This window comes from Rousettus aegyptiacus, unplaced genomic scaffold, assembly GCF_014176215.1.
Source record: "Rousettus aegyptiacus isolate mRouAeg1 unplaced genomic scaffold, mRouAeg1.p scaffold_m13_p_2, whole genome shotgun sequence".
Taxonomy (NCBI): Eukaryota; Metazoa; Chordata; class Mammalia; order Chiroptera; family Pteropodidae; genus Rousettus; species Rousettus aegyptiacus.
In genome coordinates, this window is record NW_023416295.1 from 52,578,326 (window position 1) to 52,682,426 (window position 104,101).

At 34.5% G+C, this 104,101-nt stretch overlaps 1 protein-coding gene and 2 pseudogenes across 1 annotated transcript; all 3 read left to right on the top strand.

The window, feature by feature from the left end:
- Positions 1–18,279: 18,279 nt before the first annotated feature.
- On the top strand, positions 18,280–18,398 carry LOC118614109 (annotated as a pseudogene).
- A 110-nt stretch (positions 18,399–18,508) lies between these two features.
- Positions 18,509–18,627, top strand: LOC118613914 (annotated as a pseudogene).
- A 36,086-nt stretch (positions 18,628–54,713) lies between these two features.
- On the top strand, positions 54,714–101,982 carry SLC38A11 (solute carrier family 38 member 11). The gene is made up of 12 exons (XM_016152485.2): positions 54,714–54,758; positions 55,269–55,386; positions 57,138–57,212; positions 62,359–62,493; positions 64,880–64,945; positions 68,239–68,345; positions 70,315–70,394; positions 88,099–88,169; positions 88,766–88,927; positions 92,066–92,178; positions 95,065–95,196; positions 101,473–101,982. Exons 1-12 carry the CDS (start codon positions 54,714–54,716, stop codon positions 101,764–101,766), a joined length of 1,398 nt encoding a protein of 465 aa, XP_016007971.2. The 3' UTR covers positions 101,767–101,982.
- The last annotated feature ends 2,119 nt before the right edge of the window (positions 101,983–104,101 follow it).

The following is a 104,101-nucleotide window of genomic DNA, read 5'->3' on the forward strand; positions in this document are numbered from 1 at the left end:
TAATAATCTCTTGGGAAAGCATTATTTTCAGACAAAAAAAGAATGACCAAAAATTCAAGGTTGTTCTCTAGCCCAGTTATTTGTAAATGTAGGCTACGTTTACACCACTGAAAAATAAGTAAGCAATAGAATGGAGTAAGCCACAGGCTTTTCTAGCCTATGTATTTTGGCCTGGTTTCTCTCAGAAAATATTGTATAAAAACTTACACATATATAAAGTTGTTGATCAATGGATAATCCCAAATATAAGATAAATATCCTTTAACTTCACTATCTAACTATAATATCTGACATCATAGATTTGGAAACTTTGAGTGAATATATGAAACAGAAAAGATGAAAAAAAATATCATCTTGATAGAAAAAAATCAGTTTGGGGAAGGTACTTATCTCCGCTTCAACTTATTTCATCTTCATTCTAAAGCAGGGGTCCCCAATACTCAGTACCGGTCCATGGTCTGTTGGTAACTGGGCCACACGGCAGGAGGTGAGAGGCTTTACCCTTATTTGCAGCCACTCCCCATCACCACCTGAGCTTTACCTTAAATCATCAGGCATCAGATTCTCATAGGAGCACTGGTCCCCCGGTCCCCCGGTCCCAAAAAGGTTTGAGACTGCTATTCTAAAGATGTGCTGTCCAATATGGTGGCCACTAGCCATTTGTAGCTATTGAGTTCTTGAAATGTGGTATTCATTATTTACTACAAATGTAAGACATATACTAGATTTTGAGGACATTATAAAAAAGAATGTAAATAATGCAAGACATTTATTAAACACATGTTTTAAGATCACATGCTAAGGACGTGGTTCCATAGTGTATTGGTTAGCATGTCTGCTTACATGTAGAAGGTCCTGGGTTCATACCCGTGTGAAGCCACAGTCTATGGTCTATGGCCATGCCATCCTGAACAAGCCCGATGTCTGATCTTGGAAGCTAAGCAGAGTCAGGTCTGGTTAGTACTTAAATGGGAGACCACCTAGGAAGAGCAGGTGCTGTAGGCACACATAATAATAATAATAATAATAATAATAATAATAATAATAATAATAATAAAAGATCAAATGCTAAGCAATTGATCTTCCTTACAGCCTGTAATAGAGTGACCACTAGTCCCAGTTTTTCTGAACTGAGGAGTTTTTAGAATGTGAGACTTCATGTGCAAAACCTGGCCACATCCAGAGCAAACTATGATGAACTGGTCATCCTACATAAAAAATTAAATATTATTTACTGCATTCTACAGATGAAAAATATATATATAGTGCAGAAAGATTCAGTAACTTGGTGCAAATTCACACTACTAAAAAGTGGCAAAGAAGGATTTTGTCATGCTTAGTTTGTACTACACAGTGTAAACAATGTGTTATACTCTTCCCATCACAGCAGATTGTTTTCTTTTATATGTATTTCTCTAATTTATACATGTAAAATAATAATATGAGGTATTACTTAAAAATCTAAAATAACAATAGCTAACATCAATGTTATGTTGCTTTATTTAATTCTTATAATTCCATGATATAGTTACTATTAATATTCCCATTTTATAGATAAGGAAACTAAGGCACAAGTAGGTTAAATAACTTCCTTATGAAAACGAATTTGTTTGGTTAAGCAAATAGACTTAACCTAGACAGTATGATTTCATTATCATTGAGCTATATTGTTAAGATAGCTCTTTAGAACTATTTGTCAATAAATATTGCAAACACATCAGATTTCCTGGTACTATGAAGTGACTGGGAAGAGCTCAGGGAAGTATGGAAAAGTTGATATGGTAACCTGGACTCTAAATCCACATATAAACACTTAATTCCACAGAGTTACTACATTTAGGGTCCACGAAAAGTAAGGAGAGGATCATAAATACATTTTATTTGACACTGTTATTTTTGAATTCTTAATTTTGTTTTGTCTTTTGGTTCACCAATGTGTATTTTTATGTTACTTTTGAAAATATATGGGTTATGTATTTTTAGAAAACATGCTTATATAGAAATTAACTTTGCTGTCTTTATTCATGAAATAATTGGTTTTCTATAAAATTCGTGAATTACAACTTTTTTTCCCCTCTAAATTGTATAAAAAATTAGAATGGGTAGTTTTGTTTCATTATCTTTCTACATATGTAACAGAGGAATCATCTAATGTCATCATGATTTTTATTTTATTACAAAGAACCTGCTTTTTATAATCTCGGTATTTTTGAAATATTTTATAACTGTACTGGAAATTTTGTTTTAGTTACCAAGATGTGCCTACCTATAGATTTCTTTGTATTGATTTTTGCCTGGAACATAGAGAACCTTTTCAACCAGCATTATCAACTCAAGACATTTTTCGCCAATTATCTTTGGTGATTATGAGCCAATTATTCTAGTCTTTTCTTCGGATCATGTATAATTTTGAGATTGAATTTTCATTTTTGGCTTTTCATATCTATGATCGCCCTCATCTTTTTCATTATTTTGCCTTTTCCTGTACATTCTGAGAGACTCACTGTTTTTCACATTACTGATTCAACTTTCTGCAGTGTCAAATCCATCTTTTACTGTCTTCAATGTGAATTAATCCAGATATTGAATTATCATCTCATTTTCTTTTGAAAACTATATAAAACTATATATATATATACACATATATATATACATATACATATATGTGTGTGTGTATATATATATATACCCCCCCACACACACACATAGAACTATATGCAGAAATATACATTGTTATATATACATATACACATATACCTTTTAGCATCATATCGGAGATGCCAACTATTTTTAAAAATCGAATTATTAGGACTACTTTTTTGCCGAAAGTAAGTTTTCATAGTCCTCAAGGCAGATTTTTTTTCTTTTAGTTACTCAAAACTGAGTAAGTCATGCCTGTCTAGACTCTTAACATTGATTGATAGAAAGCATTCAGTGACAGCGAATGAGCAAATTAAAACCCTTTGCCCTTCTTGTCCTGATATAATCTCTCTCTATGATCTACAGTGTTAGACAAGAAAATAAATATATATTCAGCCCCACTCTCAATATATAAGAAGATTTTGCTCTAGTGAAGTTCCCCTGCACTGAAGTAGTACCTTCTAATACCTCTTTCTCATTGGCTCTTTGGTCCTTTTCACAGTGGAGTCAGGAACACTACAAGTCTGATACCATAGCTCTGAGCATCCTCTCTACGTTACTTGACTTGTGCGAAGCACATCTTTCAGAATGTAACATGCTACTGCCAGTAAGAACACCACCACCCTCCTCCTGCCTAATATCCTTTCAACTGCCTTTACCATGTACATGGAGGTACCAAAATAATAGTTTAGTTTTGCTCCAGGTTTGTATTGGTTCAGACCTTCCGAAGTGTGTGTGTGTAGAGGGAAAGAGTAAAAGTTGACCTGAAAGAGAGAAAAAAATTATTTTTCTACCCCTTTCATTTAGAGAAAATCATAACAAAACAGGATAAGATTAGGAGTCTAGTCCCCTTTCGTGGTTCTTGCAGGTACTGAAAAGTCCTTTCAGATTTTGTCAATAGATTATGTTTCAGTTTCCCACTGTGATTGCATCGTTAGAATTTCTCTTTATCTGTGTCTTCATAGGTACTGAGAAGTCATGAGAGGCTGCAGTGAGAATTAGCTGGAGAACTTTTAAACAAGAACCCGCTAGAATATCTTTAGTTCAGCCAATCTGGCCTTATAAATTTCAAGAGTTCCTGGAATTAAATATAAATATTTTTCATTTAACTTTCTTCACGATTTTCTATGAGTCTTTGAAGTTCATTATAATAACAACAACCAAAGCATGTTGCTTTTGATCTCTGGTGTTGCCGCAGAGTGACTCTTTAAACATGCTGGGCTAGATAATTTGCATATCCACCTAAATAGCATCAAAGATTCATGAAGCACTTTGAGTGTAGTGCAGGCAGGTTATCAGACATAAAAGGGCTGCTTTTGGTTTTGATGCCTCTGCTGAGTCACCTAATATGTAATTAGGTTATCTGAAAATCATAATGGTGACATTTGATTCTACTGTTCTTTCTAATAAAACAGTCACATCAGAATAACTACCTTCTACATTAAAACAATTTTTCCCAAGACTATTAAGTTTGATCTAACAATGTTAGAGCCATATGGGCAAGCCTTCACAAGCAGACTTCAGGTGTCTATTTTGCATTGGCAGGAGATGATTTAACAGGACATTTCCATCTCTACCATTACAAATAAAATATTTGCATTAGCAGCATTATACATGCAGATCCCAAAACAAATTCTATTTAAAGGTTCATAATTGCAGGTACTGTGCTATTAACTAGTGTAATTTTCTTTACATTCTCTATAATTCAACCTAAATGCTAATTGTAAAATATTGTACTTTTTCTAATTCAACTTTACCTATAGCACTGCCATCATCATGATCCTCTGAAATCACCTCTTCTTGGGAATCACGTTCCAACAGCTAACTTTGGGTATCAAGGGCATTATTTAAAGAACTTTACTTCCTAATACCATTATGTGGTACACCTCTGGTGAAACTGGACATCATTTTCTCCAAATTTTCATTTCACTAACATGAAGTTTCCATTAATTGAGTTTCCAATACCTCAACCATGAATATGTCAACCATGAATACCTCAATCAGGAAAATATGTCTATGATAAAGGCTTTAATTCTCTTTTTTCTTAATTAAATTGGTTGGTATATAAATATAGATATTTTTTTAAAAAAGAAAAAGAGCACAGAGAAATGTGCATAGGTTAATCGTGGTCAGTAGAGTTGAACAAAAATTCAAAGGGTTTTTGTAATGTGCTTACTGGTAAATATCTATTGCCAGTAAAAGTATTATGAATATCATAAATTCAGAATTTTTCTTGCTACACTTTAAAAAACTGACAAATTTCATATACCTACAACTATACCAAACAGCCTAATAGACTGAATAAATAAATTTTTAAGCAGCATATTTAATGCAAGCATCTGAGTTTAGTTCAAAGACCTGTCTGGAACATTTCTTTGACTATATTTTTGTTTGATGTGTAAGATGCATGTATTATTTAGAAAAGCTGAAAAAATAATGGCAAAATGAGAAATAAAATCACTGCAGGGAGATAATTATAGTACATACTTAAACTAGGAATTATAACAGGCAAGGTTATATTAAAAAATTGCCATTATAATAATGCATTTGTATTATTTACATATTTTACTTTTTTTTTTTTTTTTTTTGGCTAAAAGCTCCTATAGGTCCCTAGCTTCCACTAACACCCAAGCACAAAGCTGGATCCCCCAATCCAACGTCTACCACTAACGGATTGGTGAACAGTGTAGAGCCCAGTTCCAGCAGAGGGTTACTGACCACTGAGTACCCAGCTGGAGTTTCTTCAGCTGGAGCAGCCATGTCAGTGGGGCTGGGCAAGTGGGACAATAGTGGGACTCCACTGTGGCAAAGAGATGGCCTGCGCCCTCACATTACTTCAGAGTCAGAGCCTGGCCCCGCACCTTCCCTAAGGCCCTACCTCTCCTCCTTCTAGTTCTTGCTCTGGTGACTGAGGAGGGTGTTGACCTTTTGCCTGAGATGGAAATACGAGTGAAGACCCATTAGCCCTGAGTAGGAAGACAAAACAATCAGTTTTTCTTTAAAAAAGTTTTCTTCATAAAAATTCCCTATTTGTTAAGAAGCACCTAATGTGAATCTTAAAAGATTTTAAGGAGTCAACATTTCTCATCTTAATTCACTGCCAATAACTCAATCAATAAGCTCTAACATTATTTGTACTTCCTGTCAAAATAGTGATCGCTACTCTGTAGATATCCCACATCCGCATGCTAATACAAATCTCTACACCAGAGTTTCTCAACTAGTGTGCAGCAATTGAGTCATGGTCTGAGGAGATGGCTCATTAATGGGACCTAGAGCAGCCGAGACTCCTGTGCTATTAACTACCCCCTCCTCGGGCTATGTGAGCTTGTCGTATAAATATTATTTTCTATGTATGCAGCATCTTGAATATATTGGAAGTAGTACTTTAAATTAATAATTATTAAGATGTTTGGTCTGTGGGGTCCACTTTCAGATGATCCCTAGGCAGATTTAAAATGCACACTCCAATGTATTTTTCATTTAATTTTAAACATAGATCCATAATAACGTTTACTTACTAACACAAATGCCCAACTAGATTTTTTATATTCAACTTAAAATTTCTTAGGATTCCTTTTGACATACAAGATAAATCAGCACTCCTTGTCATGGTCCAAAAAGCCCTTTGTGATACTTTCCTGCTTCCCTTTGTAGATGTCTCCCAGAAAGTCCCAGCATTTACTCATTGCTTGACGCATATTGAACCTCTAACATTTTTTAAACACACTGTGTTCTTTTTCTTTGCTATTCCATTTGCCTAAATGTCCTGCTTCCTTTGCTGACCTTGCATATTTCTATATATTATTTAAGATTCAACGTAAATATAAGTATTTACAAAAGTTTTCTGTCGCAAAGGCTCTCTTGGCAACAACCATCCCCATAGCCCACCACGCACGGTTCCTCTTACTTATCTCCATATGCCTGGGAAAATTGGTTTATCTTCCCTAAGATCCCAGGGAACCATCTGAAAACATTTATTGTTGCATGAGTAACACTATATTAAAGGTAACAGTTTACAAACTTGCTGTGCAATTAGATGGTAAGTTCCTTATGGGCCCAGAGAATATCTAACTCACCTTTTTTCTGTAACTCATCTTTTTAACTCACAGCAAATGATGGGATAGTGGTTTTTAGTTTCATTTGTTTAGTACTCTTTTTCCCTGAAATCAACAGCACCACAATTCTTTTTCTCCCATTCCTCCTTTTCAAACATTTGGAGCTATTATTTCCTTTCATTTCTCTACTTTCATGGCCACTGGATTTGGTTTTTGAGTAAATATGTGACTCAAGATTACCTTCTTGAGTCCTTTCCTCAGATATAAATAAGTTAGAGGTGTTTCCTTTCTCTTTAAACTAGGAGGATATGGTCCAGGAAACTACTGGAAGTCATGGATACAGACAGACAGATAAAGCTAGTTTAAGAGGAGGTCACATAATGAGAGTAGCAGAATTGAGAGAGAAAAAAAGCATCCTGTTGGCCCTGCAGACCTAGGTTTGGGGTTGTTCAGCTCTACCATGGACAAGCCCTTTTTTGCTTAAGCTGATTCAAGCTGGAGTTCTATCATAACCGAAAAATGCTAACCATTTTCTCAATAATTTAAGTTAGATGACAGGTAAAGGAAGGAAGGAAGGAAAGAAGGAAGGAAGGAAGGAAAGAAGGAAGGAAGGAAGGAAGGAAGGAAGGAAGGAAGGAAGGAAGGAAGGAAGGAAAGAAGGAAGGAAGGAAAGAAGGAGGGAAGGAGGAAGGAAGGAAGGAAAATTTAAAAGTTAAATGGCTCAGGAAATCCTTTCAGGCTCACTAAACTCATTTAAGGATTCAAATGTTTTTGAACTTCTAATCAGAATTATTAGTGTTGGGTGGCAATCATGTGTTAAACCTCCAGGATGGAATCTCAAAACAGCAAAACAAAACTCTGTAATGAATGCAAGGATCTACTATGTAAATCATAAAATAACAATGGGAAGAAAGCTTAAAACATTCCTTGATTTTACTTTAAAATTTCTCTACGAACTCAGAATTCTTCTAAAATTAAAAAAAAAAAAAGACTGATATTATGCAATATTATGTGGCTATGTTAATTTGGCCACTGGCTTCCAAAATGTAACATTATTATGAGATGAGAATAAAAACAAAATGTAAATTTTGCTTTCTAAATTGACAATTTAAAATATTGAAAGGTTAACATAAAAGATTCTTAGAGTCTAATTGATAACTGCAGTTCTAAGAAAGATAATTATTCTACATTGATTTTTGAAATTTTAGAGTCTAGCAAACCTTGTGTAGGTTTTTCCGATAAATACTAATAGCACTGACCTGTTTACACTTCTTTTAAAAAAATTATATACTTTAAGTTTCGGACTTTCAAATTGACAGCCCATTATATTTTATCATTACGTAATATGCACCAAGAGCAATATGCTAGGTGCTGGCTAGAAGCTGCAGATCCAAAGTAATTTTTCAAATGGAAATTAATTCAGCCGTCTAGGGAAATACTACCACAAAACAATGCCTTGCTGAATCTCATTAAATCAATTTGGAAAGGCATATGGGTAGAAAGGTAAAAATAAATCAATAAGATGAAAAAAGAAGTATATTGCTTTGCAACAAAGAGGAGTTATAGTATCCGGTTGCTAAGTAACAGAATTTTAAGCAGGAATTATTTATCTTTATAGGATAAGGCAATTTTGAGAATTGGAACAAAATACTGTTTGCATATGGTCCAATTTATACAAACTGCATTTTTCTCAGCAAGGCCTACTCCATCTTTAAAGAGGGAGATGAGTTTTCACCAGAGGAGCAATTGCCTAGCAACAAGATGCTAAGGAGAGCTGAGTTTTTTCCAGAAAGAGCTCAGTCTCTCTCTCCCAACCACAATGACCTCTAGCACAGATTGATGCCCTTGAGAGAACCACCTTAACAACCAGAAAGCTATAGGAAGAGGGTTTGCCTAAGATCACTACAAGGTCTAAGCTTTTTCTTTTGATTTTAAACAGACAACACAGTGCTCATTATTCTGTGTTTAGCATTACACAAACCATTTTCACAAACATGCTGTTACTCCTTTTAAGCTCCTGGCTTTTATCAGTGTTGAGTCATATGACTTACTAGCTACTGGCCTCAGGTCTATCTGGTCTTACCTGAATGCCAAATGTTTGTTGAAAAGAATCGATCTCTATCATCTTAACTATGGCCTCAAATGTTAGACTACCCTACCTCCACCCTTCACAGTTTGAATAGTTCTCTGCTCTCCTTACCTTTCACTCTCCTTGATAACAATTCTAAGCATTTATTCTTTTTTTTTGTTTTAATTGGTCTCCTGGTAAGTACAAAGTACTAGGTCAAAAATTAGTAGGAGTGGCTGAAAAGTGAGGCAGAATGGAGTTGGGGAAAATGACAGCTATCTGCCAGAGAGAACACAGGCATTCTCGGGAGACAGGAAGCCTGGCGATAAAATTGAGTTTTCAATAGTGAGTCAAATTCACCAAAAAACATTATTACAACCGAGGATACAGAGCCGAAGACAGTTCACAAATGTAATACAAAAGCTGGTGCATTTCACCAACCTTTTATTCAAACTACATTTAATAAAATGTGCTTCCATATATATTCAAACAGGGAAACTGGACTTGGACTATGTTCAAAATAATTATTCTAAAGGATATAGGACAGTACTTACTGAATAAATCTTTTGTCAAATTGTAACTACCTGAGAAAAATTAGGAAATGTATTCTGCGCAAACCAGATACAATCCTTGAGGATGTCTGTATTCACATGTATAGTTCTTACCTATTCTTAATGCAGATCTCATTTTTCTTTTAAACGACCAGAGTAGGCACATCAATTGACTAGGATTGTTTAAAATGGTAAAAACATGTGATCTAATTTTCGAAGGGATGTTGCTGAAAACTCTATGCCCAAAATTAGAGCTTCAGGCTTCTCTGATTAAAATTAGAGCTTTAGGCTTCTCTGATTGCTCTTTAGGGCCTGGTGGCTTGCCTCTCTGCTGCCCTCATGCGAGTTGACAGAGGATAGCAGCACAGAAAATCCTGTCTCAAGAACAAACCTACCGTGTCCTTGGCATAGAACTATGAGAAGGGAGGGAAGATGTGAAAGCACACGCCTTTCTCACGGATTCCAGGAATGTGGATTTGTTGTGACTCGATCACTGTTCAGATGGGTTTCTAATGAATAATATTTTCAGGCCATATTTCAAGAAGAGGAGAGTTTTTACAACATCTAAAGAGAGCTCAAAATATACATTTAGATATTAGGAAGGAAGAGGAAACAGGATTTAATTGACTAAGTAAGGCTCCAACTTGTGCAATTACAGAACATTTAATGCCAAGAACTAAATCTTACTGGGTTCTTTTTTTCGCCTTACATTGTTTGCTGGCAGAATGATATACATCAACTCCAACTAACCTTATTTTATTAAAATTAAATACACTTATTTCTTTTTAAAAATAGGCTATTTTTACCAAGTTGTATCACATTCAAAATGTGAAAGAAAGTTTCTATTTTGAGCTAAATTTTTTAGTATACTCTTCAAATATGCCAATCCTTTTTCTTTCTGTTCTGTGCCTTGGGGATTTTAAGTATTCTCACAGCTTCATATATCATACTTCTGCAGATAATTCTCAAATGGTTCCCTTTCAAGCTTCTCTTGTATACTAGACATTAATTTTTGAATGTCTCACCACAGTTTCAGCATAAAAGGATAATTCCTTCTGTCCCCAAGCCTGCTTTTATTTTGATTTTCCTATATTCGTGGGGAGTCTTATCATTTTCCCAGGTTTAAAATTAAAATTTATTTTTGATTCTTTTTCTTTTATTCTGAATTCATTTTCCAACCAATCAATGCTAGGAAACCCACCACAGGGTTACTTATAATAAGTTGGAGATTCCTGATGAAAAGTAGATGCTTTATAAAATGAATGACTCAATGGTGGCTGAATAGATGGGTGGATGCATAGGAAAAGATAGATATTAGATAGATAGTCATAATTTTGAAAAAAAGGGTAATACGATAAGTATATTATAGCAAGGACATGGAATTTAATTGAAGGCAGGAATACAAAAGGGATAGGCTTCATAACAAAGTGATTTTTAAGCTAATATTTATAAAACAAGAAATTGTTAATAAGGTGAAAGAAGAAGAAAGCATTTTAGGCAGAGGTATTGGTCTGTTCTTAAACTCTGAAGGAAGGAGGAGCTTTATATCTTCACGAAGTTGCCACACGGGCAAGGGAGAAAGAAGGGCAAGATAATGAAGTAGACAGAGTGGAAAGCTAGTCAAAGATGCCCCTGGTTTAACATGCCTATAGTTTGTTCTGTTTTATTTTTAATTGAATCTAAATGCCTTTAGATAGGAATTACAGGTACATGCCCCAGGCCTCATCATACACTATATAGTCTTATAGGCAGGTGAATCATACATTCATGCCCACTGCCTATCTTCCATAGATATTTGAGATTGAAATTGGGCCTTAGAGCCCATGTGATTAGAGATATTATCCAAAGAGCAAAAACAAAAACAAACAAACAAAAACAAAACAAAACGAAAAAACCTCTGGAAGATTTTTAATGAGGGAACTGACACATTCTGATTTGAGTTTATAAAATACACTAAAACATTTTTAAAACACAGTAAGTGTGTCCAACACTTTTCATTGCTATTAAATGTGGTGTTTTTGTTATGGTTAGGTTAATGAAGTGACTTGGATGAGCCTACTAGGACAGTAGGCTGTCAGTCACGGAAGCCCAGAAGAGCTGTCTAAATTACTCCAAGTTGGGATCTGGGTCTCAGCTTCAGTTTGGCACCAGCTAGTGGCAGTTGTCCGCTCTAAGTCAAATATTGGTAGAGACGATTCTGAGAGCTATGGCTGAGATTTCCAAGACAATACCAGCAATATCAGAAATCTGTTGTTTTGCTACTGCCTTCTAGGGAAACTGGATCGAGAAAAAACGAGGGGAGTGAAAGTTCTTCATGCATGTCCCACGACAGGAGTTCTTGAACTTTTTTCATGGGTCTTGCTTTCTCCCCTTTGGTCCCCTCCAATAAAAGATGAGAACTTTGCCCCATCTGTCTTTGACAATGGGGGCAGGATGGAGAATAGCAACCAATCACGAATCACATGATATCCAAATTCTCTTAATTACTGATGGTTGTCATGAGCTTTTACGGTAACACTTCCAGCTGTTATGTGAAAAATGGATTCTAGGTGGAAGAGAGGTTGTTTAGTTAGCAGATTATTAGCAGTCACTTGAAAGAGCTCAAATGAGAGATGAAGGTTTTTTAACTAAAGTGGCACCAGCAAAAATGGAGGTAACGGGACAGATTTAAGAAACTCAGGAAGTAGAATCAATCTGACTCAGTGATTGCTTGGATGCCAGGGAGCAGAGGAGGAAAGAGTCAAGAAAGATCTCTGTGTACTCAGGTTTCTAACATGAAATAAATAAATAAATACATACATACCTACCTACCTACCTACCTACCTACATACATACATACATACATACATAAAAACAGCTCAGTTTACTGAAATACTTGGGAGGAAGAGATTTTCAAGAAAGATCATGGGCCAGGAGTTAATAAAATGAAAGACCATAGGTTGGGGTCAGGGAGGAGTGACTAGATATGGAATTCATGTTAAAGACTCATTTAGTCTCCAAATACAGTGGAAAATATTTATTTTACCTTTTTCACAGAAAGCTCAAGGTTAAGCATTGTTCTATGTTAGCTGCTGAGAGAGTCCATGTAACAAATCACCTGAAGATAGGTGGCCTCTCTCATCTACACGGAGCCAAGGGTCTTATTTTGGAATCCATGAAGCAGTAGATGAAGAGCATCAAGGAATTTGCTTACCAGTTCGAATGGAAGGGAACCTGCCATGGTGTGTGTGTGTGTGTGTGTGTGTGTGTGTGTGTGTGTGTGTGTGTGTTTTCAGTTGCAGAGCCAATAAATATCATCAGTGCTTAATGGGATCTGTAAAGAAAAATACTACTTTTTAGCTAACGTCAGTAAGCTAAAGGTTAGATATTTGAAGTGAGTTTCCATTCTTACCCCAGTTATATCATCCCAGTTATACCATGATCAAATCATTACATTTTTTAATGCTTCTCATTTTTACTTCCTAAAACAGGGCTAATAATGGTTCCATTATTCTTCATATTATTCAGGGCTCCACTTGGAGACAGATGGAGGGACAAATACCCCAAACTCACTCTCTTCCCTCTGATCTCATTCCAGAGCACCCAACCATAAGTCAAACTGCAAAGTTATCCGTTGATGTGCCCTGCACAGCCTATCCTGGGATGGCAAAAAGAAAAGTGAAGGATGGACAGTGGGTCCTGAGGGGGAAGGAGGAGTGGATTAAAAAAAGCTACATAGCCCATGCCTTTAAGATATGAGGCTCTTAAAGCTAAATAGACTAAATTGGCTCTCTCACCTCCTTCAGGTTCTTGATAAAATGTCACCTCTGGTAAATCCTGCTCTTATCACCCTATTTGAAGTAGCAACCTACCTTACACCTGTCCCTGACTCTCCATGCCTCTTTCCTGCTTGGAGTTGGAGTTTGGTGGTAGCGCTGTCACTATTAGGCTGTGTGCTTCACTTGCTTTTTTTTTTTTTTTTAAATTGTCAGCCTCTCTCCACTAGACCATAAGCTCCAAGAGAGTGGCAAATATTTTATCTCCTAGAACACTGCCATATCCTCAATGATTGCATCAGCAATATCTGATACCCAAGAAGGGCTCAATATATACTTATTAAATAAATGAAAGAAAGTGTAAATCAGCTTCAGAAAGAAAATTCCTATTCTGTGTTTTAAAAACGGAAACCAGACCATTAATAACAAAACTGTAGTGATTTTTTTCAATATCACTGCAAATTTCTATTGGTAATTTTCATTACCTGAATTTTATCTTCTAAATCTCTTTTTCCAAATTCCGCTTTCTTTTTTTTCGTCAGCTCAAATATTCTTTTCTATTTAGTCTTTACCATTTTGCCAAAAGTTAACGGCTCTCTGACAATCTTCATAGCACATTATCTGTATCCCTAGTAGCAATACACTCCCCTCCCATATATATTGGTTATTCATGTGCATCTCTAATCAGCAAAGCTGCATCTCAAAATCTGTGAAGCATTTGTGAGGTATGAAATGTCCATGCTCTAGAGCGCCGAGCGCAATTCGCTGCCTGCAATGCGGACTTGAAGAGCGTCAGTCCTGGGGTCACACTCGCTATGAAACACTGATATTTAAGGTGTCTAAGCTACATAATGGAGTTGCCGCAAGAGTTAAATAAAATGATGCATTTAACCCATTAGCCAATGAGTGTTTAAGAATGTGTATCTACTATTAGCTTAGTGAGTGTTCAGCATTTGTTAAACAAATGAATCACAGTAGTAAGATATGGAAGAATGGAATCTGCACAAGATGTAATCTTTCCATGTCCTTGTTTAGATGTTTGATGAGTCCTTAATGTGAACCAGGAAATAAATTAGTGTTAAGAATATTGGTTCTAGAGTCAGCCTGCTCAGGATCAAACCCATTCTTACTATTCGGTCTTTAATTGTTCTAACCCATAGTGAACAGAGCTGGAATTGTAAATGATCAATATCACTAATTATTATAGACACTAAAAGCCAGACTGAAAAAAAGTTTTCTTCAAATCTGACAGGCTATTAGACATTCATAAATTTTAAGAATTTAGTTTGCATGTTAATAAGGAAAGAGCTATAATTAATCTTTTTAGAGCTTCTCATTGCCAAGGTCTTTTCTTTTCAAGATAGAGCTAAGCCTAGACATTAGGAAGAAAATTATTTCAAAACAAGCAACGTTCCAAAGAGGTAAAATATAACTTCAAAAAATCCTTTTATGTGTTTGTAAAAAGTAATCCTCAAAGCAGCTGTTATTAAAACTTTCTACTTTCTGTCATCCAACAGTGTTATTTCACAATCATTAATAATTAATCATAAGACTCTGATTCATTCTTGTACACTCTAAAAATAGGATACCATGAACAGGCTTAGATCCTTAGCAACAGAATATTGAGTACTCTATCAGCCTAACCTGGGTACCTATTTGCATTTTGCAAACAGATCTGTCTCGGGATTGCTAAATTGGAAGGTATTTCATATCAAAGTCAGAAAACATGTTTTTCCTATTTGCAGTTATTTAAACTCATCTCACTAAAAGCCTCAGCATTTCTTCTGTTCTCTACTGGCCTGGGGGTAGAGAACAACAGAGCTTGTACTACCATTTTGAGCCCCTAAACATAGAGGTCATCAGATATGAAGCCTACCAAATGATCACAACAACACGACCAGCTACTTGATGGGCATTTCGGATGTCCACCACGTGACAGATATTGGAATGAGTATTAATGAAAATGTCATTAGTACTGGTGGCATCTAATCTTTTTTTAAATGTAAATTTCATTTGTTTAGTAAGCAGTACTATGTACTATTCTATATGTCTTACAAATATTAGTTAATCTTCATAAGAACCACATGGGGAAATGAATGTAAAAGTTAAGTATGCTTTCAAGAGTCAGAGACATAATATATAAAGGATCCAGAATTGAAACCCAGGCAACCCGGGTCCCAAATCTGAGAGCCTAAGTCTTAGGAAATCCAACAAATCAGTAAACCGTGGATCTGGTTAACAAAATATCTGTATAGCTCTTGGCTTAATGACAGGACAAATGTGGAGATGGGTTTGGTGTGTATGTTTAGTTTAAGTGTATGAAAGTTCCTCAGTTTAATATTCAAACTACTTAAGTCATCAAGTGAGATTCTATGTATGGAGTTCACTAATATGAAATAATAATCAAGACACCACAAAGCTGAGCATAAAGGTGTTTATCACATGCCGATACAAAATAGCAGAGCGACAACTGAACAGCTGCCACACTCTGCATCAGGCAGTCCTGGGCTCGCCCAAGAAGAGAAAACAGCATTTCCTTTTTCTCCCCCGTGAAAAGTAGTTTTTCTCTCCCTTTTTCAAATAGATTAATGAAGATGATAGATGATGATAGACAGACAGACCCCCCAACACACACTTCTTATGCCACCAAATTCCTCTTCTGTTCTTTTTCTCTCCTCAAATGAGATAACTTCAAGCCTGACCTCATGAATATCTTTCTGGAGTATTCAATCCATTAGCCATGAACCACAAAAATTAATTAAATAAGCAAGGTAAAAATTTGGTTGCTCAGTCCAATAGCCACATATGGCTAGTAGCTATCATTGGACAACACAGATGTGGAGCATGTTCACCACCACAGAAAGTTCTGCACTAGGGAAAGATAGGAGCCACCTCCAGTCCTGTCTCCTGGATGTGGTTTCAGAGTCACTTTATTTTTGTGTCATCACAGAGCTACACAGTTAAGTTTAAGAAAACCATCTACTAAAAACATTGAAATTATCTGGCAACATTTACTTTATCAGACACTTCCTTCAGTCTGCCAACATTCCTTGATCAAAATCATTGGCAGGATTCCACGGATTTTTCGAGTTTTTTTTTTTTTTTTACCTTATGTAACATCCTTCCAAGTAGCTGTAAATAGAGAACTTACTATACATGATTTTTTAAATCAAAAATAAATAGATAAAATTAGTTTATTCTTTTCTTTACCTAAAAGTTTCATTTCACTTAATGCATTCTTAGGAGAAAAAGCATCTTTACCACATGGTTTTCTATCCTGCTATAGGCTCACCTCACTTTGTCTCTCAGAATTGTAACCAAATGAAAGAAACAATTTCTGTATTGAATTTTCATAATATTATATCACGGTAGACTGGTAACAATTAAGCCGCTATGTCATCAACTAATAAAATTTAGACAAAAAAGCATGATTATTATACCCTAAATATTAGAATAGTTTATCCATAATCTCTTTGCTTAATGTAAATTATAATATCTGCTAATGTATATATCCGTAAGATGTTTAATTATCACTTACTACATGTCTGATGCTGCATTAGTTGTGCCCCCTGAATTCTTACAATACAATTGAGCTTAAATTAATGAAATATGAAGGTGATATCTGTTGCTCTTTGAGTTTCCATAGGGAGATGGTGTCTCCCTACATTCAAATCTTTGCTCACATTCTCTAAAAATCATTGTTCACCATAAGTCCTTTTGCTTTTATTTCAGTCTCATACAGCCAGGCCAGGCTGCATCCTGCCCCTGGCTGAAGCTACCATCCCACGTGAGTTCAGAACATCACCCTAGCCCTAGCCCTCAGCTCAGGGGTTTCTCACAGTTTCCTCCATTTTTCTCTTTGTTCAGAGGTAAATTTGGAAGGTGAGGATGCGGGTGGAGGTGGGGAGTCATCAGTCCTGCTAGATGTACCTGTTAGGTGGAACCGAAAGCTCTGCAGAGAAAGGAAATTTGATTTGACTAAAACTCAGCATTCCTGGGAAGGAATGGTGGATGATAAAGTTAGAAAGTTATTTCAGAATTATGAAGGGTGGCAAATGCCCTAATTTCACCTTTAAACCAGATTTGGTAGATCTTGAATGTTTTCCAGCAAAGGAAAATTTTTATTAAAATAGTGCTCTAGAAAGATCAATCTAGTGATAATCATTTAGGAGGCCATTGCAGTATCCTACAGCCCCTGCTACTCAAAGTATGGGCCACAAGCCCACAGCGTAGGCAGCACCTGGGAACTTGTTCAAAAGCAAACTCCCAGGCCCCATCCCAGGCCTATGAGGTCAGAATCTGAGTTTTAATAAAATCTTGAGGAGATTTATGTGTACATTAAAGTATGAGAAGCAATGCCCTAAAATAACACCCCAAAAAAGAATGGATGGATACAAGAGAAATTGTACTCCAAAAAAAAAATGGTAAAGATCAGAGACAATAAGATTTCAAGATTGGGTTACTGGGAGTATGTAAAAACTGGCCCCAACAGCAAATTCATAATGAGTTTGACTATAGTTAATGGCTTACAGCTGCATTGCTGCTTATTTTGAAAATAATTTAAATTGTTAAATCATAGTAATATTTCAATTTGGAAAAAAATCAATAGAAAACCTGCTATTATTACTTTAACTCTCGAAGATTTTACATGGCTTATGTTTTTAATGAAGCTATCCATCAGACTTTTCATTTTCTTTCTTACAATGTGGCAAATTTAGAGTCTTCCCCCAAAGTTCCCTTTGTCAGTAACCTGGGCATTTCTCCAAGCCCAAAGATAGTAGTGAAAATTATAGGCTCTTCCTACATACTTTCCTTTTTTAAGCAACTAGATCTGGGTTCCATATTAGCAAGCCTCAATCTTTCCCTATTTGTAGAGGTTTTATTTTAAACACAAGTACCTCCTTGGTCCTGATTAAAACAGAAAGCCTTCAAAAGAAGCTAAATTCATTAGCATGCAATTAGGAGTGTTGGTTTGTATAGTTGATTTCATCTCTTACAGAATATACTTGAAGTTTTAAAAATATTATGATAGAATTATAGACATGAGAAGGCATCTTAAACAGTTAAATGCTAAAAAGGCTAATCTTTGATATCAAGTGTTGTCAATTTGGTTCAGATGATATAAATAAAATATAAATAATGATATAGAAATAGAAAGTGTAACCATAATGAAAAGCGAGCCCCTCTGTGTAACATAAATGTTGACAATCTATGGCCATGCTACCTTGAACAAGCCCGATCTTTTCTGATCTTGGAAGCTAAGCAGGGTCGGGCCTGGTTAGTACTTGGACAAGAGACCACCTAGGAAGACCAGGTGCTGTAGGTGTAAAAAATAAAAAAAATAATGGAGTGTAAGCCGACAAGGTCCTTGCAATCTGTGAGGTCAACCAAGAGTTGCCTTGCCTAAAAAAAAAAAAAAATTAAAAAAAAAAAAAAGTCTACTGCCATACCAACCTGAACATGCCCAATCCCGTCTGATCTTGGAAACTAAGCAGGTTCGGTCCTGGTTAGAACCTGGATGGGAGATCACCTAGGAAGATGAGGTGCTATAGGCGTTAAAAATATATATATATATATTAACATAACTCTCAGAAGTTTTTCCCTTCATGGAAAAGTTAAAATTAAGAAAATTTAGTTGATCTCAATAACATCCTGGTCCACTCTCAAAAACAGAAAACTTATCTACAGACATGCTGAATAATTAAATATATTATTAGAAACTGTATAGTAATAGAAAAAAATCAGTTTTTAGAAGTATCTCAGCATTTTTTCAAAATGCCCCTCAGAAGACAGAAAAGGGTATTTTTTACACCTTAATAATGATTAAATTAATGTTTCAATAATTACATCTTTCTTCTTTTGGTCTCGTAATCTCACTTCTAAAATTTCTATTCTTTTTCTCTGAAATTTGCCTATCATTTCCACACTCATCTGAAAGCCTCTCATGTCTGCATTTGTTTTTTTTTCTCATTCTGTGTGTATGATCTACAACATATACACTTTCATATACCTCTCTGATTAAAAACTTTAATTTCAATACTTCCAGTTTCAAAAACTCAGAAATAGGTGCATGGAGAGCGTTCAGGGACTCTCCTGGTCTCTGTAATTCTTCTACATAATTTTGTTATATATCCAAACAATATAGGATATATGATCTTTTCTCCCTGAGGAGTTAACTTGCACAAACTCTTCATCATTGTTCATAAATTTTTCTCAAAAATATATATGTGCACATTCCTTTATGATATATTGCTTCACAGAATTATGAAGACTCTCTATGGAATATCTCACTTTACCTTACGCCAATTATTCAGACTTTAAATTGCTTTTTGGACTATGTTAATGTCTTTACTTCAGAAAATTCTTTGCTTTGTGATATTAAAGAAACAGACAATATCAATTCAAACATTTGTTATTAAAAATGGATTATTCTTACAGCATGACAGAGATTATTCAGGAAATAGTTGTGAAATCACAGTTAACCAAATGTTACCAGAACAGCCCCTTGCTCCAAGATTTTGAGAATATTTAACTTTATCATATAAAAATCTCAGTGGATTCCAGAAGTATTAATTGGTCAAAGCAGAGAAAAATAAATGAGGTAGTATTTCCTGTATAGAAGTCCTGGGGCTTGCCTGCATGATAATTAATTTTCAAATAAAAAGCTACTGAAATCAAACTGGGTAAATTAGGAAAAAGATCCAAAGTGTACATTTATATTGACATATATTATGGCCTTGGAAAATGAGCCAATTATAAGAGGGTCATTCTTTGTGGTCAATGACGCAGATATTTCATAAATAAATAACTTTTCATCATTCTCAGTGAAATGGTCTAGGTATAAGTCATTTTTATTCTCTACTGCTACCCTAAATGAAGTATTAATCTCTACATTCTGCTCATAATGAAATATGCGCAGATTTACTCTCACGTTTGAACAACCTAAAACTTACCTGGTAGTTTTAATTTCCTAGGTTCTTCATTTTAAAGATTTCATTTAAGTAAAGAAAATTATGGTGGTATGAATTATCTTTATCTGGATTGTTCTTATTTATTTTTCCTACAAAATTGCTTTCTAAGAATTGTCTGGTCCTTAGAGTTTCCTTAGGGGAAATAGATATGCACCTTTTCAATTCTGTTTTCCTACTTTTTAGGGTAGAAATAAAATTTGAAAAAAAAATTTGTTCCAGCAAATGAGATATCTCTAACCATTCTTTTTATCACATAAAGACAATTATTTTCAAATAAATCACATTTTAAAATCTTAAAAATCAGATAGTCTGCCTATTATTTAAACTATTCCATACAATAGAAAAAGTTCCACCAACTTATTTTATGAAGATATAATAATCCAAATTTTAAAATATTGATGAAACAGTTTTTAAATGTGTACACCAACCAAATGTCTTATAAATATGGATAAAAATTTATAAATAAAGCAATAACAAGTCAATTTAACAGTATGTTAAAAGACTAACATGATGATAAAGTAGAATTTGTCTTAGGAATAAAAGAATTGTTCATAACTGGAATATATAACAAATATAAACAAAAAAAATCTATAAAAAGTCAATTGGAAATTCCAACAATTATTTCTGTATGAGGACTCTAAGTAAAATATAATTAGGAAGAAACTAAATATTCTGGAGGCTATCTAACAAAACAAATGAGCAAAGAAAAGAAGATAAAGTACTAAAGCCATTTATATTAAAGTGCAGAACAATGTAGGAAAACCCACCAAGTTGGAATTTATTTAAAATTATTTTGAAATTTCTAGCAATTGCAATAGTATGAAAAGTAAAATATTTGCTATGAATGTTGGAAAAGAAGGAACAAGATCATCTATATTTGCAGATGAGATTATTTTGTAGCTAGAAACCCCAAGAAAATCTATTGAAATACAATTAGAATTAAAAAGAAAATTACATAAGAGGCATATGAGATAAATATGCTACAATCAATAGCTTTACCTTCTTAATAATCAATACAGGAAGAAATGGAAAGGAAATCAAAATAATAATATGTTATTAAATGGAGAAGCATAAAATTGATGCTGAATGGAAAGACATTATGCTATGTTCATTCCACATTAGTATATACATTTAACATAATGATAGATATTGAAACTAACTATGAAACTACTATAATTAGAAGAGTATAACATTGGCACTGGAATAAACAAATTTGGAGAATAGAACAGAGAATCTAGAATTACATCCAAATATACCTAAGAACTTTACATATGAAAAAAACTGGCTTTTAATTCAGTGTTACTCAATTAGAAACTCATGTTAAAAAAAAAACAACACAAATTTAGAATCTTATCTCATACAATATATTTTTTAAATTCCAGGTGAACTCAGTGCAGTATTTAATTACAATGCAATTAAAATACCAGATGAAACTCTTAATAAAGATTTTCATAAGCAAGACAGAAAACCAACCATGCATTTAAGGTTTTTTTTTAAAGTAAATAGTATATCTAGAGAGATATATCATCAAAAGAGTCTATAGATAAAGGCTGGGAAAAGTATTTGCAGTATATATAACAGCCAAAAGGTTTCGAAAGTTAATAAGAATTTAAAAATTGACAAAGAAAAAAAAGCTATAAATTTATTGCAGAGAATATATATGCTTATCATTTGAAAAGATGTCAATAGAAATATTTTTATTGGGGTAAAAAACATAAAACATGAAATCTACTTTCTTAACAAAATTTTACATGTATAGTACAACATTGTTAACATTATGCACATTGCTGTACAGCAGATCTCTAGAGCTTTTTTATTTTGCATAATTGAAACTCTACTTGTTGAACAGCAACTGCCCAAACTGCCCATTTCCCCCTCAATAGATTCTTTTTTTGTTGTTCGATGTCAATAGAATTTTACAAATTCAAATTAAACAAAAATTACATCATTTTTCAGCCATCGGATTAGTAATTTAAAAAAAAAAAAAAAAAGGTAACCCCAGTGCTGGCAAGGATGCAGGGAAAAAGATACTTTTCACATCCATGCTGGAAGTCTAAATTATTAGCACAAACATTTTAGAAAGAAATCAAGAATTATCTATTAAAATTAAAGCTTCACATACCCTTGACCCAATAATCCTATTTTTAAAAATGTTTTTGACAGGTAAAAACAAAAGAATCAGTATGTGGCAGTATTTCTATGATGATGTTTACTAAAGCATTATCTGTAGTAGTAAAAAGAAAAACTGAGAATATCTATATGTCTATAAGCAAGGAAACATCTGAATAATGTGTGTGTTTTTTACTTTTTTTTAGACAAAGAAAGATATATACATTTATATATGTTCATATATCTTTGTGCCAAGAAGGATGATGGAAGGATATATGGCATATATTTATTGCCATACGGGGTGAGATTAGAGGCACTGGAATAGGGGAGTATTAGTTATTTCCAGTACTTACCACTTGTTAAAAGGAACACACGCCGTAGCATCATGAAAATATCTGGCCATTCACCTTATTTTACAAATGCGTAAGTTAAACCCAGTGTCGAGATTCCCAAGGTTATGCAGCCATGGCTCAAAATTAGTTTTTAAGTCTTAGATCAACACTTTTCCAATTCAAAATATAAAATCAAATTCTGAAAATAAGTGGCAACTAACTCTATAGTAAACTCTTTTATGAACCCATTAGTTGATGCTACTGACTGCTTGTCTTTTGAGCTGTGTGATTTACACACACACACACACACACACACACACGCACACACACACACACACACAGACTCTTTCTCTAGAAGTTTTGGCTAGCGTATAATGTGTTTAAATTCTAATAATTTAACTTTAAAATCAATACCCCTTTAGATAAATGAAGCTATCTCTGTTGTCAAAGTATAAAAGACAAAGGTGATATTCAAAATATTGACAATAGGTATAACACGGCCCTGACCAATCAGCCTTCACATACCAGCCCAATCAAAACAGATACCAACCATCCAGGTGTAAACATCTATTGGAAACTGAGAAATATCAGCCCTTCCGAAAACTTAATATTATGATGCATTATATCTTTAAAAAGATTTAAATACTTTACATGAAAATCTTTTATTTTATTTTATTTTAGTATTTTCTTTTATTATTAGTTTCAAGTAAGCAGTACATTGGTTAGACATTTACGTAATTTATGGAACAATCCCCCCCCCATTACTTTTTAAAAATTTGTTTGTTATTTTTTTTATGGTGACATTGGTCAACGAAATCCAGTAAGTTTCATCTGTACACTTTAACAGTAAGACATATATATTTACACTGTGTTCACCTCCCATAGTTAGATTTCTTTCCATCACCACATATCTGAAAAAAAAAAAAAAAAGGAAAATCTTATACCAGACTAAATTTTACTTCCTATTAATATACCAGCTTTGACAACAATTGTGTTTGTCACTAAGAATCCAGCGGCTAATTGAAATGGCTTCATAATATTTATTTGACATAAAGAATACTAACAGTGGAATTTAACCGATTTATATTACAAACTGTCTTCACATATAGAACAAGAAATACGTATATTCACTCCACAAATATTTACTGAATGCCTCCTACTTCCCAGGTACTCTAGTTGCTGAGCATGCTACAAAATATATTTGATCCTTACTTTTATGGAGTTCATGATCTATGAACACAACGGACATCAATCAAATAAACAAACAGGTTAAGTATTCAGTTAGAAATTGTGAAGAGGTTTCTATCAAATAGAATAATGAGTTAGGGGTTTCATTCTGTAGATCAGGGATGGCTTCTGGGAAAATGACATTTCATCTAATAGGGTCAAGCAGTCAGCCTTACAAAAATAGGAAACAAGGTTTCCAGCCAAGGCACGTAGTCTGTTTTTAATTTATACTACTGGCTTGGTTTTTTTTTTTTTTTTCCTTTAAATGAATCACAATGCCTAACTGATATTTCGTTAGCACTCAACACATATTTATTTACTGAATCTAACCTATGGATCCTGCATGCTATCCCATCTTTCTTAGCAAAGGGCTGTGTGTTGAACTATATGATATAATGGGGCCATGAACTATGGTACTTTAAGAAACAAAATATTTTGAAAATAAGTTACACATGTTTATTTGCTATTAACGCACCGATTATAAAAGATTGAAGCATATATACAAAATTAAAATAATGAAACATATATATAATTAACCCTTTATATAGCTGTGCATTTGTGGTTCTCATTTTTTTTCTCCACATGTTCATAATATCTACAGTTCAAAATCTCCTCTTCAGTATCATCTTTGATTACATGAAATGAGTCTCATCTGGGAGAAGAAGCTGTGAGTGATCACAGAGCTCTGAATCAGAAGGCGTGAGGATCCTGTGCAGTTTGAAAAGACTTCCCCAGATATTCTGCTACGCTCTCCTCTAGGAAGCATATCCTTCTTCCCCTCCCCATTTAAAAATAACTGTAGTGTTTTATGACCAACTCAGTTCAACAAATACAGTATTTATTGTGTACCAATCACAGGCTTAGCACTGTGCATGGCTCTGTGGGGAATCCCAAAGCATGTTCATTCTCAGCTCACTAGAAGCCATGCTCTCCCACTATGGCTCTTGTGAACCTGGCCTTCTAGTTGAATAATTTGAGTTCTACCTATCTTCTCAGATCTACTATCTGACCATGCCCTCCCCTCATATCTATCTTCTCCCTTGGCAACCATGATGACAGTCTGGATACTTTGCTTTTCTGGCTCATCTTCCTCTCCTTGCCCCCATAAGTGATTTTCTCTGGCTTTGTAATTGGTCACTTAATGTGGGCCATAGCATACAACCTGGAGCTTCTACTATGCAAAACAGAAGAGTCTCAGCTCTGTATCTCTGGCTCAGATCTCTCTCCATATTCTCCTGACTCCTGACATCTTCTCTTGGATTTCTCACAGAAAGCTCATGATAAAATCAGACTTTCACTTTGCCCTGGATCTATCTTTTTCCTCCATTTCCTACAGTCATAATGGTTCCTCAAACCATTCAAAAATCGGGAAATGATTCTAATCACTTCCCTCCTTCTCACCTTCCAAATACAATTGATCACTAGATCCTGGCAGTTTTGCCTTCTTAATGTTCCTCCATGCTTCTCTTTCTCTCCTTGATTAGGCTCTTAAATCTTACATGAAAAAAAATTCTATAGTAATTTTTTACCTAGTCTCTGCCTCTCCTTTTACTCTCTCCAACCACAAGACATTCAATGTATCTTCCATAGTTCCACCAAAGGGGCTATATTAGAATATCGAAGTACGGTATCAAATTAAACGTAGTGTTTAATGACAATATTAAGAAGTTAGAAAAGTTAGGAAAGAAAAACATACTCACTTTTCCACTTTCCTCACCATGGACTCCACCCGAAAGGATTAGGTTTCTAAGAAACAATGTCATCCAAAGCATCTCTCCTGAAGCTACACAGGCTTTGTCCAAGACGTTCTCAATATTAGGACTGGCTACTTGTAAAGGCAAAGGAAGGAGAGAAGGAGACATTACCTCTAGTAACTTACAGGAAAGCATGCAGATATGTTTAGGGACGAGTCTCTACCTTACTGCCCTGAAATGGGGCAGAGAACAGAAACATTGGAATACCAATACAGTGTCAAGAACAAACCCTAAGAATGGATATTGGAGGTCTACATATGCAATTATAGGGTCCCAGAGATGTCCTTCATCTACCATTTAACTTTATGCTTGCCTTGTTCATATCACCTCCCACTTCTCTTAATTCAGAAAGTTCATGTTGAGCATCTCTTCTACGCCCTAATTTGAAGACTGTAGGATATGAAAAAGAAATATAAAATATGGTCTGGGTTCTCAAGGAGCTTACAATCTAATTGAGGAGATAAAACATACAAGGCAAACACATATAAAAATATAATAAATGGGGAGCTACCAAAATAAATGGTAACAAAAAGTAGACAAATGCAGTAAGAATGACAGAAGAAGAAGCTGAAATAAGTGGAGTCCACAGGCCAGTCATGGTGAAAGGGAAATGGAGCCTGCCTCAGTGACATTGCCAAGACATTTTTTGTTATATACACATTCGTGTTTACAGCATGTTTGAAAGTGAGTGGAATATAGACCAGAGAAGGAGGATGAAATTATAGACTAGAAAAAAAGTGCATCAAAAATGCAATTAAAAATGTAATTAAAAAGCAAACCTTCCCTAGGGACTCTGTAATTATGAATTTAAATTTTAAATGTCCTGATAATTTCTCAACTAACAGCTTGGGCAAATTATTTTGTTCTATAAGGATTATTAGTAAGACTGACATAAAATCATTTCTTTTCTTCAAAGATCAATGAGGAAATGGTGAGTTCCACTGCAAATATCTGAAGATTTCCACATCACAAAGCCCTTCAAACACAACTCAGCATTTTGTAAGAGACCGACATTAAATCTTAAAAGAAGTAAAATGCTGCCCTCTAGTGGCCAATATGCAAAATGATGAAAATTTAGCATTGTTTTCATGTTAATAATGGTCAAGGCCTTGGAAGAGAGCAGTTATTTGGGTTTTAAATGGGTTTGCAATTAAAAGGACCAGAGAACACTGACTAATGCAAGTGAACCTTTCAACAAATGAAATTCTGAATCAGCCAGATTAAAGTATTTCAAATTGGGGCCTAGTGCTCTAATTACCACCATGACTCAGCATAAATGCAGATTTTTTTTTTTTTTTCCTTAAGAGAGTTCAAAATTTGACTTAAAATCTTATAACCTTGATCCCTGGAACAATCCTTACCTACTACAGAGAACAAAATCATTCAGACTAACTTTTCAATAAAAAATGTATCAAACACTACCTCTTCTTACTCCTAGACATATGTGTTCTTTTCTTACTCTGAGTTCCAATAACACTTGAGTCTATGTTTGTTCAGTCCTGGTTTGCTAAAATATATTTAGACATTTATGGCCCCCAGGATGGGCATGGCACATTGGGAGTGCCTCAGAAATGTCTGAACAAATAAATAAATGAACAGGTATTGAATGATAAATGGGCAGATGGATATGTGATAGGCGCTAAAATGATCACCCTTATTTAAGCAGAGAAGAAATAATTATTCACTTTGAAAATACAAATACAAATAAATTGATACTTGAATAATGCCGGGTTAAGGCACTGACCTCCTCCCACATAGTCGAAAATGCTTGTATAACTTTGACTCTCTCAAAACTTAACTACCAAGAGCCTATTGTTGACTGGAAGCCTTACTGATAACATAAATAGTTGATAAAGACATATTTTGTATGTTATATGTATTATATACTGTATTCTTACAATAAAGTAAGCTAGAGAAAAGAAAATGTCATTAAGAAAATCGTAAGGAAGAAAAAACAATACTGTACACATTTATTGAAAAACACCCACATATAAGTGGACCTCGCAATTCAAACCTTTGTTCTTAAAGGATCCACTGTATCTGTATCTCCGCGGCTCAGCGCACTGGCTCAGAGGCCACAGGTATTTTAAAAACTCAGGAAGGCAAGAATGGCTCCAGTCAAGCCTGGGAACACTAGTGCACCCTGTTGACACCAGGAATGGGTACTCTGCCTCTGCCTGCTCCTTTCGTAAGCCCTGCAAGGATTATACAGGCGTCTGAGCACAAAAGCAGAGAAGAAACTTGAGAAGGTTGGAGCAGGTTCCTCACCCACTACCCTCAAGAAATGTTCTGCAGTGGGCCGCAGAACTAAATGACAAGGCAAATACTCCTTTGGAGCTTGGCAGGAATGTCATAAACAATGACTCCTGGAGGCACCACAGAACCAGGTTTATGCCTGAGTTTCTGATTCAAGTGCTCTGAGAATGCTGGCTGGAAAAGGTCAGTGACATGGTGGTTGAGAGGTCATAACATGTAACTATATTGGATAGCAACTTGGTTCAGACTCTTTAAATGGCCCCATCTTGCCCATGAAGGAGCAAGGGATCTGCTTGGACCCTGTGACTAGAAGACAAGCCTTCTTTTCAACAAGAATTCCATTTCCCTACAAATAAGAAGTATTGGAAGAGGTGGGACTTAAGAGGCAAAAATGAACAAACTAAGGGAAAGTGACCTGCACACACACAACAGTTACAAAATGAGCAGCACACATATACGTGGGGTCTAATTCCCTCTTTCACTTTTAAAGGATGTTTGAGACCAGTGCCATTTTTTCTTACCACATGCTAATTCCTTTTACATTGCTCAGACCTCTTGAACTGCAGTGGTCTCCTTGGTGAATATCATGACTTTTTTTCTCAGTTCTTATTCTCTTTTGACCCCTCTTTGACATCTGACATTTCTGATCACCTTGGTTGCCCGTTCCCAGTCTCCTCCTCATTTTCCTCCCAAGATAATTATCAGTTAGTAGGAATGCAAGTCACTTTCTTAAGAATCCAAATATTTGGTATGTTTTAAATATGAACCATTATTAAATTAAAAGTTAATACATATTCACAAAATCTAGTGGTATAATGTCACTTGGAGATCGTGTTAAAAATCCAAATTTGAAGCCATGTGTTCCATAAAAGCCCACTGTGGTAGGACTGCGATAGGCTTCTCCTGACTCTCTCTGCGTGGCTTCTACATCTTCTCATTCATTAACCTCTCTTTCTCTCCTTGCTAGAAGACTCAGTCCTTGGTTCAAATATTTCTCCACTTACTTTCGCTTGGCCTATTGATTCTGCCCTCTAGAGCAATTATCACTTTATACTAACGACTAGCCAATTGATTTCCCAAGACTTAGCTCTCACCCAAGCCTGCATTTTAATACCTTCAGTTGCCTACAGGACATCTAAACCTTTCCAGCAACAAACTGAACATATCATCCTCCTTTTGGGTGGCAAACTAGCTCTACCATTTCTCCTGTCTTAAACCTTGTTTCAGCAGAAGTCCAGGATTCTATATAGAGCTACCTGTAGAGAAGAAGGTGCCCATCCTATTTGAGCTTTCAGAACTGCTTATATGGTCTGAGACAGAGAAATCAATCTGAAGGAGCTTGATTTATCTGTCTCAGACCATATAAGCAGTTCTGAAAGCCTATTTGAGCTGGACGCTGAGCTTTTATCCAGAAATTGGGGCATGGGTTATAAGTGGAGAGGAAGTTTTTAACGTTGTTCAAACAGTTTAGACATCTCTTAGTAAACTAGGAAGCTATCTGCTTCATTCCATAGATCTAAAGTCCTATTCATTAGTAACAGGCATGTCATAGTAACAAGCTGAAAAATCTAATTTTCAAATTATATTTAATTTTGTTTATGCCTACATAAATTATTCACTTGGTGAATTTTTGTAGGCAATTTTTCCCCCTTCTTTAATTCCCCGCTCTGCCCCGCCCGCCATGAATATTGCCATGTTTTCTCCTTAAGAACTGGATTTCTGAAGGTGGGGCATCTCGTCCCACACATTTGGGGTGTGCACCTGGGCCCGACACCCCTGATGCACCTGGGACCTTGGTGCACCCGGGGCCTTTGTGCACCCGGAGTATGGTCCGTGGCTCCACCTGGGGGCACGAACCCAGAACTTTCTGTGTGTAAAGTAGACATGCTAACCACTACACTATGGAGCCACCTCCTGTAGGCAGTTTTTAATCCCAGTATTATAATCATCTCTCAGCAATCTCTTTATGGTCTAAGTTCATCCAACAGCACCATGTACAATCTGTCCTTCTCAAAGGTGCACATGGAATCAACCAGTGAGTAGTATTAATGCACACATTTTCTTAAGCAAGTTATTGCAGCCATCCAGATGTCTTCACAGAAGACACACCATGCATATCACCAAAAGGAAGAAAAGCGTGTTAATTTGACAACCTTCCTGTGAAAAGCCCTTCTTAGTTGAGACATTATGATTGCTTGCCTTCTGAGATTTATATTAAATAAAAAATAAGTGCTTCTTAGAGTCCTCATGAGCATCACCCTTGACATAACCAAAATGAGGAAAGATAATCGTAATTAAGTATCACCACTGGACCACAATGTATGCTCTAATAAAAGTAAGAAGAGAGATCAGATCTCCTTCCCCATTTTAGAAGAGTCACTGGTCTTACTGCTGGAAACTCAGCTGCAGAAAGTGGATGTCCTCTGTCATCTGCTTCCAAAATGGAAAGCACAGAGCCACTGATCCGATTCTAGGAATCCAGACTATTCAGATTATTGGTGACTCCTATCTTCACACAAAAGGCAGGAGCACTGCATGAAATCTCCAAGTATGACAAGACATTGCATTTTGTAGGAGGTAAGGGGAAACTGAAACCCTCTGTAAAGTCTCTTTCTCTTAGTGTATAATTAATGAAAATTAAACCTACAATTCTCCACAATGACACAGAATCCACTCATAGAACTGCTGAAAAAATCAGCTTAGATAGTCTTCTAAAATATAAGGAATATTTCATAACATAATTATCAATGCATCTCTTGGCTCATTTAAGATATCGACAGCAACTTTCTTTGGGGTCAAGGCAAATGCTTCGAACACTGTAGCAAGACTATCCTTTCATTGTCCAGAGTAGATGCAGACTCTGCTCACTTCTTTCTGAACTCATTCAAAAAATTCTGAACTAACACTATGTTTAAGCAGAAATCTATGAGAGTGTAAACCTAATGAGTAAGATCCCTGCTTATCTTAGTGGTGTAACTTGAAGGGAAAACCAGGCTTTAAAAGGAGGGGAAAAAAGATTAAATAAAGTCAACCATGGATCTATTCTCGTTTTGGTTTTGTGTCATTAACAATCTTGAAACTCAGAGGCAAAGGTTCCATGGCTGACCTTACCTAAGAACTTTAGTGTAGCCCATTCTTGATGTAATCTTAAACCCATCCTAGATTGGCATCCATAGTCCCCCTACGTACAACTGTCATTGTCATTTCCCTTTATAGTCACTGCATTCCCCCATTGTGTGTTCCATTTTGGAAGTCCTTGTTTGATCCATGAATCTCTTTTCTCATTCCCAATAGACTTTTTCTAGACCTGCAATTGTTCACTTGAGACTTGAGTAACTTCATGTTCAGGATATATATAATTAAAGGTAACTCTGCACAAAGGAGTAGTTTCAGGAATCCTGAAAGTCTGTGGAAGACCCTACCAAAGTCTTAATCTTGCAGGTCATGATGATCATACAGTTTATAGCTAAGTGACTGACACACCTACATTGTAAGATCATCTTCTTGGTAGGCGACACTCTAATTAATATGTGTTGTTATTTAACTCCATGAATGCCTACAACCTGCAGTTTCAGACTAGACCTTCAGTTACTGGCTCACTCAGTAATTAATGTTTCCATGTGATGATTAAATTATCTTTAGCACATCTCAATCAGAAAAAAGTGCTCTAAATTCACATCTAGAAATGACTCTGTCATAGCATTATTCACAATGTGTAAAAGATGGAAACAACTTAAGTATCCATAAATGGATGAATGGATAAACAAAATGTGGTACCTACGTACAAGAGAATATTATTCAGCCTTAAAAAGTAAAAAAATTTTGACACATGATACGACAAAGGTGCACCTTGAGGACATTATGCTAAACAAAATATGCCAGTCATGAGAAGACAAATATTGCATGATTCCACCTATATGAGTTGCCTAGAGTGGTCCACATAGAGACAGAATAGAGTGGTGGTTGCTAAGGTGGTTTTTAAAGGGTATAGAGTTTCAATTTTGCAAGATGAAAAGAGTTCTGGATGGTGATGATGGTTGCAGAACAATAAATGTACTTAATACCACTTACTGTAAACTTAAAAATGGCTAAGATGATAAATTTTATGTTATGTTTATTTTACCAGAATAAAAACAAGGGGGAAAAAATGACTCTGGTACCATATCACTCATCCTCGGACAAGTGCGTACTTTTCTTTCCCAATGAAATTTATGATAATACAAAATACTCACCCTCATAAACACCCCTATTTATACGCATATATCCCAGTTCTTATTTTAAATACAGTCACTCCAGTAGTAAATGACACAAGTTAACTCCGTGCGGTACAGATTGAAGCCTAGTTTACTAAACCTTTAGATGACAAAAGACAAGCAACAGAGTCCTAAATAACCTAGCTGGTAATCACTTACCCACCTGGTGTTTATATTTACTCACCTCAGTGACTAGCCATCTGTCTTTCGTTTAGTAAATCTCAGTCTCATTAATCCACCTTAGCAGCAAATATGATCACAGCTAGCTCTGATCAAAAGGTGCTCCAACTTTAACAAGGCAGTTTAAAATTGTGCAGAGCGATCTGAGTCCAGATCTGTGCTTTTAAGCCACTGCACCATATTGCCTCAATGAAACATAAACACTTTTTAAAATATAATTTACATTATCAGTAATATAGTAATATTAATTACAATGATTTGATAGTCACTAAATCTATGTAAGGAGAAAACTCTGAAATCATTAAGATTAGCTTCATAAGGACAAAATATGTGTATCAAATTTAAGAAGTCGATAGAAACAAAGAACAGTAAATTGAATCTTTTTGAAAAAGTGGGAGGGGTAATTTATAAAATCTTTTTGAGAAATTCTTACAGAAATAAAAGGAAAAGAAACTATAGATGAAGATTAAAGAAGTTAAGAGACTTGTTAAACAAACTGTGGTACATCCAAACTTTGGAATAGTACTCAGAAATAAAAAGGAATGAACTATTGATACCTGTACAACTAAATAGATCTCAGGGCAATATGATGAATGAACAAGCCAATCTTGAAAGTCACATACTATTTGATTCTACTCATATAATAGTATAAAATTATAAAGTTATAGCAATTGCAAACAAATTGATGTTTGCCAGAAGCTAGGGTTGTAAGGGGATAAGAGGTGTGACTGTAAAGGGACGGGGATCTTTGTGTAGATGAAATAGTTTTATATCCTGAGAGTGGTGGTGGGTAACTAAAAAAATTTATGCACATGACAAAATGGCATAGAGCTATACACATGCACTGTACCAAATTCCTAATCGGATGCTGTAATACACTTATGTAAGAGATAACCATTACAGAAATATGGATAAAGCATACAGAAGATTTCTCTGCACAATTTTGCAAAAAACTATGAATCTATAATTATTTCAACTGAAAGTTAAAAAAAAAAAGATGTGCTCACTAAATGGGAAAAATCCAATGCAAATATAGAGAAGGAAGAGGTTAAAGAAAGTACTAATTAAGAAAAAATAGAAGGAACTTATGCTAAGCTGAAGAAATACTTGGGTTTCTATTTTAAAAGGGCCAATCAGGAAAAATTAATGTAATATAACCCACAGCTACAAATATTTTTGAAATTTATAGTTTCCAAGGACAAGGAAAAGTCTTACAGGTAGAAACTACAAGTAATATACAAAAGAAAATTATTTCAAATTGACATTGTATTTTCTTTTTATAATACTGAATTTTAGTAGTGACTAGAGTGATTTCTACATAAACAGCTTTTAACATTTGAGATTATTTTAAGACAATGTTTAAAATGCATATTTCTGGACCTTATCTCCATAGAATCTAAGGCAGATGGCCCAAGAATTATTTGAGTAAGACTGTTCTATTGGGTTTTGCTGAAAAAGGACTTACAGTAAATAAAATCTGAAGCTAGTCAAACTTCTACTAAAGTGAGAAGAAATCAGAAACTGAAGAATACATCGACCCTTCTTGGAAAAAGAGAAAGGTACTTGGTACCTTTAAAAAAAATACTTTAAAAAATATGACAGCTGACTAAAAAATAAATTAAAATTGTAAAAATCTCAAGAAGTGACATGGTATTTAAAAATTTGTAATATATAATATATCCCTTAAAATTAGTGTGAATATCTAATCAGTGGTTTTTAACACAGCTGTATTACATAATTAATCTATTAAAACGTTTCTTGGAAAAGAGAATACACAGCAGAAAAAATTCTTAATATCAAAGAATATGATACAAATAAAATAATACATGTTGGAAGGGAAGTAAAAAAGGGAAAGTAGGAGTGTTTTGAGTCTCATATATAATGTATAATGTATTAATAGGAGAATTGATAGTGATCTTATATTCTTGTCATTGATTTAAAATTACATATATGTGTGTTAATCTGTGTATATATATAAATTATATGTGTATAGAATATATAAAATACATGTATAGAATATATAAAATATATGTATAGAATATTTATATGTAACTATTCATATGTTAAACACTATAAAACAAAAATGTACATTCTATAAATACTTTCAGGAAAAAAATAACTAATAAGGAAAAGAAAATCTTCAATGACATAATGCACAGAAGAGAAAAAAATGATAAGCATAAGCCATAAATTATAAAATAAAATGGCAAAATGAGACCATACATCACTTGTCACGATAAATGCAAATATGCCATCAAAAAGGTAAAATCAAAGTCATTGCTAATTACGAGAAGCATACACATAAATGAATTGAGAAATGTTGGAAATAACAGGGTCCAGAAAGTTTCCTCAGTCAAAACATATATTAAAAAGTTAGAGGAGCAAAGAGGTAGAAATATCAGAATCAAAGTATCATGTATCAAAGCAAAAAAAAAAAAAAAAAAGGGATAAAATGATTATTACGTATCTAGAATAATAACTTTACAAAGTTACAAAGTTTATATAGCTTTATAAGGCACAATGAAAATAAAACAATTGTGGACAATCCATATAGTGCAGATATACATAAAATATAAACTATTAGGAAAGAAAGGAAATATTCACTCACAATTTAATATAAGATCTTTACCAGCGAGATTAAGGAGATGAAAGAGAATTTCAAGAAGAATTATAAGAATTATAAGATATTAATAGGCATGATTAAACTTTACACAGAGAATATATACTTTCCTACAACATCTACAGAACAAATATTAAAATTGAGTCTATAAGTTTTAATAAGGTAGAATTTTTATTCATTCATTTCATAGAGTTTATTCTTCTCATATCCAGGGTACAGCCTGGGATGTTAAGAAGTAATTAATATTCTCCAATCCTTAAAAGATCTTAGACCTGAAGACAGTAGTTAGTCCTGATTTAGTCTTTGTCTTATAAGACCACATGCAAATAAAACCCACACCAGCCTCTCTACACACTTTACCTGACTATAGTAGGCTGAATAAGGGCCTCCAAATATGTCCCCATTCTAATTCCCAGAATCTATGAATGCTTATTTATATCGAAAAGGGACTATGCAGATGTGATAAAGTATTTTGAGATGTGGAAATTGTCCTGGATTATCCAGGTGGGTTCTAAAGGCCATCATAAGTGCTCATGTAAAGGAGGCAGAAGGAAGTTCACCGCAGAAAGAAGGCAATGTGACTATAGAGGCAGAGATTGAAATGACATGGCCTCAAGCCGAAGGATGCTGAAGGCCACCAGAACTAGAAAAAGCAAGGAACAGGTTTTCCCCTTGAGCCTCCAGAGGGAGCACAACACTGTTTATACTTCGATTTCAGTCCAGGGATATTGATTTCTGACTTTTGGGCCTCAGAATTATGAGTGAATAAATTTGTGTTGTTTTAAGCCACCAAGTGTGTGTTTTAAACCACCTGCCACCAGAAACGAATATACTGGCATTCTTGATGGGTACCTATATTTTTCTCTGGAACTTTCAATTTATCAGCAATGGTACCATTATTTTCCTTGCCACCAATCACTATGAATTTCTTCCCTTCTTACATCTATAACCAAAATGGGGAAGGTGAAGGAAATAGAATGCATTTTCATCCCATCTTTTTCCTTAGTGGACAAATAAAAGATCTCCACAGGAGAAGTATACTACATGCTATTTTAAAGTAAAATCACCTCCATCTGTATCCTTGTGCTCTCTTGATGAAATTGCTAGAAATGAAAAAAGTATCTTAGCAACCTAAGTGCAACAGAGACAAAAGAAATGTAAGAAAAGCACAATGCCTAAGCCAAGTCTTTTTAAAACAAAGTTTCTTACACCTTTCTTTTACAAAAACTTTAGGTTGCTAATACATTTATCCCTATAATTTTATTTTTAATTAATACTCCTGGTGGAAATGTGACACATCTGATAGATATAGAGGCTATAATAAAGCTAAATGTTCTAAGAACCAAGAAGCACACAGACTTATACTGTTCTTCATTGAAAATTCCCCCCACCTAGATTTACCTGGGCCTTAACTCTCAAGGGGTTCAATTTGTCAGCTTCAATATAAAAAAGTGGATCCTGTATTTCCTTCAATATTTGAAAAGCACATAAAACAAACATTTCTTTTAATGCCAATGTTCATTGTAGAAATCAGTTCGGGTCACCTCAGTGAATGTATCCAAGGTTATTACTTTCTTCCTCAATTATTTAAAGCACTTTTATAGCTCCAGAGTAGGAGGAAGTAAGCACCGTGGATTAGTCATCCCTAACCAGGCGAATAGAAAACTATCTCCAGTGTTCACAGTGGAAGGAATGGAAAGCCCAGGTGAGTCTAAGGAGAATGGAAAAGCTGAGAGTTAGACAAAGGGCTGTGAAACCCTGAATGTTGGCAATAGCAGGGAGTCTTTATCATCCTTAAGCTGGAGGGACAATGGGAAAACAAGCAATGACTAAAACAGAGAGTCCAGGATGACCCTGTGGAAACTGGAAACTGGGGTAGATCTGGCTGCAGTGGAGGGTGGAGTCACAGAGGAGATGAAAGCACTAGAGAAGCCATCCTAAACTAAGAGGAGAAGGGAGTGTCTTAATTTGCCCCTTGCCCTAAACCCGCTCCTCACCTTGTCCTCCAATCTCCCACCATTGATTTATTTAATCCTATAAGAGATCATCTGTACCTTTGACATACAGAGAAGAGCAGGAGAGAAGCAGACAGCAGATCGGAGGGCAATCGGGCCCAGGACCAGCACATCCTCTGATAAAATTACTTTATAGTGTTAGATAATGTAAAATATCATTTAGTTTAACATTTCCACTTTACAGAGAGGAAATGAGGTCTAGAGATTAAAACCATTTACCCAAATGCACACACCCAGCAAGCTTTTAGGCCCCAGCACACAGCGTGCTTTTATAAAGATCTATTATTTATTGTTAAACTGTTTTTGCTTAATCGAAGCCACATTATGAAGTGCTTGATAGTAGGGCCCATTTCACATTCATCCCCAATGTCTGATTCAGTACCTGATACCTAGAAAACACTCAAGAAAATATTTATTGAACTAATTGAAAGAGAAAACATAGCCTGTCAACTGATTTAAGGTAGCTTTAAATAATTTCCAGTCAAATATGAGTTTCGGAGCAAGTTAAACAAAGGAGACTGCCAAAAATACGTCTCTTAAACGTTTGAAAAGGAAGCACACATTGTAATTGGCCTGTGATGGTTTAAGTTTTCTACCACTCAAACAGGGGCAAAGATATAATCCTCTTTTAACTATCATACTGATCTTTCACTTGAAATAATAAACAAGGATGTCAGCAATAAAAATTGTTCTATACAGGTTGTATAGAACAAGGATATTCAAATAAAAAAACTCATAAATATTTATGTGGTCATGTGTGGGAGGCGTTGCCTAGAGTATTTCCCTCCACAGTCAGGACTGTGGAGCAGAAAAGGAAACGTAGGGAAAAATATACCCAAAGAGGAATATTTAAATAGCGCGGTGGGCAGCTGGGGGAGGGATGACTAATACTGCTGCTAGTAGTGGTTTAGAAACAAACGAGATCTGCTAGAGATGTTTTCTTCTGCTACGATTCCTCTTAATGCTGGAAAGGAAGAGGAAAGGAAGGAAGGAAGGGAGGGAGGGGAGAAACAAGGAGGGCTAGACCGAGAGAATGTAAGCTGAAAACCCATTTCCTGCCTCTGGCCAAACAGTAATACACATGTTCAAAAGCTCGTTTGTTGGCAACTCACTTAAATGAAATTATGAAACCCCTGCATCACTTGACATTTGACTATTAATTAGTTCAATTCCTTTACCCATAGAAACTTAACATACATTGAATTAATGTAAAAACACCTGATGAAAGTCAAAGAAACTACAGTTCAAAATCTGGAGAAAAAGAAAATATTTAAAGAGGAAGTGAAAGATAAAGAGAGAATGCCTAAAAAAATAAAAAGGGTTTCCTTTGAAATTACACTTATTGGGGGATTTTTTTTTTTCCAGGAAGTTTCCTAAGGATCAGGAGAGAAGCTCTAGCCTTTAGATCAGTCATTAGTCACCCAATCACTGGTTGCTAATTTAGGGGTGAGTAGAAAAAGAGATCAGATTGATGCAGGACAGGGCAAATTTCCTCAAGTGATGGGAAGACCAAGCCCTACACCAAAAGAAGAGAGTCCTTTGGAGGAGTGTGTAAAAAAAATTCAACATACATGCCAAAATTGGAGTCAAAAGAAAAGTTTGTTAGAACAGGGGTAACACTCCACAGACAGAGTGTAATCTCCTCTCAGAGGCAGAGAGTGAGAGGGACAGAGAGAAAAGACACTGAGAGGGACCCTGAGTGTTCAGGGAATTCAGTTTGTCATTCTTTAGTTCTCATTTCCTTTGATATAGACATACAGTGAGGAAGAGGAAGGGTATATAGTGTGAAAAGGTAAGACTATGTAGAGTGAAAGGCCTCCTGGTAGTTCCCAGCCTTTAATTCCTACGTTCCCCATGGTTTTAGCCATAGGGAACTAACTACTCTTGGTCCCTGTTTCCCTTTCATGGGTGTGGGAGAATGGGTCGTTAGCAATTCCAGCAGAAATCTTCCTTTGTTCTGCAAGAGTCTTTCTGCTGGTCTGGCTGCAGGGCTGATCAACATATTGCATTCTCTGAATGTGACTTGATTAACATTTTAATTCTCTTGCCTCCACCCTACATTAAAATGGGTAGGAGAAAAGGAGAGGGAAGGTGATGGCAAGAGGAATGGGAGAGGTAGAAACTGTTCTGTTTCAACAACTGTGCAAGGTAAAATTCCATTAGAATTTTCCGGGAGTCACATGTGGCACAGATGTGATGATAGATTTGAACCTTCTATAAAAAAGCTAAAGAAAACACTAAATTTTTTCCAAATTTTAGATTTTCTAAATGGCTGAGATAAAATAAAAATTTGAAGTAGTTTGTATGTTTATTTTCAACAACTTATACTAGTGGATTTATGTCAGGAAAATATATATAATGGGATTTAGGTAAAAAAACTAATATTAAGCCTCAAAGTAAGTGTAGTATAGGAGATGAGAAATGTAAGAAAAGTTCAGCTACTTCTTGATTTTCCCTTTCTTATAAAGAATATGACTTTGTTACCCTATATACGGATAAATAAACTAGAAAAAAATCAGTAAATTCAAAACTTGCATAAAAAAAGGATAAATTCAACCAAAAAAGGCATTTCATATTTCATTTGCATGCTGGCTCAAAGATAATGGTATTTTTAAGAAGGCAATATCAAAATTTATATTTTTAAAAGTCCATATTAAACTCATCATTACTTAAGTAGTATTCTTGCCAAAAATATTTTGTCTAAATGTAATCATGAAGAAATTAGCAGACAAATCCAAATTAAGATAATCTGTAAAATAACCTGGACTATTTGTTCATATAAAACGAAATAAATTTTTAAAAAACAGATAAACTATTGTGTTCAAATGATAGGACTGTACCTCCTGGCCCCCAGTGGTGAGTGAGGTTATGAGACAGGACATCACTTGTAAAATTCTTAATCTTTTAGCAGAAAATGAACTAGGACATCTCTTGCAGAGTTAATCTTTTTCATAAACCTAGTTAAGTTTTCTTCCCTCCTTTCTTTGGAAAAAGGCCCCCTCCCTCAAACCCTGATAATTGTCCTGGTACATTGTCCAGGTTCTTGATGTCTGGAACAAAGAATTGAGCAAGAAATGGAAATGCAGCAGAGAAGAAAAGCTTTATTAGAAGGGATAGTATAAGTAGAAGGAATATAGTATCTTAAAGGGAAAAGTTCTATTTTGCAGAGGGCATTAGTCTCTTTGTTAATCAAATGAAGATTAACTATTCATTAGAACTTAATCTCGGGGGAGTCCAAAAACTAGAAGCTAATGAACAACATGTGACTAAAGAATAAATTAGTTTAGCTTTATTCCAAGAGTTGCCAGGTCATTCGAATGCTTTGAATTTTTTTCATGTATGGATAAGATTACTTTAGTCCGACCCAGGCCTAAAAGAAGGATCAAACTCTATTCAATACTTTTGTCTAAAGTGAAAAATATCATGATACTTGGCTGTTTCTTTATGCTCCCACCTTGTTTCAAAATGGATTTAAAGTAGATTCCATATTATGATTTTATTAACATATTAAAAGTCTTATCGTAAATACAGGAGGATTACAGAGTTTTCCTCTATCATACTTCTCAGTATTTTAAGCATATTGTTAACCATGAATTTTATACAAGCTGAAGTGAAAATCTCTTCTCTAGTACCTCACAATACTTAGCACAGAAACAAAGAGAAAGTCACTTAATGTAAATTTGACTTCCTACACAATGCCCTGAAGCCCTGCTACAGATACCAAAATAACTGCATATACTCACTATAAAATATTCAACCTCTATAAATTTAGGATTATGATTTGATTACATATATTTTAGATTTATAGAGTATGTATAAATTAATGGTATCATTTTCATCAAACAGTAGAAAACATTCAATGTAATGTTATGGTTTTAATCTTTCATTGCATACATATTTAATCTAAAATATCAAAACATTACTGACCTTACAGTATAATTAAATATAAAAAGTGATTAACACAAATTTTAACAGACCAATTTTAACTACTTGAAAACTAGGTACATATTTGAAAATCATTCCATTTGTAAAATATAATTTTACAGTATTACTAAAAATCTACTATGCTTATATATTTTCAGAGGTCCTCATAAATATTAAATCATAAAGCCTTGTGGATTTCCCAAGTCCTAAATATCTCCTGTCCTAAAATATTTTGTAAATTTTTGCAGTGGTGTATTGGACAGAGCAGGAGCTTTGAGAAAACTGCAGGAGCAGGAATGTCACTAGGACCCCCTCTACCCGCTATTCCTTATTCCCTGAAATAGGTCATTAAACTCCCATGCTAAAGGTACCCTACTTGTACCAGGAGGAAGGAAGACATTTCTTATTACCAGAGATGCGTAATTTGGAGCTGAGAAATCTGTACAAACAAACCTTGTTAAAAACTAACCCTTATCTTCCTAGTTTCTTCTTCACCATTTACTACCTTAACCCAAACCCCTCTGTCTTATCAATTCTTTACAAATTTATTTTTTCTTTGTCTTAAAGAAATAGCATTTTCCTGCTCTAGTCACTTCTTCAGACCTTCATTCTCTTGTGAAAGTTCTCATGTGCATGGAAAATTTCAGTAAAATCTATATGTTTTTCTCCTGTTAATCTGTCTTTCTCTGTTTAATTTTCAAACCCAGCCAGAGACCCTAAGAGTGTCAAGACAAACTTTTTTCCTCTCCAGCACCAGCTCAACTAAGTGCATACTGTATAATCTCGGAGAGTTTATCTCCTTAAAATGAAGAGCTTCAGCATCAACCCATAAAATTGGGGATGGCATTAACTACCTTTCAGAGATATTGTAAACAATAAATGAAGCTATGCAACTACTTTCAATAATCTAACAACTCACACTGTGAAAAATGTCCATGATGCAACAGTAAAGTTATATAGGTAAAGTGCTTACTAGAAATCAAGTACCCATTAACTAATCTTTACCTGCCCTTTTCTTCAACCCAAATTCCTAATACACGTGAGGAGAAACAGTAATATTTTAAGAATGTTTTTAATATAAAATTAGATATATGAGGACTCCACAAATATTTTTGTGACTAAGGATACCAAAATTAGACATTATTTTTATCTGTAAATTTCAAGTCAGTTGTTAGGAACTGTGCTTAAACTACTACAGTAAAAAATCATGGAGGAATAATGAACACTGACTGCAAATTAAACTGATTGTCACAGATTCTATCTGGTGTTTTGAGAGAGCTTGTTTCATTATATACTATAAATCAATGAAAAACAGCATACACAAAACAAGTGCTTAAGAATATAAGAAATATTTGGACTTAAAATGAGTCGTCAATGTAATATACCTTGTTAGAGATAAATAATAATTAAAATGTGCCACAAGGGCTAAAAAAGGTTGTTTTTCCTTTCTCTTTTTTTTTTCTGTTGAAGAATACTACAAAGGAGTTTGGTTTTTGTTTGGTTTTCATTTGTTCGGTTTTTTGTAAACAATTCAATTAAAATGGTCAACTCTGAAGCTTACAGGAGTTTCCTGTTCTGGATATCCAAGCCTTATTATAATAATGCTCTATTTCCTGTATTTCCTTGCATAAATAGAATTTTGCTTCAGGCAAATTTTTATCTGATCTTTTATGTGTAGAAACTAGGGACTCTTATCGAATTGTTTCTCACTGGCTACTTGATGTTACCAAAACAATGAAATGGTACTGATGCCCTGGGTTGTGCAATGCAGTGTCCCAGCCAATCAATTAGCTGCACAGAGTACACAAATCGTTCATGTGAGTCAGGGCTAAACTCAATTACAGAACTCAGAGTTAATACACAGAGCACTTATTTTTTTAGCCCATTCACCTCTGCATTGCTTATAAAATAGTTGCTTAAAAATAATAAGGTAGCAAACAAAGACGATGCCTAGTAAGTAAGTCTCCCAAAATAAACACTGATTTAAAGGTTCATTTTTAAATAAGTTATCTGGAATTTGGACTATATTTTCATGAAAGAAAATAAATTTTGAGTAATGTTAAGTTTTTACGATAGAGCTAAAGTTTGCAATGATAACAGGAAGAAATAACTCTGGCAAAACAGTACTGGAATAAATTCTCCCATAAATTCAATAAAATGGTATAGAAAAATCAATGTTTTAATTTGTCCTGATTTAAATATAAAAGGAATTGAATAAAAAATAATAAAATATGATAATAAAATAATTAAATAAAAAATAATTTAAAAATATGATTTTTAATCTTTTTTCTGCCAATAACTACCTTTATGACCTTGAGCACATTACCTGGAGATCATATTTGGTAGACAGAAAAGAATGTACAATTTCTTTTAAATTATTGAGAATGAGCTTTAGTAATTGCCTTTGGTAAGTTGCTTAGTAAGACATAAATACCAGGAAATGACTTACACTTAATTCAAATCCTTTGATGAGCTGCATTCTCTTTATTTAATTTGTGTAAATTCAACAAGCATTGATTGAGGGTCTTTTGTATTCTGGATACTGTGTCTAAACAAAATATTTTAAAAGGTACTTCATAAAAGAAGCTGCAAAGCTCAAATAATAAGTCATCACTAAAATGCAAATTAAAATTACAATGAGATATCACTATATGTGCACTAGATTGTTCAATATTTTTAAGCTATCAAAATTGGATATTGGGAAGGATGCAGAGCAACTAGAAACATTCACACAATGCTGATGGAAGAGTAAAATGGTGGAGTACTTCACGAAACTAAGTATACATTTACCATATTTATCCCAAAATGTGACTAAGTGTTCACCAAGAGAAAACAATTGTCCACACAAAGACTTCTACATAAATGTTGACAGTAGCTTTATCTGTAATAGCTGAAAACTGGAAACAACTCAAGTATACAAGGAAATTGATAAATTGTGCTGTATCAATTTTAATGGAATAGTACTCAACAACAAAAATAAATGAGCTGATGAATTCATTGACATAGATGAATCTCAAAATCATTATTCTTAGTTAATGAAGCTGGACACAAATAAATACATACTATTTAATTTGTTTCGCATGAAATTTTATAGCAGGAAAATCTAATTTACAGTGACAGAAAGCAAATTAGTGTTTGTCTGGGTTCAGGGTTGCAGAAGGCTTGAGTATGAAGGTGCATGAGAGGACTCATTAGGATGGCGGGAATATTCTATATCCAGATTGGGAAGTTGGTTACAAGAACGTATATCTTTTTCAAAGCCTATGGAACATCCACTTCAAATGTGAATTCCCAGATTCCCAGGAGCTTCTAAGGGAGTAAACAACTTTTGGCATAAAATGACAGGAACTTGAATTGAGAGACCACCAGTGATGTCAGAGTTTTCAGAACCCATTAAATAACGTGTGAGAGAAAGAGAAAGCTTCACCTTTTAAGTCCAGAGACCAGAAGCTTATTTACAATGACACCAGTCATGTATAGTGAAGAAGAAGCCTTCAAAGAAGCTTTTCCCAGACTCTCCAATGGCAGAGGCGCCCAGTTCTGAGTTTGGCAAAAAGAAGAGAGAAAAAGCCAACCAGTCCTCCCACTGCCTCCCAGACTACAGGTGCCCACCTGCTTTCCTGAGAAGCTTTAATTACTAAATCGAGACCCTCAGAGTCTATTACTTAACTGTTACAGGGGCTGTTGGAAACACCATTCAGTAACAAGGGAATACTTCCCACTGAATAAATTTTAAAAAGAGAAGTGAGAAACAAAAATAAAGTTGAGTTTTAATTATAGCATGTTTGCTATACCAATGCAACTTTAAGACAAACAAGGTAATGTCACCTACCAAGCCCTGCCACACACCCAGACCACCTCCCCCCCCCCCACCCCCATTGCTGGTTCCAGCCAGACTACCTAAAAAATCTTGACAGTTTCACCACCTCAGTCAATCAGTTGTGACTAGGAACAGTCATTTTGTTCAAATGCAAGTGCTGGTGCTCCTTTCTTTGACATGTGTGCAGGAATACAGGTAGATATTTAAAATTAAAAAGATGAAGAGAGAGTCTTAAAAAGATCAAATAGAAACTGTGCACTTGAGTTAGGTGTAGGAAACAGTTAGTATATGTGTGAAGAAGAGTTAACCTTTTCTCATTTCACTGTGCACCATGAAAAGGATCTGAGTTCTCATGCCCAGAAACAGTAAAGACTTGACATCACTACATCCGGAATGGAATCTAATCTTTGGGGAGGAAAAAGTAAGAATAGGTTGAGAAAATTGGTGGAGGTAAGAAGTAAAAAAAAAAAAAAAAGGAGGAGAGGAAAGAAAGAAAAGGGGTGAAGTAGACTCTCTTTGGGCTGGCTGGTGATGTGAGAAAAGTTTTTCAGTGTTTGCGCTATCCTCTGGACCCCAAGTGCAACTCTCCAGAGATACTGTGTAGCCAAATTACACAGAAAACTAGAAGATCTGAGCTCCCAAAAACACTGATCCCATGTCCTGGGCTTCCTAATTCTTTAAGGACAGATCACTGGATCTTGCAGGATGAATTATGAATCATTTAGCTACTAAAGACCATGTTTCTCTGACTGCAAATACTTTTATTATCATCGAAATCACTACTGTAAATTATCTCTCTTTCATTAGTGGACACATCACACGAAAAAAGATGTCAGTAGCTTACCAGAAAAGTAACTAGAGATTGTTTGAACCAGCACAAAAACCTATCACCCATGGATTACAGGATAATGCGAATTTCAGATTTTTTTGTGTTTTCTAATTCATTTCAAACATTATTTTTAATCCTAACTTCTCCCATAAATACTTGGAGAACAAATAACAAAAGAGACATAAAACAAGTACGTTTAGTCATATGATACTTGGAAAATCATTTCAAAAGAAATTCCTAAAAGAGAAATATTTCTTTTAATATTTATTTGCTAGGGTAAATAAAGACGCACCAAAAAAAGGGTAGTTGTTTTTCTCGCTTGCTGAATCAGTAGAGTTATGGCCCTGATAGAAACTGGCTATTTAAGTTAAATGGGAAAAATGTATATGATTTATTTTCACTCCCCTCCTATCCCCATATTTAGTTTGAGGTGTGTGTGTGTGTGTGTGTGTGTGTGTGTGTGTGTGTGTGAATGTATGCATTGAACTTATTACTCTTATTTTTCCCCAGAAGTCACCCAAGGGAAAATTTTACAAGCTTTTTAGTAGGACATACTACACACTGAAAATTTCTCCAATTTTCACAATTAAATTTTAAAACACACACACACACACGCACGCACACACACACACACACACACACAGAGTCTTATGGTTTACTTACTCTGGTGTTACTGCTAGGCCACACTTCCACTCTTTAAATCCATGGTTCCTTCCCTTTACATACTTTACATTTTAATTGCAGTATGTTTTATGTTTAGTTACTATTTTTTCTGCCTTTGTAGTGGGGACATTTAAGGCCAGGCCAACATCATGTGCACAAAGACTCAGTAAGGGCTTTGCTGTCCTGTGCTTCCCAGCACATCGGGTCAGGTCCCTGTGAAGCAAGGTCGTGAGAATGCAGCTGCTTGCCTGCCTGGCTGCTTCTGTGGCCCTGAGGGAGATCTTTTTGGACATTACTCTGAAGAAGGTAGTAGAATGTAGAACAAATATACATGGCTTCTTATCATTCTTGCCTACACTGTTTTAAAACTTCTTTTTATACTCAGGCTGAGTTCTTGACTGGCTATGCGGCAAGAGGTCACTTTGTTTACAGTGACATTTTTCTAGAAAATACCTTAGGTGAGGAGAAAGTTTGGAATAGCTGTGAGAAAGGAACACAGCTGAGAAAGGGAAAATTAAAGCAAAGTGAACTGAAACTAAAAACAAATGCCTTTTTGAAAAAAGAAAACAGTCAAGGGAAAAAAAATGCCTTGATTCGTTTTTGCTTTCACTTCATTTTCCCACATGACTTGTTATATGGAGAAATCAGCCACTAATAAGAATGAAGAATGAAGCCGCTTATTACAACATATTATGTTTAACTTCATAAAACACTCATAGTGCTTCATATTTTTAAAAAATATTTTACATCTTTGCAAATTGAGCAAGTTTTCTGTTTTTTGCCTACTACACCCATGGTACTTCTCCAGTTAACAGAAGAAAAGTATATAGTAAAAGACAATTTTAAAAACAGAAAAGTTGTGAGAAATAATAATAAAACTAACTGGAATCTATCTTTATCTATGTCCAATACACTTTCTTCTTTTTTATTTTTATTTATCCCAGTAATGCATGTGTCTGTCTTATTCCCCATATTAGGAATTGCCGTAACCTCTTCTTATCTTCCTTTCAATGAACAAGGTCCAGCTCCAGTCCTTAGCATCATGGAATTGTGGAATCACAGATTCCAGAGGAATCTTAAAACTACTTAGTATTTCCACTTATGCTGGTCATGGCTCAGTGCCCTGCCCAAGCCCACCTTTACTTCAAGTTGTTTTTCTCTATCCTGTTCCCAGTGCTTGTCAGGGAAGCCATAGCAGCTGGTCCAGCGGTCTGGCCATTGACTGAGTGAGGGACCGGGACTCAGCCTAAAGAGAGGGGATGCCTAAGCTGGTAGCCTCCAGAATGGAGGATTGGCTCCGCAGGCTGTGTTCAACAGAGGTGATGGCATTTAGTTGAGCATGTCAGACTCATTTCCTCCAGAATTTTCCCAGGAGAAATGAGTGACTAGCTGGTCAGTTGCAAGAGAAGAACAGATTGATCTTCAGAGAGAAGCTAAAATTCTGTGAGATAAAGATAAACTGTCCACAATAGACAGAGAAAGCAAACCGCTAGGGCTGTCTGGAACCCTGCCAAGTTTTCTACATCTAGATCCAGTATATAAATACTTCCAACTGCTACCCTTCCCCTGAGGGGCTCAAGTAAGTTTCTGTTACTTACAAGCAAAGAATACTTAGTCCCCTTCCTATCCTTCATCATATTCTACAACCCTCTATAATACAACATTCCTTTCCAGTGGTCATGCTTATGTTTAAATACCTCCAGTAGAAATTAACCTCTCAAGTTATCCCAGTATATCTCTAGGTAATCAGCTTATATTAAATAAACCTTGAACCCCCTGAATTTATATTGTCCAGCTATTTAAAGCTTTATGAAACCTTTCATCGTTCTGATTTCTCTCTTCTGAAAATGTCTCAGTTTATCAGCAAATTTTCCAAACAGTGGATTCCATAGCTAAAAATAATAGTCCATGTGTGATGTAACCAACACAGAAGGCCTGGACTAACACTTTCCTTGTTCTGTGTAACATGTTTCAAGCACTGTTGCATAAGGTGCAGTAGACTTTTTTCAATGACACTGTTGAATCATTTTAAACTCATCGTTGATTAAAAGCACTAACTCATTTTGAAATGAGTTTTAGATAACTCACATGTTCACACCTTATAACTATGTAGTTCATTTTTTAGATCCAAGGTTAGGTTTCATCTTTTCTACACTAAATTTATCAGTTTCCAGTCTCTGACCACCGACCCCGACCTTTTATGATCACTTGATCCTCTGAATTGCTCTATCTATCTATTTCACTCATTTGGTATATCACTTATACTATCTAATCAAGATATTCACCTTTTTTAATGAAGAGTGACTCCAAAGCACAGAGTCGATATATCTTATTTTCAGATACTACAGAGTGCTATATACAAAAATTTTTACTTGTAATTAGTAATGTTTAAAAAAATGAAAAAAAAGTGAGCATACCCAGTGGATCCCACGCTGTCTTTCCAGTCAGTACCTATGAGCTTCCCAATGTGTGACTGGTATGGGGCTGTACAATGGAGCCTTGAATGTTTTTTCCCCTCCTTACTGGATAATCCTCTTAAAATATAAATAGATAATTTTCACCTTGGACTGCTAGGATTCGGGGTATTTTTGGCAACGTTTAAAATATATTTCTACTAAATATTTGTAAAATAGTGCCTATTACAGATGGTTGAAAGAGTTATTTGGCTTGAGTCTTCAATCCCTGAAGAGTCTCAGACTTGGATTTTGACTCTAAATGAAGTTATATATACAACTTCGGAGATACATTAAAGAGATTAAATTTTGTCCCTCATAGTCAACTTGAAACTCATGTCCCATTAAAACACCATCCCACTGTTATGCATTATGAATAAATATATTTTAATGTATTCTATAATTATCATATGATTAAAAGAATATTACACTGTATTTTGGAATTAAAAGCAGAACGTCAATTTCTTAAATAGAAACATTCAAGACTATATCATAACCGCCTGCCACCCTTTTCTATAATTTCCTTATTTTTTTTAAATATTCTCATTGCATTAATAAATGGAGATTAGCTAGGCCTTTCTTTGAGAGACCCTAGAGGCAAATGAACATCATGATCCCGTTACTAAAATGTTCTCCTTATCACTCTTATTTCTGGCCACATTAAACTTACTCTCACTTAACAAGACTTTTTACTAACTGATTTCTCTTGAGATTGTTTCTTGTATTTGGTACATTTTTAATGAGCAGCAGTAATTGTACATAGTAAGGTAGGTTCAGTGAAGAGAAAAACATCATCAACAAAAACAATATAAATGTTATCCATTCCCTTAAGAAGCTTACCATCCCCACAGACAGTCCACAATTACCTGTAGCACAAAATATAGGATTGGGCATTGTATTTTAGGAATAAACAAAATTACCTGAGACTAAAAAGGAGACAGATTAAGAGATTTAAGTTTTCCAGCTCTGTATTTCTGCACTATGAGCAATCCTCAATCTAGTCACAAAGTTCTTTTTGATCCCTTTACTCCCACCTCACTTGCCATTTTTTGGGGGGACAAAGAGTGTTTCTGTCACATCATGCATGAGAAGGCACTGTGCTAGCCAGGAGAGGATACACAGTCACAGTTGTCACTAGTGCGTCTGCTGCCAATGTTCCACCCAACTCTTCATTTCTGCATGTTCTTGAGCTGATGGAGTCAAGAGTACTATTTTGCCAAGCCTCTGATCTTCCTAGCCAGCCCAACTGAGGGGTATGCAATTTCCTCTCTTCTAGTTTAATTCAACTGATGCACAGCTGAAAAAGAAAGATCAAAATAGGCAAATCAGCTGTTATTCTAGCATAACCTTCATAGATTCCCTTGACTAAAACGTACTAAAGGATATACAGTACCCAATTTCATTTCTTCAACATTGTCACTTTCCATGTGCTTGGGAATATTTATTAACGAGTGATAAAAACTGTGGCTATTTTAGGACAAATCCCAGCTTGTTTACCTATAGTCTTGCATCATGTTCTTTATACTCTAGTGGACATGAAGTGGCTAATCTGAAATAGCCACTCACCTCCAGCTTCTGGAGCTTGGAAAATGGTTCTGACATTACAAAATAAATATTGTAAGTTGCAAACATGAAGGATCAATTTGGAATTTTAATTCCCAGTGGACACTCGTTTCTATAGAGACTTAAAATTGCATTCGCTGTCACATATGCAAAAAAATAGAGGCAGTACACCAGAAGATGCTGAGAGTATGCTCAAGGCAGAGTCAGAGCTGCAGTTTCACTTGGTTGGTCCTTGGGCTAATGATCAAAGACTAATAATAATTCCCTGTGATAAGTGATGAAGACCCTGAAGCAAGACATGAACAGCCAGTGCTGACCAAATATGAAAAGATCTAAGAATAAGATCACCACAAGATACACAGATAGAGACCCACAATGTATTGTCAGAGAGACTACTACCCTGGCCATATTCACCAAGGTTTCTTACCAGTTTATACCAGTTGATTGAAGCAAAACTAAAAGTATCAGAATCTAATGACTTGTAGTTTATTATATGTGCATTTAATAGTACACTGTATATATTTATTAATATAGAGTTTAGTTAAGCACAATGAGTCCTCTTATCATTTCCACAAGGAACTCAGTTAAAGAACCTCTTTAAGTGCTGTTATATAGAAATATCTGGAAATATCTTTTTGACTATTAGAATCACAGTCTTGGTACCCAGAAGAGGTGTTAATAAGAATTAATAAGGGTTAGATATGCCTGTAAATGACAGAAGATCCCAAATAGCAGTAGCTTAAACAAGACAGAAGTTTATTACCTGAACATTCTAGATCTAGTATATCCACTGGAGACCCACATACCTTCTATCTTGTTTCTCGGCCATCTTCGAAATGAAGTTTCCAATGGGAGGTTGGTCCAGGGTAAAGCTCCAGCTTCAGCCATCATGTTTCTGCATGCCAGCTCGGAGGAAGGAGGAAAAGAGAGATAAAGCTATTACCCTTCTCTTTAAGGATATACATCCCACCTACATCCTCTTGGTCAGAACTTAATCACACCCAGCTGCAAGTGAAGATATGAATTTTATTTCTCTTTTTAGGTGGCCATGGTCCAGACAAAAATCAGAGGCTCCATCATGGTAGAAGGAAGAATAGCTATTTAGAGCCAAATAGCAGACAGTAACCAAAACTCCCACTACATTATACAATTTTGGCCCAACATAGTATTTTTCTGTTTAGATATGGCAGCGGCAAACATTTACTGAGAGCTTATTATGCCCCAAGCAATTAACTGAATTCTTTTTAAAATATTGTTATGGGGAGGTAGCCGGCGGGGGTGGGGAGTGGGGGGTAGGGAGGGTTGGAGAGAGAGAGAAAGAAAAGAAAGAAAAAGAAAAAAGAAAAAAAATCATTTTTTCAATTAAAAAATAAATAAATTAAATAAATAAAATAAAATATTATTATGGGTTGAATTGTAATCCCCCAACATCCAATACCTCAGAACATAACTTTATTTAGAAATAAGGTCTTTGCAGGTACTGTCAAGTTAAGATGAGGTCATTAGAGTGGGCTCTAGTCCAGCACGATTGGTGTCCTTATAAAAAGGGGAACGTGGACACAAAGACATGCACAGAGAAAAGAGCATATGAAGGGATGGAGAAAATGCCAGGTGAAGATGGAATATTGAAGTAATGCATCTAAAAGCCAGAACATCAAAGATTATTGGCAAACCAGCAAAAGCTAGGAAGAGACAAATAAATGTTCTCTTCTAGAGGTTTCAGGAGGAACATGGCCCTGATGATACCTTGATTTTGGACTTTTAGCCTCCAGAACTATGAAAATAAATTTCTGTTGTTTTAAGTCACCCAGTTTATGGTACTTTGTTACAGCAGCCACAAGAAACTAATACAAATAGGTTATCTGATTTAGTTCTCACAAGTACTGTTATAAAAGAGGTAGTTATTCTTCCCTTTTTAGAAATAAAAAAATTAAGGCTCAAAAAGTTAAGCAACTTGCCAAGATCCCTTGAGCTTTGAATCAAACCTAGGCTTTTCTAATTTCAGAGCCTAAACTTCTAATCTGCTACACTAATTCAAGAATTAACCAAAAGTCCATGGTTTTAGATCTTCCATCTTTTCTCAGCTTGGACGCCACTAGAGAAAACTCTGAAGTGTTATGTAGATATTAGGTGGTATTATCATTCCAGGTGCCTTTGTAGTATGACATTGTAACCTATCATCCAACTGTGACACTTGAGAATGAAAAAAAATGCTATGCATAATTACACTGGAACAAGAAGCCTAAATCAGGACCACCTTAGACAAACTAGGGTTTACAGTTACACTAATTTAAACTCACTCCTCAGTGCTCCACTACCCTTAAATCCTTACCAGAAATAGCATAATAGTGGCTTAATTCTAATAATTATAGTTAGAAAACAAAAAAAATATATGTTAATTATGCAATAGTAATACGGTTCCACAGAATAAGATATTCCTCGATATATAGATCAAGAATGATTTTGTAGGATGATTACTTTAAAAAAAGAAAGACTACATTTTGATTATTTAGCCAAAAGTATCTGAGGAGTCCTTCCAAGCTTCTAAAGACTGAGAACCCCTACCTTTGGAAAGTTAAAAGATAGAAAGAACGGTTTATCTTATATGAGACACTGCATACTAAAGCTCTACTTGTTACAGATCTAAGCCAATAACATTAATATTGTGGAGAATATCAAGCATCTATTTTTACAAAGACAACAACAAAATACCCTTTGTCAGACTCCTTTTCAAGGTTGAAAGAAAATAACTTCCCCAGGGATGTAGATTGAAAGTTTTTATTTCTATTTTCATCCAAATTCGAACCTTAATATCAGGTTAGCCATTGGGAAGGGCTTTGTAAATTCAGACTTCTGCCAAGGTAGAGCCTTCTCTGATTATTTCTAAGAGAGATAGGCGCTTTTAGAAATCACAAAGCCTGGACTGTAAGCAAATAATGAGCGAAAGTAATAATCCTACATGAGCTTAGTATACTATCTACACAATTATATGATCTGCTAAAAAGTTCAAATTAAGGCTCTGTACATTCCTGAAAGTCTAGCTCCCATGGCCTTTATCTGGGGCTAAGACAGACTCGATAATGTTTATGTGCATGTAATGTGCATTTATCTTCTACCCCAAACACTGTATAATCTGAGTAAACTGGAGGGTTCTAACACATTAACTGTGTTTACCTCTGCATGGGAGGATTGCCAGTGATTCTACGTATCCTAGTCTTTCTTCTTCATGTTTTCTCATTGAGAATATAGTACTTTTGAAATTATATTAAACAAATACTTTCAAAATTATTATTTTTTAAAGTCTTTAAGAAAGATCATTAAAATATGTACATAGAACTTTCAGTTCTGGTCCAGCATATAAGAAGCTGGAATACTCCACTGTATCTTAAAAGCAAGTAAAAAGCTGAACAAACTTAATGTGTGTGTGTGTGTGTGTGTGTATACATACACATAGCTACAAATGAATGAATTAAAATAGAGAGCATAGAAAAGATACACACCAATTTCATGACGAGATGACTCTAGGGATGAAGGGAAAGGAATGGAGATGGGCAAAGGGGTTTCTATTGTGACATTAAGTGTTTATTTTTGCAATTTGAAGAAAATATGATTAATATTTACATTTGTTAATTTGATGGATTGCATATAGAGTTTATTTGAGAATTCTCTTTGGTTTTTCCATGTTTTAAAAATGTTTCATAATTTTAAATAAATGTCTATGAAAAAGAACTCTTTAATTAAGTATTTATTAAGTACTTATATTACCACTCTTACTGTCCCTGAAACTGTTCTCTATGTATTCTGTCTCTCTGTAATTGACTGTTTTCCGGGCCTGTTTCCTCATCCGTAATATAAGAAGAGTGAATAGATGGTCATGGAAGATTCTAGCTCAGATACTCTAGGTGCCTTCCAGTTCTCATCTCCTTACACCTCGACACACCCTCCCCCTCTTAAGGTTCACTAATTGAATCTGTTATCAATTCATCTTCCTTTCCCCTCTTTAAGTCTACTTTTCAGAAAAGTCATCAGGAAACATTTTTTACACAGTGTGCTCAGTAATCAAGTTTAATACAATTCCAGAAAAGTTAGTTTCCATTAAAAATAAAAGTCCTACATTTTCATCCGTCCGACGTAGAAGATGTGCAGGGAGGAGAAGGTGGTAATAAAAAAAATGCCACCTAGGAGCAGTGGTGCCACTGCGTTCTTACCTGGGGATCAGACTCCAGCCAAAGAGCAGTTAACTTGGGAATGGAATAAAATGAGGCCACCGTAACGCTGAACAATCAGGGCAGGACAGCATGGGAGGAACAGACTGTACTTTGCTGCTGGAGGTGGTGTGGGGTGGGAAGTAAAAAAGGTGAGGTGTGGAAAGAGAGGGCTGTCCGGATCTGAAACATCCGGTAGCATCTCTGCATGAGGAGGAAGGTGCATTTGGCTGGGCGAGTCCGGGGAGGGGGTACCCGCTGAGGCAGCCAAGTGAGCTCCAGGCTGCAGCCGGAGCTGCGGGTGTAGGTGCGGGGGTGGGGCGCGCGGCGCCTGCAGACCCACTCGCTCCAGCTTTCCCACCGTGCGCTGGCCCCGGACGTGTGAGGTCGCAGAGGAAGCAGGTCTGTCTAGAGTGAAATACCCAGGCCTGCAAATCTCCCCACCTGCGGAGGACCCAGATGCAGCCATGGGCTACCAGGGGCAAAAGACCAGGGGCGTCATCGCACCACAGGTAAAACTGAAGAATGGGGCAAGTTTTGAAGTCAAGTTCCCCGAAGTTCCATTCCCCCTGCAACTACTTTCATCTGAGGTTTTCGTTTAGCACCTGGGGAAGTTCTCTGGGAGAAAAAGTTCTGCCATGATTTGACTTTCATTTTTTTCTTGGCAGGCACTTTTCAATATAACCCTTTTCATTTCACATAATCACATCATTGGCTCCCTACAGATCCTGTACTCTGGTATCCCATGCAGCGGTCCGTCAACTTAGTGCATGTGTAATCAGGACATTTTTGGATGGAGTTTATTTGCAGAGTTCTGTTGAACTACTAGCTGTTATTGTTGCTCTTTATTGTTATCTCCATCATCATTTTCTTATAGTTATTGACGTTACTTTTTATCACTACTGATATCCTATTAATCTGCTACGTTGCATATTTATCTGACACTTTTCTATTTTGGGGGGGGGGCTAGTAAATATTTGTTTAATTTTATATATTATTGGTCATTTTACATATTTAAATAGAACGATCTAGATGACAAAGAAAGCCTCATTTCTGAACATAAGAACAAAGGGAAAACTTGTCGTCAGTCTGCTGCTGTTTTTAATGTTGTCAACTCGATTATAGGATCTGGTATAATAGGTAAGTGTTGTTTTGTTTTAATTTTAAGTGAATAAGCCAAATTTAAGACTTATTATGTTCTTAGTGTTCATTGATTGTTTTTAAAGGAAAAAATCTTAAATGATAAAATCGGTTATTTTCTTACATAAAAGTCTGCCTTTTTTTCCCCCAATGTAATAACGTTCATCCCATCAGTCTCCATGCTGAAGATGGGATTGTGATCCACACTTTTTCCACATTTGAGAGCATCTTCCACATGTGTTACATTAAGGTGGAGCTGCACATGGGAGGTGTTGGAAAAATATTTTCATAGGCTGCATGGCCAATTGATAATGTTACCTAATTTACTTTTTCCCTCTTTCTGAAGTGCCCAGCATTGCTTGAATTACCTTTCTATGAATTTCTAGAGGTATCAAACCTCTAGATATTTGGAAATATTAGAGATACAAAAGTTTAATGTGAAAACACAATCTTGTGAAAAATTAAATTCATATGATATTTCCTTACCATTTTATATAGTGCTAGATTTTAAAGTACAAACTTATGAGTTTATATTAAATTTAAATATTTAATACAAGAAAGTGGTTAAATAAAAGTGCATATGATTATTTTTTAACGAAGAAGCCAAATAATCACAATCAAAAGAAATGAGCAGCTCATATTTTCAGAATTTGAAGCAAGGGAAAAATTCTAAAAAAAAAAAGTAAGTGTATTGCATTATAGTAATAAAGTTCATTATTGTTTCTGTGCCTACTATTGTTTGTTGTTTGAAAACATTCAATTTAAGAAAAAGCAGGAACAAAACAGAATCCTGCAATACTCATTGAGAATATTACTTTTTCCTATAAAGTTTTAACATTTTACTAACAGTCATCATTAAACATTTATCTGGATTGAGTTACTTTTCTTACCTCTCACAAGTTGATGTGTTTCTTGATTTTACTTGTTTCCATATATAATTTTTTTAAAATGGTATATCACATGGAGGTACCTGGGGCAAAGTTGTAACAAGAGGGGGCAAAGACTTGTTTGAAATTCTACCTCAAGTACCACAGAGATGTGGGCAGCTCTACTTGGCAGAATTCCAGAGTTAATTCCTGATGTGAAATCTAAGCTGATCTGTGTCAGCAACACTAAAAAGCACCACATCATTATGCTCAGCAGATTTTTTTTAAGGGAAAATTTCTCAGAGAATAAGAGTTCTAGGTGGAAATGTTTAAAATATATTTTATTGGAAAAATTTTGTTGTCCATCATCTAAAATCATCCAAAAAAAATTCATAAGAAAATATTTTATATACCTCTTTTATCTTTATAAAAATTACTTTTGCCTTTTCGTTTTTCTCTCCTTTTGCTACATGGTTGCCAATTTTGAATCCTCATATCGTGTTACCGTCTGTGCACTTATTATCCCTCTCTGCTTTCCCAGGCGGCACACAAGGAAAGCGTTGAGTCGTTACTCTCCACATATTCCAGGTCATATGTCCTTCTCACCCTGAAGTGAACATTACTTGTGTAAATTGGCATCTATTTTTAATTTGCTGCTTTTTCTTATTTCATCACCTCATAACTTGCTCTCTTGACATGTCTTTAACATATTCTGAAATAAATCTTAATAAACTAACATTTAATTTTAGTAATCCTATGCACTGTTTACAACTATCTCATATGCCGTGCAATTTACTTAGCCTATTCTGTACAGGAATTGGGAAAAACTTCTGTACTTCTACACGTTTTTTTAATGTGATGGGTGGGGTATTTTATGTTTTTCAGGATTGCCTTATTCAATGAAGCAAGCTGGCTTTCCTCTGGGAATATTGCTTTTATTCTGGGTTTCATATGTTACAGGTAAAAGACTATATAATTGCTTATTTTATACAAGGACTATTTCTTAAATTATACAATTTAAATTATACAAGGACTCTCTCTCTCTCTCTCTCTCACACACACACACACACACACACACACACACACAGTAATTGAATTTACTAATTTTAGTGCATCAAAGAATCCTGAGAAATTTAGACATTTATGTCTGAAGAGATTTACTTTTCTTGCTAATCCTCTGAACAGATTAGAATAACATTACAGATTGCCAAGGCTAAATCCTTTTCATGTGCCCTTTTCACTTTATGCAGAAAGTGGATGGGGGAGTCTTTTTAAAGAGTGATTATGGCTAACAGAGACCTGTGCTCTGAAAGTGTAGAAGCCAGGACTTCATTTCCCAAAAAAACCCATGAGCAGGTGCATTCAAATGAGCAACCCTTTTAGCTGTTTGTACAGGTGTAACTGAAAGCCTTGGGGCTCCCCACCTTGCTCACACCTGCCCAGGCTCCCCACCTGCCACTATCTTCAAGTGCAGCAGTAAGATGCTCTGTACTCCTTCTTCTCTTCCGCTTCCCCCTTTGCATGTAACATGTTCATTAACACCCACGTTTTGCTACTCTCTCGTCTAAGTGTAGACTGTACAACTCATCATGATCTCTTCTTCCTGTTGTCCTCATTCCTGCTTTGTCATGGCACCAACTCACCTCATGTAAAACACAGGATCACTTAAGATCACTGCTTGCAATCACAAGCAGATATGACCTGCCGTGGTTGCTGCTATGGTGGCTGCTATGCGTAGTCACTTAGATGCCCTTTTACCAGGTAATGTAAAACACCTCAACTGTCGCCTTCTCCAAACTGTTGACCTGGATTTCAACGGTGCTGTCGATCTGTGAGGTTAAGACCCCCAGCCACCATTTCCCAACAGCCTTCAGCCAATGACTGACTGATGGAAACCTTGCCTCCAGGAGGGCCCCTCGTGGTGCAGCCAGACCTCCAGAGTGCCACCACTGCAGGGTTAAGCCGCAGCTAGTCTCTCCACCGCACACCTCTTTGCTGAGCTGTTTCCCCTGCCCTATCCTTTCATTCTTCGTCTCCTGGAGCACTCTCTCAAAACTCTTGCCCAAGAATCTCTGTCTCAGCTCTGCTTCTGGAGATGCTAACCAAGATGCCATCTTTCATAAATTCTCAGGCTTCCAAGACTGGCCTGTAACTCTGCTGTTTTTTCCTCAAGCTGAGCAAGAGAGAGTAAAGCATGCTGTAGATATCAAAGCCAGAGCTGCAGAGACGTTGGGCTCCCTTCCCCCTGCTTTCTTCTCACCACCTCCACTCCCCAAACTGAAGGTGCTCTTAGCTTCCACAGCTCTTAATTTGTAGCTTAAGATCCATAACTTATAATGTAAGATCCATAATTTTATACTTATTCAGAGTTTCTGGTGTTTAAAAGTTGCATTCTGTTCATGAGTGCATTTCACACTAAAAAATCCCATTCGAGGATTTACCCTTGTCATTTCTAATTTCCTGTTAACCCAGTCAATCAGCACCGGCAAATAATTAATTTCCACCCAGGCATAGCAACCATGGCTTATTTAAGTGTGTTATAAACATTTATTCACATTATCAATTAGTAGATTAAAAAAATGAATATATATATCACCTAAGAATTCAATAGTTAAGGAAAATGAACAATTTACTAAACCAAATCATATTATACATAAATAAATTATACTGTGAATAATTTTCTCAACTGATACTATATATAAACATAAAGCAATCACTATGATCAGTCCTTTGCAGTTACCAATCAGTGGAAATTAGTTACCCTTAATCTAGTTGCATGATCAAAATTGTTAAATAGTTTTGATAAATAAAGGAAAAAATGTATGGACTATGTTTTATTTTGTTTTTAATTAGGCTTTTAGGAGTGAAATTTACAAGTACCATGTAATATCGAGTTTTTCTTTAAATTGATAATGTAATTACACAGTGATTTTTCTGAAGAATTATTCTTTTGTCTTTTTAAGGCCTCTAATGACATATGTCCAGTTCAACAGGTAGTTTTTCTAAGTTCTGTTTTCATGTTCGTGAAAAATGGTAAGGAACAAAAAAGAATTATAAATATTTATAACAAATAGTTTTATTTTAAATTGCTTTAAGATTTACTTATTTGTTGATTAGAGTAATTTGTATACAATAATTTGTATTGTCCAAGCATACATAATGATTTAAAAGAAAATTTACCTGTTAAATATTGCAGACTCATTTATAGATTATCTATAATTTATTAGGTCATTTATTACATTAATTTGCCTCAGATATGTAGATATCTAGCAATTCTACTATATTGATCATTGATTCATTCAACAAATATTTACTGATACTCTGCAATGAAGAACATTATCCCTACTTGTATAAAGCTCATAGTTTAATGTGACAGGCAGACAAAAACACATAATTTTAACACTTCACGAAAAATATCATAATAAAAATACGTGCATGATAATAGGGACATTGGTGTCTAACCCAGCCTCACAGAAGCACGTATGTTTTAGGGAGGAGGAGATATTTCCACTGAGTGTTAATGAAAAAATGTGAGTGAACAAAGAAAATGGAAGGGTGCTCTAAAAAGATGGAAAGGTGGACATACAAAATGGAACTGTTTAAGTGATTCAGTCTGGCTAAAGTATAGGGTTGATGTTTGTTAAGTAGCAGGAGATGATGATAGAGAGGATTGCAAGGGCATTTATGAAGGCTCTCATGTAAGGATAATCATTACCGTTTCCTGAGGACTGGCTGGATGCTGAGCATAAAGCTGCCACTATACTTAATCTTTCTGACTCCATGAAGTAAGTTAGTGTTTACGTTCTACTTTTATGGAGGAGGAAATTGTGACTTATAATAGGTTAAAATGACTTTCCCAAGGTCTGCAGTTACTTGTGACAGAGTTGAGATTTTGATTAAGTGTGCGGATTCTGGGGCTACACTACTGAGGTCTGAGTCCTGACACTTCCATTACTAGCTCTGTGAAGTTCAGCAATTTACTTAATTTTATGCCCCCCACTTTTCACATCTGTTTAATGAGAGTTCATAATAACACCTACCTAAGGTTGTTGTGAAAATTAAGCAAGTTAATATACATAAAGCATTTAGTAAAAGTCCTGGCACACAGAACGTGTTGTGGAAGTATTTACTAGTGTTGCTGTGATTGTAATCATTATTATCATCATTATTGGACTCCGAATACATTGCTTTTTTCACCACCACATGCAACATTTAGAAAATAATTTAAAATAGCACAAGTTCTCATTCATTTAGCCTCTATATCATGCTAGGCATTGTGGTAGATATTTAAATGCCATAACCCTCACAGACTCATCAAGGTTGATGTACTGCCTTGTTTTACGGGTGAGACTCACAAAAGCTAAGTCCTTTAACGAAGGTAACACAGCTAAAAAATGATTTTTCTGCCTCATGAAAAAAAGATGATTTTTATTCATAGGCATTCATTTGAGAGTCTCCTGGAATATTTTAAGCAGAAGGCATGATCAGATTTGTGCTATGGTCAGATCCAACTGGGAGAATGTTGAGAAAGTCTTAGCATGTGTCAAAAATGTTTTGGTGGGGGGTGATATTGGTGGATCAGAAAACTATTAGGAAGTTACTGCAGTAACCCAGGCAGTAAATTATAATGGCCTAAGCCCTAAAATAAAGCAGGTTAGAGATGAGAATGAGAGGATACAGTTGAATAATTTATAATGCAGTAGTTAATGGACTTGGTAACCAAAGGAATACAGAAGATGATGGATAATAAGAAGTCTAGAGAGATTCTCAAGTTTCTGTTGATGCTATTCACAGGTTGGGGAAATATGGATGGAGAAGCAAGTTGCAGAACAATTATATAAATTAAAATTCAGATATTTTTTAATCGAGATATCTATGAGATCACCAATGTAAAATATGTATTATTCGGCTATATATATAAATCTGGGTTTACAGAGTTTGAGCTAGAGATACAAATTTAGAGGTTACTAACATCTGTAGGAAAATTGAAAACATAGGTATGAATAAGATCACAATAGAGCATCTAGAATAGTGAGCAAAAAACCCAAGAATCCAAAGTAAAATAAACTGGTGAAAAACTAAGTATAAATGGCTAAAAAGGTAAAAGGAAATTCAAGAGAAAGTGATGTCACAAAGGCCAAGGGAGGATGGTTGGAAAGAGGGAAATAGTTAGCAGGAAAAAAGAGGTAGTACTGAAAGAGCGAATACAATTAAGGTTTAAAGGTTGTCAACTGGATTTATTAACTTGGAACTCATTGATGAACTCGAAAGACGTTCCAATGCTGTAGGAGGGAATTAAGGTGGAAATCATATTACATTATTTGTATTTTTGTCCTTGTATTTTAATGCATTTCAAAATTACTTAAAGAACAAATCACCTGTGGTAAAAACATAAGCAAGAAAAAAGAGCAAAAATCACACCCTGTGCATAGCTGTGTACCGAATGCAACTGAAATGTCATTCACTAGGTTTACTGAGTTAAATAGGGAAAAAAAGAGAGATTAACTTTTAATTATATGATATCTACATATTTGTATCTTCAATTTCAACTCTAAGGTTAAAATTTAAATCTCTAAAATGTAAATTTCAAAAAAGAAAAAAGAAAAGTTGTTGGAGTGTTCTCTTACCCATAACTATAAAATAGTTACTAGTTGTTACTTTCTTACAAAACAAATGATCTGAGTCTCCTAAATCTATTTTCTCTCTGAATGCTTACAGCATTTTCATTCTCAGTCTTCACATGTTCAATGTCTATGATATATTTGATTATCTGCATTCTGTTGTTTGGACAGTTGAGCCACATCCTGATAATAGTCGTTACATTGATTAGGCGAGGAAGTAAAATAGAAAACTGACGCTTGACTCTAGTCTGCTTACTCTCTTCTGTCCAGTTTAAGTATATTTGCATCTCGATTGAAAACTATATAACTGGAAACAGTATCGTTTCATTAAAGATAATGTTTTATGAAAAGCAAGTAAGACTTGTCATGCTAATTTACTGTAGCATTAAACTAAATTCTTTTTTTTTAATTTCCCTTTTTCTTAAGTCTAAACATGAAAAACCTTTGTATTAAATGCAATCTGATATTTGTTATTCTTGCCACAGATTTTTCCCTTGTTCTGTTGATAAAAGGAGGGGCCCTCTCTGGAACAGACACTTACCAGTCTTTGGTCAATAAAACCTTCGGCTTTCCAGGGTATCTCCTCCTCTCTGTCCTACAGTTTTTGTATCCTTTTATAGGTAAGATGAATGTGAGGATGAATATACTTTTTTTGCATAAACATACTGCCATTTCTGAATAAAATAGTTTTAATAGTCATTAAATAGTCACTAAAGAGTACTAGCAATTGAATATCTTCCAAATTAAGTGTTTAATTCTTTAGTCATTTTCCCCTTATTTCCTGGTCCTTCAGATTGGTTTTCTGATTATTTCATTGAAATGAAGTAAGTGATTTTCACTAGGTTAATGTTTCCCTAGTTTGGTGAAAAATAGAATGATCTGGGATTAAAAATGAATGAGAGGAACAATAGATTCCTTCTAAGGCTGAAATATATTTTTTGAAAACCTAAGAATTTGTGAAAGCCATATATAAGGCCAATATTCTAGTTAAAGTTTATACCATAATGGTGAAAATATCACGTAGCATTTTTTAAATAAAAGTATCAATGGCCAAATTGGCTTCTGTGTTTATTTTTTAAATTATTTTATTAAATTTATTGAGGTGACATTGGTTAGTAAAATTATATAGGGTTCAATTGAACAATTCAATAATACATCATCTGTATATTGCATTGTGTGTTCACCACCCAAAGTCAAATCTTTTTCCCTCACCATAGACTTGACCCCCTTTATACTTATCTACTTCTCCCCTCCCCCTTTCACCTCTAGTAACCACTAAACTGTTGTCTATGTCTATGAGTTTTTGTTTGCCTTGTTTGTTACTTTCAGCTTTATATACTACACATGAGTGAAATCATATGGTTCTCACCTTTTCCTGCCTGACATTTTTCGCTTAGGCTGATTATCTCAAGATCCATTCATTTTGTGGCAAATGGCAGTATTTCATTTTTTTCTTATGGCTGAGTAATATTCCATTATATATATGTACCACATCTTTTTTATCCAAGCATCTGTTGAAGGATATTTCAGTTCTTTTCCATGTCTCTTGGCCATGGAGCAATGCTGCAGTGAACATTGGGGCACATATATCTTTAACAGATAAATGTTTTCAAATTTGGGGGACAGATACTCAGAAGAGGGATTGCTGGGCCATATGGTAATTTAATTCAAGAAATCTCCATACCGTTTTCCAGAGCGGCTATACCAATTTGCATTCCCACCAGCAATATATGAGTGTTCCTTCCCTTCCCCGCCCCGCCACAGCCTCTCCAACACCTGTTATTACTTGTCTTGTTGATGATAGCCATTCTTACAGGTGTGAGGTGGTAGCTCATTGTGGTTTTGATTATATTTCTGTGATACCTAGTGAAGTTGAGCATCTTCATATGGCCTTTTGTATGTCCTTTTGGGAAAACTGTTTTTTCAGATCCTCTGCCCATTTTTTAATTGGACTTTTTTTGTCATTGAGTTGTATGAGTTCTTTCTATATTTTGGTTAATAATCTCTTCTTGGAGGCATTGTTTGCAAATATCTTCTCTCATCAGTTGGTTGTCTCTTTGTTTTGTTGATGGTTTCTTTTGCTGTGCAGAAGCTTTTTAGTTTGATGTAGTCCCATTCATTTATTTTTGATTTTACTTCCCTTGCCCTTGAGGTCAAATACATAAAATCCTCTCTAAGACCAAGGTTCATGAATTTAGTACCTGTGTTTTCTCCTATGCAATTTATCGTTTCAGATCTTGTGTTTAGGCTTTTGATCCATTTTGAGTTAATTTTGGTGTATGGTGACAGATAGCGAGCAGTCTAGTTTCATTCTTTTGCAAGTGGCTTTCCAATTTTCCCAGTACCATTTATTGAAGAGAATTTTCTTTCTTCAATGTATGTTTTTTGGTGCCTTCATTGAAAATTATTTGCCCATATATATGGCAGTTTGTCTCTGGGGTCTCAATTCTGTTCCATTGGTCTGTGTATCTGTTTTTCTGCCAGTACCTTGCTGTTTTGATTATTGCCACTTTGTAGTATAACAACTTCAGTTTTTAAATCTGTAATACAGAAGCTGTTGCTCAAACCACTAGTTCCTCATGTCTCCACCAAAGGCTATGAATATATTTCCCCAAAATCTTACTTTTTAAACTAGGGAGTATTTCGGAACCTACATAATTTTCCATTATTATTCATCACTTTGAGCAAAACATGCATTACTGAAAAAGTATTTGGAAAGGGAACTTCTTTAATAACAAGTAAATCACATTTTAAATGACAAACAAAACTCACTGTTATTTAAGATACTCTGGAAAAAATCAATTTGTGAAGTCTTTTTTAATACAAATTTGTATTTTCCCATAAATCTATCGTCTAGTTATTTTTAAAGTTGTACATATTGGTAATCACAATATATGTTTGAAAATAGTTGGATTACAGCAACATTTGGGAAGTAATAACTGATTATTTTCAAAATATTCAAGATGAAAATAGTTGGTGACAGTATTATTTTAATTATGTATTTAGCTATGATAAGTTACAACATAATAACCGGAGACACTCTGAGCAAAGTTTTCCAACGAATCCCAGGAGGTAAGTAAATATATTTATTTTATATAGTTTTTCATAGTTAACATGGTTCATAATAATTTGTAAGTAAAATATTTGCAAGTTGAAGAGTTGCATGACTTCAAAATATCTGGCAATATTCATGATGCACTCTTAGTGCTTGAACCACTCATTCTAAAAAACATATAAAATGAAGTAAAAATGAAAAACCTAGAACTGCAAATTGCACCTATTCCTCTCTCAGGGTTTAGTGTAACTGAAATCGAAGCTATTTGACCATCAAATCGCGAAGCCACTACTTGCTTGCTATTTGATCTTGAGAAGGTTAATGCCCTCTCTGAGTTCTAGTCTCTTCATCTCTAAATTGTGAATTAGAATATCAGCTGCTTCATAGAATTTTTATGTAAAACAAACAAGATAATACAGACTAGCTTTCCCAACATTGTTAGCTATTATTATTGTCACCCTGAACTATTTGCAGTTTCTGTCCTAGTCTCCAACTTGCATATCATGACTTCATAAACAGATATCATACGAGTAGATAGAATGCTAATTAAAAATGGGAAAAATATAACACAGTATATGCAATATAATCTAAATTATATGAATTTTCTATTTGTATAAATAAATTAGGAAAAATAGGAAAAAAGATATTTGCAAAGAAACTGGTTATCTTTTAATTGTGGGATCCACAGGATCTTTTTGTTTCCTTTGTTATTTTCCAAAGTTTTTCAAAGGAACATGTATTAATTTTTTAAAAATTTTAAGAGTAATTTATTTATTTAAGAATAATATACATTTATTAGGAAAATATTAGAAAACACAGATAAGCAAAATGGAAAAGAGAGAACATACTTATTATTTCTTCCTTTTAGGAAAATCAAGTAGGGACTATCCTTCCAATATTTCCTTCCTTCCTTCCTTCCTTCCTTCCTTCCTTCCTTCCTTCCTTCCTTCCTTTCTTCCTTCCTTCCTTCTTTTTAAATGTATTCTTTAGAGTTTTAAGAACGAGTGTAATTTCAGATAGTCATATGAATAAAATAACACTGTGCGCTTTGTTCTATAACTTGCTTCTTTCTCTTAGTAGTATGGTAAGGACATACTCATATCTAAACATAGAGATCTACTTTGTTTACTTAACTGGAAGTTCAGTATTCTCCTGTGCAGTAACTATTATACAGTTAGATAGACTGTGATTACTTTAATTTTCCCTGATACAATTATTTTGATAATAAATTTTTAATTTTACAAATAATAAATGAATATGTATACATAAAAATAAAACATAGATAAGGCTTAAGCTCTCTTTGAAACCCCCTTCCTGGTTATTAATTTTATAATCATCAAAAATGATTTTTAAAAAATAAGTCACATAGCAGAGAACACATTTTATTCTTATCACAGTTTCTTTATATTGTTGAATGTGATATATTGTAACATTTAATTGTTTTATTTCTTATAAAGATTAATATGATGCCCAAGTATTTTTAGAAATAGATAAAATTCTTAGTAAAGTTGCTTTTTTTTTCTCTCCTGAAATATATCACCAATGTCTTAAACTGACATTTGAGCAACCGCTTATTCTTTTTCCAGATAACTAAGGTCTTGGTTCATGAGCCAAAGTAATAAGAAATGTTGGTATAAGAAGTAGTATATTTAGATGATTTTGAAATTTTTGAAAAATTTTAATGTTCAGTTTTTCTTATAACTGTTTAAACATTTAAAATGCTTATTTGGGTGCATTTTTGTTAGAAGATCAGTATAAGTAAGAGATCTCATAGATCATTAGTGAAAAATGTCCTTTTACACTAATGGAGACCCTTAGTTCTTAGGCTCTATAGCAGTCTAATTTAGTATTTTTCTAGGTCTTAGAGTTTTTCCAGTGAAGAAAATGTATTTTCTACCAAACATATCATAGGATAAATAAAAGCATATATACAGATAACTTAATTCAAGTTATGTTCAGGAATATGTAAATAATTGCATTCAAGGTTTTGGGAACTTAAACTTCCTATTTTATTGTTTTAATTCACAACTTTATAATGCTTGTTTAGTTAGGGCTGAGTTAAATAAATATTCATGATTAATTATTTCACTCTTGTGCACGTATTTGTGTGTGCGTGTGTGTGTGTGTGTGTGTGTGTGTGAAATGTATCCCATTTTGCACTTCCTGTCTTGGAACTTCTTTATAAATTAGTTTATTAGTTATATCAAAAATTAGTCTTGCTTTTTAAAATAATAGCTTCTTTTTTTTTTATTTTTAAACCACACTCACTTATTTGACACACTTGGCTTCTACAGACTTAAACTTTGCAAAAATAAATGCACATTGGGGAGATCATTTTATGAACTATATAAATGTCTAACCAATGTATTATATACGTGAAACTAATTTAAGAAAATTTTTAAAAATAAAAAAAATAAATGCACAAAGACTTGGTGGTACCAAGGACATTTCAGAAATATAACATGACTTCTGAAGGAATTTAGCACGGGCTAAAAAATTTAGACAATGGTGTCTTCATTGTCATAATATATAGCTCCTGAAGCGAATGCTGTGATTAGCACAGCTTTAAAATATATATAAATCCTTGTAAGTGTGTTTTCTTTGTGTTTACAAATGTGTTTGCATTTGATCACTCACACACACACACACACACACACACACACACACACACACACTATTACTCATGGTGATAGCCCAGAGTCTATGTTGTGTACCAGATTTCCGCAGCTTTCCTGTGACTTGTTTTATATCCAACAAGTTGCTTCTCCCTATTTTCCTTCAGGTCTCAATGAAAGGGTAGGAATGTAGTGAATATATTCATTTGAATCTTTATTTTTAAAATTTTCTTAAGTTCTATTGTTCAAGTCTCTTTGAAATGCCCCGTCTTCATGTAGCTTACTTTCTGAATGAACAGTTTTGCCATTGGAGGGTTTTGGACAAGGAGTGACAATGGTTTTATTTTTGCCTTTGGAAAAGATCTCTGTGGTTTCTAGGTTAAGAGTGTACTGTACTCTATGGGGACAAAGAAAGGTAGAAACAAGGAAACTAATTAGGATACTATTAAAATAATTTAAATGCAAATTATTTTAACATTATTTTAACTATAGGTTCACCTTTAAGTTACTTTATATTTATATTTATTATTTCTAGTTTTACATGGTTTATGGAGCTTATTCTTAGAATCTTTGTCCTTTATATAGTATTTATTGTTATTTAAATCATATTGATAATTCAGTGTTTGGCTATTTACTTGTGTCACTGGTGCATTACTCATACCTATAAACACTTTATAATATTTATTGTGTTTTAGTTGACCCTGAAAACTTGTTTATTGGTCGCCGCTTCATAATTGTGCTTTCCACAGTGGCTTTTACTCTGCCTCTGTCCTTAGCAAAGGACATAGCGAAGCTTGGAAAGGTAATTTTTATCTTTTAAGTTTGTCCAACTACTTACTGTCTATATAACCAAGTTCTTAGTTACAGTATTTATCTTTATATTCTTTTAGTTTGCTTATAATTTTGCTAGAATAAACTACAGTTAAATCTTTAGCTTATTTTTGGGAATAGATGGTTAAATACTTGAAAAGTGTGAAACAAATATGTCCTTTTTCCTTTCTAAGGTAGATGCTCTGACATTAGGCAGCCATTTTAATTTTAGAAACTATGAAGAGCTATACTTAAACCAAATCTAATTTATAGAAAATGTTCTATTATTTTTATGGATAATAGGTTACACAATTTAAAATTGAACTACATTTAGAATTAAGGATGAATCACTGTATTGGCTTAAAATTTTCTTTGTAAATTACAACGTCTGTTGTGCCTATTTTTTTATCCATCAGAATGAAATGTCAATATGTTGACTTATTAATTTTTGAGAATTTAGCTAATATTTATAATATGCATTGCTAAAAACATATGCTGATTTCTTTCTAATTAAATCAAACAATTATTCAACTCACCACATATGCTTATTGACATAGAATAAACTTTGTCTGGCTATATTTTATTTCCTTACTCTCAAAAAATGTTTGTATTTTACCCAGAATATTCGCGTTGCTGTATTTACATGATGCCAAGCATTCGATGAAAAAAAATTTTTTTTAATTATAAATGGTTGATTGAATTTTAACTTTCACTGTGATGCTTGGTGTGTATCCACCAAGGAAGTCCCTCCTTCCAGGTAGAGTTGAGAATGGAGTTAATATTCCAGAGTACTCTGACGATTCTGCCTTCCTTTACTAACAGTTATTCAGAAATGAACACGAGTGTATCAAAAGGGGCTTTTTTTTTCATTGAATTATCTGAAATGGCTGAACTGTTTTCCATTCACATGTTCAATGTAGATATAAATGTTACTTTCTCAGAACAGAAAGCAAGGAATTCAAGAAGAGAAAGCTACTAAAATTCTATCATATTATTACCTGAAAAATTTTTCCTAAATGTTCTTTAAAAGTGTCATATCGAAAGTCCCAATGAGCAAAGCAAGGTGGTTAAGGAGCTCTGATGTGAAGTCAGGATATTTGCATTTGAGTTCACCCTCTGCTACTTTCTTGCTGTGTGACCTTAGAAATGTTACTTAATATTTGTGTTCCTCAGTCCATCAGAGGACTCGTAGAATCTTCTTTCCGAATAAAAACTAACACCACAGTAAACAAGGTTAATGACAATAAAATTAAATAAAAACAATTTTATATTCTTATCAGAGAAAAAAGTCTAAAGTGTGTTAATCCATTAAAAAAATAAGAGAAGAAACATAGATCTAACGTGATGAATGCACAGAACACATATACACATAGACCAGTTTATATTTGAACCATTTGAAATAGGGACAGGAGAGAGAGGAAGAAGCAAAGAAGACTTAGAAACATAGACCAAACAGCAAAATCACAAAGAATAAATAGAGTAACAGAGGTAGAGAACAGAAAGAAAAAAGCAGATGTACCTCAAAATGTGTGTCTGTGGGAGGGTGTGTGTGGGGGGGGGGAGAGGGTGTTGGAAGGGTGAGGGTATGATAAGGACAGAAGCAGAAGAGCGATTATAGATAGGGAAAAAACACAGGTTAACACTAAAATGGGGCAGGAAGGAAAAAAACATAATTTCACAAAGGAAAATCACCAGGAAGCCACTAAAAACATTTAAATCCATATTGCAAGATTACAATAGTCATATATGATACTTGCTCTCCTATTTAGGGGGAAGAAACTAAGACTATGAAGTGACAAAAAGTTATATACCTGGGATTATTACCCCAATCTATAAGAATAAACTAGTAAATAATTGTATTTAAAATTACATACATTTACTCAAGTAAAGAGAGAAACGCCTAACATTTCAATAAAATAGTCTCTACTAAACTGACAATATCTTTACATTTTCTTTTGCAGATCTCTCTTATTTCTACAGTTTTAACAACTCTGATTCTTGGAATTGTAATGGCAAGGGTAATTTCACTGGGTCCACACATGTAAGTTTTGTTGCTGTATTGGTTGGTCTTTGATTTATAACCTTCACATAGATATTTATTTGACATAAATGCTGAAATGTAAAGTAATTGTGGTATCAGAAGCATCTTTTATCTTTAGTATTTGGCAAAATAAGAAAATAAAGTAGACATGCATCTTTCCCTTGGACCCTGCATGGCTGATGAAATTAAATTGAGTTTACTTATTATTTTAATGGCCAGCCCTAAGAATTAGAATGAAGAAGAGATTTTGAATAGTGAGAAATAGAATTGAAGTATAGCACTGAGAAGCAAAAGTGGTAGATGTCAGACATTTCTGTATCTACCTCAGAGGTGGGTTTGTTCTTAACAAAGTTTCATCGATCTAGGCTGCAAAAGAAGAATAAGGAATATTTTGGATTTGAAACAAAATGTAGTCATGTTGGAAGCTACCCTTTATTTTCTACTGATTATAATCTTTATTTTTTGTTAAAATGCTTTATTATTCTTGAACTCATAGTGAAAGCTGATAGTGGTGTTTATTTGTTTTTAAAGTTATTGTTTGGCCAAATAAAATGTTTCTAAGTTGGTATTGGTTCCCCAAATTTTATTTATTTATCCATGAAATTCAAATGTGGGTACTGCTGATCTAAACTGCACAGTTTTTATGATTTAATTACAGAATAGATTCACCAAATACAGACTGGGTAGTTTATAGCCATAGTCCCATGAGAATGTGGGAATGAAACTAACTAAATTTGTTTTAAATACAAAATTAGATTCCAACAATGCACAATAAATAAATATTTGTTGAATAAATAAATAATACATTGTGGAGTTCCCATGAGATCTTAATTATTTTCCCTATCCCTTAAAAAATATAATTAATTTAAGACATAATATCTAGAATAGTGCAAGGAGCATGCTAGGTCTTCAATGAATGTTATCTGTGAGAAATAAAAAAAAAAAGACTGATGAATACCTATAATTGATAATATGGTCCCTAAGATAGCTTACTTTATCCTATTAATTAATTGTTGTTCTGCAAAATCACTTCATTTAAACTGTGCTTGTGTCAGGCATCTTAGTTTACCAAGAAAATACCAAAATTATGCCTCAAATTTATTTGGAAAGAAATATAAATATCTAGCCTAATTGCATATGATATGGCCTTTTGTTTGAAAAAACAAACACCCATTTTTTTAAAGGATTTAAATAAAAAGGAAAGACATAATTTTCTCTGATGTTTAGATTCATGTTCTCTTGTATTAATCAGCTTGGGTTGCTGGAACAAAATACTATAAACTGGGTGGCTTAACCAACAGAAATTTGTTTTCCCATGGTTCTGGAAGATGCTAGCTCTGTCTGATGCTAGTAGACATCTCTCCCTGGCCTTCTTGCAATGTTTTCATATGGCAAAAAGTGAGAGAGACAGCAAGAGCTCTGGTTGGTATCTCTTCTTTTAAAAGCACCAATCTCATTAAGAGTGCCCCACCCTCATGATCTCATCTAAGTCTGATTATCTCCCAGGGTCCCTATCTCCAGATACCACCTCATTGGGCGTTAGGACTTCAACATATGAATTTGGGGAGGGGAACACAATTCAGTCTATAACAATAGTGTTTTTGAAATTCACCTGGTTCACTTACTTGTGGCCTTTTATTCTTTCATTTAGTAAACACTTATTGAATGCCTATTGTTTGTAGCTCTTTTGCTGTGCTCTGAGAGAAAAAGAGCCAAAAGGCATAAGTCAGCACCTGCTGAAAGTTGTTCACAATCAAGTATGGAGAAAGCACTTATTTTAAAAACAAAAATGAAAAAGAAAAAGAAGTAACAATACAGTATGAGGAGTGCAAAATACAAGCATATATGAGAGGGAGTAGCAGTGCCAAATAAAAGAGTGCTTAATAGTCTGTCTGGTAGAAGAGAAATATAATCTGTGTGCTTCAAACGATGAATCTGAATTAGTTTTAGATAGATAAGGGTGTAAGAGGCATTACGGGCCCAGGAAAGGTAAGCATAACAGCACAAAAGCATATATTAAATTGCACTGACATTTATTTAGCATGTTTTATGTTGGTACTATATTCAGTTCTGGTTTTCAAAAACTGAATTCATAGCAACAAAAAGCTTATAAATATATGGAACAGAATACAAAAAATACTGATTTTTGGCTGAAATTGTTAATTATTCAAGATGGAACTATTTTAATTTAAGCTTTTATTATGAAAAGTGATTCTAGAGAATAAATCATTAGGTTATAATAAAAAGTCTTATAGATTTGGCATAGTACTATGGGGCAATATTAAGGAAAAAAAACAAGTAATTAAAAGTTGGAAGTAAATTAATTATTCATTGATTGAGCTCCAGGAGAACAATTTAAAGCATGATTTTTCAACTTTGGCTTCACATTAGAATTACCCAAATAGCTTTTAAAAATACTGATGCCAGATCCCCACCTACAGAGAGTCTGAGGGACTCCATCCAGGGATCAGGCAATGGGATTCATTATTTGACAATTTTGTGGGTCTGTGAATAAGATCGAGAGCCTCTTGGTTTAAACAGATCAAAATCATGAGTACTCTTGTAACTGACATATCATTTCTAAAAATAGACTAGAGATTTTGTGTTATTTTAGTTACTTTTTTGTCATTTTTCATGATTCATTCTCCACTTATTTTTTTAACATTTTTATGTACAAAATGTTATATGAGATACTATTGTAAATACAAATAATATGTAAATAAAATTTCCCTGCTCTCAAGGGACTCACTATTTAGTGGGGAAGATAAGGTGATATAAATTATCATCGTATAGGCAAAGTATCTCCATGCAAAGGAAAGAAAAAGGAGAAGCCACTTCCTGGTGAACCTAAATGAATTGATTTTATGACCAAAATGCTATTCAGTTCTGTTGTAAATAAAATGAGGCCTGTATCTTTCTAACCTTCCTCTAGTGGTGATATTTTATCTGAGGCTTTGACATTTTTCTAATAACAGGAATTATTTACTTAACTCTTTCAATATTTAGATGTTAAAGAAGTTGTGTTTTTAATACTGTGCTGCCTTTTATTTCTGTTTGCATACTACTACAAACAACTTCTGTTTGTCCAGATTTACAATCAAGCTAATCAACCCCCATGTTCAGGGGTTGGCAGAGTAGCTAGTCAGGCAGGCTTCTTTCTGAAAATATGACAGCCACGAATGCTCATAATCCATAAAACATGAGAAATTCAATATTCCATGTGTGTTTTTCCTCATTTTTGGTCCAGATGAATGATCAGAAAAGCTATATTTTTTCATAGGGCTTTTTAAGTGATATTTTGAAAAATATCTTTAAAACCACTATCAGAAAGGAGGAAGGTCTGTAATGGCTACTGGTATTGACCTTGTTACTATGGAAACACCTTTTTAGTGGTTGTGTTTTAAAAATAAAACACACAATTCAATTTCCTTTTCTATAACTCATAAGGCCATAAATTCTGCTTTTTGATATGGTTTCAAATATCTCACAGTCCAATGACTTTCAGTTCTTTTTGGAAATAATGGTCAGTTTTATTGTATTTTCTAACCTTTTGCTTTCTAAAAACTGAGGTGGCAAGGCAATTTAATTGCTTTCCAGAAAGTTAGTATAAAAATGCAATAAACAGTTCTCCCATTCTTTTTCAAACTAGAATCAGAGGTACTGCTATGAAAACCTCCATTCAATGCCTCGTTAATATTCAATTATTTATATTCAAAATAGAAATGATAGCATGCAGTCCAAATTTACAACTATTTTTTCTTCATATGATATCTTTTTCACAGTATTTTAATCAATAGTGTGATTGGTGTTCCAAACTATATTCCAAAAAGTACAACTACTCTTTTCACAGGTTTTATAAAATGTGCTGTCCCCAGAGATCTCAATACATAATAATTTCTTTACCTCTTATCCATTCCAATTCTGAAATTCTACAATATAATGCAATATATAAAGAAGAATTAGAGGGATTAAAGAAAGAATCAGAAGACGGAAGAATAACACATATTTGGAAAAAGGCATAATTAAGTTTGTGAAATACTAGCCACCGAATTTTTTGATAATATATAAATTATTGTTCTTCTTGTTGCAAATGACAACCATCACAGGACCCTAACTGATGAAGCCAAAAGAATTTATTGACTCACATTACTGTAAAGTTCAAGGGTAGTTCTGTAATTAGATTTGGTTGGATTTAGGAGCCGAGTCAATGCAATGAGACATAATTTCTCTTTTTCATCTCTTGGCTTCACTTCCTATTCTATCTCTAGCTTCTGAAAGTCTTTCCCTTTATTTTGACAAGATGGCAGCAGTAATCCCAGCTTAATCCTTTCAAGTGCAAGTCCATATAAAAAGAAAGAGCTTTCTGTTATAAATTACCTCCAACCTCACTTCCAGTTTTAATTCCGATTGGCTTTAATAAGGGCCCATGACAATCCCAAACCCTATCGTCATGGCCTTTGTAGAGGTGCTTGTGTTTAGATGTCTATTCTTGACGCTAAGGATAGGGTCAACCCAACTGAAGCACGTGAACTGAGAGTTGGGTAAAGGATAATCCCAAAGGAAATCAAGGCAACAATACCAGGAGTAGACACTGTATAATGCAAATTACAGATTTCCACTTCAGGTGGTAGGAAGCTACCAGTAACATTCCAGAGTTTCAATCATAATATGGATGGAAGCCAGGTTAGAGAGATTTAAGATGAAACTGAATGATAGGAAAGTAAATTTTGCAAATCTTCTCCCTCCCTCTTTTATTTATGTGTAACGAGTATCAGTGAATGCAAATGACATGACAAAACAGTGGCTCGAGGGGGTAAGACTTCTACCTTTTTTACAATCGGAGATATTGAATTTGTTACAGATCAAGCCAAAAGATGGAGCCAGAAGTTGCCCAGGAGATCTTGAAAGTTGGAATTTTACAATATACAGTAATACTTGGAGAGGAGTTGGGATACTTCTTCCTCTTGAAACAATAAGATAAGAGTAGGAAAAATATAGATTCATTCTAAAGACCAGTGAAAGGAATTTCAGTGTTCATGCCCAGTACCTTCCAATTTTTCAGAGATGAGATTATTACCCGAGAGTGTGCTAGACAGGAGTAGGTTCAGAACTTGAATGTTTTTAAAATTTGGAACTTTCACCATAGGAAGTGAAAAGAGATCTATGCATAGGAATAATATAATCACGCTATTTGTTAAATTGTCTTTATTCATCTTTTATATGTTTTATTGTCTGTTTTATGTCTTTTTCATCATACTATAAACTCCATGAGAACAGGGATCGCCTTTGCTTTTTACACACTGTATACCGATTACTCATCACAGTGCCTAACACAGGATTAGAATTCGGCAAAGGACTGTTAAATAATCAATTGAATAAATGAACGAATCGATGTGCCTTCTGGTTTTAGTTGATTCAACTTGAGGATTAACTGACAAAATTTTGAAGTAATGAGGCAATAAAAATTATCCCGAGACAATAGAAATTGCATGCAAAAACATTTCCTGTTAGAGGAAGTTTTTCTAAGCCTACTTCCATGCTACCAAATTTTGCTAACTCATTTGCTAAATTACCATTTGACTCCAAGTTCTACAGCACTATTAGAGCTAGTGGTGAATTACCAGATTGCTTACAGGAAGCAACAAATAGAACGGTCCTTTGACTTGCGTCTACATGAAAATGGGAAAAACAGCTGCAAAATAATATATTCTCAGAGATTAGCCCAGTCACTATAAATGTTAGTGGAGCTGGAGGAACAGACTAGGCTGCTCAGTGTTAAGAACTCATTCTACCCATCATCAATGATTTTTATAAATGTCTGCCTTAGCAAGTGTTGCCACCTGTCTGTTATTTCTAGTTAAAAAACAAACTGGTCTCTGGTATAGATTCACAACCAAAGAGCAAAAATAGAGTAGCATGTTCTTTCAGCCAACAAGCATTTATATATTAAATGTCTAGCTAATATCAGTCACTCTTCTAGGTATTGGAGCTGTGAAGATGAAGAAACCACAGTCCCTGACCTCAGATACCTATAGTAAGTGGATGGGGAGAATAGATATTTAAAAGATAACCTCCATATAATAAATATAATACTTAGTAGAATTATGGGAAAGTGTCATGGAAACAGAGGAAGGTCACTGAGCCCAAACTGGGCAGGCAAGTAATATTTCAAGATAAGATAATATACGATCTGCTGCTTGAAAAAATGTACTGGCATTAGTTGGGTCAAAAAGGAAAGTGGGGAAAGGTTGGAAGCTATTGTAGACAGAGTGCGTGGGGCCCAGAGGCCCAAAGTATATAATGGCAGAAACAGTTCAAGGTTCTAATATTAGGAGGGACTTGGACAGGAGGGACATTTTGCCATTAGTCAGGTAACTATCAAATAAAAATTAAAGTATCTCCATTGAGAACGTTCTCAAAAACTATGTTGCTTTTATGTTGCTCCACAAATATATATTTTATCATATTTTTAGCAACGTTCATGTCTCCTCCATATTATCTCTTTTGAAAAACTGCCGAAGGTGGTGCTTTTCTAATTCACTGCCCTCTCTATATAGCTTCTGTGTTTAGACAGTAACTAGAGTTTTGGTGATTCCGATCTGAAAGTTCGGCTGGAGCATGCAAAGAACTTATCGTAGGTGGTTGGCAGCAACCAATATGAAAGGAAAGCTTTATGTGTAGTGCTAAGAAATGTGGGTTTGTTGTTTACTTAATGGGGTGTTGAAAGTTCTTAAGCAAGAGTTTGACCAGAGCTAGTATCCACTTCAATTGGACTTCTCTTGCAACAGAGATGAGCATAGATTGAGGGTAGAAAGACCAGGAAGGCTATCTATAGCAAGCAAACAGGCAAAAGACAACTAGAACAGTATAAGAGCAAAGCTGGTAGAAATGATGAAGAGGAAAAAGAAGATGCCAAGGTTTCCAGTTTGTATAACCATAGTGGTAGATGGTTCAGAACTCGCCACTAAAAGGAGAAAATGGCAGAGTCTGTTCTGTCAATTAGCATTGGACAAACATGTAAAAAATAACCTCAACAGACTATTTAATAGAGTTATTAGCAGGGTGCTATGGAAACATAGAAGAAGGCCCCCAGTTCTTATAAATTATTAACCAGGATAGGAAAGGAAGCAGGAAAAACATAATTTGCTAATATTTTACTCTATATCTTGATATAGAGTAACACTTGAGGTGTAAAGAGAGAAAGAAGTCACCCAGCATTTTGGAAATTCAAGTCTGGAGTTTAGGGAGAGTCTGCTATGGACAAGATTGTACAGTGACAGCATACAAGGTGTAGAGAGGTACAACTCAAGTAGAACCTCAGTGGAAAATAATTATCTGAAGCTCATATCTGAAATTGCATTTATTTTAATATAAATTTACGTATTTTAATGTAATTCTGTTTTCCAAAAAATACAATAGAGAACCAAAATAACACTCATAATTCTAACAAGTTTTCATTATGTTAAAAAGTGAAATCCTGCCCCCTTCCACACAATCTCTGTCCTTTCAATCCAAGCTGACAAAAACAGTTGACACCCATTTTTAAATAGTTGTCAGAGGAATTAGAACCAATAGAGGGGAAAAAAAGAAAAAAAGGAGGTGACAGAATGAGAATCAAAATGGTTGGTGTCCCAAAAAAGTGGCTGTGATGTTTGTGGTGCCAAGCTGTGTAAGCTTTTTATATGATTCACATTAAAAAGCAAAATTATATTTTGGCCAAAAAAAAAAAATCAGCTAAATGTTTTATGTAAATTTTATGTAAACTCAAGATTAGTTTTATGCAAAACTTGTGTTAAAAAAATATGTATATTGGTTTTGATGTTTAGAGTGATTCCCAAGAAGAACTTTCCTGAACAGCTTTATATGTTCATGTAAATCACAGTTGTCTAGATAACAGAATCAGAAGAAAAGTGAGCTGGGAGCCAGGAAGTTGTAGAGAGCTGTCAGCTGACTCCCAAGCTGAGGAAGTGAGCAGCAGGCCTGCCTATCTCTTTAATAGCTTGTGGTGTGACAGGAAACGTGGAGCCTTTGTTTGTGTGCCACTCAAAGCACTTAATTCTCGGAGGTACCTGATTGAAGTTAATATGTAAGGCTCTTTTAACAAAAACGCAGCCTTTGCTGAGATTGTATGATTTGGAAGTTACCTGTATTTAGCCAGAAAGACTGGGCAGGTACCACAGAGAGGTGTGATGTTTGATCCTTCTGATCAGAGGTCTTATGTTCTGGGGATCAAAAGCAATGCCCCTGAAGCTTGTTTTCATAAGTCTGTGAAGACTGGAGATATATTGCTTGGACTTGCTTCCTATGGCTTTGCCTTTTTACTACTACTACTCAGCTATTGTAAAGATAAGGTGGAGTTTGTCTTTAAAAATAGGATAAAATTCCTGAATCTAAGAATCTAAACTGAGATAATTTTGCAAAATGAATTAACTCTGTCAACCTCCCCACTCCAAGCCCCCCCGCCACACATACACACACACACATAAAGTTTTCTAAAAAAAAAAAAAAAAAAAAAAAGTAAGCAAGCATATGACTGGATTTTTTAGAATAAGGGAAGTAGTTATTCTTTTGAAAGTATTTGCTATACCAAGGCTGCAAACTGCTATAAGCCAGCCTCTATTTTTGTTAGTGTTGAAACATATTAAAACACCTGCATCATTTCTTAAATGATCTGAACCTTATAGTAAGCCTCCATTACATTGCCATCATCTTTCTGAAGCTTTGGAAGACATTTTAAAGGATCCTGTTTCTCCCCAATATTGCTTTCATTTGAATTTATTTTTTCTTAAAAATATATTCACATATTTTTATAAATCAAATATTACTAATGGCTTTTAATGAAATAGGACAGCTTCCTACCAAATCCTCTCCTATTTCAGATGTATCTTTTGGCATTTACATTTTTACTTTTACATAATATGCTCATAACTGCTATTTCTGGATCCTCACTGTTTTCTTGTCATATAGTAGATGAGTATTTAGCTCTCTCAAATTATCTTTTCTCTTCTACCATATCATAATATGTGGAGATATAACACAACACTAAATAGTTATATTTCTCTTCTCGCACACTTGTTTTTTCTAGAATTAATGCTTGCTTTTGATTTTGTTTTTCACCATGTTTAGCTGGATGTTTAGTTTAGATATTTTTTAAGACTTTAATTTTTCAGAGTATTTTTATGTTCATAGCAAACTTGAGGAGGCACAGATATTTTCCATATACCTCCTGCCCACACATATGCATGCCCTCCTCTAGTATCAACATCCCATAATAGAGTGGAACATTGGTTACAATTTATGAACCTAGATTAGTACATTGTAATCACCCAAGATCTACAGTTTACATTAGAGTTCACTTTGGTATTGTACATTCTATGGGTTTCCACAAATGTAAATGATGTGTATCCATCATTATATTACCATGCAGAGTATTTTTACTGCCCTAAAATTCCTCTGTGCTTCATCTATTCATCTCACCCTCTGACCCCCAACTCCTGGCAACTGCTAATCTTTTTACTGTCTCCATAGTTTTGCCTTTTCCAGAATGAAATATAGTTGGAATTATACAGTATGTAGCCTTTTCAAATTGGCTTTTTGCACTTAGTAATATGCCTTTACGGTTCCTCCATGTCTTTTCATGGCTTGATAGTTTATTTCTTTTTAGCACTGAATAATATTTTATTATTTAGATGTACAATAGACTGATTTTTCATTTTCCTACTGAAGGGTATCTCGGTTGCTTCCAAGTTCTGACAGTTACAAAGCTGCTATAAACATCATGTGCAGTTTCTGTATGGACGTGTTTCAGATCCTATGGATAAATACCTAGGAGTACACTTGCTAGACCATAATAGCAAAAGTATGTTTAGTTTTGTAAGAAACCACCAAACTGTCTTCCAAAATGACTGTACTATTTTCATTCCCTCCAGCAATAAATGAGATTCCTGTTGCTCCACACCCTTGTCAGGGTTTGGTGTTGGGAGTGTTCTGGATTTGGGGCACTTTAATAGGTGTGTAGTAGTATCTCATTGTGTTTTAATTTGAATTTCACTGATAACATATGATGTGGAACATCTTTTCATATACTTACTTGCCATCTCTATATCTTCTTTGGTAAGATGTCTATTAAGATCTTTGGCCCATTTTTAATTAGGTTGTTTGTGTTCTTATTGTTGAATTTTAGTGTTCTTTGTATATTTTGGATAACAGTCTTTTGTAAGATATATCTTTTGTAAACCTTTCTCCTAGTTTAGCTTTTGATTTTAATCATTTTTATTACTCCTTCAAATGCTCACGCATAAGATAATCTACCAATTTTATTATTTGTGTCTGGAGGTCCCCCTCCTAGAGCCTTTTGCCCTCTTGTTCCTTTGTAGATGAGCTGATTTTTGTTTGCTACCCCACTGTCATTCTAGGACTTCCCAGATACCCTATATCCAAGATCCTAGATGTTTCATTTTTCTTTCTTTCTACTTTTTCAGGAGCATCCTGAGTAGCTTAGCTTTCAGGTCTCTGAGTCCTATGCACACAGGGGATTTGCAAAGTGAATTAGCTCTTTCTCATCATTAGCTCCCTCTATGTGGTTGTAATGCCTTCCATTCTCAGCAGTTACCTAGTAGGCATTTGCATTCCTTTTCACAAAATATCTTCTCCATTAATGTCTCTTTTCCATGATCCCCTCCCCAGTGGATTTATCCCTCTTTTAAATTCCTTTAGGAGCATTTTTGTGAGGGCTAAGGAGAGAGAAAGAAGACAAATTGATGTGGCCCATCCACCATGTTTGATTGGATGTCCAAGTTTAACATTTGATTATTACTTTGCCTGCGGATCTAAGTACAAATTCAAATGTTTTATTTGAAATATATTTTCCTTCTTAGGGAAGTTATTGTATTTTTGTAGGGCTTGCACTATGCCATAGAAGATAGTAGACTTAGTGTGCAAGAGGGAAATGGTTAGAAAATTCTCAAAATGTATGCTATTACTGGATCTAATCCCCTTTTCTACGGTTTATAGCTACTATTATGCTATTACTCAATGGCAAGATTAGGAAATAAAAGAAAGAACAAGTACCATCTGAATTACCACTTAATTGTAAGCTTTGGGAAAAGATATCTGTGAAAAGCAATGACTAAGCTTATTTTATCTTGTTTTGTTCAATATTTATTTAGCATCCAAAATTAAGAATCGATTACTTCTGCCTCTTATTTATGCATTCAGTAAAAGTTACTGTGTTTTTAATTTGGTAAAAATCATGAAATATTTATATTCCAGTGCTTCCAAAACTATTAAATACACACACACACACACACCTCAAGATTTTATAATATGTACAAGGCCATTTTAGCTTATTAAAACAAAATGCAGGATCTCCAGATAATTCCTGAATGTGATACTCTAAGTATCCTGATCAGATAGGTAGCCTTTGTCTCTCTATAAGAAGGTAATGCTAAGTGTTCAAGAAATAAACTTAAATGTCACCGTACTTATGAATAATATCGATATATTATTTTGTAATCTTTGTGGTAAAATACAAAAGAAAAAAATTTTGTCTTTGCAATACTGACAAAATAAACTCTTTCCGTAATTGAAAATTTATGCAACAAAAAGAATAACATGTGTGTGTATAGATAGATATAAGCTTAAAAATGTAAAAGGTTAATTTTATACTTTTTTTTTCAAGTGATTAGTCTAAGATGTTATCCAGTAATTAAATAATCAGGCAATTTGCTTCTCTATCCATTTTAGATGTCAAATATCGTAAAGTTTAATGAATGCTTTCTTTTATTCAAACATTTAATTATCTCTCATTGATGGTAGTCTCCACACCACTGTAGCAAAATTTATCATATTACCCAGTGCTACAGCTTAGTTGAGGAGTGTAATGGCTGGGCTAAGACATAAACACTGGAATGAAGTGAGCAGCCCCAAATCTCTGGAGATTGTCAAAAAATGGCTTTATGCAACCAGAAGTTGCACCCATTTGCGCAGAAATTTGGTGTAAAGGATAGAATATTGACTATTTACTGTGAATATTAAAGCATTAATGAACCATTTCATCTTTTCATCATTATCAACCAAATGACTGACCATCTAGTTACATGTATATCTATTATCAAGTCTAACCATTTATTTAAAGTAAGAGAGCTTGTGTTCCCAAGGTCCCTTTATTCTTGAAAAGAATACAAATACCATGATGAAGATTGCATTTCATGTACTTGAAGGTCTTTACACCTAGACTAAGATACGTATTGTTACTTTAATGATAACATGGAAAGAGAGAGTGGAAGTCTCATCTAGCATTGGTCGCCCACTATATACCACACTTTCATTCATTGTCTCATTTAACCCATATGTTAGATAAGTAAAATAGAATTATTAGTATTGTCTCTGTTCTACATCAGAGAAAACTCTGAGATCGGTGCCACTGAGTAATCTGCCCAGTCATCCTGCCAGTATATCATAAAGTTAAGATTTAAATCCAAGTCTGTCTGACCTTGAAGCCCGTATTTTTTTTCCTTTATAGCTTGCTGTATTGAATATGGTTTTTCTTAGTAGTGAAAAGTATTGTCTTTCAAAATAGAAATTAAGTTTATTACTGTTTTAGTTGTCCTTAATTGATAATATTAACCATGCTTTGGTCTGTTGTCAGCAAATAATCACATTAATGAAAGGAGCAGGTAGGAGCCAAGTGCGGGTAAATTGCTGGTCCCTTCATCAGCCAGTAACATTAACACTTGCAAAAGGGTTGGTGTTGACTGCAGTGGACTAATTTCAGAACTGGCTTTTGTTGCAAACCCTAGACACACACCAATAAATGCAGTTGGTTTCTGTTCCTCAGGGAAATGAACTTTGACAGCAACAGAAGAATCTAAAGCAGAGAAATTGGAGAGTTGTTCTTAATTTGGAGTTTCTTCAGAAAAAAACTCGCCTTGCTCTGTACAAAAGAAATACTCCTGAACAGTTGTAGGTTAATTAATATGTTTGAATTTGAGTAATCATTTGAAAGCCTTTCCGTTTACAGGTAATCTATTATGGATTATTCTTTAAGTTATTTTTTTAAAAAGCCCTCATCCCATAATTTAATAATCACTTCATAATAACAAATTAAGTTTTATTTAGTTAATTCATTTCAACATGACTACTAATGTACTTTTTTCCCTCTGGTTTCTATTCCTAATGACAGTATGAATTTATTTTTCCCAGTTTGTTGTGTTTTACTTTCTTGTTTGTTTTGAAAATTCTCTAATATCCATGGTTCTTCATAAGTTAACAATGTATTCTTGTTTATTGTTATACTCAACTCCATTCTTCTACTTGCCTCTCAGAAAGTTCAAGTGGTAGATAGCTAAAATTTATGGCATTAGTTAAACTATAGGAAAAATAAAACCTTTTTATGGAATTTAACTCTTTTAGACTATTAGGAGGTACTAGATTTTCTGAAATAAAAATTACGTACATGACTCTTTCTAGATTTGTATTGTCCAGTATGGTAGCCACATGTGGCTATTTAAATTTAAATTAGATAAAATTTAATAAAGTTAGAATTAATTACTCAGGCACACTAGCCACAATGTCAGATGCTCAAAAGCCACATGTGGTTAGTGATGACCATGTTGGACAGAGCAGATATAGAACATTTCCATCATCACAGAAAACACCACTATGTAGTACCATTCTTTCTAGGTTATGATATAGGATATACACCAAGATAATTGACCTCTTTCTTTTGCCTTTTTTCCTACAGTATCCCTAGTGATTATAACAATGATTGCCACACAGTTAGTGCTCAATAAATATTTATTGAAAATTGAATGAATTAAATAAATGACCAGAAAGCAGGAAGCATGTTGTTTCCGTCAAAGGATTTTTATAGAAATTTCAGGTTAAAAATTAGGTTCAGATCCAGGGAGGGTTTATGTAGAAAACACTGTATAATTATATAAAGTTCATGAAGCAGAAAATTGGCCTAGATTTTTTGAAATAATTTTCTATGCTTTCTTCCAATCCTTATCAGCAATAGACTATCATATTTAAAAGTTGATTCATTTCTCTTTCCCTAGAGGTAACTATTATTCTAAAATTGGACTCATTTCTTTATTCCCAGAGATGGACTTATTTATCAATTATATTGCTGAATGTTGAGGTTGTTTCCAAAGTTTGGCTAATGTAAACAATACAGCAGTGAACATCCTTATCCATGTATCTTTGTGCACATGTGCATTTCCCTGATTTAGGGTATATATCTAAAAATGTAATTGCTTGCTTACAAGCTTTGATTAACTTCAACTTTACCAAACTTTGCCCAATTCTTCTCCAAAACATTTTACAATTTACAGTTCCCTCCATAATAACTGCAAGTTGTCCTTTCTCAGTAATTTATCAACATCGCTACTGTTGAATTAGGTGCAAAGTGCTCTTTTTAAAATGCAGTTCATTTGGATTTCTATTATTAAGGAGAGTGAGAACCTGTAGCTTATTTATTGGACATTCTTATTTTTTTCTATAAATTGATTACTGTCCATTGTTCACTGGAATATCTTTTTCTTAATGATGTGCAAAAGTGTTTAGCATAATGGATAATAATGCTTTTTTGATTATATGCATGACAAATCTCATCTCCAAGTTTTTAGCTTATCTTTATTATTAAGTTTTTTTATACAGACATTTTATATTTACCTTTCATTGATTTTATTATGTATATCAATCTTTACTTTTATGGTTTAAAAAAAATTCTTTCTACCCTCATCATATTTTATTCTTTGATTTAAAATATTAAGTTGAGGAGAATTGACATCCACATGACATTGAGTCTTCTCATTCATATGTATGGATATTATATTTATCTAGTTATTTGTGCCTTTCAATAAAATTATATATGCTATTGAGATTATGCATATCTTTAAAATATTTAGTATTTCTGTCATTTAAAAAATATTTTTATTGGTTATTAGTGTACATCAATCTTATTATTTTTTGTATATTGAGCTTGTATCCAATAACCTCTTTGCATACTCCCAGTAACTTGTCAATAGATACTTGTGATTTTTCTGCATACACAATTCTGTTATGTACGATTAATTTATTCTTTTCTAATTATTATATCTTATCACTTCTTACTTTATTGCATTAGCTAGAAATTCCAATAATGTATTCTGAAAGCAATGATAGTGAACATCCTTATCTGATTTCTGCCTTTGATTGTAATGTTTTTAACTTTCACTTCTAAATACGTCATTTGCTATAGATTTTGGTGGGTATTCCTATCAGGTTAAGGAAGTTCTATTTTATTAATAGCTTGTTTAGCATGCTTAGCGAAATAAATACTGGATGGTAGGCTCTTCTACATATTTTTAAATGGTCATAAACTTTTTTTCTCCATTAATCTGTTAATGCAATGAATTATATTAATAGATTCTTCTGTTATTGAACTACCCTTGAATTTATTGGAAAATAGTCTTCATAGTCATGATTTTTTTTCTTATACTTTGTTGTGATTGCCTTTGATAATATTTCATTTTCTATTTCAGCATTTACAACCTCAAGTTAGAGCAATGTTCATTTTGTCATCCACATTGGGTATCAAGGTTTCAGCAACCTCATAAAATATATAAAGGGACTTTCTCTCTTTTTTTTTCTGTGGAATGATTGTTTTTGAAATTCAGTCACAGGCTTTTTTATAAAAGATTGGAAAACCATATTCAATGTCCCTTTCTCTTTACCTAAATTTGGACACGAATTATTTATTATGGGTTTCCATCCTATAAAATCAGGATCATTAAGATGAACACAGAATCCAAAATTATCTCTGGGTGCTGTTTCACACTCATCTTAGCTAGGAATATACTCAAGGAACCACATGGACCAGGAAAAAAACTTTAAACTTAAAAGAAGAAGACAAATGAAAGTCAAACCCTTACTTTTTTATTACTAATATAAGAGCTAAAGAGTAGGACACTGCAATCTGTGCCAAAGGGAAAAATGAGTTTTGTTCCATCCAAATACCTTAGCAGGGGAAATAGATCTTCTAAAACATATAGAAAATTTAAAATGTTCAAGTTTCTACAATTGTTAGTACTGCCTTTTCAAAATCTTTTTTTAAGGACCATAAACAAAATATGTATATATTTTTTTCACATTAACATTGGGTTTTGACAGATAGGCTGCTAGAGGTTAATGTTCATTGCAATAAGAGTAGTGGAGGCACCAGGTGGCAGCAACTCCCACTCCAAAGACTAAGAAAAGTGGAGCAAGCCTTCAAAGAGCCAAAGGCATCCCTTGTAGGTTAGCTAGTTCCTTTGTGCCTATAACTGCTGGTTTCAAATGTGAAAGTAAATGATATAATGCATAAATCCCACTAACTTTGATATAACGAATGGGACTTTTTTTGTGTCTACTATATGGAGAATTAATAACAAACATAAAATAGATGGGTTTACATCTAGTGCCTTTATGCTTTCCTAGGACTTTTCTTCCCTGTTCACCTCTTTTAATTTCATGCATTCTTTGGGTCTTGCTAAAGCTTTTTCAAGGAAGCTGGCAATACTTTTAGCCTTTTGCTATGTTTTACTAAATGAGAGTGGGAATAACAATACTAATACATAAGCTCATACTATGAGTGACCATCTATTGAACACTTAATATATGCTAAGCTCTCTTTCAGAAGTTTTACATTATTTAATTCACATAAACTCAATAAATTAGGTACTATTATCCTTATTTTATAGATATCAAAATTGAAGCACAGAAAGGTTAAGTAAATAACCTAAGATCACACAGCTAATAAATAGAAGAGGCCAGAAGACCAACACAGGCTATCTGACTGAAGAACTGACTGTGCTCTTCACCATTACGCAGGGATGTGTTAATCAGGAAAACCAATCCCTGACACTAGTCAGGCTGGCAAATATTTTAATTCCATTAAGAAATTGGCTTCTTCAAGCTGTTTGAAGTATATATGTTTCCAAAACCTCTTTGAGAAGTATGTGCACAGGCGGAAACTTGAGGCCACCGAGTATTCAGTATGGAAGAAATTTGGGGATAGACAGACCAAATAGACAACAACTTCACTTACTATCTGAAGAAGCTTGACAAGTTATGTCACCACCCAGACCCTAACTCTCCTAATATATTAAATAGTGATAATCACACATAAGTGTTACTGTGAAGATGGAGATAAAATAGGATAGTTCACAGAACATAGCTAAGTATATCGATTAATATTAGTTAAAGTCCACCTTTCTCAATAAACTGTAGTGCCAACTATGAATTTCCCTTGGGTAGGATGAGCCTAGAAGAATGAGTGAGAAGAAGATAAAGGCCAGTATTGATTAACTGAGGAGAATACTGCATTATTAATTTTTCTGTCTCCCTCAATGAGTATCTCAAATGATGAGTAGATGACAAATGTTTGTTGTTAAATTGATGAATAAATAAAGTCGCAAAACTAAGTAGTCAATGGATATTTTAAATATGTAAAAATAGAGTCTTCCCATGTATTTGACATGCATTTTATAGGACTGGGGTTGATAGATAACACTGATATTCTTGGGAAAGTTATTTACAGTTAAATAAGATTAAGGGAGGTCTCTTATTAATTCCTGACTTAAAGAGATTCAACGTATATTGTGACAGTATTTCTTGTTCTCTGATATGCTTATATCTTGTATGCTTTAGCATTCATCAAATTAACTGATTTCTCTTTTAGACCAAAAACAGAAGATGCCTGGGTATTTGCAAAACCCAATGCAATTCAGGCTGTTGGTGTTATGTCATTTGGTGAGTGTATGGTTTCAAAGGCCCTTTCTCAATATGGAGTCATTTATACAATGAAAAAGTGTTATATTTCATATTTATGTCTGGAGAACAGATGTCCTAAGTTTTACACATCTTATTAGCAGCATATGATCTAGTTTGTGCCAATGTAAACTTAGGCATAAACTTTTCTCACTCATCACTAAAATTTGCTTCAATTTGGACAAGTGTCTTTCTCATGCAGAAAACTTAAATTGGCCAGAAGTCTAAAACTAATCCATTGTATTCCAGATTGGAAAGGAAGCCTTGGACTGAAAATACAGTGTTCTTTAGACTTCCCTTAAGATTTGAAAGGCCATTGGGAAATGGAAAATGAGAGAGAAAATTGAATAGTTCTGGTTTATATCAAGAGTGACATGAAGAGACTGCACAAGCCTAATGTGAATGAAATTTCTCATTCCCAAAGCTGTTAGAAAAATAATTTTCTGACATATCTAGTAAATTAGTATATTCAAACTTCAATTTATTAGCATTCCAAAATAGCATACATCTCTGAATTTTCAGAAGTAAAAAGAGAACACTAGTGCTTGCTTTAGTAATGCCTTTTTTTTTTTTTCCAGCATTTATTTGCCACCATAACTGCTTCTTAGTTTATGGTTCTTTGGAAGAACCCACAGTAGCTCAGTGGTCCTGCATCATCCATGTATCCACCTTGGTTTCTGTATTAATCAGTATTCTCTTTGCTACATGTGGATACTTGACATTTACTGGCTTCACCCAAGGTAAAATGAGAGGTGCAGTCTTACCGTATTTTGATATTCATGTGGAGTGGTGCTATCACTTCTAATTGTATGCGCGATTATAACCAATGGTCTATTTCAAGCTATCACTCTCTCTTCTACCCATTTTATCCTCTATTCCTTCCTCTCTGCTGTTTCTGTTTCCTAATTTTCTCATTTTTAAACTGATAAACTTATTTTTGTAGCCCATTCTCTCTTCTTCCATCCTTTTACTTTAAAGCACATAAATTCTGGCTTTCTTCTCTACTACTCCATTGCAACTTTATTTTCAGAGACAATATCCTCCCACTCTTTAAAGCTATTAATCTTCTTGGTTCTGATTCTCATGGACCTCTCTGAATCTCTTAACAGTTCTTTCTTTCCTCCTGTAGAGAAAAGAGCACTCCCATACCATCATTCACTCTGTTAATATATTTTTTCTCTCCAAGTAAATCATCTTTACTTTCTTCTATGCCCTCTCCCCTCACACTCCCTCCACCTCCCATTAACTGGCTCAGGCAAGTTGCCTTTTTTTTCCTCTTAACAAATTCTCTGGAGATTTTCCTTATTTTAACCCTAGTCCAGCCCTTTCTTTTCATCTCCAGCTTCTTGCCTGCAGGACATTTCTACTTAGTCATCTCATTCTTGCCTTAAACACAAAACATCATCTTTCCCACAAAACCAGCCCCTTCCCTCACCCCTACCCTCACCCCACTGCCTCACATTGAACTTCCTTCTCTTTCCTTCTATTCGCCCAGGCCCAACAACTAAGTGGTCATCAATTCTCTTCTTTTGACACTTACGTTCACTCATCTATGTAGTGTAATATTCAGGGTATTCTGACAGCCTGCTGAATGCTGTGATTCATGCATCTCACAGCTTTTGTAGGTCTATTATCTCATTTGACCTTCAAACAACCCTATAGAGGTAAGTGGAATAACTAGCTTTACCCCTTTGCTTAAAACACAAAGAGAAGTAACTTGCCCAAGCCGGCTGATGACAAAATAGAAAACAAGTCCTGACTTTCAGTCTAATTTTCTTTTCATTCTGCCTTGCCGCCTATCCCATTTTGGTCAAGTGTGACCCATTAAAAGCTGTCTCCTAGCATTCTGCTCCTTTTAGCTTAGTTTTCTGACGATGCTGAAATCCGGGTGGATGGTGCATTTTTTCAAATAGAGGTTACAGGTGACTATGGTTATAGGCAAATATTTCTCAAGAAATACAGAGGGCTTCAAAGGAATGATTGACATAACTCCGATGCAGTAAAAAATATAATATGTGTGTATGCCATTAGAGTGCAGTAATAAAATACCTTCAAAGTCTTGATAAGAACTGTGTTTCAAAACATAGCCATGGGTCATTATTTTTGCCAAGACGAGTGGCCTTTAGGCTCTGGTCTATACAAAACCTTGGTTTTTAAATTCCTTCTCTGTAAGACATAAACCTTCTTTTTAGTCACACCTTCCTGATATTTTTATCAGTGGTAATTGCTCAGATAATTAAGTCTTTATATAACAAAGCTGAGAAGGTTGGTTTGGAAATTTTGTTTGTCTCCAACACCCTCCCTCCCAATCCACCCCAGGTGTAATTATCTAAAATACAATTAGATTTAAACTGGAATAAACTGACATTGTTTCTTCAGGCCATTTCACTTCAGGCAAATCTGGTCTTGTTCGTGCAAATGGTATGCTTCTTTTCTTTTTCCTTTTGGGTAGATAAATTCCAGCTTGTGAGGAGGCAGTAAGAACTCAGGATTGTTCTTGACATTCTCAGTGACTTTTGAAAAGTTGTCAGGTTCATTTTTTAGAAGAGGTTAGTGAAAGGGAGCTTCTGTCCTTTTTTCTTAGAGAGCTGAAACCTTTTTAGTCAAACTTGAAACATTTCTCTGCCATTAGTGCTCTGTAGTTTAACCCCTTTCTACTCAAAAAGTACATTACATCAGAAAGTAATATACATTTGTTCTAGTTGATGGTGGGAGGAAGGTCATTAAGCATTTTAGTGGAAAAAAAAGTACAAAAGTATGGCCATCTGTTTTTTTTTTTTTTTTTTTTAAACAGTGTAGTAATGTGAGACTTTGATCTAATAATCTATTTGGTCTAATGAGAAATGTGACCAAAATTTTTTAAATGTAAGCGTATTATACTTAGGAAATAAACAGATCTAAATATTCTTTGGGCATTGGAAGCTTTCTTTGCTGACATGACTTCTGTGCCCTCATTAGATTCCTGTATTCATAGGTCTCTGAGAAAACACAGTCTTTAAATAGGAATTGATTCAAGGTACATATGGTTCATCATTTAGCTTGGAATTAATGAAAAATAATGCTCTTCAACATTTTTAGTTTTGAATCAGTACATTTATACTTGGGATCATTAGATATCATGGAAGATAATGTATGTTTGGAATTCCTTGCTGTGGCCCTGAGATCGCGATTAAACCCTATAGTGTGATACACAGGAAATTCAGTTCCCCAGATGCAATGGTCCACTCTTCCTTTCAGGATTGTTCTTGATCTATGAATAGCATTTCAAAAGGAAATTTGTTTATTTTAAAAGAGATTAAAAATATTTTTTAAATTTAATAATGAAGTCACTTACTTACCAGAAACAAAGACCAGAAGCAAGTTTATAAAACCAATGTACAAGAATTTAGGGAGTTGATTCTGGTGTAAGAAAACAATGGATAAAAGTACTTTTCAGAAGTCAATACGAATTAAAGCAAAACAAACAATGAGAATAAGAGAAAAACTATTAGGCCTTTGAGCCACACTTCTCTTGCTCAGGCCCACTTTCATGTCTGGAAGTGTACTTTCCCTTCTAATAAAGCTTTTCTTTTCTGCTGTAAAAAAAAAAAAAAAAAAAAAAAAAAAAAAAAAGAGGAGGGGGCAGAGAGAGAAAGAGAGAGAAACTATTAGTGAAGAATCCATCTTCAAGTAGAACATGCACTAGTTTCAATATCAGTCAATAATTATATAGTTATTGAATTTAAAAACCTATTTAGACTTGGCAATTTCATCAGTTAATTAAGTGAAGCTTATTTAGTTTCACTTATATAAGAAATATCCGATATTTCATTTATTAGATATTTATATTAAAAAAATCTAGTATCTATTAAGTAAATCTATTTTATATCATTCTCTAGGAGATTTATTTGAAAATTATTGCAGAAACGATGACCTAGTAACATTTGGAAGGTTTTGTTATGGAGTCACTGTTATTTTGACGTACCCGATAGAATGCTTTGTGACTAGAGAGGTAAGCACAATTCCTTTCCAACACCACTTAGGTGTTCTCTCTACTACATTTAATTTAGGAAGATTTGTAAATAATTTAATTTAGGAAGATTTGTAAATAATTCAATTCTGCCAATTCCCACGTGTATGAGAAGTATATAATTTATAAAATGTTCTTTCCAAGCAGTTTAAAGATAATATATTCAATGTTTACAAGATATTTTTTCTAAAGTTGGATTTGAAAATCGTATTTGGTGGTTTAGTTTATATTAGCATAAATATAAATATTTATACAACTGCATTCCAAAATGAATGCCAGTCTTTAATAGAGCTAAACTAAGTTTTTATTTAAAAGCATTCTTACTAAGAAATTGACTACAAAGGTTTAAAACATGTTTTAGAAAATTATTTCCTTCTAAGATGTTTTGTAAGTCAACATATATTAAAGACACCATAAACAGGTTCTGATCAGTTTTATTTTTTAAAAAACCATCTTGTATTTCCTTGAAAAACCAAAATTACATTTAAACCATTAGTTTTACAGATATATTTCTTTTATATGTTTACTAATTTGTATTTACATACCATATAAAACAATATAGGTAGTATATTATTTATATATGTATATTTCACATATAAAGTGAACTCCAAGGTAACTTATTTTATATAGTCCACCTGGATTTGTGGAGGAAGATTAGGTGAAAACTTTTTTATGTAAGATTGGATAACATGGCTCGTCAGGAGTTCCTTATGCAAGTCAGCTCAAAATCCACTGTACCACTTAGCAGAAAAACATGATCCTGCTTCACAGTGGTTCTTTTAGGAATCACACTGAAAAGGGATTAGTTTTAGAATCTATTCCTAGGGGCTGTTTACACAGGGCACCATGTGAATGGGTCTAATGTGTGAGGCGAAATGCCTACAGAGCTTTAAATACACTAACCAACTAATACACAGGCTTCTAGAAGCTGACCAGTGCTCACCTTATGCCAGTTCTGCATGAGGAACTGCACAAGGAAATGGAATAAGGAAATGTTCAGCACCATGAATGTCCTTTACAATTAGCACTTATCCTCACTTAAAAATGTGTAACTCACAGGCCAGTTCTTCACCTTGAATATAAGGGAGACCTAGATGGAACTTCACTTTATGAAGATTTTTTAAATCTAAGAACCTTGAACATTTTTGCTAACTATTGTTGGATACAGGAAATGGTTTTATTTTAGCTTCTGCCCAGTACTTTAGGTTTGAATCTGATCTCTAGATCAGTAATGACAGATGGTGCATTCTTATGCGGTTTCTGGTGAACTGCTTGTGGACAGTCTGAGTCACCTGCACAGCTTATGTTTTCAGTACTTGGGACCTGTGTTTCCTTTCTAGTTGCCATGACACAAAGACAGAACTAAAGATCTCTGCTGTGGTCACAAATACTAGGCAGAGGAAGCTTGTATATACTTCACTTATTTACTCCCTTTCTCTTTTTTCCTTTGTATACACATGTACAAAAATAAATAAATATATGTGTGTGTGTATATATATGTATACGCGCGCGCGCACACACACACACACACATACACATTTGGCATAAACATATCCAAGCAATTTCTATTCATAGGTCAAGTAGGCAGACACATGATGCAAGAGTACCCAAAAGCCTGTCTTCCCCAATAAATATTTCTTACTAGCCTGACTTATGAAGTGATTTTCCACTATTACAGTCCTATCTTAGAGGCATCTATAAAAACGAATTTTAAATAAGATAATATTTGGAAAGACATTTCCAATTGTAAAACCATAAATGAGTTAAAGTTATTAGTATCCTCATTAAATTATTAGCAGAGTTACAGTAATATCCAATCTAAGGAGGATGTTACTTATCACAGCTTGTAACATTGGCTTCAGGTCCCTAATCATCTGACCCTCTCCTACCATTTCCATCTCTTGCTTTGTGTGTGTGTGTGTGTGTTTCAGAGTCACCACCCTATTCAAACTGTCTCCTTCTTGTCCTCCATAGGTATCTTTCTTGTTCTTACCTCTTTGCTCTTTTTCACAATGCTCCCTCAGTCTGTAATTCTACTCTAAATCCTATCCATGTTTCAGGCCCTACCTCAAGCCAAAGTAGGTAGGACAAGCACATTTCAGAAGGGAGACTGATATAGGTAAATCAAATTCCTTCTAAATTCTATTTGATCTTTTTTAATCCTGTCATAAATTAATCACCATTTGTTTGATTAAATTGATTGGATCTCTCCAAATAGGATGTTAATTTCAGAGAATAAGAATCATTTTCTAGATAGTTTCTCTTTGAAAATCTTATCACAGTGTGGGACACATTAAATAGGTGACTGTTGATTGATTTCCTAATCTGAGTCTCAGTGGCGAATGGTGACCAACTTTTCTCCATTTTTACTGAGGAAAGACAAGATGAAATAGACTTAACTTGTATCAAATAGGATTCAGATTACATAAAACTAATTTCCTTTTAGTAAATGATATTACACATCCATTATTATTCAAGAAACTTGTGGTAACTCCTACCTTAGAGGTCATTCAAATAATCTAAATAGCATCTATAGTTCGTCCTAGTGGTGACCTTTTGGACTCAAGGAAAAAGGATAAGGTAACTTTCCAAGGTCTCTTCTACACTTGAGAAATGTATTTATTTTCTCATTAATATGCCATGTGCTGCCTGTCTAGTAGTTCAACAAAGAATTTTTGTATTGGTATGTGTGTGTATCCATTGTAAGTACTTTGAAAAAGGTAGACTATTCATATAGTTTGAAATTTGATTGATTGCCTTATTGGTAATATTTTACATAGTCCCAAGTGCTATCATATGAAATAAATACCTTAATAAATCCTTCACACATCTGAGAATCTCTCTCTAAATAACGTGTTTATTTGGCAGGTGATTGCAAGTGTCTTTTTTGGTGGGAATCTATCATCAGTTTTCCACATAATCGTGACAGTGGTTCTCATTACTGTGGCCACGCTTGTGTCATCAGTGATTGATTGCCTTGGAACAGTGTTAGAACTCAGTGTGAGTACATTTAAGGATTTACTTCTATTCTAAATATCCCTTTAAAAATAATGTTTACATTTAACATAAGATGTATTTTTCTTAACAAAGGTGTCATTTTCTGAAGTGGATCGAAAACATATTTGTTATATGATAATATGTTTATAATGATGATATTGTATACTCGATGGTATACTTTTAGAGCAGTGATTTTCCAATGGGAAGACTTTTTCCCCTTCTTCCCAGAGGACACTTAGCAATGTCAAGAGACATTTTTGATTGACACAACTAGGTAGACAGGTGCTACTGACATCTAGTAGGTAGAAGCCAGGGATATTACTAAACATCCCGCAATACACAGGACAAGCCTCTACCACAAAGAATTATCCAATCCAAAATGTCAAAAGTGCTAAGGTTGAGACACCTGGCTTAAAGCACTTTTTCATTTTATTTTCTCTAATACATAGAAATTGCTAAAAACAAAAACAAAAACAAACAAACTATAGCTTAAATACATCTAGAATTTCCTTTGTCAAATAAAAATAGGTATAGAGAGATTCATTAAAATATGTGAATGAAGAGAATAATATCCATACCCCATGTTCTCTTATCATGGCCCATGTTCTTTTTCTTTAAAATATATATTTTTTTATCTCTTTAAAACTTTCCCTTGTAATCTCTACTTCCACTTCCCAAATCTAGGTCCTCATCCTATCACATCTGGATCAACACTGGCTTTTTGCTTCAACTAATACACATTTGAATTTTGCTTCCACTTTATCACCATCCTGCTTAAAAATCTCCACTTTCCTACCAGAGCAAATATTAACTCTGTTGCCTCTGTAATCTGACCTCATGTCTACTATGGAAAGCTTTTACCATTTACTTCCCAAAACCTACTTTCAGCTCTAGTCAATCTTACTGGCTTATGAATAAGTCATATTAATTCTTTTCTTTATCCTTTGGCTTATGTTTATTCTTTGCTATAATTATTATTTTTCTTTCATTTCTGTCCAAATCTTACCAAGATTTAAGGTCTAGTACATCTTCTAACTCATTTATTCATTGAACAGACAGGTGCAGATATATGGGAGGGGAGAGATAGAGAGAGAAAGAAGGAGGAAGGGAGGGGGAGGGGATTACTATGTGCCATACAATAGAGATACAATGGCTAATAAACTCACAAATACACAAAAGTTCATCTGCTATATAGATGATGAGGAAGATAGAGGGAAGTAGGTGGACTCCCAAAAGACATTTTTGAGAAAAGATTAGCAGGATTTGGTGACAGATTCAATTGGGAGGACAGGGGGATAGAGGAACACATCAAAAATGATTCCTTGATTCTACTTTATGCAACTAGGATAATGATAGCATTTGGTGAGACATGAAAAGCAGTGGATCTAACACTTCAGAGTCATTAATCTTCCCCTTCTACAATCATTATAGAATTTCTACTTAGAATCACAGCACTTAGCATTTATTAGTCATGAATCATGCGGAAGGCAGACTTTTGCAGGTGGGATCCCAAGTCCTTATTTACTCACTCCATTGAGAGTTGAAGGATAGATGAAGGTATTATTGTCAGTGCCCAGGGAACTGTTCCTTCCAGATTCCATCTGGATATGAAGTTCCAGACAAAGGCAATGGGAGGAACACACTATTATGGATTTTCTTCTAGCAAAGTGTGTGGAAAGTAGGGAACAGGCAGCTTTCCCAAACCACACAGGATGGGGGAATCATCTATTTCACCAGCAATGGAACAAAAGCTCATAGGACAGATAGACAAATATAAAAATTTGTACCTACTTCCCAATTTTGCATAGGCCAAAATTAATAAGTTTACTCAAAATCATTTCATATTCCAACCTTGATCTATATAAATGGATGACTGCCACCTTAACGCACCAACTTGATTTATGCACTATCTTGTATCATGTACTGCTCAGACTATCCATAAACTCTTTGAAGACATGCATTAATTTAGCTGCCTTCTCCATCCTCCGTGTTATCTGGCATAGTACTAAGTACTAAGTTCACAGTACTGAGAACTGTGCTCAGAATACAGTGTGGGTGATTGCCCTTTGGGACCACAGTTCAGGAACTATTTCTACAAATGTTCCTGGACATAAGAGTTCTATAGTGTAGCAATAGGAGATTAAGTGCTACAAAAAATTGTTGGTGTTGACAGTAATAGTAATCCCTCAACTATGCTGAGGAGGTGATCAACATAATGATTCCCAGCTCTGCTATTTCTTATTTTATGAAATCTCTCATTGGAGTTCACGAGATTTTTAATATTGTGAGATTTTGATATGAGAGAAAATGTTTATGGACAGCCTGATCACACACCACTTTTTGATAGCTTAACAATTTTTTGTTACCTTTAAATTAACCAAGCACACACGTATTGCTTGTTTTTCAGGAATGATTTATTTTTGTAAATTTGACCATTACTTTCTGGTAATTGCTAATCTCCCTGACACTTGCACCACAAAATTGTAAGCACTTAACCATTAAATATTCTCTAGTACTTAAGTTGAAAATTTTTTGTGGTTAAGACAGAATTCTTTTATTGTAATCACAAGAGAATATTTGGCAAATATCTGTTATAAAGTCAAGATCTGAGCTGGCTGTGGAGGACCATTTTTAAAAGTTTAAAAGATGATTCTAGAGCCTTAGATTTTTAAAAACATGGTTATATAGACATTCATAAAAAAACAAATAAGAATGCTAAAATGTTATGATCTAATAACTTGAGATAATTACACTAGTTTTAAAGTACTTTGTAGGAATAAAATCTAGGATCTTTTTTCTCTTTCAGACCACCTGAGTGTGTTTTTCCAATCAACAAAAGTCTTCTGGTATACACAATAACATATTCAGGTCTTTACTCAACTCTCTTTTGTGTGGGCATTAATAATTGTAGTACTTCAGGAATTCTTTTCTATTGTCACTTCTGAATCATCACTAAGTAGAATAATGATCTTCGCAGATGAGATGTGTAATAGAATCAAACTTTAAATTTGCAAAGTTGAAGAAATGCTGTTATGTAGTGTAATAAAATAATATAGGATAAATTATTAAGGGCTATGTTATTTAATAAAAAGCAAAGTCTTATTTAGAACTTAGTTTCCTTTTTATTTGTTTTCATGGCAATAGACAACATTGGCATATTTTTCCAAAGCAAACACACCCTCAATTTTAAAGGATTCATTTTAGAAGCAAATTAAATAAATATATGTCCCATTCTTGGTAGTCAGAATTCAGCATCTCAGCACTGGTGTTGCTATTAGAGAAAAGAGGCAACCGGGGTAATTGGGCCCTATGGATTTCTACTTGCAGCAACACAAAGAGGAAAGATGAAGCAGCTGGTGCCTGTGGCCAGAGTAACCAGCCTAACAAGCATTGTGCGCAACTTACAGTGGAAGGGAAAAAAATAAGCCAGTTACCCAGGGAGAGCCCAGAGATAGAGATACAGTCATCAGGGTGAGCAGGCCATGGTCCACGCTGCCAAAGACCCCCTGAGCTAGAGAGAGCCTCTTTCTAAAACATAGGAATACATTTCATGAGTCCAAATAGATTACAGAGCAGACATTTAAAAGATGTATAAGCATTCTTTTATTTAGATTTCAGCTTCCTTGAATCATTTGAGAGGTTTCTATTCAGGTAGGAGACTTCAGATACTTTTCCAATCAGTATTGCCAGTAAAATCTTCAACACCTTCATTTATTTCCCTACAGCAAACTGCAAAATGCCCTGGCATCAATAGTGTTATTATCAAAGGACAGTGCTGTCCCGCCTTTATAAATAAGACTATATTTTATTGTCTCTTTAATGAACAGTTATGGTACTTATGTCCTATCAAGCAATTTCAAAAATTATTCCAAAGCCAGTAGTGTATTCTCATGCAATGCTATATTAAATAGATCAAATAAGCTAGATTGCTTTATAAGGAATTCAGCAGGTGGAACTGCTGTATCGTTTTACACTTGATCTTGGGTCCTAACAACAACCTCTAGCAAGACTAAACTTTGAAATATTAAGAAAGTAATGGCTATCGAGACAAAAAACCCAGCTGGACTTCTTCCAGTACAAACGTCAGCTATATAGCTTTCACACTAATTGCTACTTTCTCAACTCTAAAAAATTATAGTATAAACAAAACACCCATTGCTTTGCACTGCCCAGCAAGTTAGGTTTGGAAGAGTCCCAAAATACTGACTGATGACAGCTTCTTAGCAGCAGCTGGTGGCAGTTTTCAGCCTGATAGCACTTTTACCCTCGACAATTCCAGATAAATTATAGTTTGTTCTTACAAAAAGACTTTATACACATATACATACATATGTATATATTTGTTTTACTTTTTTGTTGTTTTCAAAAATTATTTCTAAGAAAACAGAGAGTAATAATTGTTATAAACACAGACTGAGTTCTGCAGGATTTCTCATTCTTAAAAAAATTGTAAGTTTCAGGTATCATGACAGAGCCCAAGGAATCCATAATTCATTTAATTCTAGCCATATGAAAACTAATCCTTTATACACTGTGTACCTTTGTAGATAGCCATTTGTATTCAGGTACTATGAATGGCAAAATTATATTGTCCATATATTTTAAATTAGAATACGGTTTGATACCTCTTAGTATTTTCTCATACTTATATCTCTCTGACTGTAGAAATATTTTCTGTGAAATGTGGTCCCTCCTATTCTTCCCCAGATATTTAGATACTGTCTGCCTACTCTGATTTTATAATGTCTCTCCCTTTTCTCTGCAGTTTCTCTGTACATTTGCAATTTTTGTAAAAAAAAAAAATTTTAGTTATAGTTTTGGAACATGGTGATATTTCCAGTATGAGGATGGTACTTAGCATAAAACAGTGATTTTAGTAAGTGGTGAAATCAAGAAAATATTTCTTTTAAAACTATTTTTAAGGCCTAATATATTCTTTTACATCACTCAACTGCAAAATAAGTTTTTTATGATTTTAGCAAATTATGAAAGTTTGCATCAAAAAGCTTTCAAATGTTTTTGAAAAAAATTTCATATTTCAAATTACCAAAATAATGCATCAAAAAGCTTTCAAATCATTGGTGATAGGTGTGTTGAGTTTCATTATATTCTTCTTTCTACATATATATATGTATATACACATATATATGTATATATGTACATATGTATATATATACATATATATACCAATTTCCATAATATCTTTTACAAATATAGCAAAACATGTTAATTTTTGGAAAGCTTGCTTTTAATACTAAACCAATATCATATTTGCTATTGAGTATATGTTATAAAAAAACAAACTTATGTTTTATGGCTTAAGAGACTATTGTTTGTCATATAATTGTATTTAATATATTTTATTAATATGTGTTATAGTTTAATATATAATATAATTTACATTTAATATAATTAGAAAAATATATTACCTAAAATACATTAAATTTTGACATTATTTTGTTTGCAAAGTTTCTAGTGCAAATTTGGCCTCCTGAAGGGGAAAGTTTCTTTTCACTTAAAATCAGTAACTCTTGGTATTTTTATAATAGACAACACTACTCATAATTTTCAATCTGATATTCCCCCTCAGGTTGGGCTTATCCAAAAGCTATTGTGGGGAAGGGTAAATGAGTCATAGTCATTTAGTTCTACTGTCAGTTTTCGAGGGTAATTAATGTGTTTAGTTTTACTTGAAAGATGATATAGAAATGCTATTTTATGTTGAATGCCCTTAAGGTTATAGTTTTCCTTTCTCATACAACAGACAGGTACCTACTTTTGTACAAATTCAGGTAAAGAGGGAAGAATATGCAAAATAATTCCCTCCTGTGTACAACAAATAAACCTCTCTGGTTTCAACAGCAAAGTAGATACACAGTAATATGAAATGAAGAGTATAAGGTAATATGACATAACTGAAAATATGGGACATTTTAAGAATTTGTCAGAAGTCAGTCTTACCATCTTTTTTTTTCCTACACTTGATCTTAGCCAAAAGATTATTTTTTTAGTCCAGTATATTATTTTATTTTACTCTATTTTATTCTTTTACTTGTGTGTTATTTTATTCTTCTTATTTGTAAATAAACCCTCAGAAAAGGAAAAACTTATTTCTAAGGTTTTTTTTGGAATTACTTTTCTTTCCTTTGTTTGAGTTAACCAAAACTATCCAACTTTTAACATGTGCAATGGCAAACACATTTTGTAAATGTTTTTAAAAACTGTCCAAGGAACGTTCCATCCGATAACATTATCTTGTTTCTCATTTTCGATATGCAGGGTGCGCTCTGTGCAGCTCCCCTAATTTTTATCATTCCATCGGCATGTTATCTGAAACTGTCTGAAGAACCCAGGACACACTCAGATAAGATTATGTCCTGTGTCATGCTTCCCATTGGTGCTGTGGTGATGGTCGTTGGGTTCATCATGGCCGTGACAAATCCTCAAGATTGCACCCACGGGCAGGAAATGTTCTACTGCTTTCCTGACAATTTCTCTCTCACAAACACCTCAGTTTCTGATTTTCAACTGACAACTCAACTTTCAATTTTAAACATCAGTGTCTTTCAATGAGCTGACTGCTTTTAAAAATATGTATGCTGTCATAGACTTCTAAACTGCAAAATAACATTCACACATGTTTTAGTCTCTGTATTATGGAATTATGACTTTGGCATTTATTAAGACTAGGGTTTCTTTACCCTGTAGTTCAATATAAAAAATAAAGAGGGGAAGAAAATTGAATGTATTTTATCATAAACTGAGACAAAATAAATGTTTTGTTTTATTGACCGCATTGCAGTAATCTTAATTGCAGAAGGGAAAGTGAAGCCTTAGGCATTTGCTGCCATCCTCTCAAAGCGTTATTCTCCTGGATAAATACATGATTGTGAGTTAGAATTTTGTATATGTGTCCTTCAGGGGAAAAAAAATACAAAACCAAATTTTTGTCTTTTAGATTCTATGGAATCGCAAGGAAGGAAAGGAAAACCCCTAAAGAGTAAATGTTCCAAAAGCAAAGTGAATCTCTTCATTATAATTTCAGCAGTACCCCTTATTTTGAAGAAAGTGGGTCCCTGGAGAAATGAGTAAAGTCCTTCCCATGTTAAGAGCATAAATAATAGACTGGTTGTATAGAGCAAGATGTATACGGAATCAAAATTACCTCCCAGTTTGTTATCCTGTAGGATACCATGGTAATGCTATTAAATAAATTATAAAATGGGGGGGGGGGAACCCACAAGTTGTTCTGAGTCAGAAACCTAAGAGATCATTTTGCATCAGCTTCTTGTTGACTTTGAAGTGCTGGCAGGAATATATAATCGGATTAGATTACAATAAGAATAAGAGGCACTCTCTCCCCATGGGTGTTGGGGGCGGGGGAGTGGTCCTTGGAGAGATTCTTGGTAGCTCTTGTTGACTGTATTCTCCAGAAGCAGACACAAAGATGCAGTTTGGCATGCAGGATATTTTTAGGGATCATCACTAATGGAAGAGAAGAGGAAAGCATGATTGGGAGGGCAGAGTAGAACTGCAGTGCAGGCCAATGGCCTCAGTCAAATCCACAGAGAGTCTAGACCGAATGCAGCCCATGAGAGTTGACCCTCTTTAGGAGAAATATCCAGGTTTTATCACCGCTGCCTTCATCAGTCCTTGAAGGTGGGCTCCTGCTAAAGGACACACCCTTGGGCTAGGCAGCTCTTTGCAGCTGAGCAAACCATAAAGGAACTGAGAGCTGGAGGCTGTCTGCTGGCAGCTGAGGCACCAGGTGTTTCCTTGGAGGGACTCTGGGAGGCACAGGTGTATCCACCACCACTGACTTTAGTTTTTAATGAGGATTTCTTACAACTTAATGAGAATTTGATGTCTTCATATCTGTGACAATCTTTTAAAAGTAATAAGAAAATTTAGGACCATCTGGGTGGCTACCTTATATAAAGTATCACCCAAGATTTTATTTCTCACTTTTTCATTTGTATTTTAGTCAGGCTAACAATCCACAGTATTATATTAATTGTTGCCAAATAGTGAGACAATATCACAAGCAGAGTTAATACATACATGATATGTTTCTACAAATTACAGGCAGAAAAAAAAACCCCACAGGAAATATATAAAGAATAGTTTCACAGTAGTTTGAATAAAGAAGCAGTGAGAGCTGAGTCATTGTGCCTTGCATGGTAAGAAAAGCCTATTAAAAACAAAGGAAGCTGCATCTTAGCAGGCAGAACCATGCTCAGGAATTTAGTGTTGATTATGCTTTAATAAAATATCATCCATGTCACTAAATTAATTTAAATTCTATTGGCTGTGTAGATTTTCTTTATTTAATTTATAGATTTGTTTTTATAATTGTTTAAGTATCATAATGTTAAGTGGTTTGCGCCTGTGTTTAGATTGATACACGTTTTCATAAAATAATAATACAAATTCTTTCATTCTATTCTGAGAAAATGAAGAATATCTTACAGCATGCTATTGTTACATTACTCAAGACTGAGAAACACTGACCTACATAGTTATTAGATAAAGTCATGAGAGATGACATTTCTAAGCATGTACACAAAGAAGTACGTCAAGAATAACGTAATTTAGAGCTTAACCGTCTATTATCTGGTACTTTTGGTATTGCTTCATTTATCTTAACCTTGACTCTTCAAGTAAGTAAAAAGCTCTGGTAGGAACTGAGTGCTGTATTTTTTTTTCCCCTTGTGATTACAAACTAATGCAAACTTCTTTAAGAAAATGTATTGTTTATATACAGATTAGATTGCATCTGTATAGCTTATGAATTGGGTCCTTGTCCATGTCACTTATAATAGGACCTTTAATCTCAACGCTAAATTGAACCATCTTCAAATATCAGACCAAGAAGACTGCCTTGCCTCTGTTTCCAATGGTGTCAAAC

What these genes read in the sequence shown, in the direction of transcription:
- SLC38A11 (XM_016152485.2), top strand. Translation starts at nt 54,714, where the DNA reads ATGGGCTACCAGGGGCAAAAGACCAGGGGCGTCATCGCACCACAG. An exon ending in GTTTTTGTATCCTTTTATAG is followed by an intron (nt 62,494 to 64,879) that starts GTAAGATGAATG and finishes TTATGTATTTAG; the next exon opens with CTATGATAAGTTACAACATA. An exon ending in ATTTACTGGCTTCACCCAAG is followed by an intron (nt 88,928 to 92,065) that starts GTAAAATGAGAG and finishes ATCATTCTCTAG; the next exon opens with GAGATTTATTTGAAAATTAT.